Below are 142,726 nucleotides of genomic sequence, written 5' to 3' on the forward strand. Positions count from 1 at the left end.
TTGCAAGATTCCACTCGTGCTTTTATGATGGATTTCATCATCCCTCATAATGTAGGATTTAGCTCTTCGACGTACTCGATCGGCTTCGTCCCTATTGATGGGGAGAATGCCGTGTCGTAGATAGTCAATGAGTTCCTTTGCCTAGTAGCCTTGGTGATGGTGAGTATGCTCGGCTTGGGGAGAGGTTGAGTTTCAACTTCCCAGCGCGTTGAGGGTTTCGTAAGCTCATCGAGGAAACAAAGTAGTTCTGATCCCATAGTGGAGTTAATGATATGGTCTATATGGGGCAAGGGATAAGGATCCTTGGGGCATGCCTTGTTAAGGCTCGTATAGTCAACACACATTCTCCACTTGTTATTCTTCTTGGGCACCAGGATGAGGTTTGCAAGCCAGTCTAGATGCAGGACCTCCCTGATGAAGCCTACGTCGAGTAGCTTGGCTATTTCTTCTTCTATAGCCATGCACCTTTTGTCATCAAACCATCTCAAGCGTTGCTTGACCGGCTTTGCGTCAGCCTGGATTTTTAGGGAATGCTTGGTGATCTCCCTTGGGATTCTCGGCATGTCTGAGGGTTTTTAGGCGAATATATCCTGATTGTCAATCAAGAATTTGATGAGTTAGTCTTGTTGTGCCTGGTTCAGGCTCCTCCTGATGTTCGTGGTCTTACTCGGGTCAGTTTTCTCCAAGCGAACCTTCCTCGAATCTTCCCCGGGCGTGAATGATGGGGCCATGGTTGTCTTCGAGGGCGTGAACTAGGCTGCGGTAGCCTCTTTTCTTCGAGAGGTGGAAGTTGGAAATCGAGACGCGATGGCGCTGGCGTTGGAGCCCCTGAGTCCTATCTTTGCATGAGGACATAGTCCAGCTCGCGCTGTGCCGGACCCATGTTTCGGACCGCGTTCTTGATAGCGAGTAGATCACATTAATAGGCATTTTGAAGATCCCCAGAGATCATGATGATACCTTTGGGACCTAGCATTTTCATCTTTAGGTACGCATAGTGAGGGACATCCATGAATTTAATGAAACACGATATGCCGAGGACGACATGATAGGTGTCCTAAAAATCCACAACTTCAAAGGAGAGTATCTCTTGGCAAAAGTTCACCACCTCACCGAACGTAACCCGTAGATCTATGATGCCGAGAGGCATCACCTATCTCTCGGGTACTATTTCAGTAATCGGGCCTCCTAGTGGGATCAATTTGTTGTGTCGATCTTTAGTCTTTCAAAAGTGTCCCAATATATCAAATTAGAATCACTTCCTCCATCCATGAAGATCTTAGTGGTGTGAATAGTCTTAAGAAATGAGCTGACAACCAAGGGGAACCTACCGATGTCGACCGAGTGTTCAAGTTGGTCACTTACGTCGAAAGTGATCGGGTGCTTTGACCAAGGTAACCAGGTCATCGTCACGGGTGCTGCGGTGTAAGCCTCCTGAACAGCAGGTGTATGTCCCGAATCTGACCGGATCCTAGTATGGGCACGAATGGTCATCACTCGTTTGAGAGTTTGCTTCAAGTGTCCCTTACACCATCGATTGTCCCCTAGAGGGGTGCCCCATGAAAGAGTCGCCACGACGGTTGTTGCATAGTACATCTTACAATCTTTTACGAGATGAGCCATCGGGTATCCGTGGTTCTGACATGAAAGGTTCATGGCATAGCCAATATTTACCCGATAACTCAGCTTTTGGCTTCGCTTAACACTCAGCCAGTTGATCCATGATTTCTCTTCACTATCCAGGGTGCCCCAACCCTATTAGGGTTAATCACGAGCATCGGGGAGAGTTCCCAGGCACATGCCATTGCCGCGCTCTTGAGCCTATCGAAGAACCTAGGCAAAACAACGTCTAGCGATGGCAGTGGCTGTGCATCATCTAGGTGGTGTGATTCCCACTAGATCATGCGTGCGGTGTCAAGGAAGGTACTCCTGACAAAATTGAGAGAAAGTAGACTCGGTGGAGCGACTTACATGACATGCCAGCTGAAATGGTCCTGCATCGATCACGTCTCCGAGCTTGGTGAGGTAGAGCTGATTGGGCGATGGTGACGTCGAGGCCAGTGTGCGGGTCTTGATGTTGGTATGCCGTGGAGCCCTCGATCGTGCAGAGGTGGTGGCGCCATGGCCGTCCTTTCCTGACCACCTCTTGATCACACCCTTACTCAACCTGCATAGAATAGCCATCTGAAACACAAAAATGAATCTGAACATGAAAGGCCCATACCTGGCGCGCCAACTATTAGATTATTTTGCTCTGGCACTATCCAGCAACGTGATCGCGTAAACAGAATCAGATGGTAGCACACGTGACATAAAGATTTATACTAGTTTGGGGCGCAATGCACGCTAAACCCTACTCCAGTGGTGCAACTGCTCTTGTATTCGTATGCTCAATTACAGGGGTTGTTGTTCTTAGCTACGAGGTAGATGGAATATGTGGAAGATTCGATCCCATGCCCGAGGTCCCTACCCTCGTTTATATAAGCAAGAGAGGTAGGGTTGCAGGGAGGGTGATCGGGCTAGCAGATTACGTTCCTAGTTTGTTACACGATATGCGCAACAGATTGATCCTAGCTATCGTCTAGATACACTCGTCTTGGTTTGCCTTGATCCCCATGTTGGTTGATCGCGTCAGCCCTTGCGGGCTTCCTCCTTGACGGCTGCTGGGCCGATAGCTTGGTGGTAGTCATATATACGGGTGGTGCAGGTACCCCTGGCCCATATCTCTGACAATTAGGGATTGTGATTGTGAATAGGGATGAGTATAGCAATATGTCTAACTCTAGACTCGTCTTTCATCCAACCAAGCTCATACTCTTGCGCTAGCAAGCTAGGATAGATCAAACATAATTATTTGAAGAGGTACCATAACTTCAAATCTAGTGGTCGACTCTGAACGTCATGACCCATTAGGGTACACGATTCTCCACCTCCACCTTCAAAAAAATGATAGACGAAAAAACAAAAAAAGAAGCAGATGAAACAACACGTACACAAAAATCAGACAAAAAAATGGAACAAATAAACTTGTAGGAGAATAGGTCATGAATTCAGATCACATACGGTATGTTGGTATATGGTCGGCGCGAGGGTAGTTTGGAAAGTAAAAAATGCAGGATAAAAATTGTGGTTTGGATGAGACGCTACGCTCTTTAATATTAGATAGAGAAGAGATTATTATATTATAATTTATTGTTCTAATTAGGGATAGAGAAAGATAGATAGGGTGTGGAAGAATCCATTAGCTTAATATTAGGGACTGCTCCATAAACTTCACTGTGGAGCAGCTCCATAAAAAAACTAAAGTTTGTGGAGCATCTCTTTAGGTGCTTTCACAATTTTACTATTTTTCCTCGAATAGAGTGTGGGGAGCTGAAATTGATTGGCTAAAAAACATGAAGTAGAGCTGAAAAACGTGAAGCGGAGCAGTCCACCCCTAAGGTTATACAAATATAGACACCCACAACACGCACGTACACTTATAGCACATAAGCCCTATCTTTACTAGCATATGTGAAGGACTAAGTCTGAGCTGTTAGATCTTAAGATTAATGAAATCACTAGAGATACCGGTACATTGTCTACTACCAAAAGAATAACGTCATTAATCCTAGGATAATTTTAAAAATGCAAGTACTCGTACCGAGTTAAGAATCCAAATAGATTGTTCCACCATAAAAAATCTAACCAACTAAGATACCCTCGATTTGCTTGTGTGTTGTTTCCTGGTGGACATGGCACACTACCAGGTTATTTTCTAATCTTTGTAGTTACTCTGTTCTATGATCGTTAAACTTTGTACTGATCTTCTTTCTTTTTAGTGAAAATACGTACGTCAGATATGTAGTATATAAAAAAACACATATTGACGTTATTATGTTCCAAAAAGATACTTTATCATTGTATTTTTATATTTAAAACAAAGGTGTATCCTAAAAAAATGCTCCCTCTGTCCCAAATTATAGGTCATTCTAATTTTTTAGAAAGTCAAAGCATCTCAAGTTTGACCAAATTTTTATGATAAAATAATAATATTTATGATATCAAATAAGTATTATTAGATTCTTCGTTAATTATATTTTCATAGTATACCTATTTGATGGTATAAATCTTTGTAATTCTCTCTATAATTTTGATCAAACTTGAGTTACTTTGACTGACTTAAAATTTAAAACGGAGGGAGTACTAGTCAAATTATTGTATTTAAAACGAAGATGTTATCTAAAAAAATACTAGCCAAATACTCGTGGTATATTTTTATATTTCGTAGTGTATTATTAGAGACTGCAACGATCTTCTATTAAATTTATATTTAGTACATACAATTATTAGAGAGTACCCCGCTGCATGTGCAATGAGAAATGAAGAAGAATCCACGTTCAACAAACAGCACATTCAGATGCCGAAATATCCTTGAATGTTTTAAATACTAGCACTACTAGTATGTGAACCAGCACTCGCAGCCATCGTGATAGATTGCTGCTGTGATTTGCAAAAGTTTACAGCCTCAGACAACCGGGATCGGATCCACTCAGCAGAGTGATGCGTGCTGAATTTTTTTTGTATTATTTCTTTTATTTGCGATTCATGCGTGCTGAACTTCGATTCCAATTCCCATCGCTATCCCTATCCGGGCACACAGTTGAAAAGCTGGCAAATAGCGGCACGGAGTACAGCTAGTTGGCCATTAGGCATGGCCGCGTACATACCTCGCTGGAATTCCAAGAGTTCAAGCCGTCTTCGCTGATCAGTCAGAAGCAAGGGAACGCACGCGCATGGCAGAATTTGCTGAAACGATCACACGTCAGTGTTGACTTCGCGATGTTCGATATGATACGTTCAGTTCCCAGAAATCCACGCACGCAGCTGCCCTGAAAACCGTTAGCTTCGACCTCTGGCCGGGTTCGTCCTCTAGTTCTGGTCTTGTGTCCCCGGCCGGCCGGCCGGCCGTGTGAAGGCACTAGGCACATGCACGGCCGCCTGGATCAGACTGCCAGCCAGCGTACGTGTGAAAGCAGCAGTGCAGCACTGATTAGATAATTGGAAACCCGGCATGTATGCATGGCGCGCTACACCGCTGCTGACAGTGATCTTTCATTTAAAATTTTAGGTGTGGACGCACCAGCCGTGACATATCGCTTGTTGATGCGTACCATGCATCTCTTATCCTTGCTGAGATTCCATGGATTCTAATGCGAAGACTTTGACTAGAACGTACACATCATATTGTTGGCTTCTTTTCTTTATGGTAACCTGTTTTTTTCTACTCATACAATTTACTAGTTAGGATTCAAATGCGAAGACTTTGACTTGTACCGCTCGTTAATAAGATTCCTTGAGTTTAGTAGAACTTCATCCCTAAATTGCAACAAGGGTCGGAGTTTCGGCCAAAACTAGCCAACACTCGGAGAATTTCGATTCTACCGGCCACCTTTGTCAAGTATATGTATCGGCAATCCAGTTTTTTGTTTGGATGAAATTCGGTCAAAATTTATCCAATAATTGATTTTATTCAACCGAGAATAATCGTCTACTGGTTCTATTGGGCCCTCTGAATTTTTACAACAAAATAGGTAGGATGAAACTGTTTTGTAAATTGAAAGGCTTCATCTAATTTATGTGATAAAACGATGTGCATTTATATTTAAACTCTCGACTCCAAATTATAAGACATTTTAACATTTCTAGATGTATATATTTTTCTATGCATCTAGATATATATTTATGTCTAGATATATAGTAAAATCAATGTATCTAAAAAAATAAAAAATGTCTTATAATTTAGAATGGAGGGAGTACTACTGAGTATATTATGTACTCCCAACCCCCTCTTTCCACTTCCCTTCTTCCTTGTCTGTTGTGGCTCTACTACCATAATGTCCACATCCTTTTATATTAATTTGTTTAGATTTAGATTGCTAATACCCCTCTATTCTCCCATCCACCAACTATCAAATTTATGGTTTCGAGTGCTATTATGAACAGCCCATGTCAAAATCTACACTCATTCAATATTCGAGGTCAGAATGACAACGGAAAATGTCTCCACGATTATAGTTGATTGCGACCTTCTGAAAGCAATGGTAGGCACATGATTGTTACTTGGGGTAGTTCATCTACTCTACCCCTAGGGATGGTAGCGGATCTGGAAATGTGTACGTGGGTATACTAGCACGTAGTTAATATTTTGCATTCATACTCATACCTGCACCCATTGGGTATGATACCCGTAGGTATTTATTTGTACCCTTAAATTGAACTGTCACTAGAATTAATCTATGAAATCCTTTGTATGTCAAGCACTAACAGACGGTGGTGGAGCATGATCCAACATCTAGGGGGGCTACTTCAAAAGTGAATAATAATGCAAAAGCTAAACATGACTCCAAAAGCGAAAAAAACTACGTCTAGCTCTCTGCTGCCCTTCCCCTAGTGTCAAGCTTTATGAGCTTTATCATGACATACACGGTACGCGAGAGCTGCGAGGCTCTTGGTAATTTTGTCGCAGGCAAGCAGGGGCTGTAGCCCAATTTCGCCTCCACTAAGCGACACCCCTGCTAATAGGTGAAGCAACGTACCCGCACACGCATAATCTTATATATATATCCATACCCGTAGTTGTAGTTGAAACTATGGGCCATAACTTAGAAGGATCTCTCCAATCTTCGTACTAGTGAAATGTATTGAAAAAACTGCTAAAATATGATATCTTATTGCTAAGGGTATAACAATATAATTGTCACTGTTATTCACTTATTTGGCAAGTATAACTTTCTAACTGCCGAGGGAAGAATATCAAGTACTCAAGATTTTTATGTACAACCATCCACTTTCGCTTTCCCATTTAGACTATTCAAATTTCTTTGTAGTGTATCACATTTGAAAAGGTCAAACCTTATAAGCTTTGAAAAACAATTGGCTAAGGTATATGCATGTTTAACATTTACCAATAACATTCGTATTTTCATATATCTTTCAAATAACATTGATCTTTTCTTTTTTTCAAATGACATGGGAAACTGCCAATTGCATTTTTTTTTTAAAAGGAGCACGCAGACATGTCAAAAGCACAACAAGTAGCTTATAAATTCCTATAATAATTACAAGATAGTACAAGGACAAAACCAAACACAAGGCAATTCTACATGAATCCAAGTTTATGCCTCCTTAATCTTGCGTTTTGCGTAGCACGAGGTGGATGCTCCAAGTTAGCCAAACGGCTCGCTGCCGGAGTTGCACAAGAGGTGTGCTGATGACAGAATGATACTACCCATTTTATTTTATTTTATTTTATTTTATTGAGAATCTGAATGATACTACCCATGCGTCGTACAGTTTGGCTCCGACGTACGAGTCAAAAATTCCAGCCACAGTCCCCGACCCAACGGCAACGGCAACGTCACCTTCGCCTCCACCTCTCCATCTCCGTCGGCTCCCATCCCCGTCTCCTCCGCATCCCAGTGCCACATCCCCATCTCCTCCGCCTCCCCATCTCCCCGTCTTCCATCTCCTCCGCATCCCAGTGCCACATCCCCATCTCCCCGTCTTCCATCTCCTCTGCATCCCAGTGCCGCATCCCCGTCTTCCATCTCCTCCCCATCGGGCATGGCTGGCGCTGGGCGCCGCCGCCCTAAACCCGACCGCCTAGCCTGGATCCACCGCCGTACCTGGCCGAAGCAGCGCGGCGCAAAGCTGAGAGGCAGCAGCAGCGAAAGCGATGGGAACCCTGAGCCCGTTGTCAAGCCGGCGGTCTGCGACGGCGATGTGGCCTCCAAGCATGCCCTGAAGCTGGGGGGGGGGGGGCGGTGGCGACGGGACATGCTCCCCCAAGCTAGGGAGAGGCGGCCACGATGTTAGCCGAAAGCGTGCCGTTGAGGTTGGAGATGGAGGCGACGGCGGCAGCTGCGGTCCCAACATGGGTTTAGCTTTGGCTGTACTATTTTTTTTTAATGCAAAAGTGGTGCATGTCTTTCAATCTGACACCATGAGCAATGATTATATTATAGGGATGCTATGGTCTTTTAGCTCTTGCTTTGGGCTCTGCGTTCAATCCCATAACGTCCTCTGTTGAGGGACGGAGGGAGTATGCATGTTTAACATTTACCAATAACATTCGTATTTTCATATATCTTTCAAATAACATTGATCTTTTCTTTTTTTTTCAAATGACATGGGAAACTGCCAATTGCATTTTTTTTAAAAAAAAGGAGCACGCAGACATGTCAAAAGTACAATACAAGTAGCTTATAAAATCCTATAATAATTACAAGATAGTACAAGGACAAAACCAAACACAAGGCAATTCTACATGAATCCAAGTTTATGCCTCCTTAATCTTGCGTTTTGCGTAGCAGGAGGTGGATGCTCCAAGTTAGCCAAACGGCTCGCTGCCGGAGTTGCACAAGAGGTGTGCTGATGACAGAATGATACTACCCATTTTATTTTATTTTATTTTATTTTATTGAGTGCTTGTTTAGTTCCAAAAACTTTCCTAAAAAGTGCTACAGTAGTCATCACATCGAATCTTGCGATACGTGCATGTAGCATTAAATGTAGACGAAAAAAAACTAATTGCATAATTTGATTGCAAATTGCGAAACAAATGTTTTGAGCTTAATTAGTCCATAATTAAATAATAATTATTAAATAAAAACGAAAGTGATACTGTAGCCAAATTCCAAATTCGCGAACTAAACCCAGCCTGAGAATGAGAATCTGAATGATACTACCCATGCGTCGTACAGTTTGGCTCCGACGTACGAGTAAAAAATTCCAGCCACAGTCCCCGACCCAACGGCAACGTCACCTTCGACCCATCGAAAACCTCACCCCAAGCCCAAGCCCAGACCCATCATAAATTCCGCGGCCCGCGTGCGCTTCTGGCCACCGGGACGGGTGGTCCAGGAGCATACAGTTCGCCGCGCGTGCGCACCTCCTCCGCCTTTCTGAAGCAGTCAAGCTCCGCTGCAGGCTGCAGCCGCCGTCCGGACCTGATGGCCACCGCGACGCACCACGACGATGCCCCGGGCCTGAACGGGGCCGAGGGCGTGGAGATGGCGGAGGCCAACGAGCTCCGCCGGCGGGGCAAGCCCAGCGACGACACGCCGGCCCGCAACGGGGCGGGCGCGGAGGACGACGAGGCGGCGGCGGAAGCGCCGTCGTCCGTGGAGCGCGCGTTCGCGGACCAGCCCGTGCCGTCGTGGTGGGAGCAGCTGACGGTGCGCGCCTTCGTCGTCAGCTTCTTCCTGGCCGTCATGTTCAACATCATCGTGATGAAGCTCAGCCTCACCACGGGGATCATCCCGTCGCTCAACATCTCCGCGGGGCTCCTCGGCTTCTTCTTCGTCCGCCTCTGGACCAAGGCCATCGAGAGCGTGGGCTTGCTCAGGCAGCCCTTCACGCGCCAGGAGAACACCGTCATCCAGACCTGCGTTGTCGCCTCCTACGGCCTCGCGTTCAGCGGTAATAACCAAATTCTTTCCCCATCTACCATCAACAATTTCATACTTCTCAGAGTTGCTTGGCACGCTTCTAGTATTATATACGGTAGTAATAGATACATAAATAATTGAATTACTAGATAGTTCTTTGCAGTAGCTCAGTAGCCTCGTTTCCTTCATCGGCCTCTTTGTTTGTTCTCGCTGAATTATCGCTGCTTATGTTTGTGCGTTCATATTGTTGGGCCATGTGCACACGGCACCTCTGTCTACTCTATTTCTTCCTATGCCCGGTTCGCTTGGCTTATAAGCCGTACTTTTTCAGCCAATAAATAGTATTTTTCTCTCACAATGAATCAGCCAACGGTACTTTCAGCCATGAACAGAGCACTATTCTTTTTTACTACTCCTATATAAAATGTGATCGCGGCCAAGGCCGTCGCTTTCCTTAGACAATATCCTGAAATTCCTGATCCCCAGACCCCAGACCCAGATACAAAAGGTCCTTGACTCCTTGTACCGATATAGCTTCAGCATCTCTAAAGAATCTGCCGATATATATAGCTGAATAAAGAAAACAGTGTGAACTGTAGTACAGGACAAACTTGGAAGAACATGCTCTAGAAGTGGAAAAATTCAGAAGTAACCTGGGTAGCTTTAGCTCTCTACTCCCTCTGTCCACAATAATACGTAGTAGATGACGTTTCAGGCACGGGAATTAAGGAGTAAAAAATGTATATACGCATAGAAACGAAAAGAAGAGAGATAACGATAGAGATGTGTTGAAAATAGAAATGTACATTGAAAATTGAGAATGACAACTAATTTAGGATAAAGGTATAAGACTAAAGGTCAAATATTATAGGATGGAGGGAGTAGTATATTAGTACAGTACACTTTAGAAGGAAAAACGTGTTCGCTTACTTTACTAATTACTCGAGAGTATGAGGCGAAGCATATATTTTATATCTAGTTATTATTATTGAAACTACCGGAGATTATTCGCTAATGTAATTGATAATTCTAAATGGTCAGCTGGACTCTGTAAGCTACGTGCCGTTGATGACAGTGATAGGCAAATTGTAGACAACAATTTGTCTTCCATGCAGCTGTCACAATCTTAGAATTTATAGGAACCTTTTTTTCCCCTGTATAAGACTTCACATCTTAGCTGATCCAAAAGCTATGTTGATATCAACACGGCTTATCCAATAAGGATGGACGATGGATAATATCATCCTTTTCCCATGCTTGTAATCTGTAAAGTGAGAAGAACATTTTTTTTTTCTGTTATTTGCACCTAGTGCAAAATTTGCCAAACTCTTGCTAAGTTAGCACTTTCACTCTAGCGTATTGAGCCTTCTGTCTCTCTTTCTCCTAGCACCACCTTAGCACACACTTGAATCTATCCTTAACATGTGCTAATTGCTTATGCCGATAAATTATATGCAGATAATACTCTATACAAGCTAAAGCTATTATAGGCTTATTCTCAGTTCTTTTTTGCATGCTGACATTCCAGGGGGCTTTGGTAGCTACCTATTAGCCATGAGTGATAAAATTGCTGCCATGATAACTGAGGCAAATAATGCTCAAAATATAAAGAATCCACAGCTTGGATGGATAATTGGCTTCCTGTTCCTGGTCAGCTTCATCGGACTCTTCGGTCTTGTGCCACTGAGAAAGGTCCAACTCTATACCCAATCCTCTTTTTTGGTCAATCAGGTCGGCACCATGTTAACAAAATTACTATGAATTATTCAGATTATGATCGTTGACTACAAGCTGACTTATCCCAGCGGCACTGCCACAGCCTACCTCATAAATGGCTTTCATACACCCCAGGGTGCCAAGCTTGCACGGTGAATATACAGTAATGTCCATTTATATTCTATACTAGGACACACAAACTGAGAAGTTTATCGGTGTGTTCATTTTACAGGAAGCAAGTAAAGAAATTGGGCACATTCTTCGTCCTTAGCTTCGTTTGGGGTTTCTTCCAGTGGTTCTATACTGCTAATTCAGATGAATGCGGATTCCAACAATTTCCATCACTAGGCCTGCAAGCTTTCAACAACAGGTAAGTGTTATCTTCCATCTATATCCAAACTCTTATTTGTTTTCAGTTCGGTACAACACATTCTTTTTTATGTTCTTCATAACTGAATGTCTCTTTCTATTCTCCAAGGTTTTACTTTGATTTCTCTCCTACGTATGTTGGGGTGGGAATGATTTGCTCACATATTGTCAACATATCTATTCTTCTGGGAGCCATCCTCTCATGGGGAATAATGTGGCCGCTTATAGCCAAGAAGAAGGGAATTTGGTTCTCTGCTGATCTCACTGACAGTAGTCTTCACGGAATGCAAGGTTACCGGGTAAGAATATGTTTTGTGTTAGTTCCTTGGCTCAGTTCTCCTTTCAGTTACTAAATTCTGTCGGTATTTCAGGTCTTCATAGCCATTGCCTTGATTCTTGGGGATGGTCTATACAACTTCCTGAAGATATTCATTCTCACCGTGGTCTCCTTAAGATCTCAAATAAAAAAAACTAATGTTAGCACACTTCCTATATCTGATGATGGCATAGTTACCGACACCGCACCTATCTCATACGATGAAGAGCGGCGCAACGAACTCTTCCTCAAAGATCAAATTCCTTGGTACGCTGCACTTGGAGGATATGTTGCCATTGCTGCTATATCTATCGGTACTGTCCCACAGATATTCCCACAACTGAAGTGGTACCACATCTTGGTGGCCTACATTTTTGCTCCTATACTTGCCTTCTGCAATGCCTATGGAAGTGGCCTCACTGACTGGTCGCTAGTTACCACCTATGGGAAGCTTGCAATCTTCGTATTCGGTGCATGGGTAGGTGCCTCCAATGGTGGTGTCCTTGCAGGCCTGGCTGCCTGTGGTGTGATGATGAACATTGTGGGCACTGCTGCTGACCTGATGGGGGACTTCAAAACTGGGTACCTGACACTGGCCTCACCGAGGTCAATGTTCATCAGCCAGGTCATTGGCACAGCAATGGGCTGCGTCATTGCACCCTGTGTGTTCTGGCTCTTCTACAAGGCCTTCGGCAACATTGGCATCACTGGCAGCGAGTACCCTGCGCCAAACGCTGTTGTCTTCCGAAGCATGGCGGTACTCGGCGTGGATGGCTTCTCCTCGCTTCCCAAGAACTGCCTCACTCTCTGTTACGTGTTCTTCGCTGCAGCGATCATCATCAACCTGATCAGAGACCTGGTGCCCAAGAAGGTGTCGAGGTTCATCCCAATCCCAATGGCGATGGCGATACCTTTCTACATCGGTGCATACTTCGCCGTGGATATGTTCGTTGGGACAGTGATATTGTTCGTGTGGCAAAGACTGGACAGAGCCAAAGCAGACGCATTCGCACCTGCAGTTGCTTCCGGCATGATTTGTGGTGATGGGATATGGGTTCTACCTCAGTCAGTGCTTGCACTTGCCAAGGTGAAGCCTCCAATCTGCATGAGGTTTCTATCGAGGGCGATGAATGACAAAGTGGATGCTTTCCTTGGATCGTGATCATAGAATGTTTGGTGGAAGTGGAAATGAAATGGAACAGTTGTGACTTATGAAGCCAAGGTTATTCAGACTGATTATCATCTGCCCTGTCTGTAATTAGCAAAATGTATTTTCCATAGTAAATCCGTATTAATTACCAGTGAGTGAACAATTATACTATTCTTGTTGATTCATTTAATGTGATAGTATATACGTCTCTCATCCTATTGAACAAAGTATCTGTTAGACGAGAGAAAAGGCCCAACCAAACATAGATGGGCCAAAGATCGCCACACAGAGCTGTGGGGGGGGTGCCAGAACGAAGCGGTCTGTGTGCAAGTGCAACGTTCCCAGCTGCAACGTCAGTACACCAGCCTGCACGGATGGACGGCACAATACCATCACAGGGCGGGAAACACGCACACATATGCCTGTAATGGTTCGATAATGCTACAAACAGGACGATGCCAGCGACTTTCTCCGCACGGACGCATAGCGTGATGTGCACCACAACTTTGACTCCCACCGTCTCTTATTCTCATCCGGACACCGCTCGCTCACTCTGCTCGGCCTTCTCCCACCGCGTCCTGACCCTGCACCGCTCGCTCGCTCCTTGCTCACGCGTCGTTGCGTGACCCACCTGTGCCGCTCACTCCTCGCTCCTCTCCCCCACCAGTCGTGCGCCCCACCGGCACCTCACTCTTCGCTTTGGCCGTGCGCTGCGCCGCTCGCTCCTTGTTGTAGCACGTGCTGCCCGCCAGGCTGAGCCAAGGCCGGTGCTGGTGGTGGTGCTCGCATGCACCGCTGGTGCTGGGTGCTGGTGGTGCTCGTGCGCCGTCACTCGCGGCCAGCTGCAACCACGACGTCTGGAATCAACCGACCTAGGCTTTTCCTCCCCTATGTTGCAAATGTATGTTTAGGTATTTCAGTCGTTTTAAAGGTACGTTGCAGTTGTTTCTTATGGATGTTGCAAAAGTAGATCGGGGATGTTGCACATGTTGCATATGTTGCAAATAGTTCAGATGCATGTTGCAAGCGTTTGTTCAAAATGTTTCATCTATTCTATACGTATGTTGCAAGCGTTTTGATCCCGATGTTTGCATACGTTTCACACATATATTGCAACAACATGTTCCGTATGTTTCAACTGTCTCATACGTATGTTGCAAGTGTTCTATCTGGATGTTGCATATGTTACAATGACTATGTTGCAAGTGTATATTCCAAATGTTTGATCTGTTTCAGTTGCAATTTTTCATATGAGTATCGCTAAAGTAGATCTCAATGTAGGGTTGTTTACCGAGGAAAAGAGAGCTAGTGTGGAAGCCATAGCAGCATCGGCTGTAAGCTAGCGGCAGCACTCCACCAGAGGACACGCAAGCATCCATGCAGGCGCACGCGGCCCGTCCCCGTACGACATGCTGCCTCCTCTAGACCTGTTGAAGGTCCTGGAATGGCATCTCCCCGCGCGACGGAGATGCATACCCTGGCTATGGAGGTGACACGGGCACGACGAGGTTGAGACCCCCTACGGGCGCGGCAAGCGGGCGGGCTCCTGTATTACGCAGGCGTGGTGGACGCTCTGTTACATGGGGGACGGGACAGTGTGCTGCGGAGCTGCATCCGGACGCAGCCTTGGAGCCAGACTTCCGGGCGCTAGTTATTCCCGTAATGGTTAGGTTGGCATGACGTAGCTTCCTATTGTATTAAATCGTATTTAACAAATTCCAATAAATTTTGCTAAAAAAATCATGTGCGAACGCAAACTAAAAATTTCACATGTTGATCCAGCTGTTAATTGGCAAAAAAATAGCTTCATGTCACATTGAATAATATCCAATAAATTTCTATCAATTTTGCTAAAATTCTAAGGTGTGAATGCAAGGTTTTTGTTGTAGAGTCTGGCTTTAATGCGAGATCCACATGTTGATCCAGCTGTTCTAATTAGAACTGAGTAGCTGCTTGTTTCATACCAATTTTTAGTCAACTTTGATAATCATATAGTGTAAACACAATATTTTAAATCTAGAAGTCCGACTTTTTAATGTGGACCTATATATTTTATGCAAACTTATATTCATATTTTATATAAACCTGCAGTAGACTTATGGATTGAATTAGTTGATGGGTTAGTTGAAACACTAAAAGTGTAGGATGAAGTGAGCTAGGAAGAGAGTTCATTTGATATAGGTTGGGTTGGGTAAGGGAACCCATCAGGCCATCCACAGCATGTTCCCTCAGTGCTACCCAAAAAAGACAAAAGTGGTGTCAGAAGAAGGAGGAACGATGAACGTTCAGACACCAATTCCAACTTCTTAAAAAAATTTCGTAGCAGTAGTTCTGCTGCGAATGAATTGAGCAGAGGAAAACGAACGGAGATATTTTTTTTTGGTCTGACTGAAACATTCTCAATAGCTTATGTGCCTGAAATTTTATACGCTGCAGCACTTAGGGGTGTGATATCTATTGTTAGTGCGAAATTTGAGGCACGACATGAGCAAGGGCCATCTCTAGGAATTTGAGGTCAAATTGCGAAATTTAAAATAGGGCCTCAAATTTATTTAAATTTAATACACATTTTTTTTTCTAACAAATACATACTCCTCAAATTTTTGAGGGCTCCGTATTTTTGAGGCCCTGTTTCGTCGACTATGTTACCCCCTACTGGCCGATAGCCCTGAGGTTAACCATCCATCCCCGGGTGGCCGGGTCACATGCGAGTAGAGAGCTATCTGCACACAGGGTCCACCAAATTTTTTTCCACATAGCCGACGAGAAGCCGAGAATGACTTCAACATGGACCTCACACCGCTCCCTCGAGGACTGTTGTGTTGTGGGAGCTCAGTTGCTCAAGGCGTAGTGGGCAACCGAAATCGAGTTTTGGTGACCACTTCAAGACCGGAAGCATATCCCAGATACACTGTTGTTGTGTCGTGGCAACCGTAGTATTATAGTATTCTTCTTGATGACCTTGGCACAACATGTCTAGGATCTTTAGGTAAGCTTCTCAGTTTAGGTGATCAAATTACTAATCCTGAAGAAGATACAAGTTCCTCTATATGAAGTTCGGAGTACACAATTTTAGGAGCACAACAAGCAGCTATAGCAGTGTACATACAACAGCCGGACACAATCACTGCCAAGAAACTACCATGGGCTTTCGGAAGAAAGACAAACAAACTATCGCGGCACACGTGAGGACGACAGAAATTCCTGCTCAAGGCTGTACTGCCGTGAACCATGGTGACCTGCAGGCACCAGAACAGCACCACCAAGCCCACTGATCCTCTCACATCTTTCATGGTAGGCCTGTCCCCTCGTGTCAGACTGAGGCACTCCTCAGTCAGCCCAGCCACACTTGCAATTGCTTCCTCACTTGGGCCTCGTTTAGATTGCAAAAAAAATTGAATCCGATGAATAGTACAACTTTCGTCTTATTTGGCAAATATTGTCCAATTGTGGACCAACTAGGCTCAAAAGATTCATCTCGTGATTTCCAACTAAACTGTGTAATTAGTTATTTTTTACCTATATTTAATACTCCATGCAAGCGGCTAAAAATTGATGTGACGGAGAGAGAGTGAAAAAACTTGGAATTTGGATGGCATCTAAACAAGGCCTTGCTTCACCCAGAATCTGTCTGTCAACAGCCCCCTCGAGGGGCCTCTCCTCCTTAGCCCACAAGAAATAGTTCGTCAGGTTCTGCTTCTCGCTTTCTCGAAGATTGGATTCTTCCTTGTCAGCAACTCAAGAAGTATCACTCCGAAACTATAAACATCACTCTTCTCATTGAGTTGGCCGGTGTGGTAGTATTCAGGGTCCAAGTATCCAAATGTGCCCGGCACAGCGGTTACTAGATGTGTCTGATCAATTGGGATCGACCTCGACGCGCCAAAATCCGAAACCTTAGCTATGTAACTGTCATTAAGAAGTACGTTCATGCTCTTGACATCTCTGTGAAGAATTGACACCGAAGCTGCTGAGTGCAAATAAGTGAGAGCACCGGCGATCTCGACGGCAATCCTTAGACGCTCCTCCTAAGGTAATGGAAACAGGATAGCACTCTGCTCATGGTGCAAGAGGTCATATAATTGTTAGATTGATCTCTCAATCAATAAGCTCAACGGCCTATTGGGCCTTGGTCACGCGCCTTGATCGGGGCGTCCAACCCTACATGGTTGGTGAGCCCCCGTCGCACTGCGCTATATAAAGAGGTGGGGGGCCGGCGGCTCGAGGTACGAGGTTCACCGTGAGCCGCAAACCCCACCGACAAACCCTAGACCGATCTAAGAGGGCACGCAGCCAGCGACGGGAAGCTCCGCTGACTTCGCCGTCGTCACTGCTACGCTGTCCGTCTGCACTGCATCGACGTCCGTGCAACCTCTACTCCACCCGTCGCTGCCCGTGTGCTGCCTCCATCACCGAAGCTGAGATAGCCAGCTCAACCGCGACTCCCTCCGAGGGCTCAGGTTCAACACCAGCACCCATCTCCTTCCTTCTACTCTCTGCTTGTTCTAGTTCATCATGTTCTATGGCACATCCGCCTAGATCTACCCTAGTCGATCCACAGACACCAACAATGGTATCAGAGCCTTTTCTAGCGGTAGATCTGGATCGGGGAAAGAAAGAAATCGAACCCTAACCCTCAATCGGGTACGGGAAAAGTGCGAACAGATTGAGACATGGTCTCAACATCGAACCCTAACCCTAACTCTAGAGAGCTCGGGAAAAGGAAAGAAAGAACCGATTTCAAATCGGGGGGAAAAAGAAAACAGTGGCCATCCCAACCCTAACCCTAACCCTAATCGGCAAATCGGGCCAAAATTCGAACAAACGAATCAAAGAAAGGGGAAGAAAGGGAAGGGGGTGGCCTACCTCGCCGTCGCGTGGTACCGCAGTCACGCCGCCGCGCGGGGAAAAGAAAGGCCGGCCGGGGCTCCGCTCACCGGGATCCGGCCACAGGGGTGCCGCGGCCAGGCCGCTCGACAGCGGCGCGCTCACCCGCTGGGGAGCGCGCACGTCGGCGAGGGGGCCGGCGACGGCGCCGGGACCTCGCTGCTTCGCCGTTGTCGCTCGCTCGGTGTTTGACTGAGGAGAGAAGGGGAGAGCAGTGAGGCGAAGAGAGAGAGTGTGCGAATGAAAATGGAGCTAGGGTTGAGGGAGGCGCGGCCGGCCGGGGTTTTTGATGACCCGAGCTGTGCGCTCCACTGTTCGATCTGGATGGACGGACGGAGATGATCGGGCCAGCGCCGCAGCCCAGGCGGGATAGGGCACGAGGCCGGATTCCCGGCCCAGGCCCAGGTTGCGGCCTGGGCGCGGGGGAGCGCGCGCCACGCGGCTAGGCCGCGGGCAGCTGGGCCGGGAGCGCTGGCACCGCGCGCGTCCGCGGGATCATGGGCTTTTTGGCTGGGCCGCGCGCACTGTTGCTGGATCGGGCCGAAATGGCCAAACAAATAGTACAGTCACAGTTTTTTTTATTTCTTATTTTCTAGAAAACAATTTGATCAATTTGAATTGAATTTTTATGATAATTTTCTGTACAAAATTTATCCAACGATATTTTTTGTTCAGTAAATAGTAAAGTTGCTTCTGAAAAATAGGAAAATGATTATTGAATGTTAATGTTTCCGCTGCGTATTTAAAGTAATTATGGACTTTTAATTAAATTCGAACCAACGAGAGAATTTGATTTTAAGAGCCAAGAGATAAATTTGAGTTGATTATGATATTGTTATTTTCTGACCAACGTTGTTAATAGCAATATTATAATTTTAATGATTATGCATTATTTCTATTTCTGCCCAACGGTGATGTAGATTTAATGTATAAAATAATTGTATGTTTTAATTTTAACCAACGTTAAACTAAGGCATGCAATTATTGTTGTTATTATTTGTGTTCTCACACTATTTGAATTGTATTTTCAGGAGGATACAACTTGATGAGTTGTATCAAAGAGATCCCCACTCTAAAAGGTGATAACTATATTGAGTGGAAGAAAAAGATAGACATGACTTTCATCCTCACTGAGGTAGACTGGGTTGTCACCACACCGTGCCCCAGAGAACCTGTGGCACCGGTGAGGGAGACAGATGAGACTGATGCTGTATGGCAGAACATAGAGCGGGATTTTGCTCCCGTAAAGATGTCCTATGACCTTGAGCATAGGAAATGGGTCACTGCCAACAAGAAGTGTTTGGCAGTGATAAAGAACACGATTGAGCCTGCTATTGTGGGCTCAATTCCAGACTGTGACATGGTCACAGAGTAGCTAGAAAGAATAAAGAGTCAGTTCACTGGCTCTTCAAAGACATATGCAACCCAGCTGATCAAGCAGCTGGTTACAGAAAGGTACTCTGGTGGTGGTAGTGACATTAGAGAGCACATACTGAGAATGAGCAATCTGGCATCTAAGCTCAAACCAATGGATTTGGCACTCAAGGATGAGTTTCTTATTCATTTAATTTTTGCTTCCTTGTCCAAAGAATTTGACACCTTTGTTGTTAATTACAACATACAGCCTGAAAAATGGGATTTAGAAAAGCTCATAGCCATATGTGTGCAGGAGGAGGAAAGGATAAAAGTTTCACAGGGTGGTACTGTCAACTACCTAAAAGATAAGAAAAAGAACTATAATAACAGCTCTTCCTCCAAGTCATCTGGAAAAGGTCCCATGCAACAGTCTCAGAACAAGCAATTCCCAGTGGATAAAGACCAGTGTCTCTACTGCAAGAAGACGGGACATTATAAAAAGAATTATCCCGATTTCTTAAAGATGATTATGAAAAATAAAGATGAGAACATCATTACATTTGTAAATGAATCCTTGTATGTAAAGTTTTCAAAATCTACTTGGTGGATTGATTCAGGTGCAACTATTCATGTTGCTAATTCATTACAAGGATTTCGTTCGATGAGAACTTTGCAAAGAAGCGAAAGTTTCATTAAAGTCGCAAATGGAGTACAAGCAGATGTTGAGGCCGTTGCGATCTTCCTCTAGAGCTTGCTGATGGCTTCATACTTTTTCTTAGAGATGTTCTTTATGTACCTTCTTTGCAAAGAAACTTGATTAGTGTATCAAAATTGAACCATGATGGTTATGATTGCCATTTTGGAAATGGCAAATGTCAGATATTGTTTAATAATAAATGTGTTGGTCTTGCCTTCCGACAAGACGAGCTTTATTTGTTATCACTTCGTGAAAATGTGAATTCCGTATGTGATGTGAATGAGAATGTATCCTCATCAAACAATGAAAAAGAAAACGAAAGAGAGCTCACGATGCTTTGTCGAAATTATGGCACTGTCGTTTAGGCCATATTTCGAGGGGGAGAATAGAAAGACTAGTTAAGAATGATATTCTTCCTTCATTAGAGCTCTCAGATTTAGAACAATGTAGAGATTGCATAAAAGGAAAGTATGTAAAGAAAATTAAGAAAGATGTCAAACGAAGCGTAGGAATTCTACAGATTATTCACACAGACATATGTGGTCCTTTTTCTGTGAAAAGTGTGGATGGTTATGATTCATTCATAACATTCACAGACGATTACTCTCGCTTTGGCTATATTTATCCAATTAAAAAAAGAACAGAAGCGTTGGATAAATTCAAAATATTTAAAGCAGAAGTTGAAAATCAGCATGATTTAAAGATTAAGATAGTTAGGTCTGACCGTGGGGGAGAGTACTACGGTCGACATACCCCATATGGACAAGTTTCTAGACCTTTTGCAAGGTTCTTACAGGAGAATGGTATAGTTGCCCAGTATTCAACACCGGGCGAACCTCAGCAGAATGGAGTAGCTGAAAGGCGTAACCGTACCCTAATGGATATGGTGCGTAGTATGATAAGTTACTCCACTTTACCGATGAGTCTGTGGATGGAGGCGTTAAAAACCGCCATTCATATTCTCAATAGAGTACCAAGTAAGTCGGTGCCCAAAACACCGTATGAGTTGTGGACAGGAAGAGTACCCTCACTTAACCACTTGTGTGTGTGGGGGAGCCCTGCTGAGGCTAAAGTTTTTAACCCAAACATTGGGAAGCTAGATCCTAAAACAGTGAGTTGCCATTTCATTGGCTACCCAGAAAAGTCAAAAGTTTTCGTTTCTACTGTCCTAACAGACATACAAAGTTTGTGGAAACGAGACACGCTGTCTTCCTAGAGGATGAAATAATTAGGGGGAGCATGGTAGCTCAAGAAATTGACCTTGAAGAGAAGCGGGTGTATGCACCCACTCCAATAATTCATGAGCCATTTTTCTTACTATATGCTGTTGCTGCACCGACAGTACAAGACACTGTGGTGCCAGCACCTATTGTTATCCCGCCTGTGGCAACAATGAATGATGATGAGGAACCTGTTCCTCAGGATCCTATAGAACCTACTACCACACATGAGGGGGAGCAACAACAGCCTCAAATAGAAAATATGCCAAATGAGGAGGCCCCTAGAAGGTCTCAAAGAGTTAGAAAATTAGCTATTCCTACTGATTATGAAGTGTACAACACTGAAGAATTTCAAATGGAGGATGATCCCACCTCATTTGAAGAAGCCATGAAAAGTGATCATTCATCAAAGTGGCTTGAGGCCATGGAAGATGAGATGAGATCAATGAATGCAAATAAAGTTTGGGATTTGAAGATAATTCCTAAAGGAGCCAAAACAGTAGGCTGTAAATGGGTCTATAAAACAAAACTTGACTCTCAAGGGAATATAGAGAGATATAAAGCCCGACTTGTGGCAAAAGGCTTTACACAAAGAGAAGGGATTGATTACAATGAGACATTTTCTCTAGTCTCATGTAAGGATTCCTTCAGAATCATAATGGCATTAGTGGCACATTACGATTTAGAATTACATCAGATGGATGTAAAGACGGCATTTCTCAACGGAGACTTAGAGGAAAATGTTTACATGGCACAACCGAAAGGTTTTGTCATGGAAGGAAAAGAACGTTTGGGATGCTGCCTAAAGAAATCCATTTATGGATTAAAACAAGCTTCAAGACAGTGGTACTTGAAGTTTGATCAGACAATAAAGAATTTTGGGTTTAAAGATAATGTTGAGGACAATTGTGTCTACGCAAAGTTTAAGAATGAGAAGTTTATCTTCCGTGTCCTGTATGTGGATGATATCTTACTTGCTAGTAGTGATGTCAGTCTACTACTGGAAGCAAAGAAGTTTTTGTCCTCAAAATTTGATATGAAAGATCTTGGTGAAGCTTCGTTCGTTCTAGGGATCGAGATTCACCGAGATAGAAGTAAAGAGGTATTAGGACTGTCACAAAAGGCATATATAGAAAAAGTCTTAAAGAAATTCAGTATGCACAAATGTAGTCCCTCGCCTACTCCTATAGTCAAGGGCGACAGATATGGGGATTTTCAATGCCCCAGGAACCAATATGAGATCGATCAAATGAAAGTGGTTCCATATGCTTCAGCTGTCGGAAGCTTGCAATATGCTCAAGTGTGTACACGCCCTGACTTGGCATTTGTTACCGGGTTACTTGGCAGATTCCAGAGCAATCCTGGAATAGAACACTGGAAATTGGTAAAGAAAGTCTTGCGTTATTTGCAAGGAACGAAAGGCCTCATGATGACGTATAGAAGATCTGATTCACTCCATATAGTGGGATATTCAGATTCTGATTATGCGGGAGATAATAGAAAATCCACGTCTGGATATGTGTTCACTCTCGCAGGGGGAGCTATTTCGTGGAAAAGCTCAAAGCAAACCGTCACTACATCGTCCACAATGTATGCCGAGTTTGTAGCGTGTTATGAGGCAACGGGGTAGGTGAACTGGCTAAAGAAGTTTATACCCGGTTTGAAGGTGGTTGACGACATCAATAGACCACTGAAGTTATACTGCGATAATAATCCAACAGTACAGTATGCTCACAACAATAAGTCAAGTGGTGCTGCCAAACACATTGACATAAAGTATTATGTTGTGAAGGATAAAGTACGGGATCAAATGATAAGTCTTGAGCATATAAATACCGAAAAGATGCCCGCGGATCCGCTTACAAAAGGCTTACCACCCAACGTGTTCAGAGAATATGTAGCCGGCATGGGTTTAAGGGAAAGCCTATGATTCCTGGACTATAAAGGGCCCAAAAGTTAAAGTAACTATTTTAGAACAGAGACGTACATTGTAGCTGTTAAATCTATCGGCGATTGACCGTGACGATGAAACATGCTCTATGCATCATCTGTGAAGAAATGAGTAAGGATAAAAGGATTGAAGTTTAAAGTTTAAAGATAAAAGTAATAGTGAGATCAAGGGGGAGAATGTTAGATTGATCTCTCAACCAATAAGCCCAACGGCCTATTGGGCCTTGGTCACGCGCCCTGATCGGGGGCGCCCAACCCTACATGGTTGGTGGGCCCCCGTCGCACTGCGCTATATAAAGAGGTGGGAGGCCGGCGGCTCGAGGTACGAGGTTCACCGTGAGCCGCAAACCCCACCGACAAACCCTACACCGATCTAAGAGGGCGCGCAGCCAGCGACGGGAAGCTCCGCTGACTTCGCCGTCGTCACTACTACGCCGTCCGTCTGCACTGCATCGACGTCCGTGCAACCTCTACTCCACCCGTCGCTGCCCGTATGCTGCCTCCATCACCGAAGCTGAGATGGCCAGCTCAACCGCGACTCTCTCCGAGGGCTCAGGTTCAACACCAGCACCCCTCTTCTTCCTTCTACTCTCTGCTTGTTCTAGTTCATCATGTTCTATAGCACATCCGCCTAGATCTACCCTAGTCGATCCACATACTCCAACAATAATGTGCCGTTGAAGATGAACTCCTAGACAAGCAGTGGGACCTCGGCCTCAAGGCAGCAGCCGTGAAGCTTCACCACGTTCCGGTGGTTGATCCGTGAGAGGATGGATACCTCGTTGATGAACTGCTCAATCTCTGAGCTTGCCTCGACCTTTGACCTCTTGATAGCCACGACACGTTGGTCAGACAGGATGCCCTTGTACACAGTGCCACGGCCACCACGACCGACCACACGGGTGGGATGAAAATTGTTGGTTGCCTTCTCTAGCTCTTCAAGGGAGAATATCTTTGTGCCATCACTTGCGTTTTCTTGGTCTGTAGAGATTAGTTGTTCTAGGAGAATACCTTTGTTTTTGCGGAAATACCTCTTTCTAAGCTGTTTCTGAACGCTCCTCTTCCATCTCCGTGTAAGAAGTGCAAAGACTGCGCCAAGGAATAGAATGCCACCGCCACTGCTTAGTCCAATGGTCACACCTGCATTAGGTGTACACTTGATACACAGAGGTCGTAATTTTTTTTTAGAAAGGCGGCATGTAATCCAACTGGGCAATTCTATGATCTGGGACCCGATCATATAATCACCAGGACGGATATTTAAAAATTGTGTAAGTAGCTTACCTAATATTACAAGTTTGCTTTCTCTTTGATGCTTGCCAGTGCTAATACTTGTGCATCCGTATCTAACGTAAGGATTTCCTCCAAATCCATGAGAGCACTTGCACTGATAACCAACGTGTTTGAGTGATAGTATTTCGTCTGTGACATCCAAGCAATCACTATTAGAGAAGCATCTATAATCCTCAGACGCCATTGCATCCTTACAGGTCTTGTTGTCGACGGCCCACCTCAACACGCCGTGTTCACCAGAGAAAGCGTACAAAGGGGCTCTCAGGTAGGCCAAGGAACTGCCTGTATCTGATAAGTTGAGAATACGCAGGATACCTTCGTCGATGGATATGTCAGTGACCACCGAACCATCAGGCATTTGAAGGATAGGAGAAGGCCTTGGGTTACATGTTAGATACAGTGGAAGCTTTGCAAAGCAACCTAATTCTGTTCCAAAGGGAAATGCAATGCTAATGTTGCCGCACAATGTTGGGCAATTCTCTTTCGGCTGCATAGAGTCGTAATCTGTTGCAAGGGGAAAAAAGTCTCATTCCAAATGTTTTAGTAAAAGGAAAATACCAACATTAAATTAAATGACATTTGACCAACGGTAAAAATCATTTGTACCATCAGTTATTAAGCACCAGCAGTCGCATATGAACTACAGAGGCACGAAACATGCATTATACAACATGACGACATGATAATATAAGCAGTTTTGTGATAATCTGTAGTATTCATATCAAAATATATGCACTCATATGGGCGAACTCAATTTAAGCTGGATGTCACTCGAAATTATAGAACAAACTAAATAATTGGTCAACTCTTAGTATTTATATCATGTACTGATAATTTATTATGTTTGTTCATGTTGAAGCAAGAAAAAAGTGTCTGTTTGCATGTTTGGGTGAGATATTTTGAAATTTATTACATGTACATGCAAATTTGGGTTAACATTTAAAAAAAAATAGTCCACGATGAGATCTACTCCATCCGTTCCATAAAGAATGTCATTCTTACTTCTTGAGAAGTCAAACCATCTCAACTTTGACTAAATATATATAAAACAATTAATATTTATGGTGTAGAATTAGTATAATTACATGAATCGTTGAATATATTTTTCTATAAACTTATTTGGACATATAAATGTTGCTAATACTTTTTACAAATACAGTCAAATTTGAAAGAGTTTGACCGGCACGAACCCCGTAACATAATTTTTTGAGACGGAGAGAGTACAATTTTGTCGTTGACAATTTTTTAGCTTAAGCGATTTAGATACCTAGGGAACCCCCTTCAAGTCTCTACAAGGTTTATTTGGTATCGTTAGCCTAATAATAACTCTATTAATAATTATTTTTGTGACAAATATTTATTGCTATTATATTAGTATTCAAAATTAACTTATTATGATTATAGTTTAGTGTTCCCTTCATTTCAAAATATAAGTTGTTATTTTTTTTCTAAGTTAGAAAAAATGGCGTTGATCAAGTTATAGAAAAATGCACAGACATTTACAAAACCAAATTAATTTCACTACATCATCAAATGTCTCGAATTTGGTTAATATATTTTTATAAACTTGATTTAAGTTAAAGAATTTTGAGACAGACCAAAATTAAGACAGCTTGCATTTTGGTACAGGGTGTATATCACGTAGATAAAATAACAATGAATTATTTATTGGTCAAATACTAATGAAACAAAAAAGGTCTAAAGTTTCGGCTACAAAAGTTAAAAAGGAAAATAACAAGGACTGATAGGTGACAAGTGAGAGGACATACGAACCTTCATGAAAATCATTAGAGGGAGCAGGAGCAGGTGCGGGTGCGGGTGCTGGTGGGTCCAGCGGCGGACTCAGAAAATATTTTAGGAGTGGCTGAACAACACTGTTGTTCGATCTTAAGTCTCAGCCTTCCTACACTATAGAACTTTGTCTAAAAATTTATGGAAACTCCACAGGGGTTCCACTGCTGTGATATAGATAGGGGGGCTTGAGCCCCCGCCCCACCGCTGTGTCCGCCCCTGGGTGGGTCCGACTCCGGCAAAACGCAGCCGTTGACAACGTACGGATTGCCATAGAATCCTTGTGAACAGTTGCAAAAATATCGACCAATCGGTGCTTCTGCTTCCTGACAATTGTTGTGGCTACTAACGCACGCATAGCTGGCTTTGTCCTCCTTGGCGCGTTTACAGTTGAGCTGATTGGGAATAGCCCAACTCATAACTTCATCAGTGCGGTTGGATAGTCATAGTCATGGAGGTCCAATGGCAGGAACAGTTGATCGGTGATGAACACACTCACTTGTTCTAGCCCCTGCGCTGCTTGAGCTTGACCGGCGCGCGAGATGTTGACAGTAAACGATCTTAGTGTCACCGTAATAGCGATGCTACAACATCCCATGCCGACTTGAGATCCTCCTGTTAGATAATTAGGCATTTTCAATAGCAATTTAATTCAAAAAAAGACATAAACAAAAGGTTAGTGACATCATACATGTGCTTGTGTGATCTAAACATGAATGTCATGTATATGATACTAACCAGGAAGGTAAGTAAACAAGACCTTACTGGATAACGGAGAACGGAGACATACCCAGCGGCAGAGCCGGATGCACTAGTCGACATAGTGCCTGTCGGTGTAGTCGTCACGCTCATTGCAGTGCAGGAAGGAAGCAATGCCGATCACCAGAGACGTGCGCCAGCGCCGGGAAGAAGAAGACGGTCAATGTGAGTAGTCGTGCCGCCAACGACACTCCCCAAAAATTTGATTGTCGCCCTTCACCCAAGCAGGTGAACTCAAAGATGGCAGGCGTTCCGGAGGCTCTACTCACCCAGTTCCTGTGCGCACAGGGAATCGGGACAGGGAGAACCAAAGAGCAGCAGATGTGGTTGTCCAGCGAAGCGAAGAAGTAGATGACTGGCGGAGGAGTTGGGAATATATGCTCGCGGCAGGGAAGCGATGAGTCTTAGGAGGAGATCAGGAGACAAGAGACGTAAGAGCTCTATCCATCAAGGCTCAGCCTGCGGTAACGGAGGAAACTCCCATCATCAAGTTGCCACTGATTAAAAACAGAACAAACTCTCGTAATTATGCGACTTGATTGGCAAAACACGGCCCTGTCCATCCGCTCGCTGCCTGCTTGCCTCGCCACGCCCACGGCCCGGCCTGGCCGACGACACGTACGCGCGCGCGGCACACCTATGTCTTTTTTTCAGCTTCTCAATATAGATGAACAATATTCAACCATATAAACCGAGTCAACGTCTTGTCAAAATCTCGTACGGTATTAAACCATACACCGTGCATTATTACGGGTCATATAATTTATTTGATTTATTAAATATTATATATGTCAAGCCCATAATATATCCAACAATTCTCACCAAACTCTATGGTTCGTAGTAAACTAGTCTCAAAACCATATTTGTGGCAGAACCGCCTAATCTAATACCTCGTAGGAGTGTTCGTCTTCCATTAAACACTAAGCACTCAAGGGAGAACACTAAATTACATAGTTTCGTCGGACACACCCCAAGAGAGAACCCCAAAATCTACATTTTTCCATCAGGATCACAAATGAGAGAATAAAGCTTATATCATTCTTAACCATTTCCTACATCACTTTTAATACAACATCAGAGTATAATAATTATGGTTATAACAACGGAATGTAATCATATTATCAGAGTTATGAACAATTTAATTAAACAGCAGAATATAAACATGTGATCAGAATTACAACAGAAATAAATATCTATTCATGGCATGATGAAACATCGGTATATAAACTTATGACAATAGATTATAAAACTTTCATTTATAAAAACATTTAGTGAGAGTCATAAATGAAAACTATGATCACAGCGTAAAGGAAATCCTCTCTGAGTCCACTAGGAGGAATCCACACACAAAGGTCAGCACTAGCACCCACCTATCACCTGCAACAGGAGAAATAAAACCCTGAGTACTCAATTGTACGCAACAAGACTTACCCGACAGGAGGAAAGAAAAGACTCCAAGAATATACAAGGCTATCTGGCTTGTGGGTTTATTGCATCTGCAGGAAGCATTACTAAGCGTGCGTCCTTATATTCGATTTTTATTAATAGCCGCATTAGTTTATTAACCAACCATTCTATGTAAGCACATGTGTTACTTTCAAGCAGGTGGTAAGCAATCAGATTTCCTTTTTTTATCTTTCATCTTCTAGTTCTTACTACGGTGCTAGAGTTAAGACAAGTCATACCGACATGGTGGCGATTCGCGAATCAATGTGCCCAGCTGGGTACCCTAAAAACACACGCCCCGCTTATACCCCGGACACAAGCAGGACCAACCCACTTCTCTTCTGTCATGGGGTCTAGGTCTCCGTCCAAACTGGGACTCCAAGCCTCCGCCCTTGAGTCCCGGACTTAGTGCGGTGCAAGGACCTTCTAACCCCAAAACCACCATGACAGTCGGTCCAAAAAGAGTTGGAACCCATTATAAGAGAAAAACAAGTCTTCCAAGCGCCCATTCATAAGTATGTGCTAGGGATAATAAATCTGTGACTTGCCTAGCGTCTTATGCAATGGTCGGTCCTTAACCGATACAGACAGGGAAAGTAGTGTAACCAAGCTATGCCCCATGGCCGCAGGACACAACCTCTTACACCCACTAATACCCAAACCATATCCTTGCCTAGTCATCATTTTTTTTCTTTCCACTATTTATATTTTTCAAGTGATAATAGTATAGTAATATATTCCCTATCTCTCGCGAGTGACAGGTAATCACTCGACTTCTAATAGAGTCCTATAGCATAGCACTCTACACGATTATATCATACTAGTAAGACTCATAGTATACAAGTGGGTTTCATTCAACTCCTTAAAACTTAATGCACAAATATAATTTAAAGTGCAGAATAATAGGGGTTATGCATCGGGGCTTGCCTGGGTAAGATTTAATCAGAAGTTAGCTTTCCATCATGATGACATGATCATTGAGACACCATTTCTCCAGCAACTCCCGATGACTCCGCAATCCATCAACGTCCCTATTATGATATGTAATACAATGCAATGCAAAGATGTAATTAATCAACTGCAATCATGACTCGTAAATAACGGTTTACGCCTCTCAAGTTAATGAGCTAGTTCTAACGACGATCGTACTTAGACTACATATCCATGTTGTCGAATAAGGCATTATTTCTCAACAATTGTTTTAGTTATACAAACTCAAGTTGTTTCTTTATTTCATTATATCGATTTAATCTTTATTTGAAATAGGGCATCATTACTTATCTAGCAAACTAATTATTCTGGAGCTATAAAACTTACAGTGAGCAGTTAATAATATTAGTAATTTACTGTAGATTTTTTAGAGTCAACACTATCACCGAATTATCACGAAAATTCCACAAGTTTACTTTTTAACAATATTAAGCATGTTAAAATAATTAGGGCAACCCTAAAAACATACCAAATCTATATGAACAAAATACACTATTAGATAGATCATGATTTTAGAAACTCAACAAAACTGGTTTGGCATTTTTATGATTTTTCTATGATTTATTTTCAATTTTTGAATAACTCTGAATCAACAAAACAAAAATCAACACAAAAAGAAAAGGGCCTACGCGGCTCGGTTTGGCCCGCAGACGCGTGCGCGGCCTGCTGGCTAGGCGCGGCCCAGCGATGGTGGAACGGCATGGATAGCCCACGTGGGTAGCTGCGCGCACAGCGGCTGGCCCAGCATCGGCCCATAGCGGGAGCCCGCACGCGAGAGCAGACCGACCAGAGGCCCAGGCAGGGCGACACAAGCCGGCCCAGCCACGGCGACCATAGACCAGCCTAGCATGAGAGCAGGTCGGCCTAGGCGGGTCGCGCAGCCAGTAGCCTAACAGACCAACTCACATGCGGTGAGCGCGGCCCAACACGACGGCGGTGGTATATTTGCGAGAAGGCCCCTATACTTTCCTTAAATTAATTCGCGGTACTCTAGAAACTATTCGACACTATTAACCTAAGTCACGTATTTTGCAATAAGAACCTTGTACAAAATTTCTACTTGGATTCTTACCCTTCTCTTCACCCTCAAAAGCAGAGGACATACAGGGAGCACCGACCGGCTGTGGGAACGACACATCTAGGCGTGGTGGCTACGTAACGGCGGCGCGCGCGCATGGGGAGGAGTGCGCGGCCAGGCGGTGGTGGCCACGGCGCACGGGAGAGCAGCGGTCTGGAGCGGACCAGAAGCTCGCACATGGGGAAGGACCGGCACCAGCGGGTGTGGAGATGCGTGGCAATGACCGGCATGCCTGGCCACGGCGCGGACCTAGACGGAGGAGGCACCTGGGAGAGGCGGCGCTGTGGGGGCAGAGCGGCGGTCCAGTGTGGCAGCGAGTAGGAGCGCTACGGGACCGCAGTAGTGGAGGTGGAGCGGCATGGCAGGGACGGTGGCATCCATGGCTCGGAGATGGCCACGGTGACGGGAGCGGCCGTAGGTGCTACCAGAGGTCGCCCGGAGCAGCGGGCCACGGGCGCGATGACTCAGGTGGAGCAGCGCAGCGGTGGGGAAGCGGGGACTAGCACGAGGCCGTGGGCATGTGCGCGCTCGCGAGGGAGGAAGAAGGAGGGGCAACACTATGGACACAGGCGCGCGACACGAGGAGGAAAAAGGAGGGGGTAGCTCTGCGGAGCGGGAGAAGCAGTGGCAGCACGGAGGTAACTCGGCCTGACCTTGTCTAGGAGCGATGTGACTGAGTGATAGTGGCACACGTGCTGGCGCAGACACGTCGGTTGCTCAGGTCGGCACAGAGGCAGCAAGCAGCGGCATCACGACAAGGTCATTAGTTTGACGAGACAATGGAGGCAGGGAAAATAGTACACGATAGCAGCAGCTGGGCCAACTTTCTTTAAGGCGCTCTTAGAGAAAGGATGCGAGGAAGAGGGAGCAGCGGCACGACAACGGGACTCGACAACGCGGTGCCACGCGAATAACTCTGATGATTGATGGATTCAGAGCAGGGGCACCACCGTATTCTAGTGGCCAGATCGGCAGTGCGGCAAGGACAGCAGCTGCAGCAGTAAGGATGTGAGAGATCATGCAGCAGCTAAACGCATGGGTGTCGCGTGGCTCTGCTGGCTGCTTGTCTGCGCGTGCGACTCAGATGTGAACAGTGATATGTCATCGGCACTCCAAAAGATCTAAATCCTATCGACTTACACCAATAAACATCTCATGCGATAGCTCATACTCTGTACCAAGCCATGGAACAAAATATTAGGATGTTATGTCATTATTTTTGCACCAAACAAATCACCACAAATAACTGTTTAAAATATAATTTTGATTTTTAGCGTTGACGCGAGAAGATGGTTTTTAAATTTAATTTTGATTTTTGAGCTATCAAACATACCGTGGAGCAACATCCACACGCCATATCAACAGTTGCATTTTAACTACTACTTGCACTTCCAATTTTTATTTAAGTCCTAATTACAAGTTATATTTTGTTTTGTTTATAAAAATTGTTTTCTTGCTCAATCCAACAGAACATGGTGTTCGCCATTTACTTGCTAGAATCGTTATCGGACATTCCTAAATATTTCTACGCACTGAGTAATTTAACTTGGGTGTTTATTTGAGTCCACAAAACTGAGTCACATATGATTCCCTCATCACTTCAAGTATGTTTTAAATCAAAAATCTAAGAAACTCGCTTCAGAAAATTTTCTTAGGCCTAAATCACGGTGCTAAACGAGCTCGTAACACCAGAGGTGTTATAATATTTCTTTGATATACTAGTGTTTTGATGGAGACTGTTAAGTTGAACATCCATCTAGAGCAGTAGTTACAGTCAGTCACAACTGAACAAAGGACTATGTCTTAAATTGATAGTTTTATGTGAAGTGAGTTTCACTAAAGTTCTTAACTGATACTAGGCTACAAAAAAGCATCCCCTCTATTTGAAGCATATAAATCACTTTATGGCCTTTCATGAGTATCTAGAGATTACCCACATCTTATAAATTATGACTAGCAATTGAACTCATATAGGTGTGTTCCTTCTAGGATGTCATGTATGACAACATCCCTGCTTTAATAAGTCACTCAGATCACATTAAGGAATTAGCCATCCCGCCTTACAGCATTAGAGAAACGGTGCATCTCAAACGATTCGGGCCTTAACATAAGGGGTCTCTCCCTCAGTCAACTACTAGCTTGTTTCACCATCCTACTTCATGGGATCTCCGATCACAAAGAACAGGTTATCACTATGTAATGACTTCAAGTGGGTCTCAAGCCCAACTCCCTCGATGCACCTTCTATCATATTACGTGATAGACCCTTAGTAAACTGATCTGCAAGATTTTTAGATGTATGGACATAGTCCAATGCAATTACTCCAGAGTTTCTCAGTTTTTTGGTAGATTTTAACCGCCTTTTCATATGCCTTATAGACTCCATGTTGTCCTTAGAACCTTTTCACATTAGTTATCACAGTTTGGTTGTCATAGTTCATAGAAATAGTCGGTATAGATTTCTCTACAATCGGTAAATCTATAAGGAGTTCACGAAGCCACTCGGTCTCAGCGCTAGCAGTGTCTAATGATGTGAGTTCTGCTTCTATTGTAGACTTTGTTAAGACAGTCTGCTTGTAAGACTTCCAAAAAATAGCTCCACCTCCAAGCAAGAACACATATTCGCTTGCAGCATATAGTTCATCAGCATTAGATATCCAGTTAGCATTATAGTAACCCTCTAGTACCCTCAGGTACCCGGTATAGTGAATGTCATAGCTCATGGTCCCCTTCAGATAGCGCAACACCCTCTCAAGAGTTTGCCAATGTGTATCTCTCGGATTTAAAACAAACCGACTGAGTTTGCTCACAACAAATAAGATATCAGGTCTTGTTGCACTAGCCAAATATATTAGTGAGCCAATAATTTGAGAATAACTCAATTGATCCCGTGCAATTCTGCGATTTTTCCTTAATAGCACACTTAGGTCATAGGGAGTTGGAGAAGGCGTGCATTCACTATAACCAAAGTGATTTAGCACCTTTTCCATAGTGGGATTGCACAAGTGTTACCCCACAATTTCCTTTTCTCAGTAGCTTAGCGTTAAGAATAACATCAGCCTTACCCAAGTCTTTTATCTTAAAATTATTAGACAAAAAATCTTTCACTTCCTTGATCACAATAATAGTATTTACAAAGATTAAAATATCATCCACATACAAGCACAAAATTACACCTTCTCCCCCACCATACCGATAACAAACACATTTATCAGCTTCATTCACTACAAAGCAGACTGACGTCAAAGTTTTGTCAAACTTCTCATGCCACTGCTTAGAAGCTTGCTTTAGGCCATACAAGGATTTTAATAATTTACAAACCTTACCCTCTTGACCTTTTGCTATAAATCCATCAGGCTGATCCATGTAGATCTCTTCCTCAAGCTCTCCATTCAAGAAAGTTGTCTTAATGTCCATCTGATGAACGAGAAGATCATATGAGGCAGCCAAGGACAACAGCACATGTATGGTCGTCAAACGGACAATTGGTGAGTAAGTATCAAAATAATCCTCTCCTTCCTTTTGAGTATAACCTTTAGCCACTAGCCTCGTCTTGTACTTCTCAATAGTACCATCAGGCCTTAGGTTCTTTTTGAATACCCATTTATACCCCACTGGTTTACATCCATAAGGACGATCAACCACTTCCCAAGTTCTATTAGACATAATAGAATTCATCTCACTTTGAACAGCATCCTTCCACAAGTCAGCGTCAAGAGATGAATATGCCTCAGCTATGGTTGTGGGAGTGTCATCCACAAGGTATATAATATAGTCTTCACCGAAGGATTTTCCAACCCTCTGTCTCTTACTCTTTCGAGTGACTATATCATTATCCTCCTCAGGAATTTCTTCATGGGTTTCAACATCAGCGTGTATTATCGGTTCATGTGTCTCAGACAGAAAAATAGATTCATGACAGGAAGGGCTAGGTGTATTCTTCATGGGAAATTCATTCTTAAAAAATGTCGCATCTCTAGATTCCATAATTATACCAACAACCATATCAGGAACACCAGAGTTTATTATTAAAAATCTATAACCACGCTGTGAATAGCATAACTGAGAAAGACACAATCAATAGTTTTTGGTCTAAGCTTTCATTTTTTATTTATTGGCACATTCACCTTTGCCAAACAACCCTAAGTTCGCAGGTAAGAAAGATTTAATCTCTTCTTCTCCCATTTCTCGAATGGTGTAATTTCTTTATTCTTTGTGGGCACCCTATTCATGACATGACACGTTATCAATATAGCCTCACCCCATTATTCCTTAGATAGTCCTGCAGTCTCTAACATGGCGTTAACCAACTCAGTTAGAGTACGGTTCTTTCTCTCTGCAATCCCATTGGACTGTGGTGAGTATGGTGACGTTCTCTCATGAATAATTCCATGCACCACGCAAAACAAAGAAAATTCATTTGAGAAATATTCTCCCATGCGATCAGACCGCAAATGATTAATTTTCTTCTCAAGTTGATTCTCTACCTTAGCTTTATAGATCTTAAAATAATGCAACGCTTCATCTTTTGATTTTAATAAATACACATAGCAAAATCGAGTGCAATCATCTATAAAAGTTATAAAATATCTCTTGCCACCTTTGGTCAACTCTCCATTCATCTCACACACATCAGAATGGATTAGTTCTAATGATGCCAAATCCCTCGCCGCAGCAGCCTTGTGAGGCTTGCGAGGTTGTTTTGATTCAACACATACATGGCACTTAGAACCTTTGACCACATCGAATTTTGGAATTAAGTTTAAACCAGCTAAGCGAGTCATGCAAAGAAAATTAATATGACATAATCACGAATGCCAAATATTTGTCTCATCATCGTGGCTCACATGGTTCACGGAATTAAAACAAGTATCTATCAAAGACAAGCGGAACAAGCCTCCACCCTCATAGCCTTTCCCAACAAAAGTACCATACTTAGAAAGTACACACTTATTAGACACAAATACAAGTTTAAAACTATCACGACAAAGCAAAGAACCACTCATCAAATTCTTCTTTATTGAGGGGACATGATGCACGTTCTTCAGCTGCACGGTCTTTCCCGAAGTAAGCTTTAGATCGACCATACCAACACCACGTACAGCCGCATGCGCCCTATTCCCCATCAACAAGGAGGAAGTCTGCCCGACCTGATAAGAAGAAAACAAAGAAACATCAGCACACACATGTATATTTGCACCAATATCAACCCACCAATCAGGTGAATGATAAACTGAAAGAATAGTAGGCAATAAATTACCGTACCCCATTGTTCCTGCATTAGTCTCAACTGTGTTTGTTGTTTTCTTGTTTGGCTTCCACTTAGCCTCCTCGCACTCTCTAGCATAGTGCTCAGGCTTGCCACAAGTGAAACAATTTCCCTTTTCTTTGTTCTTCTTCTTCTTCTTAAAAGGAGTGATAGACTTTTGTTTGAGTTCTTGCTAGAATTTCTTCTTTTGGGGCTTAGGATGATTCTTCTGCATCACATGGGCACTAGAACTCCCCTCACCAACCTTCTTGCCACGGACATCCTTTGCTCTCGCCTTCTCTTCAACATCCAAAGAGCCAATGAGCTCAGCAATACCAAACTCTTGTCTCTTATGTTTCAGAGAAGTAGCAAAATATGTCCAAGCCTGTGGTAGCTTAGCAATGATACAGCATGCCACAAACTTATCGGGCAACACACATACAAACATTTCAAGTTCTTTTGCTAGTGTTTGTACCTCATGAGCTTGTTCCACTACAAAACGGCCATCGACCATCCTGTAGTCATGAAACTACTCCATGACATACAACGTAGAACCAGCATCAGACACTCCATATTTGGCCTCAGTGCTTCCCACATGGCCTGACCAGTATGTAGCGGCACATATGCATCTACTATGGAGTCTCCTAGCACGCTCAAAATTACTACCTTGAACGTATTGTCAGCATGTTGGAACGCACACTCCTCCTCAGAAGTATGTGGCCCAACAGCCCTAGGCTCAGCAACAAAGTAGCATTACATAGCAGTCAACCATAATATGCACCTCTGCTGCCACATCTTATAGTGAGTGCCCTCAAACACATTCGGTTTTAGCATACCCGCAAAGCCAACTACCAAAAATTGCCTATCATGTTTTTGGATTGTTAGATAATTAGGCATTTTCAATAGCAATTTAATCCAGAAAAAGACGATAAACAAAAGGTTAGTGACATCATACATGTGCTTGTGTGATCTAAGCATGAATGTCATGTATATGATACAAACCAGCAAGGTAAGTACACAAGACCTTACTGGATAATGGAGAACAGAGACATACCCCGCGGCAGAGCTGAATGCACTAGTCAACATAGTGCCTGTCGGTGTAGTCGTCTCGCTCATTGTAGTGCAGGTAGAAAGCAGTGCCGATCACCAGAGATGTGCGCTGGTGCCAGGAAGAAGACGGTCGATGTCAGTAGTCGTGCCGCCAACGACACTCCCCAAAAACATGATTGTTGCCCTTCATCCGAGCAGGTGAACTCAAAGACGACAGGCGTTCTGGAGGCTCTACTCACCTAGTTCCTATGCGTGTAGGAACTGGGATGGGGAGAACCAAAGAGCAGCAGATATGGTTGTCCAGCGAAGCGAAGAAGTAGATGTTTGACGGAGGAGTTGGGAATATATGCTCGTGGCAGGGAAGCGATGAGTCTCCAGAGGAGATCAGGAGATAGGAGACAGAAGAGCTCTATCCATCAAGGCTCAACCAATGGTAACAGAGGAAACTCCCATCATCAAGTTGCCACTGATTAAAAACAAAAGAAACTTTCGTAATTATGCGACTTGATTGACAAAACATGGCCCCATTTGTCTGTCTGCTCGCTCGCCTCCCCTCACCACACCCATGGCCCGGCCCAGGCGGCGGCGCACGCATGTGGCACGCCGATGTCCTTTTCTCAGCTTCTCAATATAGATGAACAATATTCAACCATATAAACCGAGTCAACGTCTAGTCAAAATCTCATACTGTATTAAACCATACACCATGCATTATTACGGGCCATAGAGTTTATTTGATTTATTTAATATTATATGGGCCAAGCCCATAATATATCCAACACCTCCTATATAGGCAACGTAGCAGTTGCCAAGTTCAACACCAGAGTCCTCGATGAACAACGTGGCCTTAATGGAGCAGCCAACAACAAAGAGGGCCATGTTAGACGACCCAGAGATGGCGAAGGGTCTGCCTAGAGCCTCCCAGTGAATGGAGTAGTTCTGGGCAAGAGCCAGCTTCACAAAGTAGCTGATGTTTCTGAGAACGGTATGAAATGAATCCTAAAACAACGACAGCGAGTAGAATTCCCACACCTCGATGCTTGGGTTGCCTAGCAGTAGGTTACTAGTGTTGTTGGCGCCCTTCGCACAGGTGAGATTGAAGCCCGGTAGGGAGCACTCTGGTCCTATCCCGAATGGATATGGGATGGAGATGCCACCACATAGGTCAGGGCAGTTGCTTTCCCTCGTCTTCACCGAGACAGCTGTTGGAGACGGCGCAGCGAGTAGTCCGAGCACAAGCGTTGCCATGGCTATGCTTATCTTTGGAGAATTCATATATGTTCTATATAACTGAGAGGATATATGCTTTGACTTATTTACTTCATAGCAGTATGGCACAACCTATCCTTATAGAGAGAGACTTGTATTGACCAGGGAGACCAGTCATGTCATTTTCGCCCTTTAACTCTGGATGGCAATGGCAATGTCATGTTCCTAATACCCTCTCTTGTAGTTCGGGCAGAGGAATTTTCTATAATCTGCCATGAAAGACAGGCTGATGCGGAGTCTTTGCTCCTTGTCTCCTCCGTGGAATTCAAGGTTCCACCAACAAGTTTGACGAGCATGACATACGGCCAAAAATGAAGCTCCCCTCTGATGGTGGAAAATGTGTTGGACCAGAGCTATCCGTGCGCCCAGAAATCAGAAAGCGACCAAAGGAACATGTGTCATTCAGGACATTAATCCACCAGGTTGGGAGGGTGCCGATGACCTGGTGTCCTGGGTCATGCATGATTAGGTGAATGGACTAGATTGCTTCACCTTCAAACTGGATTTATTGGACCTGCATTTGTAAACTTCAGGATTTCCAATCGAGCTGTAAGAGCATCATCTTGTTTTTTTAACGTAATGGTAGGAGCTCTGCCCTTCAATTAAGAGAGAAAAGAGAGTTTTATGTACAAGGGAAATAGCCCTCCAGGGCAAACAAAACACTGTTAAGACCCCATATTCAACAAATGGGCTTTAACCCCTCTCTAAGCTAGCTCTCTTTCTTTGCACAATATTCTTCCTAACTCTGGTGGCCACCTGCATTGGTGACTCTGAAGTGTCGTTGAATAATTGCCTATTCCTTTCCTTCCAAATGTTCCATACTGTGTAGATCACCACTCCGTTGAACTGCCTTTTCATCGGTTTGGGCACCTTTTGTGCGGCTTTGTACCACCAATCATCTATGTGCATTGGTTCTAGTTGTGTATTGGCGAGTTGGGTGTCGAAATCTTCCCATGCCAGTACCTGGTTCCACACCACCTTGGCAAAAAGGGCATAAGAGGGCCAAGTGTAAACCAGTTTCCAAAGGTCCATCACATAGAACGCAGTGTTCCTAGTGTGGCCATCCTCTTTTTTGCAAATTGTCCGCCGTTAGTATTTTTTCTTGAACTAGAATCCAACCAAAAACTTTGCATCTATTTTCTGCCTGCGCTTTCCAGATTTGGCTATACCGGATCTTGTATAGGAGGTGCTGAACTGGATCTGGTATGCTAATCGGGTGGAGTAGCAATCATTAGTCGTTCATTTCCAAGCTATGGTGTCTCAAACGCCCGGAGTTAGCTGGACATAATGAATTCTAATCTAAAGGGAGATGAACTCCTCAATGTGAGTAGCAGTCGTGATCTTATCCCTGAGAGAGCGTATCCATGCCCCGTTGTGTAGCTCTTGTTGGACCGTCCTGTTTTTCCTCCTTACCAGTTGGAAGAGATGGGGTGCTAAATTTCTGGGCGCTTCCCCTTCCAGCCAACCGTTGTGCCAAAAATGGGCTTTTTGTCCATCTCCAACCGTGACTATGGTTGATGCATGGAAGAGTAGCCTGTCGGCCTTATTGCAAGGAAGGTCGGACCCCACCCATGGTTTGGACTTGTGCAGCCATTCCTGCCAAAGCCATTTGAGGCAAAGAGCTCTTCCAAATTTCTCTAGGTCCGGCAACCCCAGGCCTCCAATGTCTTTTGGTCTAGTGGTTGTAGGCCAGTTAACTAGACAGTGGCCTCCATTTGTGTTTTCATCACCTTTCCAGAAGAACGATCGTCTGATTTTGTCTACTTTCTTTTTTGCCCAAGCTGCCAGAGGGAACACTGTTAGGTGGTAGGTTGGCATGGATGAAAGGACGGAGGAGACAAGGGTGAGGCGGCCGGCTTTGTTTAGCCACCTCCCCTTCCATGCAGGTAGCCTCTGACCGATGCGCTCGATGAGGGGTTGGACATGAATTTTTTGCAGTGCTCTAATGTGGAGCTGCAGTCCCAAGTAACGGCAGGGGAAAGTCCCTCTGATCCCGGCGAAGGAGGATAGGACGTGGTCGAGGTTTATGTTTTCACACCTAATCGGGTGAATGGAGCTTTTTTGAAGGTTGATGTGCAAGCCTGAGAAATTTCCAAAAGCTTCAAGTATTGTCTTGACCGCCTCTACGTCTTCTAATAGAGGGTTGATGAAGATGGCTACGTCATCGGCGTACATGGAGGTTCGCCACCTAGCAGTGGATAAGGGCAGCGGGGTCAGGACTCCTTGTCGTGTCGCTAACTCGAGCAACCGTTGTAGTGGATCCATAGCTAGAATGAAGAGCATAGGCGAGAGTGTGTCACCTTGCCAGACCCCTCTGCCATGGCTAAAACATGGTCCATGCCGCCTGTTGAGAATGCCCTTCGAGGTGGCTTAGCGAAAGAGGATGGAGACCCATTCACGCCAATGTGGCCCAAAGCCTAGTGCCTGCAGACCAGCAAGTAACTCCAGCTGACAGTGTCAAATGCTTTGTGGATATCTAGTTTCATAGAGGGCCGGCATTTTCAGCTTGTGCAAATTTCTTGTTGTATTATGGACATACAAGAAATTGTCGTGGATGCTTCTCTTCTTTATGAAGGCACTTTAATAGTTGGAGACCAAGGAATCCAGCCAGGGTGCAAGCCTGTTTGCAAGGAGCTTGGAGAAGATTTTTGCAATGCTGTGGATGAGGCTGATGGGCCTGAAGTCCGTAATCTTTAGCGCATCCATTTTTTTGGGAGGAGGATGCTACTGGCTGAATTAAGGAACTCAAAGCCTTGGGAGTTCATTGCAAATAAGCTGTTTATTGTGTTAGTCATATCATCCTTGATGATCTCCCTTCAAGCTTTGAAGAATGCCCGGTGAAGCCATCTGGACCCGAAGCTTTATCAGGCAGCATGGCATATATTTTGTCTTTGATCTCTTCTTGGGTGAACGGAGCGTCCAGGTCGGAAAGGTCCTTCTGATTATACCCAAGGGAGTGCTAGTTGATAGTTGCAGACCTGGGGGTCGTGGAGCCAATGTGTTCCCTGAAATAATCTCCAATAACCTTCTCTTTTGCCCCATGAGAGAGGGCTACTCCTTCGTTTGTGTGTAGGCACTGGATGTAATTTTTCCCTAGCCGTGCGCTAGCTCGAATGTGGAAAAATTTAGTGTTGGCATCTCCACAACGGATGTAAGTGAGCCTAGACCTCTGTCTAATCCTCGCTTTCTCAATGGCCGCCAAACCAGTGTTTCGGGCTTTAAGGCACCGGCATAGCTCAAGTTCTTGGTTTGTTAGTGTTCTGTGTTCCTGTGCCGCTTCCAGTTGCAGCAAGATTTCTTTAACTATTGCTAGCTGCAGCTTGGTGTCTCCAATTTTCTCTCTTTTCCATCGCTTGATATCCTTGGCAACTCATCGCAGCTTGATGTGAAGGCGCTTTAATGGCAGCGAGGAGTGAACTTGCTTGTTCCATGAGGACTGGACAAGTTCGTGGAAGCCTTGCATGCCGACCCAGAAGTTTTCGAACCGGAAGGAGGAGTTTTGATTGTGGGCAATCTCCCCCTGCAGGAGTAATGGCGTGTGATCCGACATAAGGGACGGTAGTGAGTGGAGGAAGCAGGCTGGAAAGGTTAGCTACCATTCCGGGATACACAAGAGTCTGTCAATTCTAGTTAGAGTAGGGTTGGTTTGCTCATTGCTCCAAGTAAAGCGGCGGCCGTTCAACTTGATCTCCTTGAGATGTAACTCGTCTATCGTCGCCTTGAAGATCAGGCGCCGGTTCAGGTTGGAATTGTTTTTGTCCTCTGCTTGGTAGATGAGGTTGATGTCTCTTAGGAATTGGAGTTTTGCTGGTCGTGGGATGTTTTTTAGTTCTGGGAGGAATTGGAGTTTTGCCGCGTCTCCTTGAGGCCCATACACCACTGTGATTTGCCATGGAATTTTATCCGCCCGCATCGTTATCGTCGCCGTCAAGGCATTTGTCGAAGGCTGGACGTCCGAAAGATCAAAGAAGTCTTCATGTACAGCCAGTAGGATGCCGCCTCTAGTCTGTACAGCCGGCAGCACGGCAATGGAGTTGGCGAATTTTGTTCCAACTGTGCGTCGGACCACATGCTGGTCGATCAGGTGCAACTTTGTTTCCTGTAGACAAACTATGGTGGCTCCAGTGTCTCTAACAAGCTCATTGACTGCATCTTGCCTTGCGCAGTCATTCAAGCCTCTCACGTGACAATTTAAGGGGTGTTTGATCTATTGACTAAAATCTAGAAGTTGTGTCGTGAGGACATTGTATTGAGTGTTCGGATACTAATAAAAAAATAAATTACATAATCCGTCAGTACTCCACGAGATGAATTTTTAAGCCTAATTAATCCATCATTAGCACATATTTACTGTAGCACCATATTGTCAAATCATGGACAAATTAGGCTTAAAAGATTCGTCTCGCAAATTAGTCGTAAACTATGCAATTAGTTTCGTAATTAGTCTATATTTAATACTCCATGCATATGTCCAAATATTCTATGAGACAGCGACTAAAATTTAGGAGGGACAACCAAACACCACATTGGTATTTGACAATTTCGTTGTGCCATTAAAACCAAAACAATGACCCTGGAACAGCACCGATGAAGAAGCTGCACCTTGCCAGGCTTCTAGGCACAGTGGTCGTCCGTAGCTGTGGCGTCGTCCAGTCCGCAGAGGGCGGCGCTGTGGCGCTTGCAGCTAAGGATGGCAACGGGCGTATCCGTTGGTATCGCTAAAGCGTTTTTTTTTCTCGTTACGGAGAATTTATTCTGTCCTCGTTCCGTTAACTGTCTCGGATATAGATTCTTATTCATCTTTGTATCCATCGGGCATCGGTCGGGTAACAGATACCCGACGGGTACTGCATACCCGATAAATAAGGACACTTGGGGTCGCAGCTTTGTAATCGGAGATGTTTCTTCTTCATCTAGGTATAAGTGTCGGAGTCTCGGAGATGCCGAGGAGAAGGAGCTAGGTTGCGAGGAGGACGAGCAAAGGTGGCATAGAGACCGAACTGAGGAAGCGAGGGGCACGAGCGCTCGTGAGGCAGGCGTGCTTGTGCTGCTGGCGGAGATGGTGAGGAAAAATTGAACTAGGGTTCCTAGAACACATAAACTATATATATGATTATTTAGATTTGGGCCAAAATACCTATGTTGAGCTTCTTTGGACCTAATACTTGCATGACAGCTTAAATAGTCGGGTTCTTCAACAGATAACGGGGATGGATAAACAGGGAACGTTCTCGTACCCGCTATACCCGTCAGGGATGAATTATTACTCATTTAGATACCTGCGGGTAAAGATATGATTCCATTCCCATCTCCTTATAGATCAAATACCCATCAGGTATCAGGTGTCAAGGCCGTTGCCATCTTTACTTGCAGCAGAGGCGGGGACAAGGCGCGGGTCACAAGCCTGCACGAACGCGTCCGCCGGTGCAGCGAGCGTGGACTGCGGATGGTCCAGCAGCTCCTCAGCCGCTGCCTGGGTCCCATGGCCAGGATCCTCCAGGACTCCCCTGGAGTGCTCAGAGTGTCCTGACCCGCGACGCCGACGCCTGGCGTACACGCAGCCAGGGCGGAATCGGCTCACAGTCTGCGGCGACGTGTTCCTGGGCATCGTATCTGGCTAGACCGGCAGGCCCTCCTAGACCTGTTCCTCTGGATCAGGAGGTGGAGGGTGCTGCTGCGCTGCGTCGAGCAGCGTTCCGGGGTCAACTTCCTCTGGGTTGAGAGGTGGGGGTGCTGCTGCGCGATGTCAAAATGTGTTTCGAAGTTGACTTCCACTGGTTCTGGATACACCTGCAGTCGTACCTTGGGCGTTTTCGATGAAGGTCGATTATTGCTGTCGTCGGCATTCACTATGCTGGGGGATTTGGAGTGCACTCGCAGCTGCCTTGCACACGGCTCAGAGTGCGCCCTTCTGGGGGAGCGCCGATGGAAGGCCTGCTCTCTGCTGCGTCCCCGGTTTCCCCCTTCATCAGCATGGGGTGCAGAGTCGTGGCCGTCGCGGTTGTGACGTTGACTTCCAGCAACAGAGCTTCGGTCGCGGCAGTGATCGTGCCTGGATTCAGAGCAGTTGTGCCTGGATTCGGAGCGGTCATGCTCCCTCTCCTTGGGAGCACGCGACGGGCTGCGTAACAGACGGGAACTCCAGTTGTCATCTCTGCGTTCCTGACGGCCGAGTCAGTCGTTGTCGCCACTATCGCGGTGATGATTGTTGTGGGAGTCCGAAGGTGGCGGTACGTGCCGGTCACGTGGCACCCGCTTGCCATCGACGATGCCGTAGTGCCATTTGTTGTCACGGGGGATGATACGGTCCTCCACCAGGTCGAGGTGGACTAGCACCCTGAAGATGAGTCCACATCGACCCCGCCCAGAGGGGGCTTCAGTGCCTTCATGGAACTCCACTCTCCTTCCAGACAATGTTAGCCACGTTACCTTGGGATGTCTGACGGGTTGTAGGTCCAAGCCCATAAACAAAGAGCTCTGGTGTCCTTGCGGTCCAGTGAGGGCTGCTACAGCAGCATCTAAACATTTTCCTAATAGGCTCACATGCTTCCTTCTATAGTCCTGTTTAGGTTTGAGTCTGTCTACTCTACAAACGTATCTTTAAGCACAAGCCAACACATGGTTGTTGGCTGCATATAAAACACACAGATTCCAAAACAGAAAAAATCATGTGTTTTTGGACTAGCTAGCACATGATTGTTGGATGCCTAAGAAACACGAATTGAAACAAGGGCAAAAACGTGTGTTTTAGGAGAATGTAACACACAAATTCCATCAGGCAAACAAGGCCCACGACTCTGTTGTTTTTGTCTTTTGCTGTTGTCTTCTGTCCAAGTTTTTTATGGTTGTCTTATGTCCAAGTAAAGAGTAGTTCAGCCCAGAGCCCAATAACTAAGAAGACAGAGAGACCCACTAAAGATGTGCTAGCACATAAGCCCAAAAACACCAATCGATATACTTGAGAAACAAGCAGAGCAAACAGGAGAAAGCCTCTGCCCTGCGTGGAGATTAGATATATACGTGGAGGCAAGTAGAGCACTGCTCTATGTGCATATTAGATCAGATCCCCCACGCAGAGCAGGAGAAAGGAGAAAACAACCAGTAGATCAAAGATAAAGATCTCCTCTGCGTGGGAGCAAGCAGAGCAGAGGAAAGGGGCAAGCAACCAACAGATTGAAGGGGAACCACTAACCTCAACAGCCAAGGTAAGCACACCGACTTCCTCATGAAGATGTAATCCAAGATTGCTAGTATTTGCTACAACCAAATTCAGAAATCAGAATTACAGATTCACAAATTAAGGAACTCAGAAACAAAAATATAGAATACCAAAAAACAAATTGCACATTTCAAATACTACAACAGGTATTTGCTACTAATGCAATTATACTGATTAAACAAGCATTTTTGGATGTTGCAACCAAGGGGGTGAGAACAGCCCAAACACACTACAATGAGCTGCAAGAAGCAGCTGCGAACTCTGAACGTGGCAAACTATGTTTTCTATTTATAGCTCTAACTACTTACAACGGCCTTAGTTAATGTTTTAACAGCCCTGATTCTAACTATTTATAGGTGATTGTATGAGCAGCAGATTACATCTTACATAATTTTAGATGTTTTAACAGAACAAGAACAAAGAAAGAGGTACAAGACAGGAGCAAATGTCAGAGCCACAATATTAGATTTAGAATTCTGAGAAAGTGCAAAGATACAACAACAATGATGTCAACACCAAGGACATGTATAAGGTAAAATAACTCCTTATTTAAAATGCAGTCATAAACAATGAAAATATGTCAACTATTGAATTCTATATTTTGTTGCAACATTTATTTGGTTCCCTAATGCATTTGATACAAGCATCAGTCCAGTTTGATCGATTACTTGAGGTAAAAACACATTTCATAGATGCAATGAAAAATTAAGAAGATCTGATAAAAAGCAAAATAAGTACTCAGGTGCTTTCTTTTTTTATGAAGCAGAATAGTATGTATATGACAAGAAGCAGCGTTGATGATTATCCAACATCAATAAACTCACATGGTACAGAAGCAATGAAGGCAGTGCAGTCAGCTCCATATCAAGTATTTGGAGGCACAAATTGTTCCACTGACCGTTTCTACAGATACAAAAAGGTGAGCAAAATCATTGCTTACTCCTAAGAAAGCCAAGATAAAAAGGTTGTTTGTCAACTAAAATACATTTCAATGCAGGGAGGCTTTACTGAACTTATAATGGAACATATTAGGAACTCTCGGGAAGATAATCAGACCGACAGGAATACATAGGTAAAATTTATAAATACTAGTATACAAAAATTATAATTTAGACATATACAAATTACACACATATGTGCAATGTAAATTCAACATAAGAGGTCTATAATTTCAATGCTTCATTATAAACTGTGCAGCAACATGAAGAGATGCAAGGATAATTAACAAAGATGATACTTCGAAATGACAGGAATGAGGTTAAACTATATTATATATGCTTGTCAAACTAGTTGTGTTATATTATAAATGGTAACCATTCTCATTATCAAACAAATAAAACAGAATATGAGCCTTGAAGATCTGGATAGAATCTTTGGACCACAAATTGACTGGTCAATATCAGAGTCAAGGTTGTCTTATGAGGTAGATACAAACAGCTGAGTCGATTTGATTACATTTATAAGCAATACAAATATGTACTGGCATCAAAATAAAACTTATCTTTGCAAAAACAGGATGGAGAAATGGCAATCGTCGTTGATGATGATGGAGCAACGACAAGCATAGCTAATGATGATAGATCTAAAATTCAATAATACCATTGGTAAACTAATGTATTCAATAACATGGACATTGATGAGGTACATAAAAATAATCTCTTCAACTATTTTAGTCCACACTAAAAAAAATTATTTGTATTATAAATGACATTACTCAGAAACTAAGACTGCTGCTAATATATTTACAGGTGCAACATAAAAATCAAGATGATCAACCAACAATGGAAGAAAATGACTTGAGGATCATAGCAACAAAACCGACAAGTTCAGATATTACATCAGCTGTAACAGATGATAATGAGCATGTAAATGACAGCCAGGAATTGATGGAGGAAGAGATTAAAGAATTCATAAAAAATGAGCAGGTTGTAGCATCTGAAGGCAACAATGCACCAATCAACAACAAATACACCCCACAACTATTGATGGAATTTAAGACTAGGCATGATGCTCACCATTTCTTCAACTTCTATGCGTTCCTAGCCGGATTTCAAGTTGCCATAACACATACGACAAGAACTCAAAGTAAGAAGAGAAATAATGAGGTAGTCAAAGTGACAATGAGATGCAATCGTTAAGGAAAAGAAAAGGAACCAAAGTCTTTAGAGCAAGAAGAAGCTGAAGTAGACAAGGATATTGAGAAGAAACCGGTAAGGAGAAGGAAAACAAATATTCAGCAGAAATCAAATTATCCTTGTATTATGATGGTGAAAGAAGAAGGAGGTGCATGGAAGATTAAAACTCTTGATTTGGAGCATAATCATGAGCTATGCCCTGGAGACAGGGATAAGATATTTTCTTGTCACAAGTATATGACAGAAATAGAAAAAAGACTTATCAAGACTCTGAACGATAACAATATCCCAACTAGGAAGATGGTTTCTATTCTATCGTATCTGAGAGGGGGGCTTACAGCTCTACCGATGAAAAAGAAAGATATCAGCAACTATAGGATAAAGCTGAATAGAGAAGTTAAAGGATCAGATATGACACAAGTACTGGATTATTTTAGAAAGAAATAAACTGAGGATCCGTCTTTCTTTTACAAGTTTGATTTAGATGAGGACAAGAGAGTGAGAAACTTGTTCTGGATAGACTGTTCTTCTATGAAATATTATGCAGATTATGAAGAATGTGTAAGTTTTGACACAGCATATATGACCAACCGATACAACTTACCTTTTGCACCATTTGTTGGAATCACAGGACATGGGCAAAGTTGCCTTTTTGAATGTGCTTTCCTACATGATGAGACAGTGAACACTTTTAAGTGGGTATTTCAAACTTTCCTTGAAGCAATAGGAGGAAAACACCCTCAAATAATCATCACAGACCAAGACATTGTGATGAAATTAGTAATAAAGCAAGTCTTCATAAACACAAAGCACAGAAATTGCTTGTTCCACATAAAGACCAAATGCTACAATAAGAATGTCAAGGTGTTTGCGGCAAATGAAGGACTATATGAAGACTTTGAAGATACAATAAACAATAGTCTAATAGTGGAAGAATTTGAATGACTTTGGAAGAGAATGATTGAGGAAAGAAACCTTCAAGGGAATAACTACTTTTCTAAAATGTGGAAAATGAGAAAAAGGTTTATCCCGATCTACTACAAAAATGACTTTTTCCCTTTCATACAGACCACATCTAGAAGTGAGGCAACAAATGTGTGGTTCAAAGACAATGTAGGGCCAACTTAGAGTATCATTAGCTTTCTGAAAGAGTACAATCGGATTGTTGATATCATAAATCAAGCAGAAAGGCTAGAGGACAGCTATAGCAAGTAGAAAAGGCCAAAGAAATATATATTAGGCTACAAAATAGAGCAGCGGGCACAATAGCTATACAACAGAAATATATTCAAAAAGTTTCAGCTTCAACTAAAGGCAACATCAAGGTTGAACTATAGGGAAACCGAATATGGGAAAACATTTGAGGTGTGACACAAAAGTAACCAGATTCACGAGGTGCATAGGTTCAGGAGATATACAGTAAACACTGACCAAACAGAAGGCGAAGAAGAATTTACATGCATATGTGCAAAATTCAGCAATGATGGGATACTCTGCTCTTATATCCTAAAAATAGTTATTGAAAAGGAAATCAGCACAATTTCAGAGAAATACTTCTTATACAGGTGGAGAAAAAAGGATATGAAGGTACATGTTGAAAGAAAAGAAGAAACAGTTGCAACAAGCTCATTGTTGAGATTCAACATATTATCCAGAAAGTCAACAATATTGAATTCAAAAGGATCAAAAAATGAGAAAGCCATGAAATACCTTATGACAGAATTCGACAATATGGAAATCAATTTAGATAGAATGTTATCTGCTTAGCAAACAGGTGAAGCACAAAATAACCAGTAAGGGAATGAAGAAGGAGCAACTATAGCAGCAGAAACTGGAGATCCACAGACTAAAATAGATGACCCGGAAAGAATTCAGAGAAAGAAAAGGCCACCTAAACCTGTCAGAATGAAGACACATATAGAAGAAATAAAGAAGAAGATGGTGGAAGCAGAAAAGAAGAAAAAGAAGAAAACAAATGACACAGACAGTGCAGGTAAAAAAATTTAGGACATACAAATAGAATTTTAGTACATACAAATAGAATTTGAATCCAAATGCAAAAAATCTTGTTTATGTGAACTAATAATATTTTGTACGCTCTCCGGTGAAGCCAAAAAGAAAGAAGAGGAAGGAAACATCAAATGGTAGCATTGATCACCAAGCAACAGAACACTGAGGACATGGTAATCAAAGATGATCAATAGATGGAAAGCAAAATTTATCAATCAGAAGAAGGGATGCAATCAAATTCAATGGCCAATTAATTTATGTAATTTATTTAATAAATAGGATGTTATAATCTTAAATTAAATTATGCCCAAAACTACAATTGCATATGCTGAAAACTAAAATTGCAGTGCCCAGTAGCTGCAAATTACATTGTTGATGATTGCAATTGTGTAACCAAATATTTTATTTGTCTGGTTTTGTTCAACAACAGATTTTGCTAAACCTGTAGCTTACTAAATTACAGAAAAGCAGCAGAGACAACATAGAAAACATATGTGTGTTCAAATAGTGTGCTAGCACAAATCACAAGTAAAAAGGGGATGATACACATGTTGGTGACTATTATATAAAGTTAACCACGACCAATGGATGCATGAATGACTATTAACTCATGCAAAAAACTTTTTTCGTGTTCAGTGATATCAATTGCATTACTTCCTAGTCTAGCCTTAGACATTTAACAACGAAGAACAAAATTAGAAGGAGCTCAACAACCCTCATTCTTTGCCTTGTCTTCGCAAACAAAGGTTACAACACTGACACATATAGGGCAAAAAAAGAAACTAAAAAGGGGAAGCAAAACTAGGATGCATGGAAACAACTATGTACTTTAAAACCAGCAAAACACAAAATCTTAGAATAATGGTAAACAAACAGTAAACAATCAAGCATGCAAACAAACCATGCATCTTGTTCTAGATGCAACTAGCACCAAATATTACCATCCACTATAGTTTATCCTCTGGACTATAGATTAATATTTACAACCACTTTAGCAACAACTATTCTCATCAACGTAGCTGCTTCTTTACAAAGTATGATGCACTTATAGCATTAAACTACACCCTATATGATAGCGAACAAAACACAACATCTAAAAACAACACAACAATGCGCAGGTCATGTACTCTTGAAGTACTTCTCATAGACCTAAGGGAAAAAATATCAATACAATACATGGTAGAACAAATACAAAAAGTGGCATTGAAACTAGTATTACCTCAGCATCATATTCCTTGACTTTAGACAGACAATCATCTGAACTATTGAAATCATTTAATATCATCTCATTGACATACTTGATACAAACATGCGGAATATCAGCTTCACAATACTTCTCCATCATAGACACACTCGGGTCCCAGAGCTCAAGATTCTTCATCACAGTGATACCACTATCATTGCTAAAGCTGAAACAAGATATGAGAAAGACAAGACAGAATACTATAAGCACCACAAAAAACAACTTCATCTATAAAAAACAAAAAGACTGCATTTAACCTACTCCTCGGACTGCTGAGGTACATCTGCAAAGACAACGTCATATCTATGGAAACCCATGTCTATATGGACAACTTCTGCCCACAGCGTCGAAAAGTTTGGTACCTAAAAAATAAGGTAGAGAAAATAAATTAGAATACAAATACATACATTTTCTTATTCGAACAAAAATATACATTGCATTCAAACAAAAATGATGTGAGTCCATGTGCTGCTGCTACTTACAAATTCATCACGAAAAGCTTTATGGAAATCTAAATCTGCTCCAAAATGTAGTGTGCAAGAATCCAAGATTAAGAACTTTCTTTGATTAAAATACGCAACAATCACATACCAGCGATCATGGAACAGAATTGGAAAATAAAGATGACAAAATAACACACAATGAAAAAGAGGAGATTATTAGTACAAGTGCAGTGCAAACAACATATATGCTAAAACTTAAAAAAAATAAAAACATGGGTTACTCACATATTGGTTGTTTGCTAATGGCCTTGCACGAGCAGCACCCCTAAAGCATTTCAAAGCATTATCATATAGCTCCTGTTCCTTGCTATGATTAGGACCATGATTTCCAATAAAATAGTCCTACATAAACAGATTGGTTAATATTATTTCATATAGTTACTACATATAATTGAAAGAAAAAGAAATAAATAATACTAACACCAACTTTAGAGAAGAAAAATATTTGTATGAATTCTTGGGGTGTTTCATATGTAATAACAATCTACATAAAGCATCCACTACAAAGTAATGAACCTTTCCATTAGGTTTAAGAGAACTTGCAAGTGCATTTATTTTCACAATCACATGTCCATAATTGATTACTGAGACACTGAAACAAAAAGAAAAAAAAAGAATCATAAAGATCAAAACAACACGAATACCAAATTCAGATATACTTGATTAAAGTGTAGTCACAAGTGCTAAAAAAGCTAAAGGAGGTTATAAAGATTCAAAGACTTACTCTGAATGTTCACTATCAGCCATCCTCAGAACAACATCATACACATCAGCCTCCTTTCTCGATACTTGTATCTTCGAATGAGGAACCATATAAGGACTCAACTTGTACTTGCTTGGCAACACAAACCTCCTTGGACAATGCACAGCTAACTTCGGACAAGAAGAAAACCATTTATCTTCATTTGACAAAGACTCAGAGCTTCTTGATAAACCATAGGTTCCATTACTTTTTAGATACAAGTAACTCCCACCAACCATTGAAACATTTGGTTGCAATGGAAGAGGTGTTGCAACAGGTTCATGCAAAAAAGTAGGACAAAAAGACACATAAAATTGTTCAAAAATCTAAAAAAAAATAACAAGGCTCATAATATTTCATCGTATTCTACAACTACCTCACCAGCAATCACATGAAAACCAATCAAATAGAGATAGAAAGAAGGGGACAGAACAAAATGCTTCAATTACCTTTGTTCTGAATATATACAACACAAGACAAATAGTTCAAAAATGATAAGATTATGAGGTCCAAGTTACAATATCAAGTTTTTCTCCAGAAGGAGTGATTACAACTAGAGGAACAGCAGCAGTTGAAACTTCAACAAAGTTGGAGCTTGAGCAGCACTTGAAGCTTCGGCCATGTCAGAATATTCAGTGAAAGGTAAAGACACCATATGGAGAACGTTCTAATCATAAAAAAATTATCATGTTAGTGATAGAAAAAGAGATCACAAGATATTGAATAAAACAAAAATTGATGTAATATAATAAAGAAGCTTACAGATTCAACATTGTCTTGTCTTTCTTCCTCTTCACTTTTTCACACTCATCAGTTTCTTGATTCGTGACATTACTGCCTCCACATGATGGATCATACCTCACCGGGTTAACAAAGACCCAGCCATCTCCATTTGATCCTTCCCAGAATGTGTGCTTAATGCTGGTTCTAGATTGAACCTATGAAAAATTGCAAGTGAATCAGGTTATAATAGAAAGAACAAGGCAAACATAGCGATAAGTAAGGGCAAAACATACATTTACAGGGACACCTCCATCGCATATATTAGCATCATGATTATGATCTGAAGTAGAAGTTGTGTTCTCCCGCAGCAACAAAAAAATGTATATGCATATTGTATGATGATTTGCCATGGAAAGAAGACAAAATGGGGAAAACATGTACCACAAGATTAGCTTCTTGATGCATATCAGTGGATACAGCAAGTGGAATCACATAATTTACTCTCTCATCAGGACAAATTGTACCCGATACTGTATCAACAGGACGCCTCAGTTTAGGATCTTCAACATAATTACCTAAATCATCCTCATCATCTAACAATCTAAAAGAAGGTACACTATGACTATTGAAGTAGGGAGTCTTTTTAGTACAAGGTTTCTCAACATGTGCTTTGCCTGCTTAATCAAACAGCAAAAATGATAAAGAAGATTTAAGCTTATAGGTGATAAGAATGAATATTGCACATATCAAATACCAAAATTGTATTAACTCAAACGTGCAATTCACTGCTAACAAATATGCAATCTAGAAATAGATACTAACCAGTATGATCCAAAGTAGGAGGTGCATTTTTAACCAATTTGCATTTTTAACCAATTGATTCTCTTTGGAATGACAGGGATTATCTTTTGACTCTAAGACATGCAAATCACGACCAAAAGAAGTTTCAACATTCTTCACTGCATCTGATTTCACATTGTCTATGGACTGAAAACAAAAAAGAAAAATGGTTAACAAATAACACTAAAAAAGGCTGCTAGATCCAAATGCAAACACTGGTTCCCAGTAACCAAGGGAAAAAAAGGCAAGATATACATCCACCACAGGTGCGCTAATAGAGAAAGGAAGTGTTGTAGATCAAAAAGGGGAAACGGCGAAGAGATGTATAACTTACAATTCCCTTTAATGATATAGATACGGTCTCATGTGCTCGTTCTGCATAAATCTCACTCTGATTAGCAGAATCACTAGGATTTATTCTGTTGGGCTCTTCTTCTACACAAAAATCATGCTGAAACATATGTTTCGTTTGTATCAAAGATTTCATACACGTACTTTTAAAGAGCGGGATAAACCTGGGATGTTGTCAATCTTATCCATTGAGGGTCCAGCAACTGCACTAGTTGTTTCTCCTTCCTGAAAAATGACATACAGATGCAATAAGTCTAGCAACTCCACTAGTTATTTCAATAGCATGAAAAAAGCACTTTAGCTCAAATAAAAGCAGTCATCAAACAAGTTAAGCATTACAAAAAAGAGGCACATCATACCATTGGTAGAGCAGAGGTAGTAACAGGTGGCTAATACTCTAGAGCACGTGCAATGATGATAGAAACATCAAGTATTTCAACACCCTATGACAGTAATATAAAATTGGATTCATGTCAAACACAACACAAATGTTGCAAGGACAGCAAGATTCCTAGCAATTTGGAAATTCTGCTACAGAGATCCACAAAAATTTCATTTCAATGAAAAATCAATTATAGCAGTACCACTATGGTAAACAATTATAGCACAATAGTAAAAAAATTCAAGAGTGAAGTATACTAAGAACTACACTGAATCATACCAACGTACCTCTAGTTGCCTAAATTTCACAAAATACATTATTCAGGGAAATCAATTACAATTGTAATCAATATTAAATACAAAGAAACAAAATCATCATAACAAAAATTTGAATACACAAGGAAAAATCAGAGGAGTGTATTGGCACAAAAAACAAGTAAAAAAGTTCAAGATTTATTAACACAAATCACAAGAGACAATTCTTTTTTATGGAAGGACAAGGACAAATAAGATATGTGTGATGGCACAAATCACAATTAACAAAGTTCAACATGTGTCTTATCACAAATCATAATACATAATTTTTTCCTATGGAAGGACAAGGAAAAAATACTTGAAATGGGCAAACACAAATCACAATATACCTGAGCATCATCATCCTTTCTATAGCTCAAAGGAGATTTGCCAAGACATTGAGATAGACCACGCCGAGTCCTAGAAGCTACACCATTGGTGCTGGGAGATTGTAATGCAATGTTTCTCCTCTTCCTCTTCCTTGTGCCTAAATTTGCACCATAAAACAATCATAAGAGTATGATCAACAGAAACATAGAAAACTCAATGCTGTGTTGAAACAATGTTATAGAACACTTCACCTACCTTCAATTGATGAGTTATTGGAAGGAATAACTTTAGTTGCCTGTGAAACCGCACAATTCTCACTAGTAGAACCATTATATGTACCATGTGAATCAACTCTCTTAGTCACAAAAACTTCGTCATCAACAATGTTAGTAGGACCAGGGATTATGGGATCCACAACCTGCTCATTGACTGTAGTAGTAGCAGGCATTGTGGGAGCCACATCTTCCACAATATTAGTAGTTGAACCAGCAGGCATTGGAATTCTAGCACCATGACCCATTGGTTCATAATCTTCATCACACATTGGGGCTGCATGATCATCAAACATTGGTTGATAATCTTTCTCACTAACATTAGCTGTAGAAGGGATTCTGCCATCAGAGTTCCCAGGCATTGGATCATCATGAACTCCACGACCATGGCGCTCGTACATTTCCTTGAACATTGAGATGACAAGTTTGTCAGGGCTCTAAAACCATTTGCTACGTGATGCTCTTGGAAAATATCACATAGAGCATCTTTATCCTGTCAAATTCATAGTACCCATATCAATCATGTAACCCAACATCCAATACAAAAAGAATCAACAACTAAACATAGATTCACTAAGAAAAAAAGTAAGTTAGGGAATGCTCATCAACATACTGGACAAGGCACCTACTTGTGGAGAAAGGAAATAGCAATCAGTATCCAGAGACTTCCTAAAAGAAGCACAAGCATCATCCAGTAACAATGATTCAGCATAACATGTTTCTTCAATAGATTTCACCTACAAAAAACATATATTATAGTCAGCAAGGGACTCGATAAGCTAAAGATGACCAAAAACAACAAAAAACACTCATAAGACCTCAAACACTTACCGGACGCTTTTCATACTTATCACTAGAAACATAATCATATGAAGAGTAATCTTTGATCATCGAACCTTTCCAACAAAGAATTCTTGGCAATTTTTGGGGGACAGGCTTACGAGATCCAAAGTTAACAAAATCTAGATAAGCCTACAAACAAGTTACAAATACATCAGTAAATAAAATACATGTACACGACAAAGGAATGAGTAGGAAAGAAAAGAGGAATGGGACAAGACTTACTGCAAAGAAGTACCAGCAGCCACCGATTGTCTGTCTTTTCTTTTTCCTGTAGGTCAAAATTGACGACCACAACCATTGAAAAACAAACTTCGACCAGTCCCAATCTTTCACACTTTTCACATCAATCAAAGCTCCTAAGTACTTGGGGCTAGGAAGAGTACTTGAATTTGGGCAGAGAAAACTGAACAAAGCAACAACCATGAAGTACCGGAAGAAGTCATCATCAGACAAATTTCCATGTAACAACCTGTCACCAAAGGTCTTCATGACGGGAAGAGAAGTCTCTTTGATTTCTTTAAGGAATCTGGACTTTACAGAATCATCATAATGCTGGTTGATGTCTTCACCACAAATCAGGATCCTTAAGAACAGGTGGACTGACTGTGCAGAAAAAGGGATGATTTTCCCTCCAATAACTATATCACCACAGTTTAAATCAGCTTGATTGGCGAGCCATTGCGCAAATGCTTTAGGTGCATAGCAACCATCATATTCAAGCAAGATCCCAAACCCATGATCTCTAATAATCTTCTTTTAAGACTCATCCAACTCTCTTACTATGTCTCCAAAATACTTGCTATTACACCTACTGCTTGCCGAAGTTGATGGACTATCACCTATAGTTTCTTTTCCTTTGGCACTGGCTTTATCATTTCTAATATTCTAAAAACCGATGGAAAAAAAGTTTCTAGTTACAAAAAATTAATTCATTAAACATGGTGTCAAAAAAGGCACTTGCTGCTGAATTTACCTTTTCAATATGCATCTGATCTCTAGAACGTTCTAACTTCTTTTTCTTCTTAGGATACTGAGCAAACTAAAAATAACAATATACAAAAAGATTTAAAAATTCAATACAAACAGCTATGCACAAGTAAACAGATAATAGTCCATACATCTTACTACTGCTACTGCTAATGCTGATTAGTTAGTTAGTTCATAAAAAAGTGTCATGGACTGATTGGAGTAAATTAACAACTATATAAATGATATGTTAAGCAGATGCACAAGGCACAGAGAAAGTAACAGAGTAGCATAGGACTAGCATTAATTCTTCAGAAATCATTATATATTAATTGACTCAAGAAGGTTTACATATTTTGACAAAGATGAAGGCGTCACTCATTAAATACCAGTAGTAGCCTCAAAAAACTAAGGGCAAGTCATGACTGAACCAGCTGATACATGGCCTACTTCCATCTCTTAAATTATTTTAACAAACAATAACTGACATTGATCAAAAGTAAAAACTCCTACATAAGAATAAGAACACATACACTTGATATGCACACAAGAATAAGAATAGATACAATTGGTATGCACAAAAAAGTTTCAGAACATACTCCTTTTATTTGTTCAAAAGCATTCACAAGATCAACAGGATCAACATTATCCTCTGACAAATTTGGATCTTGAAAAGGGAATAAGATATATCATTTTATAATATACAACTACATAAAAACAAAAAATCAAGAAAACTTATTACCTTGCCCATATCAAGAGAAACAGAGTTGTTATCTTCGCCAAAGTTGATATCATACTCTTCTTCACTTTGACCATTTGCAAATTCATCATCAGAAGGAAACTCGACATCATCCATTGCTATAAAATAAAAAATAATAAAGGTCAATCATATAGTGTTTGAAAAAAAAAGATGCAAGCTCATTGGATGACTCAACTCCAACCTCACTGTAATAATGAGATGCAGGTGAAGAAAATTGTTCAGCTCAAAAAAAATTATGAAGGACTACTGAAGCAATAACATATTCACAATTAAATTCATACCAGTTCATAGATTACTAAACACAAAAAGACAAACTCAGACCAACTGGAACGTAGAAATGAATGCTCAGTGAAGAACACTGCTGCTAGGAGATAGAGAGAGCAAGCAGACGCCATGTCCTCATATTCACAATTTTAATTTCTGAATAATGTTTCATTTCAAAGCAGTACAAAAAAAACTAAACAGCTCAAATACAGATCGAAAAGAGATCAAGTACACACTTTCAACAACGCACGACGGGGCAGCGTGAGTTTTCCGGACCAATCAAGGCATCGCCAATGAAATCGCCTTGGGCAGGACAGGAGCAAACATGCACTTAACCTGGTTAGAGGCGCATATATATATATATATATATATATATATATATATATATATATATATATATATATATATATATATATATATATATATATATATAGCACATGTTAAACAACAAAATTGCAGAAATCAAACTATGCAATTTACTACTAGTAAATGTACAATGAAGAGATGCATACTAAACATAGCTTTATTGTACGGTATAGCAACACACAGTTCAAAGATATGAGCTCCTACTATCCATATAGCAATGAAACTATCAATCAGAAGGATAAAACTAGTCCAACCAAACTGTAGATTGAAAAATATAATATTGCACCAAGACACAAAAAACCAAAATCACTCCAATCTATAGTACTTCTGAAGCTACGCATAAAATACAGATAGTGTTCACACTGCACTTAACCTACTCCATCACTCTAATCTCCACTCCAATCAATTAGACCAATCGTAATTCTATTTTGACTAAATAGCCTGCTGCCCTGCCTCCACCTTCATAGCAACGAAACAAATAATGACAACTGTCTTCTGAATCATCTCAAAAAGTAAAGCTCTGCAAACAACTGCTCTGAACTAGATTACTTAAACATACATGGAGCAGCAATGTTATAGTTTCTTAAGAATTTTTTAGACATTTCAGAGCAACACAGAAAGACAAACCGTGGTAACACTGACAGCAAATGTGGTCCTCAATAAACGATACCTAAGAACAACCAAAACGAGATCTACCAAGAAGAAATAGATCAGTGATACAATACAGTTATCGACTTGTGCAGAACAATACAGTTACCGTTACAGAGCAGCATGTATGAGACTGAGCCGAACTACAAAAAAAATGAACTCATCGCCAAACAAAACGCACGGACAACAAATGCTGAAACTGAAAGTAGCAGCCATTCCAGATCACTATTTGCTCAGCTCAGCTCTTGGTAACAAGTACTAATCCTAGTCTACCAAGCAGACAAAACCACTGACACATTCACACAACATACTACTTAGCACTACTACTTCCTACAACGTCAATGCTCCGTCAGTAGCTAAGCTACACATCAGTATGCCCAGAACCTGAATTAGATGTTCAGGGACCTTCCACTTCGAGCTACGCTCGTGCAATACGCCCAGAGTATATCCATCAGGAAGCAGCTGGGCAAACACCAATGCCAGATGCACCCACTTCAGACATTGAACAAAGATCAACCAAGCACCCCCAGCCGCCGAGCAAGGAACCACGGCCGCGGACGATCATCTGCCTGCCTGCGAACAATGCCCATGCGCCCCCGCACCCCCAGCCGCAACCAAATCAACAGCCACAACCCCTGCGGCAACCATATCACAACTAAACAAGGGGCCATCGGCACTGGATCCATGGATGACTTTAAATCACCAAGGTACCTACAACGCCAGATGCGGATCCATCGGCGCCTGATTTACCAACTACAGAAGCCAGGGCGGGGCGGGGGTACAGGAAACAGCGCACGGGGGGGGGGGGGGGGGGGGGGGTGTTGACGTGGGAGGCGAAGGCGGAGGCGAGCCATGGGGACTTGAACGGGCGGGCCGGCTACAGCACCTCGCCACGGTGGTCATCGTCGCTGGCGACGCAACGGACACGAGAGGACAACTCGGCGGTAGCGGAATCAACGGTGGTCCAGCGGAATGCGGATCCAGCAAACCCAAACAACGAAGATTCCATGGAATCGAAGGAAGAAAAAGCAAGCAACGAACCTGGGAAGAATCGCCTCTCTGACTAGGGAGAGCGTTGCAGGGAGGAAGACGATGGGGAAATGAGGCAGCCAGACAAGCACGACTCACATTTTGAAACAATACCGAAGGTGCGCCATCCAAATCAGAGAAAGAAACGGACAGACGCAAATACACACACGAAGCCCATCTAACGGCCACAAAAAAACGTGTGCCAACACAACAAAAAATACATGGGTGTGATATAACATTTCTGTTAGGTTTTTGCTCTACATGTAGAAAATGACAGCCCAAAGCAGCAGAGGCATCAAAATACTCTCAACGGCATAATGATGACTTTCAACCTAGCGTGGTATGCGCAGGGACGATGCGAACTCCTGCTCTAGACTGTACTGACGCGTCCCGTCCTGACCAGTCACCGGAACCACGCCCCGGCGCCTATCGCCTCGCCCTGTTTCGCCGGGAGGACGAAACTCGCCGTCTCCTCTCGGTCTCAGAGCAGCAGTGCATCTCTTGAGGAGCTGCAGCCTCACCTCCACGTCCTTCATGGTTGGCCTCGCCTCTCTTCTCAGATCCAGACACTCCTGCGCCAGGCGAGCAAAGCACATGATTGCTTCCTTGCTCGCTTCCTCCAAAATCTGATCATCCACTATGTCCTCGAGAGGTTTCTCCTTCGCCGCGCACAAGTAGTTTGACAGGTTCTGCTTCTCGCCATTCTCCTTCTCGATAATCGGCTTCTTTCTTGTCAGGAGCTCAGCAAGTATCACTCCGAAGCTGTAGACATCGCTCTTGTCAGTTAACTGGCCTGTATAATAATACTCCGGGTCCAGGTAGCCGAAGGTGCCCTGCACGGCGGTGACCAGGTGCGTCTGATCGATCGGGATCAACCTCGACGCGCCAAAGTCTGACACCTTTGCAGTGTAGCTGTCGTTCAGGAGCACGTTCATGGACTTGACATCTCTGTGAAGTACCGACATGGAAGCCGCCGAGTGCAGGTACGTGAGCGCACCGGCAACCTCGGTGGCGATCCTTAGGCGTTCCTCCCATGACAGTGGCAACAGACTGCCATTGTTTCGCTGACCGTGCAGAAGTTCATACAGTGTGCCGTTGGAGATGAACTCGTAGACGAGCAGAGGAACCTCGGACTCAAGGCAGCACCCGTGGAGCTTCACCACGTTTCTGTGGTTGATCTGCGAGAGGACTGCGACCTCGTTGATGAACTCGTCTATCTCTGCGTTAGCCACCAGCTTCGACCTCTTGATAGCAACGACGCGCTGATCCATTAGGATGCCTTTGTAGACCGTACCATGGCCGCCGCGGCCAACCACACGGGCTTGATCGAAGTTATTCGTTGCCTTTTCTAACTCGGCCAGGGAGAATATCTTTGTGCTGTTGCTCGCGTTCTGGTCAGAGGAGATGAGCTGCTCAAGGAGAATGCCTTTGTTCTTGCGGAAGTACCGCCTCCGGAGCCGGTTTTGGATTCCTTTCTTCCATCTTCGGTTGAGAATAACAGCGATTGCTGCAAGAAATAGAAGGCCACCACCAGAACTGATTCCAATGGTGATACCTGCATTGGTTGCGGACTTGTGAGCATATGTCGTTTACAATAAAAAAAAAAGGAGTTGTTATATTTGTTCCAATTTTGAGATGATTTTAGGCAATAATCTTATACAACCAACTAATACAATTAAAAGAACAACTCATAGGAGACATTTCACATTTTTTTTCTATAGTTAAACAATGACAAAATTACCTATTGCTTGAACAACAACAACAAAATCAGGTGCTTGAAATATGGGAGAAGTGCTAAAAAAAGTGAATCCGGTGATCAACAGCGACCTGAATTTGCTCTCGACGGCTTACCTAAAATAGTGCTGGATGCTTTACACTTTCTTGCAGCAGTGTCGAACTCTTTTCCATGCGGACACTCAGTGCAAGAAAAGCTTCCAAGGCTATTCCGGCAGACGCCATGGCAAATGTATTTATCTGGCTGCAAGCACTCGTCAATATCTGCAGATTGCACGTCGTACCATGAGACACAGAAAATAGATAACTATCCAGGAACATGGCAATGACAATTAAGCATTCCTGAAACTTACCTGTGCATCCATCTTCAATATAAGGGTTCCCTTCGAAACCAGAGGAGCATATACATCTGTACCCCACATGCCTGCTCGTCCTGTTGTCCGTGACTTCTATGCACTCGCTATGAGTGCTGACACACATGTACTGGTCCCTGTTCGTCATTGCATCTTCGCAAGTCGAGTTATCCACAGCCCACTTCACCACACCAGACTCTCCAGAGAAGGCGTAGAACGTGCTGTCCCGACCGTCCAGGAAACCGCCTGGGTCAGAGAGCTTCTGAATTCTCAAGATGCCTTGGTCGATGGAAATGTCAGTGACCGCCGACTGGTCAGTCATCTGGAGGATGGGAGGAGTTGGCCCCGGGTTACACGCCAGGTAGAGATGTATCCTTGCGAAGCAGCCCAGCTCCATGCCAAAGGGGAATGGGATATTCACATTCCCGCACCTAGTCGGACAATTCGCCTTCGGCTGTCTTGAACCATAAACTGTTTGAGGTGCAGAAGCAATTTAGACGACCATGCTCAATAGCAATTGGCAACACATTCGAGTGGCGAGAAGAGGCATAGATGGAGAGGAGGATTACCTTGGTTTGGTACGCAGCCATCGACGACGTAGGCGTTGCCGAAGAAACCCTGGGAGCAGTGGCAAACGTAGCCACCAATCGGTGAGTCCTGGCACTCGCTGTTGTTACTGACACAGGCATAGCCAGCCCTGTTCGTCACAGCCAGTGCGCAATTCGGGCGGTCAGGGATGGCCCAGTCCAGCAGAGCTGGGGCGACCTCACCTGCATCAATGCCTTGCTCCAGGTCGCTCGCCCGGAACGTGTACCCGTCTCGGCCAGTGACCAGGAACGTCACCCTGTCTCTGATGACACCCTCGCCCGTGCGCGAGAGGTTGAGGACGAACGCCCTGAGGGGCACACGCACGTCGATGCGGCAGCATCCCACGCCGGCACAGAGCCCGTCCGGCAGCCTCTCCATGACCTGCTCCCCGGCGCAGATCACGGAGCAGTTCCCGACCGCGGCTCCGGTGCCGCTGTCCAGCAGCGCGGCCGCGATGCCACAGCCGACAACGAACAGCGACATGTTCGACGAGCCGGAGATGGCGAACGGCCTGCCGGGGCCCTCCCACGAGGCAGAGTAGTAGGCGGCGGGCACGTTCACGGACCGCATCACGTGGGCGGAGAGCGCGGCGATGGAGCCGCTCGCGGACACCGTCATGTAGTCCACGGTGACGTTGGGGCTGCCGAGCCGGAGCTGGTTGCGGTACGTGTTGGAGTCGCAGGTGAGGTTGAACCCCGGCAGGGAGCAAGCCGGGCCTACGCCGAAAGGGTACGAGATGTCAATCATGCCGCAGCTCGCCGGGCACAAGCCGCTCGCCGCGGCCGCGGCCGCGGCCAGAAACAGCACCACAAGCGCCAGGAGGGTCGCCATGGTCGAGAGAGCCTGCCCCGTGCCGGGTTCTTCTATCGTGTCTTCATTTCGTCTCGTTCGGAGAACACAAATTGGACCGTCTCGAAGGTTGTTTTCCAACACGCCACCTGCTAACTGTATGGATGTACCCCACCATCATGTGATGACTAACATTAGACCATCATCATGTGATGACTAAACATTAGTATTATACATAGTACATAGTAGAATCATAAGACACATCGTTTTCGCTTTCTGGACTTCACTGGTATCGGCGTACCGCTAATCTGCCATACAATTTCGACTGATCCGGTCAATGCATCATGAGGATACTTCTACTACCGAAACATTTCCTCACCATACTGGCACTATAATGAAAATGTGATTTCCTTTTTTCCCCTCAGCATATGGCGGTAAACATTTTTTTTCAATATCATTTGTGCACACAATTCAGTTAAAGAGCTGGACAAGTTTCCCACGACTCAACATTCCCCACTAGCTGACTGAACACAACAGGAGGCACTGACCACTGAGGCAGTGATCTAGTGATTTAGGGGCAATCAGGAGCCAGGACGCTTTTATTCATTCAGTCTGGCAAAAGTGCACATGATCAATTACGAGCAGCAATAGAAATGCCATATGATGCGTGTTTCTCATAGTAAATGAGTAAAACTTTCACAGAGCTCTGGCCCAGCCTCCGCTATTTACCATGAAATGTAATGAAACAAACAATACAGATCCCCCTGAACCTAATGATGTTTTGGTAACTGCAACTAAGAGCACCACCATTACTGAACACCACTCCACCGAGCCCAATCCACGAACTGCATTCCGCCGTAAATATTGTTGGCAAAACGAACACCAACTGTGAAAGCCATAGCAACAGGGGGAACACGCCTTGCGACGGGCGATGCCTCCACTACCCGCTCCAGGCCATTGATGATCTGGTAGCGTGTGTTAGATGATACAGCGAGGAACACACCTACATGTCAACATAGTTTGTCAGTTCTCAGTTAAATTGGACGAACCCAACAAGAGAAACTATACCTTAGATGAGCACACAAATCACAAGGCACGCTGCATAAAATTGCACAAGCTCAGCATGAGCCAAAATGGGAAATTTTTAACATGAACTTTCGTCATCTGAGATTATCTGGTCCAAGATAGTTATGTGAATATTGAATAAAACGTAGTTAAAAATTAAAAGATTAGCCAAGTGCAAGCCATTCAACATTCAGATATGCTTTGCTGTACATTAACTTCAGGATGCCATTTCAGTAGACAACAAACCATACTTGCTATTTGGTAGCAGCCTAGACACTTGGGAGATGTAGTGGTTTAATCCTGCCTGAGGTCCACCTTTCCCTCTTCAAAGTTCTTTCACTGTATCTAGAGTTGCATTTTTTGTGGATCCAAGAATTGATTTAAAGGAACTAAATCTATACAGTGAAGAAAAAGGGACACTGATACTCTACCAAGAGAACTAATTAAAGATTGATACGCATGTTATTAGCAGTTAGTTTATTAATCTTTAATTCTATTGTTAGAGTATTAGTGTCCCTTTTTCTTGATTGTCTGGGTTTTGATACCTTTGAATCAACTATTTGATCATCAAAAGTTCAACTCCATATATAAGATCAGTGAAAAGAACCTTCAAGAGAGCATGGTGGACCTCAGGCAACACTACCACTACATCTCCCAACAGTCTCGGCAGCTAACTTAGTCGCTTCCTATGTCGGAGATGTTATTTTTTCATTAGTACTTAGAATTGATTCACCATTTGAATATGATATGATGTAGAAAAATCATCAGGTGAATTTAACAGTGGAATGTCAAATAGCCAAAAATCATTCTCAGACCAAGTAAAAGTGATAACGAAGGGGAAACAAATAATAAGCTTACCCCACAGAGCTGCACTTTTAATAAGCGGTGGAACAGGAATATCTTCATCTGATTTTTTTACACTCCTGGACAAGGAACGGACATCAGTACACAAGACAAGACAAGACAAGACAGCAGGGAAAAAATAGACAAAGATATTAATCAACATTACTGAGCATGAGTGAAACACATAGACATGATAATAATAAGAAACCTATAAATCTATGTGCAAAATAATACAACATTGTGATAGGATCAACAAGAAACCAAACTGGGAAGCAAGCAACTATGAACTTTGTCATTTATTATGTAATAGCAAAAAGAGATTTTGATGTGCAGATGCACGAATAACGGTACGCTGTTACCTTTTGGCAGTCATTATCATATTAGCAATTCCTTGACCAATTATGCCACAGACAAATCCAACTGAACCATACAACACACCCTGCAATTTAAACGGTTATACCAGTACAATTTGTACAAACGTCATGGCAATGCTCCTGTAGTTCGAACTAACAATCATACATGGCTCAAAATTGGGAGTATCTTTGCCACGTAAGGTTCATTACCTTGTAAAAGTATGTTCCAATTCTTTGCTGGACTGTAAATCTGCAGCCTGGTCTTTCAGCTTCAAAAACACTGCAGTTTTAAAATCTTAGTGTCATACAGAAATAGATTTTTTTTAATTCAAAGCTCTATTGCTAGTTTAGCAACATCTCCGTTCTCTTTCAATTTCATAGATGAAAAAATGGTCATGCGAGTGATATATACAAGTTAAACAGACTTTCAAATTCAATTATTTTTCATGGTGTGGTACAAATCTCCATAGACAAGAACTGGAAATGAAATTTCACCTGCTTGGCAAAGATCCAGCCATCCTGCTGAATCTTCCAAAGAGCCCCGTTGAAGCAGATGGCTTCCCAATTCTCACATATGGAGCCAGCAGCCCCACAAGTGCAATATCAACTGCTACACCAACAAGAAGGTCAGCAGCGTACAGTTCAAACTCCGCCCAGAAATCCTTTCCCCTCTTCTGCGCCTCTGCAAATGTCGCGCAGCAAGAGTCGATCACAATCTGCATTCAACCCATAACGCAATTGTTAGTAACAGCAGAACTACTATCTTCTGACCACTTGAAAAAATAACTGACCAATCGCACCCACCTCGGTGCCAACTTTGAAGAGGAACGACGGGTCGGCGAGCATCCGGTTGCGGAGCATCGAGAAGGCGCGGATCATCGCGCCTAGCGGCCACGGTGCGGCCTACGCAGATCAACATCAAAGGAATGAGGAAAAACGGCCACGTTCACATCTTCCAGACAAATTCCCGGAAATTCGAGGACCTGCAGATCGAAGTAGCGGAGCAAGAGGACTTCCCGGATGCCGGCGTCCTTGGCCGCTTCCATCATGTCGCCCGGGAGCGCAGCGCCGCGCGCCGCGGCGAGGCGCAGCACCTCATCGAAGCCGAGCAGCGGGCCGAACTCCGCCTCCTCGTAGTCGTCGTCATCCTCGCCACCCCCGCCGCCGCCTCCATCCTTGGCTCCATTTCCGCCGGAGTCATCCCCGCGGTTCCCGGCGCCCGATCCGTCCCCGGCGGCGGCGCGAGGGATGTGCGGCGCGGAGCAGGAGAGCGCATGCGGTTTGGGGAGCAGGGAGACGGGCTTGAGCGAGAGGTGGAGAGGCCTTGGCTCGTTAAAACCGTTGGAAGAAGGCCTGGAGGAGGAGGAGGAGGAGGAGGCGGCGGCGGCGACGGACGAGGAGGTGGCGAAGGCCATAGTGGACAGACGGCGGCAGTGCGCGGAAGGGCTGTAGGTTTTTGAGTTTTGACTGTTCTAGCCCTTTTTGCTATTTCTTCCGTTTTCCTTTTCAAATGATTATACTAACTACATACACACACACACAAAGAAAACATCCAGAAAGTTTGACAGATTTTCTTGGCCTCGTGTCACATGAGCTGCGTTACGTTTGTCGGATTCGATAGCGATTTGTGCTTGACTGGTTGTAATCGGTAAAGATAGCGATTTGTGCAACATGACCGGTGCTAATCAGTAAAGATAATGCTTCCCTCAGTTTTTTTTAAAATTATGACCATTAATTTTTTTTAAATTATATAAGTTAACAACATAAGACTTATGTTTTAGATTCTCTATGAAAAATACTTTCATAATATAATATAGTTTATATGTTGTGAAAACATCTAGATTTTTAAATTAATAGTTAAAGTTAGAAATATTTGTCTTAGGAGTTAGGACAAACCTAATACAATATGTAAATACAAACAGAGCGGATATGAGATAGACCTCATAAAAAAAATACAGAGATACTATAGTGTAACAAAAAAATATAAAGAGATATTCCTACTATATATTCAATTGGGTAGTAATCAAACGCACTATTTATTTTTCTTTCTTTCTTTCTTATATAAAAATATTAAGTTTATCACTTTAGATTTTACATCTAATGATCTAATGCATCTTGTTGATGATTATCGAGCCTTTTTCTTGTGTGTTATTATAAAAGATGCTCCAGGTCTACGTGCCACTAAAAAGTTCAATTGGGCTCGCTCGCGGCGGCGACGGTGAGGCCTGACGGGGAGCTCTAGAAGCAGCAGGACTGCGCGTCCTCCACCTCGCCGCCTCCATTACCGCCTCACCGGCATTGAGCCGTGCCACCCCGTCCTGAGCCGCCGGCGGACCGCGCGCCGCAACCCGGAGTTCCGCACCTACGCTGCGAGCGCCCTCCGTAGCCGCGGCCGTCTCCACCGTGGTTGTGCTGCGCTTGCAGGCTCGGGCTCCAGCGAACGCCCGCGGGCTCGGGCAGCGCGCCGTGCGGCGCTCGGCGGAGGCCGGAGGGCACGACGGCTCTCCCAGCCTAGATCCCGGCGGGCGGCAGGTGGCTTCCCCAGGCGATGCCTCCTGTTAGTTGATCTCCTCCAATAGGCCCAACGGCCTATTAGGCCCTTGTCTCTGCTCCCTGATCGGGGGAGCCCAACCCTAATTCGGTTGGTGGGCCCCTGTCGCACAGCACACATAAAAGGAGGGTGGAGATGAGGGCTCGGAGAACGAGGTTGAACGGAGCCGCCACCCACCTATAGAGAATACCCTAAACCGATCCAAAGAGCTGCTGCCAGTGACGGGATGTGCCCCACCGACTCCGCCGTCGCCCCTACAGGATCACTACCGTACCACTACGGTTCACCACAGCGCCACTGGGTCTACACCGGGCCACTGGTGATCGTCTCCACGGCGATGGACGCCTACTACACCGACGGCATCGGCGTCTACTCTTGCCAATGCGCTGAACAGAGAAGGTGAGGAGCCTTCCCACCTCTATGGGTTACACAGAGGTACGAATCTACGTTCCTAACAATGGTATCAAAGTCGGTTGCCTCTGTGTAATCCCTAACCCTAACCGGGTAAAAGAAAATGAAAAGAGACCGGAGGTGGCGGAAGTCACTAACTGTCGGTCATGCCGCACCAACGTCTTCACCGGCGCGCGGCAAGAAAGAACAGATCCGTGTTCGGATCAGAGAAGAAGTAAAGAAAGGGGAAAAGGATCTCAAGAACCCTAACCCTAACCCGCGCAGAAAGCTCGGGGAAGAAGAAGAGAAAAGAACCGAACACTTCCTTTCGGATCTAAAAACAAAAGGGGTTCATGAACCCTAAACCCGTAAAAGCCTTCAACGGGGAAGAGAAACAGTACCTAGAAAGTATCCCCATCTCGATCTTGAATCCAAAAGAGAAGAAATCAAAGAAAAGAAAGGAAGGAAAGAGAAGAACAGGGGTCGGCACACGAACCCTAACCCTAATCCCCACCTTCGGTTCGGAAAACAGAGATCAATCCAAATCGGAGAAAGGAAAAGGGGAAGAAGGGGAAGGAATCAGTCTCGAGGAAGAACCCTAGCATCTCGATCTCAAATCAAACAAAAAGAAAACACGGATCGGGTTCAACGGAACCCTAACCCTAGATCTCCTTTTTGGGTGAACAAGCGAAAAGAAAAGAAAGAAGATACAAATCAAATCCGAAAGGGAAAAAGAAAGGGAAAAGAACGGAAAAACCTCGCCGGGCGTCGGGAAAACCCTTCGCCGACGCGGGAGAAGAAGACCGAGCCGGGCTCGCTGCTCGCCGGGCTCGGCCAAGGGGTCACCGCGGCCAGGCCGCTCGACGATGGTGTGCTCACCCGCTGGGGAGCGCGCACGCCGGCGAGGGGGCCGGCGGCGATGCCATGGTCGCCTTCGCTCGCTCTCAGTCGCTCGTTGTGCTCGCTGCGCTGAGGTAGAGAGAGGAGAGAGCGGCGAAGAAGAGAGAGGAAGCAGCCGAAAGAATGAGCTAGGGTTTTGCTCACGGGCGCGCGGCGTCGCTTTTATACGAGCGAGATGCGCGCTCGGCCGTCGGATGTGAATGGATGGCCGAGATTGAATGGGCCAAATCGCGGCCCAGGCGGGCGAGCAGGCGCGTGGGACTTTACCGACCCAGGCCCAGGTTGCGGCCTAGGTGCGGCCTGTGCACGCGGAAAGAAATGGGCCGAGCCGTTTCTACGGTTTTTGGGCCGAAACAGTAAAGTTTGAGTCCAGTTTTGCATTTTTTCTTTTTCCAGAAAATTGAAAAATGCAAATTGGCTCAAAAGAAAAATAGAAAAGTAATTTTTCCCTGTGGGTAAAATTCAAGAAATTGAGTGAAAAATTTTCCGCTGCTAAAGAAAAAGTATATTCTCTAGTGATTTTGAATCGACGTGATATTTAACTGGAGAAAAGAAAAGTTTTTCCAGTAAATCTTTATTTCCTAGAAATTGATTAATGGATTAAAGAAAATCAAAAATACAATTTTCCCTGTGGGTAAAATTCAAGGAAAAGAGAATTTTTCCACAGCCAAAGTAAAGTTGTTGATTCTCCAATTATTTTGAACCAATGTGGTATTTAATTGGAGAAAAAGAGATTTTTTCCGCTGCTAAAGAAATTGTTGATTCTCTAGTTATTTTGAACCAATGTGGTATTTAATTGGAGAAAAAGAGTTTTGATATGATATGATGTTGTTATTTTCTGACCAACGTTGTTAATAACAATATCGTAATTTTAATGATTTATGCATTGATTGTACTTCTGCCCAACGGTGATGTAGAATTAGTGTATAAGAAAAGTTGATAATGTTAATGATTTATGCATTATTTCTACTTCTGCCCAACGGTGATGTAGAATTAGTGTATAAGAAAAGTTGATAATGTTAATGATTTATGCATTAATTCTATTTCTGCCCAACGGTGATGTAGAATTAGTGTATAAGAATAATTATATGTTTTGATTTTGACTAACGTTGGAATCAAGGCATGCAAATGGTGTTATTTTATGTTAAAAAAGTTTTGACCTGGTTTTCATCTTGTCTAAGGTGGACTGGGTAGTCACCTCGCCGTGTTCCACTGAGTTTGTGGCACCGGTGAGGGAGACAAAAGAAAATGATGCCACTTGGACAACTAAAGAAAGGGATTTTGAATCCCAAAAGATATCCTATGGCTTTTGAGCATAGGAAGTGGGTTACTGCAAACAAGAAATGTTTTGCTATGATAAAAAACATTATTGAACCTGCAATTGTGGGCTCAATCCTATAATGTGACATGATCACCGAGTACCTCGATAGAATAAAGAGTCAGTTCACTGGCACTTCAAAGACATATGCTACTCAGCTAATAAAGCAGCTGGTGACAGAGTGTTACTCTAGAAATGGTGGCATAAGAGAGCTCACGATGCGTTGTCGAAATTATGGCACTATCGTTCAAGCCATATTTCAAGGGGGAGAATAGAAAGACCAGTTAAGAATGATATTCTTTCTCCATTAGAGCTCTCAGATTAAGAACAATGCAGAGAATGCATAAAAGGAAAGTATATAAAGAAAGATGACAAACGAAGCACAGGAATTTTATAGATTATCCACACTGACATCTGTGGTCGGTTTTCTTGTAAAGAGTGTGGATGGTTATGATTCGTTCATAACGTTCACATATGAGTACTTCCATATGGCTATATTTATCCAATCAAAGAAAGGAAAGATATACTAGATAAATTCAAGATATTAAAGATTAAGATAGTCAGGTCTAACCGTGGGGGAGTACTGCGGTCGGCATACCCTAAAAGAATGGCATAGTATCCCAGTATTCTATACCGGGTGAACCTTAGCAGAATAGAGTAGCTAAAAGAATCAATCGTACCCTGATGGATATGGTGGGCAGTATGATAAGTTACTCCATCTTACAATTGAGCCTGTGGATGGAGGTGTTAAAAACCCCATTCATATTCTCAAAAGAGTACCAAGTAAATCGGTGCCCAAAACACCATATGAGTTGTGGATAGAAAGTGTACCCTCACTAAACCACTTGCGTGTGTATGGGGGAGCCCTGCTGAGGCTAAAGTATTTAACACAAACATTGGGAAGTTAGATCCAAAAACAGTAAGGTGCCATTTCATTGGCAACACAGAAAAGTCAAAAGGTTTTCGTTTTCCACTGTCTAGAGAGACATACAAAGTTTATGGAAACGAGACATGTTGTCTTCGTAGAGGATGAATTGATGAGGGGAGCATGGTAGCTCGAGAAATTGACCTTGAAAAGAAGCGGGTGTATGTGCCCACTCTAATGATTCATGAGCCAATGTTCTCACTACCTGCTGGTGCTACACCAATAGTGCAAGATACTATAGTGTCAGCACCTGTTGTTATTCCAACTGTGGCAACAATGAATGAAAATGAGGAACCTGTTCTTCAGGATCCTATAAGAACCTATTGCCACACATGAGGGGGAGCAACAGCAGCCTCAAACAGAAGATGTGCCAAATGTGAAGGCCCCCTAGAAGGTCTCAAAGAGTTAGAAAATCAGCTATTTCTGCTGATTATGAAGTGTATAACACTAAGGAATTTCAATTGAAGGATGATCCCATCTCATTTGAAGAAGCCATGAGAAGTGATCATTCATCAAAGTGGATTGAGGCCATGGAAGATGAAATAAAATAGATAAATGTCAATAAAGTTTGGGATTTAGAAATAATTCCTAAAAGAGTCAAAACAGTAGGCTATAAATGGGTCTACAAGACTAAACATGACTCTCAAGGAAATATAGAGACATATAAAGTGTGACTTGTGGCAAAAGGCTTTATGCAAAGAGAAGGGATTGGTTACAATGAGACCTTTTCTCCAGTCTCATGTAAAGTTTCCTTCAGAATCATAATGGCATTAGTGGCACATTACGATTGAGAATTACATCAGATGGTGAAAGGTCGAGATGGCGACTAGAGGGGGGTGAATATTCTTTTCTAAAACTTAATCGCGTCGGCTAACCGATACAAATGCGGAATTAAAACTATCGGTCTAGCCAAGACTATACCCCACTATATATGTTCACTAGCACCTTGCAAAGATAACAATTATGCAATAAAGGTGCCGGGCTAGTTAGAGCTCTCCTAAACAATTCTAGGAGCAAGGTTACACAAACCTATGCCACTAGTATTTTAAGCAACAAGAGAGCTCCTACACATGCTAGTAAGCAAAAGCACAAAGCTAACAAAGCTCACTAGCAATGCTCAATAATAAGGCAACCAATGCCTAATTAGAGAGCGCAAATACTTAGCTATACAAACTAAGCAATGTGACTAACAAGGTCACTAAAACCAAATTAGCCACGCAAGGGAGCTACTTCTATGCTACACAAGCAAGAAGGTAATTAGCAAGCTACACAAGCTATCTAATTACAAGAGCAACTACACAAGCTTAATATGTATAAAAGTAATTGCAAGCTTATGTAATGGGGATGCAAACCAACGGGAAGAACAAGGTTGACACGATGATTTTTCTCCCGAGGTTCATGTGTTTGCTAACACGCTAGTCCCCGTTGTGTCGACCGCTCACTTGGTGGTTCGGCGGCTAATTAGCATCACCCGCTAAGCCCACACGTCGGGCGCTGCAAGAACCTACCCCTTGAGTGAGGGTAGCTCAATGACACACTTTACTAGAGTTGCTCTTCGCGGCTCCCGCGGGACGAGCACAATGCCCCTCACAAGCACTTCTCCGGAGCGCCGCACAAGCTTCTTGCGCGCTTTGACGGAGACCACCACCAAGCCGCCTAGGAGGTGGCAACCTCCAAGAGTAACAAGCACCACCGGCTTGCAACTCGATCACCTAGTGCCACTCGATGCAACCTCACGATGCAATCGCACTAGAATCGCTCACTCACACAATCGAATAATCACTATCAAGTATATGTGTGATGGAGGGCTCCCAAGCACTCACGAGCATGGACACTAAGTCCCCTTAGGTGCTCAACACTAGCCATGGCCGAAGGCCACTTCTATTTATAGCCCCAAGGGCTAAACTAGCCGTTACCCTTTCACTGGGCAAAAATCGGGCCTACCGGACGCTGGACCTCAGCGTCCGATCGCCCGTAGATGGCCATGTGTCCCGATTCCAACGGTCACTTGACCTGACCGGACACAGCAGCTTCAATTGACCGGACGCAGAAACCTCAGCGTCCGGTCGTTTCCAGTAAGCTCCCCGAGGCGTATTACTTCGACCGGACGCGTCTGGTCCACCTTGACTGGACACAGACCAGCGTCCGGTGCAATACCCTTGGTACTATGCAGACCCGTTAGTTTGACCGGATGCACGCTGCCAGGGTCTGGTGCTTTCAGACCCAGCGTCCGGTCAGTTGACCGACGCCAGCGTCTTCACGATCAACTCGTTTTCACTTCTAACTTCTTCACCCTTGCTCCAATGTGCCAACCACAAGAATTTGCATCCGGCGCAATAGAAAATAGGTATTCCATTTTCCCGAAAGCACCGAATCCGAGAGGGACCCAAACCCATCTCAACCCTGCAAACACCACCTCCTTTGTAGATGTGCCAACACCACCAAGTGTACACCACCATGTGTATGTGTGTTAGCTTTTCACAATCATTTCCCAAAGGATGTTAGCCACTCAACTTGCCACGCCACTCAATCCTAGCGACGATGCAAAGTTAGATCACTCGAGTGGCACTAGATGACCGATATGCAAACAAGTTTGCTCCTCTTGATAGTACGACCATCTATTCTAAACCTGGTCATAAACTTCTCTACACACCTATGACCGGTGAAATGAAATGCCCTAGGTTATACCTTTGCCTTGCGCATTCCATTCCATCTCCTCCAATGTCGATGCAACACATGCACCAACACGATCAATAATGATATGATCCACTTCATATCATCACATGATCATATTGGTTCATCAATCTTGACTTTACTTGCTCTTCACCGTTGCTATCGTCCATCGGCGCCAAGTCTTGCTCAAGCTTCACCGCCACGCGGTCCATCACTCCAAAGCCTTCGACTTGCCCTTCACGCTTGCAACCGGTCCATCAAGCCAAGTCTTGTCTTGATTTTCTCCACCTTGATCACATGACTCAATGTCATGTCTCATGTGCATTTAAGCTCCTTCATCATCACATGTGTGAGCTTTGCAACATCTCCAAGCCATTTTCACCTTCATGGCATATGTTGCTCACACACATGTACCTGTGGACTAATCACATGTGTATCTCACATAAACACAATTAGTCCACCTAGGTTGTCACTCAATTACCAAAAACAAACAAGGACCTTTCAGATGGATGTAAAGACAGCATTTCTCAATGGAGACTTGGAGGAAAATGTTTACATGGCACAACCGAAAGGTTTTGTCATGGAAGGAAAAGAACAAATAGGATGCCACCTAAAGAAATCCATTTATGGATTAAAGCAAGCTTCAAGACAGTGATACTTGAAGTTTGAATAGTCAATAAAGAATTTTGGGTTTTAAAAGAGAATGTAGAGGACAATTGTGTCTATGCAAAGTTTGAGAATGGGAAGTTTGTCTTTCTTGTCCTGTATATGGATGATATCTTACTTGCTAGTAGTGATGTCAGTCTACTACAGGAGACAAAGAAGTTTTGTCCTCAAAACTTGATATGAAAGATCTTGAGGAAGCCTCGTTCGTTCTAGGGATCGAGATTCACCGAGATAGAAGAAAAATGGTATAATGACTGTCACAAAAGGCATACATGAAAAAGATCTTAAAGAAATTCAGTATGCACAAATGTAGTCCCTCACCTACTCCTATAGTCAAGGGCGACAGATATGGGGATTTTAAATGCCCTAGGAACCAATATGAGCTCAATCGATAAAGTGAAAGTGGTTCCATATGCTTCAGCTGTCTGAAGCTTGCAACATGCTGAAGTTTGTACGTGCCCTAACTTGGCATTTGTTACCGGGTTTTACTTGGCAGATTCCAGAGCAATTCTAGAATAGAACACTGAAATTAGTAAGGAAAGTCTTGCATTATTTGCAAGGAACGAAAGGCCTCATGATGACATATAGAAGATTTGATTTACTCCACATGGTGGGATATTCAGATTCTGATTATGCGAGAGTGAATGCATATCCAGACGTGGATTTTCTATCATCTCGCAAAGGGGAGCTATTTCATGGAAAAGCTCAAAGCAAACTATTACTACATCGTCCACAATGTATGACAGTTTATAGCGTGTTATGAGGCAACGGGCAGGTAAACTGACTAAAGAAGTTCATACCTGATTTGAAGGTGGTTGACGACATCTATAGACCACTTAAAGTAATACTACGATTATAATCTGGTAGTATATGATGCTCACAACATAAGTCAAGTGGTGCTGCCAAACACATTGACATAGAGTATTATGTTGTAAAAGATAAAGTCCGGGATCAAGTCATAAGTCTTGAGCATATAAGTACAGAAAGGATGCTCGTGGATCCGCTTACAAAAGGCTTACCACCCAACATGTTCAGAGGACATGGTGTTCAGAGAACATATAGCTAGCATGGGTTTAAGAGAAAGCCTATAAAATTCCTGGACAAAAGAAGGCCCAAAAATAAGTATCTATTTCAGAACAGAGTAGTGAGTTGTAGCTGTTAAGTCTATCGGCAATGGACCATGACGATGAGACATGCTCTATGAGCTAATCTATAATGAAATGAACAAAAGTAAATGATATGAAAGTGAAAGATAGAATGAGATCAAGAGGGAGAATGTTAGTTGATCTCCTCCAATAGGCCCAACGGCCTATTGGGCCCTTGCCTCTGCTCCCTGATCGAGGGAGCCCAACCCTAATCCGGTTGGTGGGCCCCTGTCGCACAGCACACATAAAAGGAAGGTGGGGATGAGGGCTCAGAGAACGAGGTTGAACGGAGCCACCACCCACCTACAGAGAATACCCAAAACCGATCCAAAGAGCTGCTGCCAGCGACGGGATGTGCCCCACCGACTCCGCCGTCGCCCCTATAGGATCACTACTGTACCACTACGATTCACCACAGCGCCACTGGGTCTACACCAGGCCATTGGTGATCGTCTCCACGGCGATGGACGCCTACTACACCGACGGCATCGGCGTCTACGCTTGCCGATGCGCTGAACAGAGAAGGTGAGGAGCCTTCCCACCTCTACGGGTTACACAGAGGTACGAATCTACATTCCTAACACCTCCTGCTTGGCGAAGGGAAGCGCGGCGATGGCGAGGAGATCGCGGAGCTTGCGAGCGTTCGCTACGAGCTCTGCTCATCGACGGCATGGCGTGAGGGCGCGCAACCGGTGGTAGGGCACGCAGCCAGGACGGGGTGTGCGGGGGCGCGTCCGGTGGCGGGTCACGGCCGCCGCCGCGCGCTCCTTGTTCCTCGCGGTAGCGTGCTCGGTGGCGTCCGTGGCTCCACGAGGAAAAAGTAGACGGCGCGCGATGCTGGTGAGGATGGGCTCGGGCGAGGCTCGACATGGACGAAGCTGAGCACGACGTCACGATGGCGCGGTCGTAGCTCTGAGAGGCGAGGCGCGTCCGCGGGGTCATGGCTCGATGAAGAGGAAGGCGCGGTGGTGTCAAGCGCCGGACGGGGGTGGTCTGGTGGCGTCAGGGATGGCAAGGCCATGACGAGGCTCGGCGTCGGCAGCTCGTCACGGCGTTGGGGTGGAGCAGGCCGTGTCCGCGCTCGATGTCGGCGGCGGCCAGTCGGAGTTCCGGGTGGCGCGGTTACACGGGCGCGTCCGCGCGGCAAGGGAGACCGGCAGCGCACGATCCTCGACGCGGCGAGACTCTGCCGCCTCGGTGGTGCTCGTCCGCTGGGGACTCGATGTCGAGGGCTGGAAGAGCAATGGGCTGCGGGGTCCGGCGCTCGAGTGCAGAGGCAGCTGCCATGTGCAGTGGTGGCGGCGCCCGGGCCAACTCCACCCCGCCCATGGAGATCGCGCTGGAGGCTGGAGGAGGCGGGCGGCGAGATGGGTCAGGGGCGGTCGGAGCCCCCGCCGTCGCCAGGGGAGCGCTGCCATGGGCGAGTCGCTCCGCCCAAGGGCCTCGGCCACGTTCGCGCCCGTGCCCTACGGCTCTCCCTTCCTCACGTGCTCCCACTCAGATGCGCAGGGCGCGACGCCGCCACCATTGCCGGCCGAGCCGAGCTTGCCGCTGCCAGTTCCTCCACCTCTGCCACGCATGCACCTCCCCTGTGCCTAGCAGCCATCACCACTGCCCTCGTGTCATCTTCTCAGTCCCCTGCTTGCCGTCGCAAAGGCCAGGACCGTCGAGGACTGCCAGGCACTTGGGCCATGCCCGCCAGACGCCTGGCATCTCACGGCGCACCCTCCCATCGCCGGTCGTCCTCCACCCCAGCTGGCCTCACCCTCGATCTCCCAGCTCCACACTGCCGCTCCATTCCGTTCTTCCCTCTCTTCTTCCCCAATCGTCACAAAGCAGAGAAGGGCGACAGCCAGGTCGATTTCGCTCGGCGGCGCTAGGGCCCGCCAGGCCTTGCGGGCGCGCGTGGGAGCGCTTGGCTACACCGGCAAGGGCCTGTGGCGGACGAGCCGCGCACACAGGCAGGGGCGCGACGGTTGCTCTGGCAGCAGCTCGTCGGTGGAATCGGTGGCGCGGCGGCGGAGCGAGTGGTTGCTTGCCGGCCACGGGAGAGAGAAGAGAGACCTCGTGCTGCAGTGCTTGCCGGCCACAGGAGAGAGGATAGAGAGCAGAGACTAGGGCATTTTGGACGTTTTCTCTGACCGGACCCACACGTCAGGGCTGTTAAACGGCAAAAAATAGACGGGAGGCAGACGGAATGGTTTAGAAAAAAAATAGTAAAGTGTCATGACACTAAGGTGCGTTTGAATTTTTTAATGGCATGTAAGCCCAGAACATCTTTTATAATGACATACATGAAAAGGCTCGTGATTATTGATCTGACGGGTGGAGCTGGACAAGAAGAGAAGTAGCGTCGGCAAAAAAAAAACAAATTGTATATTTTTGCAATATTCATTGTTATATATAATGTGTCAAGTTTTATTAGCAATTATTATCGGCGTGCAAACTGCAAGTCTCTGAACGGAGATGTCAATGGCCGAACAGTGCAGCAAATAGGCCATGTAATTGGGCCTACACCAGGCCTTAATCGGAAAAAATAAATCGGAGATCACTGAAAGTGAAATGCTCTTCCTAAAGGCCTAAATTTCACTAGAGAACTCATTTTTTCTATTAGCACTTCCTGGAGATTAAGATAAGAGATGTTAATGATGTTCAAAAAAGAAAAAGATAAGAGATCTTACTCAACGAAGGGGCTTACTCCTGGAAATCCATTTACAGAAAGAATTATCTTTTGGATCTTGTTGTTAGAGAAGATGCCGAATAGGTATCGAACCTTTTGTCTGTAGCGCTACCTTATATTTTAGGTGTTGTTGTTAGAGATAGCCTAATACTTCCTACCAACACAAATATTAAATGGACAAGGGTACAACATCTATGAACCGTAAACCAATGGTGGACACTACAGCTAAACAATCTATTATGATCCTGTTCGCTTCTCTTATAATCCGTCTTTTTCAGTCGGAATAGTATTTTTCTCTCACAACAAATCAGCCGGAATAGTGTTTTGGCTTATTTTTTCAGCGAAGCGAACGGAGCCATTATCTCCAATGATACTATTGTCTCCTTCAACAATACATCAACAGTGGACTCCATGCATTTTCTTTTAGGTCTATGCAGTAGCCACATCTTGCACCCCCCTACCCTGCAAGAACGATCAATAACATATGGGCTCCGTTCGCTTGGGGGAATTTTGGAAAAATCTGAAGGAATCTGGATGAATCTGGAGGAATTTGTGAGAGGAAAATACTGTTTCGGATGAAAAAAGAAGCAGATCCAACCAGATTTAAGGGCACGTGAACAGGGCCATGGTAAACTTCTCTCTTTGCTCTACTTTCTTATAAGCACCAGAGAGGCAGATATAGCATTCAGTAGCGCACCCTATTGTCGCTATATCTAAATAAAAACCCAGCATATTCTCTAAGATCCAAACAAAGCATGTTTACCTTCATTTTCAGATGTAGCAAAATATAAACTTATTTGGTACAGCAATGCAAAGAATGGAGTGAAAAAGTACCCCTTATGAGGTTCGATTTAAGGAAACTGAAAAAAGTGCTATTGACTTAAGGAGCTCGAAGACAGAACGTAACCAAACTCCATGAAGACACATCCGTAGTTGCATGAAAGCATCAAACAATCTAAGACCACCTGTATAATTAAGCAATGTTCAGACTAATAATAGCCCCGTTGGGCTGGCTGTTTTTTTTTTTTTGGCTGCTGCTAAGCCTGTAACAGTGCGAACACCAGCCATCAGCAGCATCATCAGCCAACTGAACCAGCAACCAATCCAATTCAAAAAAATGGCCCCACATTAGCATTAAATGCAATTCGAGTTCAAATTCAAACACCACCAGTTGCTGGCTGATTCTGGTACATATCAATGAAACAGTTTACAACACCATTCAGATACATGCTGAATCAAATAAATTTCCTAACCATGGCTGAAATTACATGCTGCTCCTGGGCATAATTTCATCCAACCCATCAGATACATGAACACAAGTGACCAGTCTAGCTAAACCAAAACCCGTGTTAAGCCTGCAACCAATGGCATCAAGTCAACTTATGAGCCTTCCAGGCAAGTTATGCCTTGGCGTTCCATTGATGACTGAGCTCCCCCCCTGTTCGCTCGAAACACATTCGACGCAACAAGATCTATAAGAACTCTGATATATTGCCCACCAGAATGTGTACAAAGGGATCAAATTCGACTCAACAGTAGCTTACAGATGGATGACCGACCTTGAGGTAAAAAAAAAACTCCATGTTACGGATGGATCAGTGACCGTTGTGTTGCAGCTGTTTGCATACATTCATGCATATGTGTGCATCACTTCTTGTTAGATAGAAATAACTAACATTTGCCATCATCAGTCACTCACTCCCACTTGCTCTATGCACATTAGAACGAAGAACTCAGCTAGACATAACAATAGCTGCCAATTTAAAACCAACTGAGTCACTGGTCATCCATTTATTCATAAATACAACAATTTGTATTGCCTGGTCATTACTTGTAACACCCTCGGTGTTACATTGTACAGTTTTTTGCTAAAACACTGCATGAGCATCATACTTATGTGCAATTGTATGTAACATAAAGTATAAATCAATGTACGGTACTTGAAACGTTATCCGAAACAAGAAATAAACGTTACGTTTCATGTCGCTTGATATCGTTTAGTATTCTAATCGAATTTTTATCAAACAAAAATGCTATAGAACGTTTATGCGAACTTTGATAAAGTTTGTAGTACGTACTTCGTAGTCGACGATGAAATATGTGCGGTCAAGGATGAGGATAGCTAGCTAGTACTTGCAGTAGGTCGGAATTGGAAATCGACACGAAACCGTTCGGAGTTAAGTCATTACGCGTAAGTTTAAAATGGGTCGACGAAGCCACTTTTGGTACTTTTTGTAGATGCTTAAGAAGTGGTGTGGTGTCACAGCTTAGGTCGATAGCTCTACGTGCCCAATGGAGTATGGAAGAAGTAGTTTGGCATTTGGATCTTCGGGTAGGGTTTTGCGGCCGCTTTAAAAACTGTGCACGTCACCTATTTCGAACCGAGCCGCGCCGGCCGCGGTGACCGCCACTGCTCGGGTTGGCGCCACTGCTGGCTCGCCCAGCATGCGCCGCAGCACCGGCCGCGTCCTCACTGCCGCCTGTGAATGCACATCGTGCGTAGGGTCCTGGCGCTGTTGCCTCGACTGCTTGCTGCCATTCGCTGGCGCGCGGTTCACATCGCCGCGGCTGACGCGCTGCGCTCGGGACACCGACCCTGCCCTGCCCTGCCCTGCTTTGGCCAGTAGTGTGCCGGGTCCCACGCTACCCGCTACCCATCGCCACGTCCAGCACTGCTCCCGTTGACTCGCCGCGGCTGCACACGCGGGGACGACCGCCTGCTCCACCATCACTTCAGCGTCATGTTGCGCTATCGCTTCTCTGGTCCGACGCTGTCCGCTGTAACGCTGTGCCGAGCTTCGTCGGCTTGCGGGTTTGGCCGTGCGGACAGCCGCCTGAAGTACGCCTTGTTGTTCCCTGTCGTTGTGTGCACTTGTATTTTGTGTTGACGACCATGACTGTGCCGAGCCGAGCCGTGCCAAAACCCCCCTGTCTCCGCTGTCGCCATGGCCGGCGAGACCGTTTCCTTCAATTCACCGTGGCGACAGTACCGTGATTCAAATTGGTCATGTCCTCAGCTCCGCTAGGTAGCCGGCCACCCAACCAACCTCACCGCGCTGCTGGTACCACCGCATAGTGCCTCAATTCTAAATCGCCGCTCCGCTGGGTCCTTAAGACCGGACGGGTGCGCGCCAGGGGCAAGCCACCTATTCATAGCACCCCGTGGCGATTCATTGCACCACCGGCCTAGTTTCCCCCTCCTGAGCACCCTGCGCACCTCGGCCGTATCGTAACCGCAACCTAGCATTTCCTGGCACGACCGTGCCATCGCCGTGCGCCGTAGCACCACCTCGCGCGCACGCGGTCAGCTCGGCTCGGGCCATCTCCATCCGAACCGACACCTCAACGGTCTCCGTGGGTAGTTCCTTGAGCTCGCTAGCTAACTTGTTTGCTCCATTTTCGCTGTCGCTCACGGGAACGCATCCGCCGTCGTAGGGAAAGGACCATCGCCGGGGAGGAAGCTCGGGACAGCACCCCTGTTCGCCCTATCGCCTCCAGTCGCTGCGCGTTATCGTCAAGGTGACCATCGGCCCCTTAGATAGGAAATGGAGAGTCGGGTGGGGCCGGTGTAGCCGTCCGGTGCCCGCGCCGGTGCGCGCACAGGTGCCGGGGGATGTCGCCGCGGCAAAGAAGAGAAAGTAGAGGGTGGTAGATGTAAAAACTGTGACTCGGTGTAATAGTGCTCAGGTTAGTTGTGCGAATAGGGGAAATAGCGGGGGCTTCTTCGCGATTGCGCCAGACGCGCGTGGCTCCACTGTGGGCCGCCTGCGTTGGGCCGCGTCGCGCGATACTGTGTGGGCCGCGCCGGTGGCTACATGCGCGCGTGGGCGGGAAATAGGATTGGGCCGAGCCGATGTCCCCGTGGCCGCGAAATAGAAAGCAGTTTCATCCTTCCAGTGAATTTATTAATGCTTATTCAATTTAGTTTTCAAGCTGAACTTTGATAATTTATAGTAAATTGTGTAGTGGTCCAAAAATAGTGAGACTAATTTTGTTAGGTTCGCAAAAATACCATCTACTTGTTAGTATAGTTAGATGACAGTTAGCCATGGCAAGTATTGGGTCATAAATTCAAAACTAGAGAGCTAATATTATGTAGATTAATATTTGTAGAAATATTTGTGGACAATTGGTGATAGCTATCGACATAAAAAATTTACAGTAGGTTCCCTAGGTCATTATGTACTTCCTGTAAGTTTTGGAGCCTTAGAATGAGTTGCTAGATAGAGTAGCTATTACCCTTGCTTTATCGTATATAGCGTAAAATTAGCATTAGGGGTAAGAACACCTGTAGTTGCTATAGTAATAACGAATGTCATATTTCAAACTTATCATTGGCTTAGTAGTTAAATCGATGTACTTTTATTTTAAGAGTTGCTATTGGCTTAGTAGTTAAATCGATGTACTTTTATTTTAAGAGTTGCTGTTGTCATATTATTAAACATTACATCTTCATTTTATGTAGATCGCGAGCTGATAGAATTCGTGTCCGTCGACGAATAGGAGTATGACGAGGTGATTGAGGAGTACGAGAAGGAGATCCTCGTACAGGAGGGAGCTCCGAAGCCTGTTGGTGCTGACCTTACTGACCCGTCGCCTGCCCAAGGCAAGCCTCGGTGCATAACCCCTATTTTTATGATCACTGAATATATATATGTGATGTGCATTTATGTTACAGGTATTTTATGGAAACTACATGCATAAATATATCCACCCATGAGTCTTACTAGTACAGGGCGAGTAGCTGCTATGCTCAGGATATCGGTAGCGTGAGTAACCTGCCGTTACTCGCAAGTAGGTGATAAACATGATCACTCGTGATAAAATGGTAAAGGTAAATGGTGACCTGGCAGGGATATGGTTTGGCTATTGGTGGGTGTAAGGGGTTGTGTCCTGCGGCCAACAGGGCATAGCTTGGTTATATTTTTTTCCTGTCTGTGTCGATTAAGGACCGGTCGTTGCATATGACTCTAGACAGGTCATAGATTTATTGTCCCGAGCGCATACTTGGGTATGGGCGCGAGAAAGACTTGTTGCTCTCTTATCGCAGATCCGGCCTTTTCGGACCGACTGATTGGAGGCGGAGATGGTGGAGGTCCTTGCACCACACTGAGTCCAGGACTTAGGATGTGGGGGCTTGGAGTCCAAGTTTGGACGAGGACCTGGACACCTGGGACATGAGAGTAATGGGTTAGTCCTGCTTGTGCCTAGGGTACAAGCGGGGCGTGTGTTTTCGAGGCACCCAGCTAGGCACATTGATTCACGAATCGCCGGGCGATCCGGTACGGCTTGTCTGCGGTTTAGCACCGTAGTAAGAACTGAAAGTTGAAAGGAGAAGAAATGTCACTGATTGCTCAACTCTTGCTTAAAAATAGAACAGGTGCTTATATAGACTGGTTAGATGATAACTTAATACGGCTAATAATAAAACATGAATAATGACTCACTATTAGTGTTGCTTTCTGCTAAAGAAAACCAGCAAACCATAAAGCCTATCATATTCCTTGGAGTCGGGAAATTATTTCCACTAGTCGGATAAGTCTTGCGAGTACATTGTGTACTCAGGGTTTATTTACCCCTGTTGCAGGTGATGCTTGAGGAGTACCTTTGTGTGGAGGATTCTTCTGGTGGGCTCAGACGGATCCTCGCCCCTTATCGCTAGATGTTACTTTTAAATTCCGTTGTTTCTCATTCCGCACTCTGGTATTTGGTATTGTAATAATGTATTTTTTAAGAAACTCTAGTGTATGAAATGGTTGCTGCATTGTTTAAAAAAAAAGGAGTGGTTGCTGCAGCAATCACTTTCGTGGGAGGGGTATATAGAGGAATGGAAATTTTTTAGCGCTTTGGTAGTGTGAGGATTGACATAAACAATAGGTAAAACATTGCATTTGATCTTTCCTCAACAAAAGTTTTTTTTCTTGACATGTTTGTTTTTGTTTCTGTATAATTAAATGGGAACTATGGAAATTAATTTCTTACCAAAGAAGATATGTAACTCTGGATTCTTGGTGTTTGGCAGGAGTTCACAGGATTGCAAGGAAATTGGAAACCAGGATTCTTGCTCCCTAATAAGCTTTAGCTAATTTGCAGCCTGTGGCTGAAGGACTGTTCAATATATGGATATATGGTTGCAATATTCCGTTTCTTTCTGCTTTTGTACAACTGAGCGCATGATTTAGACGAATGGCCGAAATCTACATGAAGGTGCTGGTTCCGAACTCTTGCAGCAAATGTAAATGATCAAACGGTGTCTTGCAGGAACTCCAAATTTTAATGGCTAAACTGTGTAAGTGATTTGGAGCAAATATGGCCTTTGTGGAAAGCTATATCCAGAAATGTGTCTGAAATTCATTGGGAAAATATCTGTTCCATATATACGCCCTTTTCTGCTTCCATTGTATACTAGGTACGTAGCATACAACTAGAAAAATAAAATCACAGCGCAACTTCTTGACGATAATATAATAGACTTTCCCTCAAAGGCCATATTTGCTCCAATTTTCCCAATGAATTTCCTGTGGAACAGATATATGGAACAAGACAACAATTAATCTGTTCCAGACACATATGTATCAGGATATATAATGTGCCTACAGCTTCCCACAAGACAACAATTAATTTGTGGAGTCTGCCGTGGAAGTCGCATGGCGCGGTGAAGAAGGCCGCGATGGACGAGGAGGAATGGGGAATCAGCATCCAATTTTTGTTTTAATGGAGAAGCCGTGAGGGGAGCAGGTATATTGGACTTTGTAGGCTTAGGAAAGACATGTCTGGAGGGACGGACGCAAGGAGAGCGTTTCCGTAATTTATACTGGTCTCATCCGTATTTATCATCTGAAAAAGGAAAACCCGAAAATTCACGCCGCGCGCCGTCTCAAATTTCTCAAATCATTCCTGTGCTATGCCTACACGCGGCTTCACGGCCCCGCCGTCCGCACGTCCCCGTGGAGCTGCGTTGTTGCTCCGCCTGCTGCCTCTCGTGCCTCCTGAAGATGTCGCCTCACGCCTTCAGCCGCAGTGGCCGCTGGCCGGGCGCCGTTACTTGTCAATTTGTCATGAGGAGGATGATTAGCCGTATGGCTGCATTTCTTTCTGATCAGAATTGCCTTAGCTTGTTCCCTGCCGGGATTGATCTTGCCATTAGTTCAGTCCAACACGGAGTTGTATCTCTTATTCATGGCTGCATTCAGGTCTCTCTCTTTCCCACTAGGGACTTGGCCACTTGGGACCATCGGAGCAGGATAGAAAGTGCCGCTAGTATAGCAAAAAAAGAACCCGACCGGATAAGCTGATTTATCGGTCAAAATAAAAACAATCAATGGATCAAATTCTCTACAAAATTACTCCCTCCATCCAAAAAAATGAAATTATGAGATTTCTAGACAGATTAATGGAGAAGACAAATGTCCACACGACCAATCATTATCCTCTGTTATGCTCGGCGCTTCTCGCCTAGAACTATATACATAAACTTAGTAATTTTGCCTAGGGTCCAAGGTCTACAACTCAAAAGAAAAGAAGTTTTTGTGACAACACTGCTTGATGGCAACGAGCCCGGGCAAGTGCCCTGGGTGGCCGAGATGCCTTAAATTCTCCGTTGCTTTGTATCATGTCTTAACTCGTTGCTTTGTTTCATGTCTTAACTTGTATCAACATATGTAGTGTAGTCTAAATACTATGAGTCCGTTGCAAATGACTATATTCATTCATTTGTAAATGTTGACTTGTTGTTGTTGAGGTTGGAATGTTATACTCCTTAATTTTTGTTAAAAAAAATCTAAATAGGACCTTAGCTGACTTTAACCTTATGTTATTGTATTTGTAAGCTGTTTTCCATTTGATGTACCTTTATTCCACATCTTGAGCAATTAGAAGAAGAAAAAAAGGATTTAAAACTAAAATTGAACCGACGATTAATCTGCAACCATGACAAGATGAGCAGAGACGAGTATGTACGGAGCAGGGACGCACAGCCAGTGAGTCTGCCTCTCAATTAAGGAAGGAGAGAAAAGTTTTATGTACAGGTCTTAGTTTAGCACAGAAAGGGGAGGCAAAGGATCATCAAACACTGATACAGCTAGAGCGTGAACCCCAGCACAGTCAGTGAGTAACACTAACCAAAGCCCTCGGAAGTCACTGTACCATCTGATATCCTTTTCCTTCAGCAAAAGATCTTGCTAATTACTCCCAGGGGCCCACCGTGCCATGGTTCGAGAGCTACGTATGCTGGCACGCGAGATCGAGATCACGGTACATGCCTGAGGCTATGTACTGTGCCAGGAGCCCAGGACTACAGGAAATAGCCGTACAAGTACAGCATCTGGTCCATGTAAACGGTTTGCATTCAACGCAAACCTCGTGCCGATGCAAATAAACACATGTAACAAAGTTCAAACTCATGAGAACTCGACATATGCAGGGAAAAGGCAACATCCTTTTTACTGAACTTCATTAACTGAACATACAGGGTAACAGTCTAACAGAACACCACTTCTACGGTTCAACTAGCACACTAGCAGCCTACCTAGCACGACAAAGACCAAGAGAAACGAGAGAAAGAGGAGCAAAATACACAGCTGGCTCCCCCATATCCAACGTATACGAGCCCCATGCTTCATGAGAGAAGACACAGAGCTTCGGAACGCTGCTGCTACTACTACCCCATGCCATGCCATGCATCCCCCAAAAGAACCACGAGCACGCGTGACAGCATGCTCCTTGTCGCCGCCGTCGCCCTGCTCACCGGAGGACGCGGCTGCAGAGGCGCGACACGTCGGCCGGGCGGACGGGCTTCAGCAGGAAATCCTCAGCGCCTTCCTCCAGGCACCTGGCGAATCATGCACAAGCATGTGAAGAAGCATGCATACAGCAGAAAATAAGCAGTATAGCGATGAACAGACATGAATGGATTCGGTGTTTGGGCATATATATAGTGACTAACCTGTTGATCCTGGTTGGCACGTTCTCCGAGGACATGATCACCACAGGGATCTCCTTCAGCCTGGACGACTCCTGCATGCACACGGATCTCATTCAGTTGCAGTCACAAGTTCAGTGATTTGGCATCTGTACCAAGGCTGAAAGGAAGTTGGAATGGTGTGTGTACCTTGACTTTCTTGAGGAGCTCGTATCCAGTCATCTCCGGCATCCAGTAGTCGGTGATGATCATGCTCACGTTGGGCTCCTGAAACCAAACGACACACATTACAAACATCACCCACTGGGGAAAAAAACACAGAATGAACAAAAAGGTCAGTTCAGTAAAAGAAACATACGGTGCCCAGCAGCTCCAGCGCCCTCTTCCCGCTGTCCACGGCTGTCACTGCATGCATGCAGAGAACGAACGCGAAAGGTTCAGGTTACAACAGCCAAGCCACGGCAGAGCTAGAGAAGGCAGAAGAAAAACAAATCATCTCCACGCCGGCCACTGATCGATACGATTTCTCACCGCGGAACTGTGAGCTCCTGAGGATGCCGGCGATGACGGCGCGGTCGACGGAGCTGTCGTCCACCGCGAGGACGTGCGGCGGCGCCGGCGCGCTCCCCTCGCCTCCGAGACCCCTGCGGCTCGCCATCGGTGGATGTCGCTCGCCTCCTCTGCTCAGTTGCTGTTGCTAGCTACGGGACGATAGGAGTGTGAGCTACGGACGCCGAACCTAGTACCAGTCCTCGAATGGATCTGTGTGATGTGGTGTGGGGTGGGGTTAATATAGAGGCCAGGTGGTAGATCACTCGTCACGCCCTAGTAGCTCTGAGACGCGGCTACGGGGCTACGGAGAGAGACAGAAACTGCTGGATGAGATCAGGGAGCAGCGGCGGTGCGGCGACCGAGAGATACCGCGCGCGCGCGGCACCAGGGGTCTCGTCTCGGCGAGTAGCACTGTAGCCGAGTAGGCTGTGCCTGTGCATGCGTCGCGCCAGCTTTTGCCTGGCCCGGCCGGCGGTGACGGATGCATGTCCCGGATCCACTGTACCCTCCCTCCCTCTGGCTGGCCCCTGGGATTGAGCGAGACAGTCCGGGATCCAGCCGTATCCGATCCGCGGCGCGGGCTGCGTATCCACCAGATTCACTTGTCTGGAGCGCGCGTCAGTCCCAGGCGTCCGATTTCTCACGCCTGGGGACAGGATGCTGCCTGGCAGGCATCTGCCTGCGAGGGCTCGATCCAAACACGTATGATGCGTTCCGTCGCGCGGCATCACTGTGTCCACCTCCACTACCCCTCTCTCTCTCTCCCTCCTCCCTGCGTATAGATGTTGTACTGGTACGTACTCCTACTGGCAGGGTTCAGTTCAGTCGTATCGTATGGACTACTACTACCATATGTGTACAGTGACTACTACTGCTGCTGTCGAACGGAACACTGTTGAATCAGCCGAAACCAACGGGATTATGTACCAGTCGAACATAGTATTGATGACAAGGTTCAAAACGCACCGGGGCCGGCCGGCACGTGAGGATACGTTGTACACACGCCGTGATGCATGTATTGATGACACGTTAACTTCGCAATCTCGGTAATCACGGTACTTGCTGTACGCTAGAATTTCTTTTTTTAGTACACTTAGGCCCCGTTTAGATGCCACCCAAAAGCCAAAAATTTTTACATAGTATCCATCACATCGAATCTTACGACACATGCATGGAGTACTAAATGTAGACGAAAAAAAAACTAATTGCACAGTTGGTGAGAAATCGCGAAACGAACCTTTCGAACCTAATTAGTCCATAATTAAACAATAATTGCTAAATAAAAACGAAAGTACTACAATAGCCAAAATCCAAAAAATTTTGGATCTAAACGGGGTCTTACACTTTGAAGTAGTTATTTATGCAGTGTATCTCGAGATACATCATATCTTTTATGGGTCCTCCTGTTATTAAGGGGGTGTTTGGTTGCCCTCCTAAATTTTAGTCGTTGTTCCATCAAATATTTGACACGTGCATGGAGTATTAAATATAGACTAATTACGAACCTAATTGCATAATTTGCGACTAATTTACGAAACGAATCTTTTAAGCCTAATTAGTCCATAATTTGACAATATTTTGCTATAGTAAACATATGCTAATGACGGATTAATTAGGCTTAAAAATTTTATCCCATGGAGTACTGACGGATTATATAATTTGTTTTTTTATTAGTATCTAAATACCCAATGCAACGTCCTCTCGACATACCTCTTAAATTTTAATCGCGGGATCAAACACCCCTAGCTTGGAGTGTACTGCGTAGCTGTCACCCTTCATTCAAGAGCCGACAAGTTCCAAACCAAGCTGATATTGTGGAAGCACGGTGCGTCTACAGTAACGTACTTGGATAATGGATACACGTACGTGCGTGCGTGCATGCAGCTAGCATCAACTCTTCGCTAAGGCCCTTTTTAGTTTCCAAAAATTTTCACCCTAAAGTGTCACAACGAATCTTACAGCACATGCATGGAGTACTAAATGTAGAAAAAAAAACTAATTATACAGTTCTCTGTAAAATCGCGAGACGAATCTTTTAAGCCTAATTAGTTCATGAAAAGTCTTAAGTGCTACAGTAACCCAACATGTGCTAATGACCGATTAATTAGTATCATTAGATTCAGTTTCCTGATGGATTCTGTAATTTGTTTTTTATTAGTATAAAAAAAAACCCTCCCGACATATCGATGTGACACAAAAAAAAATTCATTTCATGAATTAAACGCACCCTAAATAAGGACTAAGTACAACATTAACCGCACGAGCACTTACCTTTATGCGCAGATTCAAGTACAGCTACAGCCACTGGTACGGTACGGTAGTTCCTCCAAACTTTTCCCATACACGTTAATGAAGAGTACTCGCTCATTCAGTAGTACATTGATATTTGTTGAGGGCTTGTTTGGTTCTAAATAAGTCATTTACTTATAAGTTAAAAAGTGAAATAAATGACTGATTTTGTTTAACACCATCAACTTATAAGTCACCCCTGCTTATAAGAAATAAGCTGGTTCACTTCTGCTTAAAACTTATAAGCCACCCTTTTCCGCGTGGGACCTACACCTTTCACTTAACAGGCATGAGCTTATAAGCCATCTACAACCAAACAAGCACAACTTATAAGTCACTGGTTTTCAGTCATCTAACTTAATAAGTCACCTGACTTATGAAAACCAAACCGGGCCTTATACTTGACAAATCGTGATCGATCGTCACGTTCCTAATGGCTCGTATAAATAGAGTGAATAAATAAGGAACTCAGACAATTATTAAAACCCCACGAGATACTTAAGCAATGGTGACCACAAATGCAAATAGTCCACGGGACTACACTACCTTTAGAGAAGACAGAGAGAGGAACGTATATATGGACTATGGTCAGGGTTCAGGGTCACAGCTTCACAAATCACAATCACACGGCAGGCCCCGCCACGGGACATGTCTGTTGTTCGATTGGCTGGTTCGTATCGTTGTTGTTTCGTAAAGAAGTATTACTAGCTGATTTGTGTGATAGAAAAATACTGTTCCGGCTGCGAAACGGACAGGCTGTGAAGCGAGCCACCCCGCTTGCTTGCGTGCCGACTGCCGAGTGCCGAGTGATGCTGGCAAACGGCTTCTCGTGAGTGACGCTCTGCTCGATCACGCTGTCAATCTGTCGTGCATGCCGGAGACGTTGCTGCAGGCTGCAACGCCTCTCCACAGCGTCTGTCACTGTGGCAACATACAGCATCTACTTTTTCCCTCCCTCCGGGCCGGGACCGAGGCCGGAGGCTGCACGCCATCGACTTGTGGCTTGTTGCACCGATTTGGGAGACCATTTATGGTTGGTTGCCACGCCTGCGCTGTTGCATGTCGCGCAGCGAGTCAGAACTACTGTGCGGGTACGTGAGAGCCTGCGCAGTGCCTGGCTCTGCTGGCATGGGCGGATCTTGGAGCCGGGCGAGTTCCGAGGGGAATCTTCCGGGCTCACTCCTCACTGCCCTGCCTCGCTCTCTCCATGCATCATGGCGTGTGAGCTGACTAGCTGAGCTGCGATTGACAGCTGTCTATGGATACGGAAGCGTGACATGGGCTCCGCCTCAAAATAAATCAACTATTATGATTATCTTTATTTTAAGTTAAACTAATCTAAATTTAATTAAAGTTATAAAAAATATTAATATTTGTGAGGCTAAATTAACATCACTAGATATTTACGAGCTGGAGGAGCTGTACCGAAACATTTTAAGACGACAAGCCGTTTCGTAGTGAATGGTAGAGGAGTCATTTGACATCAAGAGCTGGAACTGAAAAAAATGGTTTCTCCTCGAGTGCTCTCCCCGGAGAAATGGTTGAGAAAGTGTCCTACTAGACGAGACCCTAAGACTTGCTTAGTTGCCAAACTTTATATGTGCAAAGTTGGTAAAATGTATTGTAGCGTCACTGTAACATTTTGTTTGTATTTGATGATAATTGTCCAACCGTTGACTAATTAGGCTCAAAATGTTCGTCTCGCAAAGTACAATCAAACTGTGCAATTAGTTTTTAATTTTGTCTACTTTTAATATTCCATACATGTACCGCAAGTTTAATGTGATGAGGAATCTTCTTTTTGCGTAGTGCAAAAGTTAAAAGTTTAGGAGGAACTAAACAAGGCCTTAGACTTTCACCACGGAGCATGTCTGCATGTGCATTTGTTTGTCTTGTAGCTATGCTCTAACTCGGGCCATCGGAGATTTTGATGGGAACGGTCATTTATACCTTTGGGACTTTGCATGCTATAGATATTTTTGATATATATGCTTAGCTTTTTTGTGAGTGGTTCTTATTATTTAAAAATCGTCTACAACTTTTGTTATATATAACATAAATTAAAAACATATATTTGCAACTAGATAACTAATAATATATTTAGATACATTTTGGTATATAACATGAATAAATGAAGAAACATGTCCCACACGTTTGTGTCCGTAATAAAAAATAAAAATAATGTCCATCAACGGATAATTATTTTTATCGTCCCAATCCAAAAATACTGTTAAATTCGCCAAGGGGTTGTTTAGTTCCCACAAATTCCAGAATTTGGCACTATGCAAAAAGAAGATTCCCCGTCACATCAAACTTGTGGTACATACATGGAGTATTAAATGTTGACGAAATCAAAAACTAATTGCACAGTTTGGTTGTACTTTGCGAGATGAACGTTTTGAGCCTAATTAGTCAACAATTAGATAATTATTACCAAATAAAAACGAAACACTACAGTAGCCTACAGTACCACCCGAATCCGGCGGCGCCGAATCCGGTGGCCAACTAAACGAGGCCCAAGCAAGATGGCCGACGAGAGGCTGTGCAGCATAGCATGGCTGACGGAGGAGTTGGAGAATGGGTCAGGTACCGGCAAAGGCGAGCGAGGAGGAAAAACATAGAACCAAACGGCATCCAGGTACGTGTAATCAGCGGCATGATAGTTAATTATTTCTCAACTATGTAATAAATAAAGAGGTCAGAAATCTGTTTTTTTTTTATATATTCTTTGAGAAGCTTCACAAAAAATGTGAATTTGTCAACAAATTTAGCCCCGTTCGACTTACCCCATATTCAGCTTGTTCGACTTCTTTTTTCAGCCGGAACAGTGTTTTTCTCTCACAACAATTCAGCCAGAACAGTGTTTTTCAGTTAAAATTCTGTCAGCCAAAATTCTGCCAGCCGAACGGAGCTTAGACGAAATTAAAAGTTCGTGGAACTGCCAATTTAGCCGGCGAAATTAAAAGTAGTGCTGGAAAGTAGATAGCTTGTGCATTCACCTCCGGTGTTCGTTTCGAACAGAACCTGACTGATGGGCCTGCAAAAAAAAAACGATTTTGAGAAGGGTCCGGTCACTATAGTGTGAACAACTACTGTTGAATTTCTCTCTTCAACTTTAACCAAACAAACTTGTCAAAAAAAAAACTTTAACCAAACAATATTTTGGCTTGGTTCGGTTGTTCCAGTGTGATATCGATTTTTACTCTCTTTTCTCTCTCCCACGGTGAGAGGATGATGTCAGCGATGCGTGTCAGTTTGTTTGCAAAAGATTTTGACGCTGGTCAAAGATTTTGACGCAGTTTCAAGCGATTCGGCAGGCCACTAGGCCACGCGGGCAGCGCTCACCAGGGTAAAACAATAAAAACGTTGGCCATACCATAAAAGCACAGACAAAGGAAAGAACGATGCTACTAGTACGTCACTATGTGCAGCGGGGATCATAGGTCTACTAGTCTTCTAATTCTAGGTATATACGGAGTGTAGAGTAGACCCACTTAACTGTTTGTCTACTAGACTACCTGAGCTGAGCATCTTCAAGATTGTACTGGGTATAATAACTTATTTTGAAAACTGATAGCACAAATAGCTACTAGGCTTTATCTTTCTTTCCAAAAAAAGGACGATATATAGGAGCTTTGCCATTTTATAGAATATATGATCACTCATTTTTCACCTTTAAATAAATATCCAAATAGAGATCTAAAGGCTCAATTCTATCTTCTGCTCCATCTCCATCCGTTTCAAATTGCAATTCATTTTAGTATTGTTCTAACTCAAACTTGTCTAATTTTGATCAAGCTTATGAAAAAAAATTACTAACATCTCACGGTGTATCTAGTGATGAATCATATTTAATGTTCTAGATGCTTGTATATCTTTCGGTAAACTTTGTCTAAGCCAGAAAAGATTCATCACATCCTAAATGTTAAAAGTTAAACAGTCTGTCACCCTTTGTTTAGCTTTTAGGCTGTTTAAACGTTGTTTAGACGGAGTTAACTTAAACAGTTTTGTTTAGTAACACTAAAATATACATATTTATATACGTAAAAGTCAAATATGCTAGAAAGTCTACATATTTACACATAAAAAGTAAGTATTCTACCAAATAATCTTTTTGGAAGAAATCTAAATCCCACAACACTTCATATACTTACAATGCTAATTAGTTTGTTGTTCATTGTGGTAGTTGTAATCCTCCTATTGATTAAATTATGAACTAAATGGTCATCTAGTTCATTTAATCACATTTAACTCGATTTTGTTTAGATGGTTTAAATGATCCAACTGTTTAATTCACCATTTAGGGCTTAAACGACACGGGTGGCCTCCGTTTACCGTTTAAACATTGTGTAAATAGACTAAACGGCCGTTTAGATGAACAAAGAATACATGGCATCTATCCTCACTGTTGGTCTACGAATTCACCGTTCACGATACTATAATCTAGCGAACCATCAAATATTCCCGCAACTTTTAAAAAAAATGTTTTCACAACTTTTTGTTTTTTGACAAGTAACAAAGTTATACTCACAACTTTTACACATAATAAATCACAAAAAAAACTTTTATACACAATATTTTACGAGACATATCTTACTATCATAACTTCTAATCATAATATTTTCAACATGATTTTTATATCAGTTTATAGACATCTTATCATGACAACTTTTGTACTCCCGCCGTTCACAAAAGAATACAATTCTCGTTTTTGTTGCTGCTGCTTTTGTTCACGTTGTAGTTTGATGGCTTGTCCGGCGTGGTGTGGAAGCTCCAGGCGTCGCGGTGTTTGACTTGCTGCCCATGTGCTGGAGGATGGGGGAAGAAAGCAGAAGCAGAAGATCCGTGCGCAGGCAGCCCTGGCAGCGGCGACGCCATGGCCGCGGTGCCGCAGCGGCGCAACGAGCCAACGATGAAGTGATGGGGTGCAAGGGGTCCAAGCTCGACGACCAGGTCCGCCACTGCTACGCGCTCGTCGACACGCACGCGGCGCTCGCGGACTCCATCGAGTCGGTCGCCGCGCCGCTGCACCGCCTCCTCCGTCTGCAGGCGGCTGAGTCGCCGGGGCTCACGCTGCCCTGCGCGCGCAAGGGCGGTGGTGGCGCTCCTGCGAACCGGGTGCTGCGCTCCTTCGACCCGTCGTCGTCGGCGCCATTGCCTGCCCACGGTCATTCATCGCGCCTCTAGTTCGGCTCGTCGCTGGGATCCGAGCCAGTGTCGTCGCCCGACTCGCCTCCGCGCCGCGCCCCGAGCAGCTGCAGCACCCGCATTACGCCGCATACAGGCTCACGGGCTGCTCCTCGACCCAGATGTGCCCACGTCCGTGTCGAGCATGGCGACGACGCTCGAGCAGGCTGCGGCGATGCGCGAGCAGGCTACGGCGACAGTGCGCGAGCAGGGCAGTGGCGCTCGAGCAGCACGACGCGCGAGCAGGGGGACGACATGAGCAGCACAGCTGGCCGGTTGCTGGCGAGCCATGGTCGTGAGGATGGAGAGGGAGGGATTGAGTCGATGACGCGTGGGTCCCATATGTCACTGAGATGGAGGTTGCGTGTCAAAACCGCTCAACGTTGGTCAAAACAGCCTTGCCCCCGCCCAGGTGCTAAAAGTGAATGGTTTTGACAGTTGGGGTACCGGTACTAGATGATTTTGTAATTGAGGGTTAAAATTAGACCAACCCAATAGTTGAGGGCCAAAAGTGGACATAATCCTAGATTTATTTGGTGACATAAATACCAATAATATTTGCTATAAATTGGATCAAACTTGAGCTAACTTGACCGGCACGCATCATATAATAGTATTCTTTTGTGGAGGGATGAGGTATGTAACATTTAAAACTCAACCTTTTGTTTATTGTTATCAAACTTATTCATAACAATTTTTTATTTAACTCTTATAGCATGACTTTACAAAAAAAAAATACTGTTCAATGTCTTTCGAAAAAAACTACACATAACTTATATAACATGATTTTTTCTGTGTAATAAAATTTTCAATCTAAAAAATTGTTCATACATAGAAAATTTTGGTAGATTAATATGAAAACAAAAAAAATTGCATGGACGTCTGTCCATGATCACAACTACCAACAGATCACTTCGAGCGCAGAGTGAGAGGAAATGGAGAAAATGAAGAAAATATCAAGCTGCAGGAAGAACGGTAGATATATACACGAATGATATTGATCTACGGTGGCTTTGCGCACGTGAAATTGTGAAAATGAAAGCAAGAGGAAGAGATGTCATTTCTATGGTAACAGAAAAATCGTCTGAGTTCGCTCTCGGCGAACGTCTACTGAAATTGGGCTGGACCTACGGAGTATGGTTTAACCAATTCGATAAGAAAATGGGCCGGACCTATGGTTTTAACCAATTCGTTAAGAAAAGGTAATAATACTCCCCTAAAAAAAAGGTAGTAATATGCATTTTTCGTTGCTGAATAAAACATCGTATCTTTTGAACATTTAGAAACGCCCTAGCATGGATGGTGCGTTTTTACAGCACAAATGGAGAGACTTGCAAGTTGCAACCGAACAACTTTTTGGACATTTAGAAACATCGTCAGCTTGTTCATTTAGAAACATCGTCAGCTTGTTCAGGAGGCCGTAAATGATCATATGGATTATTTACTGCTGGCTGGTTTGATGTGAAAAAAAAACACTGTTCCTGACTGAAAATTTAGAATCGTTTACGAGCAAGCACCAAACGGCTCCTTGGGCAAATATGTACAGTCCCACAAACTATGTTATGGAAAAAAAATTGAGCTATAAGAGCATAAAAAGAATTGCTCTAAAAAGTTTTTAAATGAAGCTACTCCATGGTAGAATTTGTGGAGCAGTCCTAAGCAGTCCCTATACATACGTGGGCTCTAGAGTTGATGGTCCTACGCTAATAGGACTCCAATGCGCACGTTGTACATGAAGGTCTGCTTTAGGGCACCTCTACTAATAGGAGTTATGATTAGATGTTATCTCATCTTATATGTTTCATAAGTAAGGTGTTCTTTATTCATATATCTTTTCTCCTATTAGGAGAGAGAGAGAGGAAGAATATGCCTCATGCATTATTACACGAAAAGACATACAAGGTGTTCCGCTGGCTGCCTGCACAGTGGATTTTGGATGGTTCTGAATGATTTAATAGTATTCTATGAGGGAGAATAAGCTGAAACAAGCTGAAACAAGCTGGGACATGACCAGCCGAACGGGGTGATAAGCTCTACCCTTCCATGCTAGCTCAAAGGTTTTGTCTTTCTCTCCAGGTGGCATAGATTGAGAAAAACAGTCTCCTTTCCCTAAAAACTATCATATAGATAGGCCCTGTTCGGCTTACCCCATATTCGACTTGTTCGGCTTGTTTTTTCAGTCGGAACAGTGTTTTTTTTCTCACAACAATTCAGCCAAAATAGTATTTTCAGCTAGTTTCAGCCAAGTTTCAGATCAGCGAACGGGGCCTATAGAGGGATGAGATGAAAAAAACTGCTCTGGCAGATCTCCTTTCTGGATCCCCTTTTCCTTTCTCGCTCCCTCAAAGAAAGTGGAAGTGTCATAGATTTTTCTCAATCCCATTTCTCCCTCCTCCTGTCACTGACGCGTGGGTTCACATGATGGGCGAGCGCCGCCATCACGCGGGCCGCCACATCGGGCACGGGCTGGTCGCGCCATCCAGACGAGCACGGTCGCCTCCTTGCCACAATGGAGGGAGAAGAAGCAGAGGAGAGGGAGAGGAAAGGAGAGATACCACTAACCTGTGGGTCCCACGTAAGAAAAGGAAATGAGTTTTTCTCAGTTTGCTGCATAACCTCTCCCCTATAGTCTGGAGTCGAGTTTTCTCAATCCCCTGTAGTAAGTTTTAGGGGAAAGGGGAAAGGGGAAAGGAGACCCAGTGTATGTGCTCTGGACCATTGAAGATGTACTTAGAAAATCTCTCTTAGCAGGCGTAGGTAGCATGAATTTGGGGTGTGGTTGGTACGTGTACGTGTGCCCCGTGGCACGTCCACGCTAGGCGGGGACCGCCCGCGCCACTCCCCGCGCTCCCCCTCCGCTTCGCGTGCCCGTTGCCACACAACACTCCATCCCTCCGTTTCCCACACGCATGCACGGTGCTCCAGCAGCCGCAGCAACGGTTGTGGCCGATGAGTTACATGTAACATGTACAATGCTCGATATACTTTTAAAATATCCAGATGAAAATATTTGCAACAAACGTCTGAAGACAGATGAAACACTTGAAACATGCGTCTGGAACACTTGTAAAAATACTTGAAAACACTTGAAAAGCCATTGTAAAACATATGCAATATCCAAATAAAAACACTTGCAACATACGTCTAAAAAAACAGATACTTGCAACATACATTTATAGCCATTGCAACATATGCAACATCCCGATCTACTTTTACAACATCCATATGAAACACTTGCAACATATCTCTGAAACATCTTATACAACTAAAACATATGTCTACAACATAGGGGAGGAGAGGCCAGTGCCAGTCAGTCCAGACGTCAAGGTAGGAGTTGGCGATGAGCGTTGGCGTGTGAGCACCAGCAGCACTTGCTGCACTCGTGGATGCCCTTGGCTCGGCCGGAGACAACGTGCCGGCACGTGCGCCCAGCTTCAATCGGCAGGGGCAGTGATAACAGGAATCGGCAAGCACCTAGTCCGTTCCATTTTGCTTTCTATTGACGATACTATACGCAACTAGCAGTCGTTAATTTTTTTTAAATGTATGGAAATTATCCATTGGGGCGTTCTCTGCTATAGAAACTAGCAATAGATACCACGGGTTCGAATGGTCCAAATACATGTTTTCTAACGGCAAGTCTGAAATCAAACAAATATAGTACTAATAAATCACCTTTTTTTACTTATGCTTCTATTAGCACCCATTAACAAAAGGAGCTGACAATACATGCTAAAATTAGCACCATCCAAAACATTATCAGGAAGAATACGGGACTAAAAACCTATCTGAAGCCTGTTCGCTGGTTGGTTTCTGGGCTGGTTTGGGCTGGCTTGTGCTGGTTTGTTGTGAGAAAAAAACACTGTTGGCTGGCTGGTTTGGGCTAGCTGAAACCAACAAGCGAACAGGTGCCGGTCCTTTCCCCATAAAATGTATACACGTCACTGATGACGTCACCGCCCTGTAACCAGCCGCCGAGCATTTGTCCCACCCAAAAAAAGATCTGCGACGTCACTGATGACGTGCTGCAATCTAAGCGAGGCAAGACCTTACGTCATGAGGACAGTTTGCAACTTGTACAAAATAGAAAGGGAGTAATATTCCAGACGTAGGCACGCACTGGTCGTCTCTTGTGGTGAAACTTTTATTCATTTGACTAAATCCTCAGTTCATCTCCGCCGCAAAAATGATGCTCAGTAACTCTTTCGCATTTGCAGTCTGCAAAATGATCTGGACCGAATTGCATGCGTTCTTTGACGAAGGAGATCGACTTGTGAAATCTACTTCGTGAACGGACTAGTATTTTCTCTGAGACAACAGGCTTGACAGATTCTGCTGCTTCTTCATCTTCTGTTGGTGTGCATCATCAGCCATGCTGCCATGGCCCATGCGTGGACCAGTCAGTACAAACTCCTCTGCATCAGATAGCTCATGTCGTATATGCATACGCAGTGCACGGCCACTGGACCTTCATAAATAGCGGCAAGAGCTCAGCAGCTTGCCATAGCCCACAAGCCCAAAAAGCTTTTTTTTCAACAAAATAACAAGCCGGATAGCTAGCCGGCCTTTTTGAAGACAGCCATCGGCCATCCACTCAACCGTCTTAGCTGTAGCTGTGCCTGTGCGAGCGAGAAATGGAGAGACAGAGAGCCGCCAAGCCACACTTCGTGCTCATCCCATTCACAGGAACCATCAGCCACGTGATCCCCATGGCAGACCTCGGCTGCCTCCTCGCGTCCCACGGAGCCGAGGTCACCATCATCACCACGCCTGTCAACGCAGCAATAGTACAGAGCCGTGTCGACCGTGCCCATCCGGTGTCACAGTCACACGGTGCCGCCGCGATCACGGTCACCGCGGTCCCGTTCCCGGCCGCGGACGCCGGCCTGCCCGAGGGCTGCGAGAGGATGGACCTGCTCCGGTCTCAGGACGAGGTGCCTCGCTTCTTCGTGGCCAACAGAGGGTTCGGCGAGGCAGTGGCGCGGTACTGCCTCGGCGTCGGCGAGGCGCCACGCCGCCGTCCGAGCTGCATCATCTCCGGGATGTGCCAGACGTGGGTGCTAGGCCTGGCGCGCGAACTCGGCGTGCCCTACTACGTCTTCCACGGCTTCGGCGCCTTCGCTTTGCTCTGCATCGAGTACCTGTACAAGCACAGGCCGCACGAGGCTGTCGCGTCGGCCGACGAGCTGTTCGACGTCCCAGCGCTGCCGCCATTCCGGCTCCGGCTGTCGCGTAGGCAGCTCCCGCCGCATTTCCTGCCGGCCACTTCCGTCGGTGGGAACGCGCTGCAGGGGATCCGGGATTTCGACGTGGCCGCGGACGGCTTCGTGGTGAACACCTTCGAGGAGCTGGAGAGCGGCTCGGCGGCGCTCCTCGCGGAGGCGACGGGCAAAAAGGTGATCGCCGTCGGGTCCGTCTCGCTGTGCCGCTCACCGAGTCTCGACCCTCAGCCCATGTCGAGTGACGCGAGGCGATGCATGGCGTGGCTGGACGCCAAGGAGCCCACGTCCGTGGTGTACGTGAGCTTCGGCAGTGTCGGGCGCATGCCGCCCGCTCAGCTCATGCAGCTCGGCATGGCGCTTGTCTCGTGCTCCTCGCCGGTGCTCTGGCTCGTCAAGGGCGCCGACTCCCTGCCCGACGACGTCAAGGAGTGGCTGCGCGAGAACACCGACGCAGACGGCGTCGCAGGCAGCAAGTGCCTGGTGGTGCGCGGGTGGGCGCCCCAGGTGGCCATCCTGGCCCATCCAGCCGTTGGTGGCTTCATGACGCACTGCGGATGGGGCTCCACTCTTGAGGCTGTCGCAGCCGGTGTGCCCATGGCAACCTGGCCCTTCTTCGCCGAGCAATTTATCAACGAGCAGCTCATCGTGGACGTGCTTGGCATTGGGGTGTCTGTCGGTGTGACGAAGCCAACAGAAAATGTCTTGACTGCTAGTAACACCGCCGGTGGCAGCGAAGCGGAGGCCGAGGTGGGAATGGAACAGGTGAAGAAAGCCCTGGATATGCTCATGGATCAAGGGCCAAAAGGGGAAGAGAGGAGGAACAAGGCCCATGAGCTCAAACTGAAGGCGAAGGGCGCTTTGGAGAAGGGAGGATCATCTTACAATAATTTAGAGAATTTGATCCAGTCTTTTCTTTGAAGGTCAACGTGTTTCACTGATGCGTCTGTTTCCCACTGAGTGCCTTAGTATGAAGATTTGTTATTATTTATTACTAGGGTCGTTTGTTTTTGTCAAATAAAGTTATTATATATATTCTTAATTATAATCGACCGGTGCTCCTCGATGAGTGTCGGATACCGTGAGAAGGGGTACCCTAAGCAAAAACCAAAAAACGACTGCTTAGACTTCGTAAAGATCGAAACCAGCTAACAACCGCTGGCCTCGGCCGACTCTCCGACTCGCCCGAGGCCCCCTCATCGCTGGCCTCGGGCGACCTCTCACCAAAGGCCTCGGCCAATTCTTCGTATCGCTCGAGGCCCCCTCACCGCTAGCCTCGGGCGATCCCCCACCGAAAGCCTCGGCCGACCCCCTCTCATCGCAGGCCTCGGCCGGGTCGCCGACCCTCCGCCTCACGCGAGGCGGGCTCGACAACACTCCGCTGCCTCTTCCTTCACCTGTCCCTCTGACAAAACGTCGCGTCGCATTAACTCAGCTAACTGCTGCCACTGACATCGGCCGCATGCTCGGCACAGTACAGCGGAATGGCCGACGGGACGGGAGGCAGGACTGGGCAGGGGTTACCCGCCACTGTGCCCACCGCTATGCACATGGTTGACGCCCATGCCTCACTGTGCTGCCAACTCCTGCTCCGAGAACAACGCGGCGTGGGGAGCCACGTCCGGGATACTGTGGCCTCGGAATCAGTACCCAGGACCAATAATTCCCTCCAAAGCCTCGGCAGTTTGCTTCAGGGGCTCGGCAGCCTGAGGATCCATGTCCGCCGAGCCCCCCACGATGGCTCGGCCTCGGCATCTGCAGAGCCTCGGCTCCCTACGACGTCATCGCACGATGACCGGCGCGTCACCCGCCATGTCCTGCCTCAAGCTGTACTGGAGCCCCACGACGCACAAGATCAAGTATGATCGGCGCGTCACTTCTGCACGACAAGGACGGAGCCACTCCATCGACCATACCACAACAGTGGCCAGCTGCAGGGCTCGGACACGCCATCCCCATTCATAGAACGCTATGTAGCAACATATGTACGTTCCTGGTTCTCCCTTAGAGTATAAAAGGGAGGGACCGGGGCCATTTCTAGGGACGGAAGAACAACGAGCAGAAAGAGGAACTCACCAATAGAACCACACACTACGCTGCTTGAGAACAACGCCTCAAGCCGCTCGCACCACCCCCGCCAAGACCTGGGGCTAGCTCCCTCTCTCACCTAGCTTGTAACCCCCTACTACGAGCACTCCGGTGCAAGGAATACAAGATCGATCTCTCGGACTGGACGTAGGGCGTCGATTGCCTAAACCAGTATAAACCTTGTGTCTCTTTGCATCACCATCGGGGATTAGGGCACGCAGCACAAATTCACTCGTTGGTTAAGGACCCCCCGGTCCGAAACGCCGACAGTTGGCGCGCCAGGTAGGGGCTCGCTGCGTGTTAGCTTCATCGTCCCAGCAAGTTCCAGATGGCAGACCCCGTACGACCGTTGCGTCTCGTCACGGTGGTATGGTTCGGGAGCCTAGAGTTCATGTCTCTAGGATGTGGATACGATATGGTACTCCTCACACCCCGAGCTCCACTGCCCGACGACGTTACCACAGACCCGCAGCCCAGGCGCAGGCAGCGTCCGGGTCGCGGCTCCCGTAGCACTCGCCAGGCACGACGCGAGCAGGACCGCCCCGACACCACGCAAGCTCGGGGCAACGCGCCGCGCTCCGTCGGTATCCCTTGCCCGGCTATTGGTATAGAGTCCCTGGTCGGGGACTTATCCAACCTAAGCTTGGGCAAGGAAAAGATTCCGGCGACGCACGGCGACGCCTCGTCATCGAGTTCTGTCCCGCCACCTCCTGAGGGGCCAGCCCCGGCGGAGCGGCGCTCGGCAATGGCACCATCCCCGTACCCCTTCGGGTTGATAAACGCCGCCACCGCCTTCGCTTTCGCCTATGCTTCCAAGCACGCAGAGCCCTCAGGACTCCACCAACGTTTTGCCCTCGACTTCTCCCCTGCAACATCGGCGCACGCCCACGCCGACTCCTCGAAAGAAGACGAGGCGTGGGCCGGAGCAGACTTCTCCAGTCTTTGTGACCCCAAAGCCATGCGTCGCTTCATGACTGCAAGCGACTACTGCTTTGGCTACTCCGACTTCGACGACGAAGGGACTTACGATCCGTCTCGTGAGTGCTTCCACGTCGGGCTCGGGATGCCAAGGGCGGGCGAAGAGGATGAGAGGACAGGTAACTATTCCCCACCCCGAGCAAGGGCGGGCGATGCCACACCTCCGCGTCTTGAAGCCCCGGCAGCACAGAACGAGAATCCCGTCCGCGGGGAGCATCGACGCCCAGACCTGGAGTAGCTCCGCGAGCTTCAAGCCAAGGTCGAACAAGACCGACTCCTTCTGCAATAGCTTCGGGACACTCTCGAGCAGGAGCAGCAAGGGCGCGGTGAGGGTGGAGGAGCCCGGTGGAGGGCCGATGACGTCCATCACCGCATCAACGACAACGAGGGGGGTGAGCCACCCCAATCTTAAATCGCGCTAGCCAGAATGTCGCAGCGGCTGCGATGCTGGTCCGAGCAATGCCCGAGCCCTCCACCACCGAGGGGCGATGGGTCCGTGGAGAGCTCCGCGACCTCCTCGAGACCGCTGCGGTGCAGCAGGCTGAAAGTTCCGCCTCCCACCGGCGCGGAGGCACTTTGGAGCAACCCACGGCGCAACCTCGCCGGGGCCAGGATGCCTCGGTCCGTCCCAAGCCCGCTCGCGCGTCGACGGCCAACAGGCCCCCCTCGGTGCGCGATCGACCTGGAGACCGACGCGAGGCACAAGGCGACCACGAAGTAGTTGGCAGGCAACGGCGCCACGACGACAGAGCCGCCCGGGGCTACCACCCACACCGAGGCGGCCGCTACGACAGCGAAGAGGACCGCAGTCCTTCTCCCGAGCCACCTGACCCTCGGGTCTTTAGTAGAGCCATCCGCAACGCTCACTTCCCAGCCTGGTTCCGGCAACCTGCCAACCTCACAAAGTATAGTGGCGAGACGAATCCCGAGCTATGGCTAGCCGATTATCGCCTAGCTTGTCAGCTAGGTGGTGCGGACGATGACCTGCTCATCATCCGCAACCTCCCTTTGTTCTTGTCAGACTCAGCGCGAGCCTGGCTCGAACACCTTTCCCCCGCACAGATCCACGACTGGCACGACTTGGTGAGGGTCTTCGTCGGGAATTTCTAGGGCACCTATGTGCACCCCGGGAACTCCTGGGACCTCAAAGGTTGCCGCCAGAAGTCGGACGAATCTCTTCGAGATTTCATCCGGCGCTTCTCCAAGAAATGCACCGAGTTGCCCCGCGTTGGTGACTCGGAAATCGTCCAAGCATTCCTCTCTGGCACCTCCTGCCGAGACCTGGTCCGAGAATTGGGCCGGAACGTACCAACCACAGTGGCCGCACTCCTCGACATCGCCACCAACTTCGCCTCGGGCGAAGAGGCGGTTGGGGCCATCTTCCCCAACAACGATGCCAAGGGGAAGCAGAAGGACGAGGCCCCCGAGGCCTCGCCCACCCGCGTCCCCAAGAGAAAGAAGAAGGGTCGCCCAAGGAAGTAGGAGGTCCTCGAGGCCGGCCATGTCGCCACAGCAGATCATAGGAATCCCCGAGGCCCCCGGGGCCCCAGGCTATTTGACGACATGCTTAAGAAGCCCTGTCCTTACCATCAAGGTCCGGTGAAGCATGCCCTCAAGGAGTGCACCATGCTCCAGTGTTACTACGCCAGGCTTGGGCTCCCCGACGACGATGACGCTAGGAAAAGGGGCGCCGGCGAGAGGGACAGCGATAAAGATGATGGGTTCCCCGAGGTACGCAACGCCTTCATGATCTTTGGCGAACCCTCGGCATGCCTCACGGCGCGCCAGCGAAAGAGGGAATGCCGGGAGGTCTTCTCGGTCAAGGTGGCCACCCCCCGGTACCTCGATTGGTCTCAGGAGGCAATCACCTTTGATCGGGATGACCACCCCGATTATGTTCCAAACCCCGGGCAGTACCCGCTTGTCGTCGACCCGATCGTCGGCAACACCTGGCTTACCAAAGTGCTCATGGACGGAGGCAGCGGCCTCAACATCCTCTACGTCAACACTCTGGAGCTCCTGGAGCTCGACCAGTCACGGCTCCGAGGCGGTTCCGCGCCCTTCCACGACGTCGTGCTAGGAAAGCGCACACGACCCCTCGGGCGCATCGACTTACCCATCTGCTTTGGCACTCCCTCCAACTACCGCAAGGAGGTCCTCACCTTCAAGGTGGTTGGATTCAAGGGGGCTTACCATGCCATTTTGGGGCGCCCGTGCTACGCCAAGTTCATGGTGGTCCCCAACTACACCTACCTCAAGCTCAAGATGCCAGGCCCCAATGGCATCATCACCATCAAGTCCACGTACGAACATGCATATGACTGCGACGTCGAGTGCATCAAGTACGCCGAGGCCATCGTGGTGGCCGAGACCCTCATCGCCAATCTCGACCAGCTTGGTAGCGAGGTTCCCGACGCCAAGCGGCGTGTCGGGACCTTCGAGCCCGCGAAGGCCGTCAAGCTTGTCCCTGTCGATCCCACCGTCCCCAATGGCTGAGGACTGAAGATCAGCGCCACCCTCGACAACAAATAGGAGGCCGTGCTCGTTGACTTTCTCTGTGCGAACGTCGATATGTTCGCATGGAGTCCCTCGGACATGCCGGGCATACCAAGAGAGGTCACCGAGCACGCCTTAGATATCCGTGCGGGCTCCACGCCGGCGAAGCAGCGCCTGCGCCGGTTCGACGAGGAGAAGCGCAGGGCCATCGGTGAAGAAGTGCAGAAGCTCATGGCAGCCGGGTTCATCAAGGAAGTATTCCATCCAGAGTGGTTGGCTAACCCTGTATTAGTCAGGAAGAAAAGTGGCAAGTGGAGGATGTGCATGGACTACACTAGTCTAAATAAAGCGTGCCCGAAGGTCCCATTCCCACTACCACGAATTGACCAAATCGTCGACTCCACTACAGGATGTGAAACCCTCTCCTTCCTTGATGCGTATTCCGGTTACCACCAAATCAAGATGAAAGAGTCCGACCAGCTCGTGACTTCTTTCATCACTCCATTCGGCATGTACTGCTATGTAACCATGCCGTTCGGCCTCAAAAACATAGGGGCTACTTACCAGCGGTGCATGCTCTAAGTCTTTGGCGAACACATCGGGCGAACCGTCGAGGCCTACGTGGATGACATCGTAGTCAAGTCCAGGAAGGCCGGTGATCTCGTTGGCGACTTGGAGGTTGCCTTCACATGTCTCAGAGAGAAGGGCATCAAGCTCAACCCCGAGAAGTGTGTCTTTGGGGTTCCCCGAGGCATGCTCTTGAGGTTCATAGTCTCAGAACATGGTATCGAGGCCAACCCAGAGAAGGTCTTGGCCGTGACCAACATGGGCCCGATCCGAGACCTCAAAGGGGTGCAGAGGGTCATAGGATGCCTTGTGGCCCTAAGCCGCTTCATCTCGCGCCTCGACGAAAAAGGCTTGCCCTTGTATCGCCTCTTGAGAAAGTCCGAGCGCTTTTCTTGGACCACCGAGGCCGAGGAAGCCCTCGCCAGGCTCAAAGCACTGCTCACCAACCCCCCCCGTCCTGGTTCCACCCACCGAGGGCGAGCACCTCTTACTCTACATCACCGCGACGACCCAAGTGGTTAGCGCGGCTGTAGTAGTCGAGAGGCAGGAGAAGGGACATGCTCTACCCGTCCAACAACCTGTCTACTTCATCAGCGAAGTGCTCTTCGAGACTAAGATGCGTTACCCCCACATCCAGAAGCTAGTTTACGCCGTAGTCTTGGCTCGACGCAAGCTGTGTCACTACTTCAAGTCCCACCCGGTGACTGTGGTGTCGTCTTTTCCTCTGGGAGAGATAATCCAAAACCGAGAGGCCTCGGGTAGAATAGTCAAGTGGGCTGTCGAACTCATGGGGGAGACCTTGTCTTTTGCGCCTCGGAAAGTGATCAAATCACAGGTCCTGGCCAACTTTGTAGTCGAGTGGACCGACACACAGCTGCCACCTGCTTAGATCCAATCAGAATGCTGGACCATGTACTTCGATGGGTCTCTGATGAAGACTGGGGCTAGCGTGGGCCTGCTCTTGGTCTCGCCCCTCGGAGTACACATGCGCTACATGATCTGGCTTCACTTCGCCGCCTCCAACAACGTGGCCGAATACGAGGCCCTCGTCAATGGCCTGCAAATCGCCATCGAACTTGGAGTGCGACGTCTCGACGTATGGGGTGATTCGTAGCTCGTCGTCGATCAGGTGATGAAAGGGTCAAGCTGCCATGACCCCAAAATGAAGGCGTACTGCATGATAGTACGTTGCCTAGAGAACAAGTTCGACAGTCTCGAACTCAACCACGTTGCACGAAAGTACAATGAGGCCGCGGACGAACTGGCAAAGATGGCGTTGGCGAGGGCCCCGGTCCCCCCGAACATCTTCGCCAGAGACCTCCGCAAACCTTCCATCGACTGCACCTCGGCGGCAGAAGATGGCTCACCGGTCAAGCCCGTCGAAGGGCCCGAGGCCCCCTCTGCCGCCGAGACCTCCGCAGTCGAGCCTGAAGTCATGGAAATCGAAGCAGAGCCTCCCGAGGCCGACCAGGGTATGGACTGGCGAGCCCCGCTCCTTGATTACCTCATTCGGGGAGAGCTCCCTGCAGACAGGACCAAAGCCCGACGGCTTGCACGATGAGCCAAAACTTACGTCCTCTGCGACCACGAGTTGTACAGGCAAAGCCCGTCAGGCGTCCTCCAACGATGCATCACTACCGAGGCAGGCCAGGCCCTGCTTTGGGACTTGCACGCGGGAGCCTGCGGGCACCATGCGGCGCCTCAGACACTCGTCGGAAATGCCTTTCGCCAAGGTTTCTACTGGCCAATGGCGGTTACCAATGCCACCAAGCTAGTACGCTCCTGCGAGGGATGTCAGTACTATGCGCGGCAGACGCACCTCTCGGCCCAAGCCCTCCAAACCATCCCCGTCACATGGCCATTCGCCGTGTGGGGTCTGGACATGGTTGGGCCTCTGCAGAAGGCCCCCGGGGGCTACACCCACCTGCTGGTAGCCATCAACAAGTTCTCCAAGTGGATCGAGGCTCGCCCGATCACGCAAATCAAATCTGAGCAAGCGGTTCTATTCTTCACTGACATCATCCATAGGTTTGGGGTTCCTAACACCATCATCACTGACAATGGGACACAATTCACTGGTCGTAAGTTCCTGACGTTCTGCGACGACTACCACATCCGGGTGGCCTGGTCGGCCGTAGGACACCCTAGGACGAATGGCCAAGTAGAGCGTGCCAACGGCATGATCCTACAAGGCCTTAAGCCAAGAATATTCAACCGGTTGAAGAAGTTTGGCAAGAAATGGCTTGCCAAACTCCCGTCAGTCGTCTGGAGCCTAAGAAACACCCCGAGCCGAGCCACGGGATTCACACCGTTCTTCCTGGTCTATGGAGCCGAGGCCATCCTCCCCATTGACTTAGAATACGGTTCCCCGAGGCTACAGGCATACAACAAGCAAAGCAACCGCACTGCCCACGAAGACACCCTCGACCAACTAGAGGAAGCCCGAGATGTCACGCTGCTACACTCAGCCAGGTACCAGCAAGCCCTACGACGCTACCAAGCCCGGCGCGTCCAAAGCCGAGACCTGAAGGTGGGCGACCTGGTGCTGAGACTGAGGCAGGGCAACAAGGGCCGCCACAAGCTGACCCCACCCTGGGAAGGGCCGTACATCGTCGCTCAAGTGCTGAAGCCCGGGACCTACAAGTTAGCCAACGAGAAGGGCGAAGTCCTCACCAACGCTTGGAACATAGAACAGCTACGTCGCTTCTACCCTTAAATTTCCAAGCATTGTATATTTTGTTTCTCGAAATACATTAAAGAAGCATCTTTAGTTGTTCTAATTTTTCGAGAAACCCCCATCAAGGGGAACCTGTCCCATACTAGGACAAGTCGATTACAAAAAAACCTAAGGACCGGAGGTTCGCCTCAAGAGCAAAAGGCTGGCCGAGCCGAGAGATAAGCCTATGCCTCCGGGCTACGGCAACTCCCTCACCACCTTTCACTTGAGAGGCAGCCCAGGCTCCGAGGGGTTTTTTTCAAAGGACTTGTCTAGAAATCGGAACAGAAGGTAAAACGCTTTACGATAACGCTTCAAGGGAGACTCGGCCATGCCTCCGTAGGGCCGAGCCTCCCTCGGGGGCTAGAAGGGGGGAACCCCCCTAAGTCCCGGACACCATTTCTTAATCGATTTTCAGTTAAATTCCTACGCCAAACTCTCTCTAGCGCGCTCTAACAGACCATTTGTAAAGAACCTAAGGACCAAAAGTATGTCTCAAGGCTAAAAGGCCGGCCGAGCTATGAGAACGACCTACGCCTCCGGGCTACGGCAACTCCCTCACCACCTTTTACCCGAGGGACAACTTAGGCTCCAAGGGAGTTTTTACAGATGATACGTTCGGAGGCGAGACAGAGGACAGAGGCTCGGAAATACAATAAAATGATTAGAAAAAACGTATATATACAAGCACCTCACAAAGGCCTCGACAGCCACAAACATCATGATACAGTAATAAATCTAACTTATTACATGGCCCCCTTGGCCCAGGTCAAGGCGCAGGGTCTCCCGCGTCGGCAGATGGTGAAGGAGGGACCACCTCCTCTTCGAAAAGCTTCGCCAACGCCGTGCCGGGGCCCTCGACTGCCGCTTCCAGCCTCATCAGCTCCTCCTCGGCCTCGACGGCATCCTCGGATAGGACATAGCCGTCACTGACGCCTTCGACGTCGACACCGGCGTAGTGCGAAGAGACGACGGCCAGGGCGCGTTTGACGCCTGTGTGTAGCGCCTCTCACAGTCGCTGACGCGCTTGGCCAATCAACATAGTCAGGCGGCTCCTAAGGGAGCTGCCCGATTGAACCCCCTCCATCTCCAGGGCCTCGCAAACGGTGCGAGCGGCGCTCTGCAGCACCTCATGCTCCTCGATCTCACGATCGAGCACTGTCTGCAGCGTGACGGAGGCCTCGGTCAACCGCGAGACCTCATTGTCCAACCCTGCGCCAAAACAAGTAGAATGGGATTAAGCGTCAAAGAAAACAAGCCAAACAAGGGCGTGAGGCCTGCGGGACTCACCCTTGGCCTTCTCCTTCCAGCGTTGGACCTCGACACGAGAGGCCTCGGCTGCCCTGGAAGCCTCCTTCTCCAGTTCTACGTCGCGACAAGAAGTCAGGTGTCGAACGCATGAAAAGACAAACGAAACAAAGGGAATAGGACTCACCCTCGGCCTTTTCCCTCCATTTTAGGGCCTCGCCTTGGGAAGCCTCGGCCGCCTTGGTAGCCTCTGCCAAGGCACCTTTCGTCAGCTCGTGCGCCCGCTGCTCCGCACCCAGCTGCCCGGCGATGGCTACGGCGGTGGCCCTCACTTCTTCCACCTGGGAGTTGGAGGCGTCTCGCTCGTCGGCCACACGGGTCAGTTCCTCCTCCAGCTCCTTGACCCGTGCCGCCAAAGGGGCGACTTGCCCCTGAGCCGTGGCCACCTCAGCCTCCTGGTTGTCACAGCGAAGACGGAGATCCTCTGCCTCCGCGCTCCATGCCGACAGAAGCTCGTTGGCGTGGGTGAGCAGCTCCCTCTGCCGACAGAGCTCGTCCCAGACGCCCCTCTCCCGCCAAAGGAACAGCGACTTCCTGAAGGACCGGGCCTCGAGCTCCTGGATAGGCAGAACACAAATTGAGCACTATGAATAAACCCGGAGAAAGACGACGTCACACGAGAAAAGGGGGATACGTACCCGCGAGACCCTGGGCAGGTCATTGGCCACGACGGACAGCGCTGTCCGCAGTGACCATTCCGCTAGGCTACGGTACTGCTCGAGGGTGTCCCAGTGACCCCCTCGGCCACGTCCTCAAGTGCAAAGATGGGCTCCCCCTCGGGGTCGTCCCGACTCCGCCACCAGACGCACGGGTGATCCCACCCGTACGGCTTAGGCCGCACTCGCACGAGGGCCGCACTTCCCTCACCCGAAGCTGAAGCCAGCTGTTCCACGGCGCTGGCCGCCCCGGCATCGGCCACCCCCTTCCCCCGGGAAGCATTGTCGGCAGGGATCGGGCGGACCTTCGCCTCCTGGGCGCTCCCCTATACCGGAAGCGCGCTCTAAATTGGCGGCCAGGTTGAGGCTTGCCTCACCTCCGTCTCCACCTCCAGGGCCGCCGCCCTCGCCACGTTCACTCCGGCCTCCACCACTTCGGCCCCGAAGTTCCCGGGCATCGCGATCTCCACCACCTCGGCCCCTAAGGTCCGGAGGGCCTCGGCAACTGTGGAAGCCTCGACCTCGACCTCACCCTTGGTGGCCTCGACAACCGAGGGGGCCTCGACCTCAACCTCGCCCTCGGTGGCCTCCACGGCCGAGGGGGTCTCAGCCGCACCCACAGTGGCCTCAACAGCTGCAGGTGCTATGGCCTCGCGGAGTGTAGGCTCCTCCTCCTCCTCTCGCCCCATGGCTGCCTGGGTAGCCCCTACCTAGGCGACCAACTCCTGTGCCTCCACTGCCCCTGGGGTGATGGAACCCATGCCCACCTTGAGCACCTTGCGCGGCGCAAAGGCAGGCGCTTCCGCCTGACGCTTCCGGCTGAGGGCAAAACACGATCAGACCCGCGACCAAAACAAAAGCAGGAGATGTTAAAAGACTTCACTAGCGAAATACTCACCCCGAGCGGATGCCCAACCGCTTCTTCACCGCGTCCCTCCTCTGCAACGGTGGCGGTGGCACGGCCCCCGTATCCGCTAAGGCCGGCCGACCTTCGTCGGACTTCGGCGCTCGCTCAACCCCCGGTGGAGCCGGCCCCGCAGCCGCCTGCTCCACCTCTGCCGTCGAGCCCAGCGGGCTGACGGCGCGCTTTCCCAATGCCCTTGTCTCGGGCGTATCGGCCTCGGCCGCGGGGCGGGCGCTCATCTGCCCTGAGTCACCGTCTCCTCCTCCTCCTTGGGACGCCGGACCACCCGCCGACGCCCTAAGAACCATCTCCCTGACGTCAGGGAGGCGGTCGAGGGGACCCCACTCCACCTCACCACCATCGTCGCCGCTTGAACCCTCCACCGACGTCGACGGAGACGCCTCCACTAGGAGACCCTTGAGCTTCTGCTTCCGGCGACGCTTTTCCAGAGCGTCATGCTCAACGATCTTCTTCTTACGCTTTGCTATCTTAGCGTCCTTCTTCTTCTTCTAGGCCTCCGCGTACACCTGGTTCGCCGCCCGCCGCTGTGTGTCTTCAGGGACGGGCGGTGGGGAGGCTCGTATGTCCCTCATCCCCTGCAAAAAATGACGAATACGAATAAGGGCTCAGGCCAAGGAGAGGAACGAGGAGGCCTCGGAGGCTGTAGCCGCACACGACTCACCAGGGAAAGGTACCCCGGCGTCGGGCGCATTGGGAACAGGGATAGGCCACCGATCTTCTACCGCCCCTCGACCGCCTCGTTCACCTGGCGCAGAACCTCCTCGTCGGAGAGGGGCGCGGCGGACATCCGGATGCCGTCAATCGGCTCGTCCGGCGTCATCTCGAACAAACATCGCCGCCGCGCCATCAGCGGCAGCACCCTCCGGCGATGGAACGCCGTCATCGCCACTGCCGCCGTAAGGCCACGATCGTACAGCCTCTCCAGCGCCTTCAGCAGTGGCCGTAGCCTGTGTTGCTCCTCGCTCGGGACGCCATACCGCCAGTGCTCTGGCTGAACCTCCACTACCCTCCCAGTATAAGGAGGAAGCCCGCCGTCGTCGTTGCGGAGGTAGAACCAGCTGGAGTACCAGCGACGGTTGGACGATGTGAGTTGGGCTGGGATGTAGAGGTTCAGCCGGTCCTGACGCACTTGGAGAGTGCAGCCACCGGTCCTCGTCGCCTTCCTCGTGCCCGTCATACTCGTCGGCCTGGTGGTATGCGTCGCCCGAAACAGGTGAAGCCACAGCTCCCAATGGGGAGGGATTCCCAGGTACCCCTCGCAGACGGCGACGAAGGTGGCCGCCTACGCAATGGAGTTGGGGTTGAAGTTGTGGAGCTCCACGCCATAGTAATGCGGGAGCGCCCGTATGAACTGATCCGCCGGAAGGCCGAAACCACGCTCGTGGAAGGACATGAAGCTCACGACGTAGCCGTCGTGAGGCCTCGGCTCTGGTTCGCCTCCCGGAGCCATCCACTCCGGCCTGCTGGGATCGATGATCGGGCGGAGGAGACCGTCGTCGACGAGCGACTGCAGCACTCCCACGGTCACATCAGATCAATCCCATGGGTCCGCCGGGAGGACCACGACGTTGGCCATGCGCACGGTGGAGGTCACGACTACGGCGGTAAGGCTCGCTTTCTGCCTCTCACTCCCCCCTCTCTTCCTTCTTCCCGGTGCTCTCTGTTTTTCTTTAGCAACAGCTAGAAGGCAGCAAAGGTAGACACGGGCAAGGTAAGGGGAGAAGGGGCGAGGCTCGCTTCGTATTTATGTAGGGAAGGGAGCAAATCGTGGGCGATGAAATCAGGGAAGTTTCCCCCAAAAATCCGCTGCGGTTATCCAGATCCGGTCTTACTGCCCACGCACCCACTCCCTCCTCATTAATTGCGCGTATGATTACATCCCATCAGCTGACACCATGTCGCATCCAACCGCAGCAGCAGCAGGCACCGTTTCGCCTCCCCGAAAAAGCCGCCTCAAAAGGCGCGCCTGCCGTTGTTAGCTGTAGGGAGAGAAATAACCCCCACCTGATTCCTTTCAGGCAAAGGAACTGGGCACCAAGCCCACTACGGTCCAGGGGTTCGAAGGCTAGGCCCTTAGGGGTTTCGACAGCCGTCCCAGGGCAACAGAGTCAGGGGCGACTACGGGCGAGCCTGTATGAGGCCGAGGCCTAAGCAAGCAAAACGCTTAGGACGCCCTGTGTCATGTCCGAGACCGGCAGGGAGGTCTCTGAATGGGATCCCACCATAGAGAGGCACCGAGCCACCAAGGCCCAGCGAACGGCCTCGGCACCCACTAGAGAAACCCTCCGGTACTCTTGGAGCGCGTCTCCGGACCGCTAGCCGACCCCCAGCGAACGGGGTACGGGCCTCCACTCAGACTTACCCGATAACAGCTCACCGGAAATGCCATCGCTCGCGCCCACCGAGGGTAGCGTGGCACATTCCACCCCTCCTTCCGAGCGAAAAGGAAGCGTGAGGGTCGAACAAAAAGTCAGGAGAACCCCTAACGGCCCTCTTGCTCCATGTAGAGGCTAAGGGACTCTTCCTGCAACACATTGCCGAGGCCCAGCGACTTAGGCTCGCACACGAGGGGGCTCGGCAAAACAAACCCTCCTTCCGAGTGAAAAGGAAGCGCGAGGGTCGTTCAAAAAGCCAGAAGAACTCCTGACGGCCCTCTTGCTCTGTGCAAAGGCTAGGGAGCTCCTTCTGCAAAGACGCCGAGACCCTACGACCTAGGCTCGCACCCGAAGGGGGCTCGGTAGACAGACCCTCACGCGTGAGGGGCGAACCAAAAGCCAGGGGGACCTCTGACCGCTCTCTCGCTCCGTGCGAGAGACTTGGGGGCTCCTCCTGCAACTTTGCCGAGACCCAGCGGCTCAGGCTCGCACACGAGTGGGCTCGGCAAACAACCCCCCGTCCGAGCGAAAAGGACGTGCGGGGGATGGACAAAAAAGTCAGGAGGACCCCTGACCGCCCTCTCGCTCCGTGCAGAGGCTCGAGGGCTCTTCCTGCACCCAAGATAAAGACAAGCGACCTAAGCCCGTTACGGTCCAGGGGTTCGAAGGCTGGGCCCCCAGGGGTTTCGACAGCTGCCCCAGGGCAAAAGAGTCAGGGACGACTATGGGCGATCCTGTACGAGGCCGAGGTCCAAGCAAGTGAAATGCTTGAGACGCCCTGAGTCGTGTCCGAGACTGGCAGAGGTCTCCGAATGGGATCCCACCGTAGGGAGGCACCGAGCCACCGAGGCCCAGCGAACGGCCTCGGCACCCACTAGAGAAACCCTCCGGTACTCTTGGAGCGCGTCTCCGGACCGCTAGCCGACCCCCAGCGAACGGGGTACGGGCCTCCACTTGGACTTACCTGATAACAGCTCACCGGAAATGCCATCGCTCGTGCCCACCGAGGGTAGCATGGCATCTTCCACCCCTCCTTCCGAGCGAAAAGGAAGCGCGAGGGTCGTACAAAAAGCCAGGGGAACCCCTGACGACCCTCTCGCTCTAGGCAGAGGCTAAGGGGCTCTTCCCGCAGCACCGTCGAGGCCCAGCGATCCAAACTCGCATCCACGGGCTCGGCAAACACAATGAAAACCCCTCACTCGAAAGAGAAAAAAGCCCCAGAAGAAGTGAAATCACTCCTCCAGGGCCTCGGGGCTACACCCGGCGGGTGCGCTTACCCGATAACAGCTCACCGGAAATGCCATCGCTTGCGCCCACCGAGGGTAGCATGGCATCTTCCACCCCTCCTTCCGAGAGAAAAGGAAGCGCGAGGGTCGTACAAAAAGCCGGGGGAACCCCTGACGGCCCTCTCGCTCCAGGCAGAGGCTAAGGGGCTCTTCCCGCAGCACCGTCGAGGCCCAGCGATCCGAACTCGTATCCATGGGCTCGGCAAACACAATGAAAACCCCTCACTCAAAAGAGAAAAAAGCCCCAGAAGAAGTGAAATCACTCCTCCAGGGCCTCGGGGGCTACACCCGGCGGGTGCGCTCGCGCGCACCGACCGAAACCTTGAGTATGAAACACCATCCCGACAGGAACTATCAAGAGCCAATTCTCGTCAGAACCTCAGGGGGAGTGCCTCCACTCCCCCCAAGGCTCGAGGGCTACTGTCGGATACCATGAGAAGGGGTACCCTAAGCAAGAACCAAAAAACGACTGCTTAGACTTCGTAAAGATCGAAACCAGCTAACAACCGCTGGCCTCGGCCGACTCTCCGACTCGCCCGAGGCCCCCTCATCGCTGGCCTCGGGCGACCTCTCACCAAAGGCCTCGGCCAATTCTCCGTATCGCTCGAGGCCCCCTCACCGCTGGCCTCGGGCGATCCCCCACCGAAGGCCTCGGCCGACCCCCTCTCGTCGCAGGCCTCGGTCGGGTCGCCGACCCTCCGCCTCACGCGAGGTGGGCTCGGCAACACTCCACTGCCTTTTCCTTCACCTGTCCCTCTGACAAAACGTCGCGTCGCATTAACTCAGCCAACTGCTGCCACTGACATCGGCCGCATGCTCGGCACAGTACAGTGGAATGGCCGACGGGACGGGAGGCAGGACTGGGTAGGGGTTACCCACCACTGTGCCCACCGCTATGCACATGGTTGACGCCCATGCCTCACTGTGCTGCCAACTCCTACTCCGAGAACAATGCGGCATGGGGAGCCACGTCCGGGATACTATGGCCTCGGAATCAGTACCCAGGACCAATAATTCCCTCCAAAGCCTCGGTAGTTTGCTTCAGGGGCTCGGCAGCCTGAGGATCCATGTCCGCCGAGCCCCCCACGATGGCTCAGCCTCGGCATCTGCAGAGCCTCGGCTCCCTACGACGTCATCGCACGATGACCGGCACGTCACCCGCCATGTCCTGCCTCAAGCTGTACTGGAGCCCCACGACGCACAAGATCAAGTATGATCGGCGCGTCACTTCTGCACGACAAGGACGGAGCCACTCCATCGACCATACCACAACAGTGGCCAGCTGCAGGGCTCGGACACGCCATCCCCATTCATAGAACGCTATGTAGCAACATATGTACGTTCCTGATTCTCCCTTAGAGTATAAAAGGGAGGGACCGGGGCCATTTCTAGGGACGGAAGAACAACGAGGAGAAAGAGGAACTCACCAATAGAACCACACACTACGCTGCTTGAGAACAACGCCTCAAGCTGCTCGCACCACCCCCGCCGAGACCTGGGGCTAGCTCCCTCTCTCACCTAGCTTGTAACCCCCTACTACGAGCACTCCGGTACAAGGAATACAAGATCGATCTCTCGGACTAGACGTAGGGCGTCGATTGCCTGAACCAGTATAAACCTTGTGTCTCTTTGCATCACCTTCGGGGATTAGGGGCACGCAGCACAAATTCACTCGTTGGTTAAGGACCCCTCCGGTCCGAAACGCCGACAATGAGCTTGTAATTTTAAGTTATATATAAGCGTTAGGAGTTCGTGGATAAATTTGGGGTCCAAACAAATTATTTTTTCTTATCTTTGCTCTCTCATTTGTCCCATACTCGATCTAACACAATACTCGTATAGACATCTTATAATATTTCCGTAGTCGTGATATATTTTATCTACCACTTATATAAAAGAGCTTTGGTGTATTTATCATAGTGATAGAGGTGTGTAATTTATATGGAAACTTAAAATTGTCTTAGCTCCTATTTGAATGGACTAGGACTAGTTGCCAGTATTCCGGCTAATAGTTATTAACTGGTTAAAAATAATCATGTGTTTTTTGAATCCTAGGGCTATTTAGTGGGAAAGTACTGTTTATAGGCAAATACATTTATGCCCCTTGCCTCTAGTTGCACGCAAATACTAGGGATTTTTTTTTTACCTTTGGAGATTAGTTGGCCCTATTAATTCCAATTAGCTGGATTTCGCTAACTAGTGGACTAACAACTAGTTTGGGGCTTAGCTAAAAATTAATCCACCTATTAGTCCATCCGTTTAGATACTTGTGAACTTAAAATTAGTCTACAGTTAGTTATAAGGATCAAACAAGCCATTAGATTATTTTTCATAATGACCTAGCTGGTAATCTCGGCAAAGATTTAGGGGTTTATTTTTATAATTGTAGAAGTTGTTATTTAAAAAACATGAAATCTAATGGTATTATTACAATGATTAGTGATTAACAAATTGATGGTTAGATGATTTATTTTGATAAATTTTAAGATTTATCTCTTTTATTTTGTGAGGATTAGCATGGAACCACAAACAAAATCTCTAAAGGGTGATTTGAAGGAATACACTAAGAGGATTACGTGGATGTTCCAAAAAAACCCTCTACTTTCCGCATAACTAACTAAGAACTTTAATGCTTCTATAAAACCGCTAAATGAAATAGCTTTCGTTATAGCCAACTATAGATTTTTATAGTTTTTCGAGGACGCGACCGCTAAATGTCTTAGACCGCTATTTAAAACATTTCTTTGTAGTGACAGTAAGATGCCAATAAGAGAAGGGTGATGTGAGGGAATGAAAAAAGAATATTTGATAGTCCCCGCAATCTATAGTAGGATATGATTTTTTTATTATTTTGGTGCAATGTGCTAATCACCACGTGTTGTTATGGAAAAAAGTTCATTTAATATCCTTCGAGAGGTAGGGTAGCTCCTTGCGAGCAATTTTCGGAGCAGTGTAAGATATCGCTGCGTATGGCCAGCGCCCAGCGATATCGCTGTCCTACATATGGTTGGAACTTTGTTCCACTAAAACGGTTGCATATCTTCATTGGTGTCATCGTTTACGAACCTATAAGACAAGACAATATTCACTGCAAGAGATGGGGGAGCCGCTCCACGATGGTTTACGTATCTTGCCGATCTGCTGCCTTGATGCGGACAGGCGTGCGCAAATACAAATCTTCGGTTCATATCCACTTCATGACTTCATCATCATACATAAATATCAAAGAATCAATAATGAATCAAATTGCACTCGGAACAGCCGACGTGATAATCTCGCAGTTTTGTGGATGCTTTGAATTGTTTGCAAAAACTAGTACTACTTTCGGTCAAACAAACATGTTGCTTTCGATCAAATAAACATGTTGTTTCTGATAAAATTTAGTCAAACGTTAAAAACTACGAATATCCATGTTTTAAATTATTTTGTTTGAAAACAAGTGAGGTACATTAAAAGCTACCAATATCTATTTAAGGTTTGTTTAAATTATTTTGTTTGAAAACACTTGAAGTATATCTATATATGTGTAATCAACTCCATGTTTCAAATCGTAAGTTGTTCTGCGTTTTCTAGGTAAGTAACTTTTGATATGAACCTGAATATGCGCTGTGTTAGATGCATAGTATATATATGTATAGGGGCGAAGCCAGGTTCAAGTTTTCTGGTGCCATGGCACCATGGTAAAAAAAGATGCTTTTTACCACTTTATAATCTCATTTTCACTATATATTATGGTAATATTGTATATGTTACTTAGATAGTGCACTAGGGGGTTCGCTTGTAGCTTGGCCCCTGACTATGTGGTAAAAAAACCAAAACGACTTACAAACACTTAAGACTTAAAAAATACCACAATAATGAGAGAAAATAAAAATGAAAATGTCCCAACCTGTCACTATCATTACGTAAATTAGCACTGCGGGCTTGGTTGGTTTGCGGCTGTTTGCCAAGCGTCCACATATACCTGCTAAAAAAATTACAAGTTCTTTCACGTATAAGGCAAGTACATCCTCTATAATTTGTTTAACTTCGCCATTGACGGCGGCCCGCATGCGGTCTCTTAGGACACAACTGAGTGTCAAGCCAGATGGATTAATCTGCAGTCGCCATCGAGAGAAATTCCAAGGGGATAATCTGCGGTCGCCATCAGGACAACAGTTGTAGGCAAAATTGCAACATTCAGGATCAGTGTAAGCCAGCAATGCCATGGCATCAAATTCAAATCGAATTGCTCAACCTCCCAAGAACCCAAGCCTATTTCTGTGATCGAGTTGTATACAAACCAACAAATAATCTCCAATTACATCAACGAATGGAGCAACGTTCACACTGACAAGCAGCACCGGCGCTATGCAAACCCGGCCGCCGCCCTGCAAATCACCGGCGTTGTGCAAACCGACGAATGCCATGGTGAAGCTACGGTGGAAGTAGGCGTACGTCTAGGATCCAGCGCTGTGCCGAGCGTCGGCATAGCGTGGGCGGCCAGCCTGTTCTTATCAGTTAGTTCAGGCTATACAAAAACGGCAATGCACATGTCGCCACCAATCTTGTTTTGCTTGGCTTTGTCCACTGCAGTTCTTCGGTATATATAAGCTCTGCTAGCAGAAGCAAAACATGCATTGTGAATCCTTACAAGCAGATACCACCCCTGTGCAAAGTTCTTGCAGTCTTGAGCAAGGTGACAGCAATATAGGAAATGGAAGCCACCCTGTGCCCAAAGCCTCATTTCGTGGTCATCCCATGGCCAGCCACCAGCCACATGATTCCCATCGTGGACATCGGCTGCCTCCTCGCCGCGCACGGCGCCTCCGTCACGATCATCACCACGCCCGCCAGCTCGCAGCTCGTCCAGAGCCGCGTGGACCGCGCCGGGCAAGGCTCAGCGGGCATCACGGTCACCGCGATCCCGTTCCCGGGCGCGAAAGCCGGCCTGCCGGATGGGTGCGAGAGGACCGACCACATCCCTTCGGCTGACCTCGTGCCCAACTTCTTCGTCGCCACCACGAAGTTCGGCGAGGCCGTGGCGCAGCACTGCCGCCTCCTCACGGCGACGCACCGGCCGAGCTGCGTCGTCGCCGGGATGGTCCACACGTGGGCGCACGGCGTGGCCCGTGAACTCGGTGCGCCTTGCTTCCTCTTCCATGGCTTCTCTGCGTTCGCTCTGCTGTGCTGCGAGTATCTGAACACGCACAAACCGCACGAGGCAGTCGAGTCGCTGGACGAGCTCTTTGACGTCCCGCTCCTGCCGCCTTTCGAATTCAAGTTCTCCAGGAGGCAGCTGCCGATACACTTCCAGCCTTCTTCCTCCATTCCGCAGGACCGCCATCGGGAGCTCCGGGAATTCGAGCTGGCCGTGGACGGCATCGTCGTGAACAGCTTCGAGGAGCTGGAACGCGACTCGGCCGCGCGCCTCGCGGCGGCCACGGGCAAGACCGTGCTCGCCGTCGGTCCCGTCTCGCTGTGCGGCTCACCTCCTAGCCTCCTCGACTTGCGGACCAGCTCGGACGACGCCAGACGGTGCATGGCGTGGCTGGACGCCAAGAAAGCCGAGTCCGTGCTTTACGTCAGCTTCGGCAGCGCCGGGCGCATGCTTCCAGCGCAGCTGATGCAGCTCGGACTGGCGCTTGTGTCGTGCCCCTGGCCTGTCCTTTGGGTCATCAAGGGTGCAGACACGTTGCCCGACGACGTCAACGAGTGGCTACAGCACAACACCGACGGTGACGGCCTCCCGGAGAGCCAGTGTCTTGCAGTCCGCGGGTGGGCGCCTCAGGTCGCCATTCTGGAGCACCCGGCTGTCGGCGGCTTTCTGACGCACTGCGGGTGGGGCTCGACGCTGGAGAGCGTCGCGGCGGGCGTGCCCATGGCCACCTGGCCGTTCTACGCCGAGCAGTTCCTAAACGAGAGGTTGATCGTTGACGTGCTTGGCATCGGAGTGTCTGTCGGCGTGACGAAGCCCACGGAGAGCGTGCTCACCGGTGGCGGCGGCGGCAAGGAGAAGGCGGATGTGGGAATGGAACAGGTGAAGCAAGTGTTGGATATGCTGATGGACGGAGGAGTGGATGGGGAGGCAAGGAAGACGAAAGTTAAGGAGCTGAAGGCCAAAGCAAAGACTGCTTTGGAGCATGGAGGATCGTCATATATGAATTTGGAGAAGCTGATGCAATTTGGTGCTTGAAACTTAGGTCAGTTTCAGCACCCAACTTAGTTTATTTCTGCACTTTTCCTAAACGTCATGTGTCTGAAAATTTGAGTTACATCAGGCAACGTGTTGGCCGTGTGGCAAAGCTATATTGTATTTGTCCTTTTCTTATTTGTTTATAATTTATTAATTATTAATTATCTTTGTGTTACAATATATTAATATTTGTCCCTATCTAACTATTAAAAAATTATAAATTACTAATTGTCTTTGTGCTAACATATATAAGATTGTCAGGTTTGTAGATTTATCTTTAGATTTTTTTTTCTCGGATAAAAATTTTGCAGATTTTATGTCTACAAAAATTACAATGAATTGAAACTGCAATTTTACCATAAAAATATACAATAACCGTAGTCTGAAAGGAGGTTAACTCCCATATAAATTGTTTTAATTAACTAGTGGCCATGCACATGCGACACGCACGTGTCTATGGTAATACATACTCGTATCTAAACGTGCGATGAAAGTTGCACCTATGACACCACGGACTAAGCATTATATATACACACGCGCGTGTCCGATACAAGTTTCTTATAGAGGAATACCCAAATAGCAAAGATATGTTTCGAAGTCATTTCCTATAGCATATAAAAAAAATTGTTATGCTCACGGTGACCGTTTTTACAACCCAAATTCAATCCTTAATGAAAATTTGCTCTTGTTCATTCCAAATAACTAAAAGATGAGTTCACCTCTTTAATGTTTGCTTGGTTCAATTCTGAAATCTCTTGAACTCCTTTGTACTGACAAATTGGAGAATGATTGAACCACTTGACAAATGCCACTGTCCACCATGTTTTCTTCAGCCTTTAATCTGAAATATGCCATGACCATGGAGCTTCAAGATGGCAAAGATATAAAATCAAGCTTGCAAACAATAAGAGAGCAACCATCTAAAAATGTATAAAGACATAAGGTAACCAATAAGTGAAATCAAATATTAGAAATGGTAATACATTAACTGAAGACTTATGTTAATTTTGGGAAGATTTGGGCCCTTTTAAGTGTGGTTCAGTAAACAATATACAAGGGAATACAATGTGCGAATGATAGAACAGAAACATGTGAGAATTATGATAGAACAAAAGAGCCATCGTCCTAGCTTGCTATCTAACACCTCTTCTAACGGGACGAATTAGCACCTACTTATATCGCCATATTACTGTAGCAAGAAGATTCCTGGAGAACAGAAGACAACCAAAGGAAAATAGCCACTCCAGCTCCCAAGACGATTTTTTTCTGAGTATTGTTTAACTACTCCAACATTGGCTGCTTATATATGTTTAGGTTTGATAATTTTCTCAAAACGAAAATGCAGTAACCATGAGTAATCATACCGTAATCAGACTTACTTTAAACATCAAGTAAAGGTAGTAAATACTACAGGCCTTCATTCAGAATACTTTTTTTTTTTTTTTTTTTTTTGCAAATTTTACAAACGTTCAACTTTCAGCAGCCAGAGAAACCAATGCACCTGTTAAAGGTTGGAAAAATAATATTGCAAGAAATCAAGTGAACTATACCAGGTAGAACCAGGACACATTCTTTGATCAGTTCACGTGCAAAGTCCATGTCATCGGCAACACCGTATAGAATTGAAGTATTGATTTCAACCTGCGGGATTTTGTGAAGATCAACACTTTGTATTATTGGGAAGCAACAAACTTTCGAATACTGAAACTTGTGTATCTCTGACTAACCATGATAAACATTGAACCCTCAGGCTTTGAATAGCATTTCAGGGCTTCAATTTGGTTCACTCTTCTGTACAGAGCGTCAGCTGCAGACTCAAGCAGGTAAACAACATCCCTATGGAACTCATGATGGTCAACTGAGAATCTTTGGAACTGCCGCCTATGTGTCAGCCAGCGCGCGGATGTCGGCAAGGTCGGCCTCCCAGCCACGCCGCAGCACCAGGTCGTAGAACCGGGGCACGGCGCCGGCGATCTCGCAGGCCGCCTCGTACGGCGCGAAGGCCGGGTGCAGCAGGACCGCAGGAGGATGTTGGCCCTTGGAGTCCCGCCGAGCACCGTGGTGATGGCGCCTGTGCCGCCCACCGTCATGAACACATCGGCTTTGTGGGTGCGTGGTGCGCGCCGGCGGACAGGTAGTCGGCGACCGCGCTGTGCGTCGCAGACCAGCTATCCCTCCCGCACCTCCCCTGCTTCGACTATGCCGCCACGCTCGACCGCGCCGTGTACCTCGCGCCCTCGTTTAACGCCACGGTGGCCCACAAGACGGACGCGATTCTCGCCCAGGCCCGGTTCCTCTTCCGCTGCGCCTCCAAGTGGTCGCTCACCACCGGCCGGTTCCCACTCTCGCTCCTCGCGGTGCTGCTGGCCTTCTCTGCGGAGGCGGATCCAGACCCCGGGCGCGCTCGTCTGCACCTCTTGCGGCATCATCCAGGACGACGGCGGCGCGGAGTACGTCCACCAGTCCACCTTCAACTACTCGGGGGCCTCGATCTCCGCGTCTCCTCCCTCGTCCTCAACAACTCCGACTCCGCCTACCGCGACCAGAGGCCGGCCAGCCGTGAGTGCAGAGGGAAGGGGCGAGCCGGCGAGGGACGGAGTGTAGAGCGGAGGGGGCGACAGGCGGAGGCGCGAGTGCGCGACTCCGTCCTTGTGGAAGAAGCGTCGCGGTTTCGTGTAGAGCGGAGGGCGGCGCGGGGACGAAGGCCAGTCTTTTTTTTTTTTTTTTTTTTTTTTTTTTGTCTTCAGTAGTAAGGCCCTGTTTAGTTTTCAAATTTTTTTCTCCTACAGTAAAAGAGAATGTTTGACACATGCATGGAGTACTAAATATAGACGAAAAAAAACTAATTGCACAGTTCTCGGCGAAATCGCGAGAAGAATCTTTTAAGCCTAATTAGTCCATGAAAAGCCTTAAGTGCTACAGTAACCCATATGTGCTAATGACCGATTAATTAGTATCATTAGATTCGTCTCGCAGTTTTCTGATGGGTTCTGTAATTTGTTTTTTTATTAGTATCCAAAAACCCCTCCCGACATCCTTCCAACACATCCGATGTGACACCCAAAAATTTTCACGTCCCCAACTAAACACACCCTAAGTGTGTTATTTCCTCACACTAAATCAGTAGGAACAGTGTTTCAATTTTTTTTCCCAGTGAAGCGAATGGGGCCGAAGCGTCGCGACTGGCGAGGAGAAAGCATGGTCGCACCGTCGCGGCCTTGCGGGGGTGGTGTGGGTATGCATGGGTGGGTATAGAATTGTCGTTGAAAAAAACAGGGGAGTAAGGCATCGGCAGAGGGTAAATGTAAATAGTTTCTGACCGGCTCCGCTTATGCGTTGGTTTTGAATTTGAAGTGGATCTAAGGGATAAGAATTAAGGTGGGTATCAAATATTTGGGTGAAAGACTATTTTCATTTCCTTCGCTCCTTTACAGTAATAGATGTAATTTATAAGCTCTGTCTAATAAAAAAAAGCATGCATATCTGTCTGGCAAAAAGTATGTATATCTGTCTGGGCCTTGTTTAATTGGTGAATTTTTTTGAGAAATGGTACTATAGCACTTTCATTGTTATTTGGCAATTAGTGTCCAATCATAGTCTAATTAAGCTTAAAAGATTCGTCTCGTGAATTTCGTCTAAACTGTGTAATTAGTTTTATTTTTTATTTATATTTAATGCTTCATGCATGCGTCTAAAGATTCGATGTGACGAAAAATCTTAAAAAATTTTACAAAATTTTGGAAACTAAACAGGCACCTGGCAAAAGGTAAGTAAATTCCACGTGGTTAAGGTTACCCACACCCCTGTGCGTGCAAATCACTAGTAGATATATGTCTCCGTAGTTGCGAAAGCGGAATAGAATAGGGTGAATCCGACTCTATGTCTCTACCGGTGTCGGAACCAGGTCCCCAAGCACGGTAGATTTTATGTAATACCTATATAAATATCATTTTCACTTATTTTTATTAAAATATTATCACTTGGTTGTAAATAGAGTAAAAGTTTTAAAAAGTTATTAAAACATATAATTATGCATATTTTATCACACTAAAAAATATAATCATATTTGTCTGTCCCTTAATCAAAATCGCTACTTCTGCCCTGGGTCTCTACCTCCGTACCTTGTGAATCCGACCACAAGTATAACATGGAGAATCCGACTCTCGCAGTCGCCGTCACCGACTCGCCTGCGCCTAGAAATCCACCGGGGCCTCCACCCTTCTTCCTCAATTCGTTTCCTTTCCGGGTCGTGGGAAATGGCGCTGAGATCTTCAGCCGCGGCTTCCGTTTCCTTCTGACGCCGCAGGAAACCGTCACCTATTACCTGCCGCGCCTCGTCGACCGAAGGCCGCTGCACGACGCCGTCCGCCCCGTCGTCCACCATGCCGACGTGTCGCCTGGGCGCCTGGCGACCTCGCGACCTCGCGCGCCACCTCTGCCCTCTGCCCAGAACCGGCGACCGGTTTTTCTTCACCCCCGGCGCCAGCAGGAAACGCGCGCGGGCCGCCAAAGCCAGAGCCCGCTCCTGGCATGCGCAGAGCACGGCAAACATCAGGGGCCATGGGGATGCCAAGGTCGGCGAGCTCAAGAAGCTTCGCTGCAAGAAGAGCGGCGTCTACACGGACTGGCTCATGGATGAGTACTCCTGCGGCTGTTCGGATCAGAGGGCGCTGTCGTCGCCGACGAGAGCCAATTCGTCTTGTGCAAGATGTACGTGTCTCCTAGAGCTGCCCCGTCATCCGCGGCACGTTAGGAATCCGCGGCTTTCTTCACGCTACCGCCACCGCCACCTGTCGCGTCCGTCGTCTTCGTCGTGCAGCCAGCGCCAGCGGCGGCACCCAAGAGGCCAGCGCCGCCACAGCCTGCCTTGTCACCGTGCGCCAAGAGAATGCGGGGTCCTGGTTTGTAGCAGGCAGGTGGCTACACGTCGTCGCCGCCAATTCCGACCAGATCGCCCCTCGCTGTTCGCAAGATGCCCTTCGCACCACCACAGCTGTCGTGTGCGCCTCGCCGCGGTTCCACGACTCCGTCGGTAACAGAACCATCGCCCGCTTTAGCTCTGCCTCTGGCGCAGCCAGCTCTGACCCTATCACCCCTAGTCGTTGTTCGGAAGATGTGCTTCACGCCACCACAGTGTGTACCTCGCCGCGGTTCGACGACTCCCTCGGTGACACAACCATCGCCCGCTTCGGCTCTACCTCTGGCGCCACCAGTTCTAACCCGTCCTGCGGTGGAGCCGCGTGGCTCACCAATGCCATTGCCAACGCGGGGCGGCCACTTTCGCAGCCAAAGCAGCAGGTGCCGTTGCCGTCTCCCTTGGTGGTACACGCCTGCCATATGCCTTGGCAACGCACTGCCACCTCCTTTCCAGACGCAGGTGCCCATCCTGGTGAAGCAGAGGAGGATACTTAATCCGTTTGAAGGCACCATGCTGAGAGATGAAGCAGAGGAGCAAACAGTGGCTGCAGCACCTCATCTGCCGGAGTCCCCTACTGCTGCGCCTGGGCTTCAAGATGACGTCGACGACGACGGCTTGGTCAAGACCATCGAGGACGCCGTGTCGACACCCGAAGCAGAGGAGCAAACGATGGATGCATCACCTCTTCCGCTGCCGTCCATGGAATCCCCTGCTGCAGCACTTCAAGACGAGGACGGCTGGGACGAATTTGCCAAGGAAATTGAAGATGCCATGGTGACGGCCGAAGCAGAGACAGCTGGGGGATCCACCACGACTGATGACGAGTGTGATCAGTTAGGTGTGTTTGGTTAGAGGAATGGAATGGTCCATCATCTTCTCGCTTCTCACTTTTTATTTTGGTTCATGAAAAGGAATGAGTTTGATCTATCACCATCTTATTCGTCACAAGCTAATAATTAGTATATGCATAAGGAATAAGTTGGTTCACCAAAATTCATGAAATGAACTCATGATGCATCACCTCATGATGTATAGGGTGATTCCACAAACCAAATACACCCTTAGTATCCTGGTTGGACGACGATATGACTGCTGCAGTTGCATAACATTACACTGGCTTGATGCAGAAGCAGTATGCCTAAGATCTATCTCCGTTCTCTGAAGAAGGCCTCACCATCACATCTTACACTCTTAGGGCCTGTTCGGTTGAAGGGAACGGCTCCTCGGAAATATCTCAGGCTGGATTCGTTATCTAATTTGAATAGGCTTCGTCAACCAGAATTATTCCTAGCTAGGTTTCAGCTAAACCGAACGAGCCCTTATTTTAGTAGCAGGATATATCTTAACACATGTAAACTATTTTTTTTCCGTGGATGAAATCTTAATATCTTATCTGTCCTGATGAGTGTCTAACTGTGTTGTACGTGAATTTGTTTGGAGAAGAATTCTATGCCACGGTGTTATGACTGTCAATGTATATGAATTTGGAGAAGCTGATACAGTTTGCCGCTTTCAAGCCTAGGAGAAAAATAGACATTTAAGATCATTCTTAATTTTATAGATGAACAATGGAAACAATTTTAGTTTGTCCATAATCATAGTTAAACTACACACGTCCTTTAAAGAAGTCTAGAAAACATCAATCTTCTGTCACTATGAACCGTTCTAGTCTCCTAATTCAAGCCTAGGAGAAAAGTGTGTATTTCAGATCATTCTTAGTTAGATTATGACTAAGAATGCATATGATGTCAATCATAGTTTGTCCACAATCACAGTGAAAAGACCAGAACATGATACCATAAAGTTTTGACACCATGCATATCCTTCAGCCTGAATGCCTTAGAGATGGCTGCCAATTGCTAGCATGAATGTATTGTCATCAGATAGTACTTAACACAATTGATGACAAGAAAGGCAGGCTCACATGTCAACTGTACTCCTTTCTTTCAAGTTGCTCACTTGTGTACAGTAGATGCCTTTTTTAGCTTTGAATAGACAAAAAAAATATGTACTAACAGGAGAGGATAAGTCACAGGGGAGAATAACTCACATGCTGACTTCCGTTTGATTTAAACGATCCACAAGAAGAAGAACAAGAAAACATCCATGCAGGTGATTATTCGCCTCAGTTTCAAGACATGTTACCAATAATAATTCTGCATGATAAAAAGTGTCATGATCTATATACTGATAATATGCATCCACCATCTAAATTATTTGGTAGGTGATGGCGATATAGGTGGTACCATGAGCCATGAGGGGTACCATAAGATCACCAGCAAATATTCTCGGTGTGAAGAAAACCGCTCTACTTAGGTAGTTCAAAGAAGGATTGCTAAGAAGACACTACAATGCACTGAAACCCTATTTTAAAGAAGCAAACAGAAAGGAAAGGTTGCAGTGGTGTTTGTTATGCTAGATCCAATTACTTTGCCAAATAATCCCAGGTTCATTGATATGAAAAATATTATCCATGCTAGGGGTGAAAATGACCAGAAACGATCGAAGAAGGTTCCATCACTTTTAATTTTACATCTCTCTGTCGAAAACGATACGATATCGTCGAAAATGAGAACGGTGTTGAGATTCCAGTAACGTCGAGGGCACTGCACTATTGGAAGTACGTCGATAACAATAGGAATCCACCAAAACGATACTTCAGGAACGGTAAACATGTCAATTCGTAGGACATGACACTAGTCATACAAGTATATAACCTGCTCCATCTCATACAAATGGAATAAAGATTAAGACAGGCATTACTTTAACCATGTCCATGACACATATGGTCACATACATAATACATTCACAATACTAACAAAGTAGCGTGGAACTGTTCCAACGTTATATAAATTATCGAAGGAAGCGACCAGTTGAGAATCGTTCCCAACCAATCAAACGAGGCCTTATGCAGAAATCAACTGATTATTTATTACCAACGTAAACCAACACATATCAAGTGGCGAACTGGATCAACTTCTCCATATTCATATACGATGATCCCCCGTTCTCCAAAGCAGCTTTGGCTTTGGCCTTCAGCTCCCGAGCCTTGCTCCTCCGATCCTCCCCTTCGGCTCCTCCATCCATGAGTTTGTTCAGGGCCCTCTTCACCTGTTCTGTTCCCACCTCCGCCTTCGCCTCGCCTTTGACGCCGTTCAGCAAATTCTCTGTGGGCTTTGTCACGCCGACGGACACACCGATCCCTAGCGCATCAACGATCAGCTTCTCGTTCATGAACTGCTCGGCGAAGAACGGCCAGGTGGCCATGGGCACGCCCGCAGCCACGCTCTCCAGCGTCGAGCCCCAGCCGCAGTGCGTCAGAAATCCACCGATGGCCGGGTGCTCTAGGATGGGAACCTGCGGCGCCCACCCGCGAACTACAAGACACTGTCTCAGCCCTGAGTGGCCGTCGCCGTCGGTGTTGTGCTGTAGCCACTCGTTGACGTCGTCGGGCAGAGTGTCCGCACCCTTGATGACCCAGAGCACAGGCCAAGGGCATGAGACGAGGGCCAGCCCAAGCTGCATCAGCTGCGCTGGTGGCATGCGCCCGTTGCTGCCGAAGCTGACGTAGAGGACGGACCTGGCTTTCTTGGCGTCCAGCCACGCCACGCACCGCCTCGCCTCATCCGACCCGGTGCCGGCGCGCGAGTCCGAGTCGAGTAGGCTAGGTGCGCCGCACAGCGAGACGGGGCCGACGGCGAGCACGGCCTTGCCCGTGGCCACGGCGAGGCGCGCTGCCGAGTCGCGTTCCAGCTCCTCGAAGCTGTTCACGACGATGCCGTCCACGGCCATGTCGAACTCCCGGATCCCTCGAAGAATGCCATCCTTGATGTTAGTGGACTGCTGGAAAAACACCGGCAGCTGCCTCCGGGAGAACTTGACCTCGAAAGGCGGCAGGACTGGCACATCGAAGGGCTCGTCCAGCGACGCGACCGCCTCTTGCGGCCTGTGCGTGTGCAGGTACTCGAAGCACAGCGAGGAAAACGCACCGTGCCCGTAGAAGATGAAGCAAGGCGCACCGAGTTCGCGCGCCATGGCGTGAGCCCACGTGTTGCACATCCCGGCGACGATGCAGTTCGGCCGACGAGGCGCCATGAGACGGCAGTGCCGCGCCACGGGCTCGCCGAACAGCTTGGTGGCGTCGAAGAATTTCTGCAGGAGGGCAACGGACGGGACGTGGTCCAGCCTCTCGCAGCCATCTGGCAGGCCCGCCTCCGCACCCGGGAACGGGATCGCGGTGACCGTGATGCCCGCTGAGGAACCTTGCCCGGCACGTTGTACACGGTCCTGTACGAGCTCCGCGCTGGCGGGCGTGGTGATAACGGTCACCGGCGCGCCGTGCGCCGCCAGGAGGCAGCCGATATCCACCGTGGGGATTATGTGGCTGGTGATTGGCGATGGGATGACAACCAGGTGAGGCTTCGGGAGCTGTGTGGTCTCCATTCCTATCGCCGTTAATTTCTCAAGACTCCAAGAACACGGTAGAGTTGTTCTGGCTTGCTGTGTGGATTCCTAACTTCTAAGATTTGTTTGCTTCTACTAGCAGGGCTACCAGTTGCAGCAAAAGCAAACTAATGGAGACAAGATTGATGGCGACATACAAATTGTAGTTTTTCCAGGCCAAATAATATAATAATCCCTTAACCTCAAAACACGCTCGGGTAACCATAGAAAACACTGTTTTTACTATAGCAACACTGTTTACCGTACTTCACAAATCATGTTCGTTAACTTGGTCACTGTTCACCTACTGTGCAAGGCACTGTTTGTAAAACCTTTTTACTGAAATCATTTTTTGGTCGCTCCCGTCTTTGCCGGAGCGGCGTCAGCGCGCCCACCCCGTGTTAGTATTATACTAACTTCGTTTTCGTTTATTTGTCACCGAATTTTTACTATAGCATTTTTGATCATACGTTTTTCTATAAAAAAATTTTAGATACATCAAGTTTTCACATATATAATTCTTTATTGAACATACTTCATTAGTGTTATATATATTGAAGTATCTAAGAATTTTTAGAAGAAAAAACAGATGATCAAATTTGCTATAGTAAAAAGTTACTGACAAGTAAGCCTAAACGGTGAGAAGTATTAGCTTGGAATCGTTAACTCAATGATTGGCTGGATTTATCCGAATTCCACAAAACAGAGGATAAGATTTGCATCAACCTGTTCGGGAGGCCGTATCGTATCGTGAATTATTTACTGCTGCCTAGTTTGGTGTGAGAGAAAAATACTGTTCCCGACTGGAAATTTACGATCGTTTACTATCGTTTAATCTGCACAGGTGCAGTAGCATGAAATTCGAGTGTGGGAGAGGAAAACATTAGTACTACATTAGCAGTGGTCCATTCCACCTCATCAAATTGATGGGAACATGACACCTAATGATACAACAATTAAAATAAGGTGAGTTTTCTTTCTTTTTTCTATAGAAAGGACCGGAAAAACTTTGCCGCAATTTTTATTAGACGAAGAAAGAAAAGAAAAAGTAAGTGCCTGTCTAGTTTTTTGAATGAAAACTGGGTCAAAAACTATACAACTGAAGAAAGTGTCTCACTCATCCTACAACTTTAGTACAACAACCGAATAACATTTTCTATATTTATATAACAATACTAAGTAGCGTGCCCATGCATTGCTACGTGACAACTAAACTTTTGTACTAAAAACACATAGATCGCACGATAAGATAACAATACTGTGAAATTAAATATTGACATTAAAGTGACATTTAATCCAAAAAACAAAGTGAAATTAACACAGTCACAGAGAGCGCGGCGTCGCATGCTCATCAACTCTACTGTATAGATATTTCCGCACGTTGCAACAAAAACAAATAATGCCCTTGTAATTTAAGCATGAACGTGTTGTATTGTTACAAAAAACGATAATGAGAGCGTGATGTTCGGAATATCAATATTACAAATTGAATTTTGTGCATGGCTAAAATTCTTATTGATGATTTGTAATCATCAAGATATGCATTTATAGTATTGTACATTTGTCGTACAGGTATATATATAGAATTATATGATACTGGCCCTGTTCGCTTCACTGAAAAAACGAGTCGAAACAGATTTGTTGTGAGAAAAAAACATTGTTCTGACTGAAAAATAAACAAAAAAAAGATAGATTATAAGAGAGATGAACAGGGCCACTATGTCATATGTCACACGGGTAAAGCACAAAAGCAATTAGAAAGCCCGGGCGCGGACAGACATTTCAAATGTCGATCGCACAATGCATGTGATCAGGACTTCATAGGTACCAACAACAATTTAGACTCACTTGCTATCTCTAAAATATTTATCTATGAGAAGTTGATTTTAATTTTGTCAGCTTGCTAGATCACACACCACTAGTATCAATTTATGCCATGTTCGATTCTCTTATAATCCGTTTTTTTCAGCTTTTTTTTTAGCCGGAACAGTGTTTTTCTCTCACAACAAATCAGCCGAAACAATGTTTCGGCTTATTTTTTCAGCGAAGCGAACAGGGCCGCCCTCGTTCGCTTCGCTAAAAAAATAAGCCAAAACATTGTTCCGGCTGATTTGTTGTGAGGAAAACACTATTCTAACTGAAAATAAGCTGAAAATTATGTATTAGAAAACAAACGAACAGAGCCTACAAGGCATTTTTAGAGCATCTCCAAGAGTTTGCTATCTCAACTTGGCATCTATATAATTTTGGCAAAACAAGAAAAAATAGCCTCCAACAGTTTGGCAAAACAACTTGGCATCAATAGTAACTTGGTAAATCTTCCCTCCGCGCGCGTATACGGCTTGGCATCCGAGGCTCTTCGTTTCTTAGCGGGGCTCTTCGTTCGCTTAGTGGACCTCTTCGTTTTGTTAACGGGGTTTTTTATTTTACCAAGTCAAAAATGCCAAACTCTTGGAGATTGATTGCTTTTTTACTTGCATATAATTTTGGGAGTTGGCAAATCATAAGATTTGCCAAGTAAAATTTGACAAACTCTTAGAGATGCTCTTATAATATTCACGTGCCCTTTAATTACTATGCACGTGCAGACGGTGAGTCCTTGTGATGTACACACGCAGATGGCAAGTCCTTAGGTAACGAAAACGATTGTATGAAAATACATATCACGTTGGTACTATACCAGATAGCCAGTTCTCTCTCCTGCATTTAGCCTCCTTGGAAAGAAACAAGGAGTGCAGTAAAAGGTTAGCAACTTTATATCTGTCTGTGCCTCCTTGTTTCTTTACAACGATGAAAAAATTGGCAAGCTTTAGATAGAGGAACGCCTCATCCATTTGCCTCCTTGTTTCTCTGCAAAAAATTTGAAAATAGGCAAACATCAGGTTGGACAGAGAATAAGCATCAGAACAGGGGCACGAAAAAAAATATGGAGGTACTTAAATCAGGTTGGCAAGCGAAAATGATACAGGTAAATCAGGTACTTAATCTTTTATGATAATAGATAGCAAATAATAAAAAGCATAGTCGGTTTCGGTTTGTAGGAGAAGGCCAGACAGTAATTTCAGACAGAACTCATATAGGACAAGACTCCTTTATGAGCCTTGTACAAGTGCACGATGATCTTCTAAGCTACTTTCCTCACATATAACTGAAATTCCAGAAAAGGGGCAGTACTATACACACGGTTATGCAGCACATACCAAGGCCTTGTTTAGATTAGGTTAGGAATCAGTATTTAGCATTATAGCATTTTCGTTTGTATTTGACAATTATTGTCCAATCATGACCTAACTAGGCTCAAAAGATTCATCTCGTAATTTACAATCAAACTGTGTAATTAGTTATTTTTTTATCTACATTTAATACTCCATACATATGTCCAAAGATTTGATGTGATGGAGAGAGGGTGAAAAAACTTGCAATCTAAACAAGGCCCAAAGTCTATAAAATCCAAGTTTGGCTAGACCAACGTCTGAAACTATTGCAAATCAGGATACATTGCAGCATGGCTATACACACACAAAAAAAACTTTGACCTGCTGCTCATCAATTCTTTCTTAGAGACTAAGACAAATGATAGTAAGATTGAGTCTTGCTCAGAAATCATATCCAGTATTGGTATAATCAGAAGAGGCATACACTTAAAGGCTAATCCCTTGAGATACCGTCCTAATAAGAGTCCTCATGGCAAATATAAAGAAGAAATATGAAAAAAAAGGATACATAAGAAAGCTGTGCCAAGAGACAGGAAAGGGCAGTCCCAACACCAACAGCCTGTTCGTTTCGGTTTATTCGCTTGTATCTGGCTTATAATCCACTGCTTGAACAGTGTTTTTCTCCCACACCAAACCAGTCAGCAGTACTTTCAGCCATGGCTTATAAGCCAATTCAGCCGAAACGAACAGGCTGCATAATAATGTTGGGCTGTTGGCACTGGAAAGTGAAGAATGTAACTACATCAGAAATGTTGATAAAAAAATGGCAAATGATCGGCCGGGTTCCTCGAGGCATGGTTGGATTTGCACAGAAACCATATTCAATTTTGGTATAATCAGAAGGGTTGAGCTTAGAAGTCATGCGCTTAAGATACCGTCCTAATAGCAGTCCTCACGGCAAAGACAAATAACAAGCATGATCCAAAAATGGAGACAGAAGAAATTATGAAAACTTGCAAACTAGTTGTACTTAACATCTGTAGGGACTAGAATGATGCATGCAGAAGCAGTAGCAACTAGAAAGGGCCATAACCATACCGAGATGCGAGATGCATAGAAATGGAAAACCAAGTTGGTCACTTTAGCCAACAAATTTAACTTCACCTTTTTATAGTATAATCACGCCATAACCAGCAGGTAGCGGCGAATTTTTTTTAATTTTAATACTTTTTGGAAACTAATTTTAAATCTAATACGGTCGGGTTTTTTTTTAAAACTAACACTTTTGGCCGCACCTATTGCCCTGGCGCGGCCAAATGCCTGTGCCGCGCCATGCATGGTGGCGCGACAGAGGGCTGACGTGGCGGCGACCCGAATCATTGACCGTTGACGGGGCAGGGGCGACCGCGCCACCGATCTTGGCATGGCAATGCCGCGCCCTGATCCGTGGCGCGGCAGGGCCAAATAAGACCCCCGCCGCGGCCCGCATCCGCCAGCGGCCGAGCAGACGCCGTTGCCCGAGCAGCGCAGCAAAGCCGCCTGGCCGCCGCGCCCGCGTCCGCCCGCGCCAGCCCGCCGGCCGCCACACCACGAACGCCGGCGGCCCGGCCCTCGCCTCCCTCCGCCTCCCTCCCTCCTCGTCCTCGTCCATTCCCCGGTCGCCTCCCTCCCTCCTCGTCCTCGTCCATTCCCCGGCCGCCTCCTCGTCCGGCCGCGCCAGCCAGCCCGCCGGCGAGCACGGCACAGCCGCCGAGTCAACGCGCCACCCCCTCCGGCCACGCACGGCGGCTGTCCGCCGAGGACTACGCCCGCGCCTCCCGGCCCGGTCTAGCGCGCTGCAGCGAGGTACTCCCCTAATAAAGTTAGTAAAATTATTAAAGTATAGTTAGTAAAGTTAGTTAGTTTAGTTAGTATAGGTAATATAGTAAAAAAAGGCTTTCGAGCACTCACTGGCACATAATGCAACAACATACTCGTCCAAGACCTGCATCTGTACTCTTGTCTCCTCCCTTGCCTCCTTTCTCGCTCTCTCCTCCTCTAACGTTATTCGTCTCTCCAATCCCCGTTTGTTAAGCCCAACGTCGATCGGATTACAAATACCGTGCTGTCTAGCAAACTCACGCATCTTGTCTTTGTGATGTTTCACGAAAAGGTTGACGTAGTCAGGTCCATATCCTCTCTTTCGTGCAATTACTTGCTTCCCCTTCAGTTCATCCAAGAACTTAGCTTGACCATCATAACATTCTCACCTGCATTTTCTAGTGCTCTGTTCAAACGAAAAATTATATCATATATGTCTTAGCAAAAGAAACAAAATACGATTTCATATTTACCACAAAAATAACCAACCTTATCATAGTCAACCATATAGCCGCAATAATGGCCTATTCCAAGCTCCGAAGAGACTAGACCGTAGTTGGATTTAACACCACATTCGCACTTAACTGGCGGTGCTTTGTAAATTAACCTTTCTTTCTTCTTTTGCTTTGCCTTTGGAGGTTCTTCGGGCCATTTGTTCTTAGGTCCATACAACCACTCCTTGAAACGACACTTCGCCATTGAATACACCTAAATAATGTGACATTAGTACATAACACATATAGCTCAACATTTCAACACATACACTTTGAACTTACTTCATTCTTGTTTGGACACACAAACTCCAATGTATTGTCAGAGTTTATCACGGCTCGGTCTCTGCAATGGCACAAATGAGGTTCCTCGAGTCGTCTAACTGCGGCTAAGTGCTGCTCCTTAGCCATCATTGGAGGGGGTTAAGGGGAGGTGGAACCCACCGCTCGAAGTGCTCTCGTGGATGTCGCCCTCTCCACCAATCGTCAAAAAGGAGATACCTGGGGTCAAACTTATCTGCACCGTTGATCCACTGAAAGAAAAAGCAACTCTCATGGGCCTACACAACAAAAATTCAACAAAATATTAGTAACCTAGTAATAAAAATAAAGAAAAAAAATATGCGAAAACAATTACTTACATTAAAATGACTGCACGTGTAGAAGCAACTAGCCGCTGTGTCCGGATGTCTCGATTGAAACAGGTCGGCCGAACAACCACAGTCACAGTTAGGGACAGGGAGTTCAAGAGGGATGGGGGCATCTTTGCTAGACTTGTCGGGATACAATTCTCTAGGACGATCCTATTTTCGTCATAACTGCTCCCGAAACATGTCTTCCATCTAATAAAATGGTTCAAATTAAACATTAATCAAAACAACACAAATTAATGTAAAATATAATCATTTGCAATGCAACTAAAATAATATAACCGACAATTATAGCAACAAATATAGACATGGTAAACATACCTCTAACTAAATAATTAACCTTAACATTGATAAAATCAAACTAATATCTTCCTTCAAACCGTAGACCATAGTTCCCAAACATAATTTTCCTCCTAAATTTAGCTCCTATTCATACTATACTATCCACCATTCAAACGAAAATAAAATGTGCATCATTACCTTGCACGAGGACGAGGAGGGAGGGAGGCGGCCGAGGAATGGAAGGGAAGGGAGGGAGGCGGGGGCTGGGCTATCGGCGTTCGTGTTGTGGCGGCCGACGTGCTCGGTGGTGGGCTAGCGCGGGCGGACGCAGGCGCGGCGGCCAGGCGGCCTTGCTGTGCTGCTCGAGCAACGGCGTCTGCTCGGCCGCTGGCGGACGCATGCCGCGGTGGGGGTCTTATTCGGCTCTACCACGCCACGGATCAGGGCGCGGCAGTGCCGCGCCTAGATCGGTGGCGCGGCAGCCCCTGCCCAGTCAGCAGTCAACGATTCAGGTCGCCGCCACATCAGCCCTCTACCGCGCCACCATGCATGGCGCGACACAGGCATTTGGCCACGCCAGGGCAATAGGCGTGGCCAAAAGTGTTAGTTTTAAAAAAACCGACTGTGTTAGATTTAAAATTAGTTTCCAAAAAGTGTTAAAATTAAAAAAATCATAGCGGCCCGGCTGCAGCAGGGGGCGCCTCGCCGGACACGCCGAAATAGGCGGCCGCCGGCCAGGCGTCCGAGGCGTAGAAGCGAGGCGTCGAGTCGTGATGGGAGGAGGCAGTTGCTGAAGCTTTGCCACGAGAATGTTCCCACGCCAAGCCATCTATGCGTTGGGGAAGGCAACCTCCTGGTGGTTAACGGCATCATTAACCATGGTCCGGCACTAGTGCACCTGCACACGCTCCATCAGCCATCGTAGGGTCGCCTCCATCACCCTGTTAAACCTAGAACAGGATCTCTAGGCATAGAACTAGCATGTCTACTTGCTATTGAATAGAATCATGAGCCCTAGAACATCTACTAGTGCAACGAGAGATACAGAGAGGGGTGGAATAGAAGAACATGTCGAACCTGACACCACAGAGGAGGATCCGCTCGCGTCTGCCATGGAGTCAGTGTCTGCGCTAGGGCAGCGACGATCAGGGAAAAGGACGGTGACGGTGATGAGCAGTGGCGACCGGCGGTGAAGACCAGTGCGGCGCAGTACTGTCCGGTGTCATAGTAGTCCTTCGGTGTAGATGCAGAGGCAGCGCGGCTGGTGGCTTCCCGTCACTGGCTTGTAAGGTCGAGATGACAGACTAGAGGGGGGGGTGAATAGTCCTTTCTAAAATTAATCGCGTTGGCTAACCAAAACAAGTGCGGAATTAAAGCTATTGGTCTAGCCAAGACTACACCCCTTTATTTATATTCTCTATCACCTTCCAAAGATACTAAGTAAGCAACAAAGGTGCCGGACTAGCTAGAGCTCACCGAACCAATTCTAGAAGCAAGGTCACACAAACCTATGCCACTAGTACTTCAAGCAACACATGAGCTCCTACACAAGCTAGTAAGCAAAAGCACAAGGCCACCTAAGCTCAGTAGCAATGCTCAATAACAAGGCAACCAATGCCAAATTAGGGAGTGCAATTACTTAGCTACACAAACTAAGCAATGCGACTAATAAGGTTACACAAACCAAATTAGCCATGCAAGAGAGCTACTTCTATGCTACACAAGCAAAAAGGTAACTAGCAAGCTACACAAGCTAACAAATTACAACAACAACTACACAAGCACAATGTATATGAAATATAAATATAAGCTTATGTAAGGGGACTGCAAACCAACGAGAAGAACAATATTGACACGGTGATTTTTCTCCCGAGGTTCATGTGCTTGCCAACACGCTAGTCCTCGTTTTGTCGACCACTCACTTGGTGGTTCGGTGGCTAATTGGCATCACCCGCCAAGCCCGTACGTCGGGCACCACAAGAACCTACTGTAACACCCTAGGTGTTTGCCACCAGTTAAGCAATGGGTTTGAGCTAAAACATGGTATATTAAGTGATGATGAAGATGTCAAGGTCAAACCTATAGAAACGAGCCCCAACCTAAACTTGGATATTGCACCTTTGCTCGCCTATAGACCTCTTTTCAAGATATATGCTTGGGTGGTGTGATTGGGATATCTTCATGTGTCTCACATCAATACCCATCTATATTGATCCATGGAAAAGTTTTGTGAAGTTTGGAATCAAGAAGTTGCATGAAATGATGAGTTACATTCTTTCTTGGATTGCTTTATTAAGTGAAAGGAATTATAGGTCGTCAACCAAACCTTGCAACCTTGCCAAAATGACTCTAGATGAACTCTACAATAAAAGTCATGAAAGGTTCATGTTGGGCAAATACCAAGAAAATGCTCCAATGGATCAAAAAGGATAATTTAAGCTTCATCGTGATCCTACTTTGGTCAAAGTAGAACAGTAGGTTCTATACCAGTTTTGAGGTTGGACCTTAAATGAAAGTTGTAGTCCATATCATGTAGAACAAACTTTGTTTTTGGACCAAGAGCTAGATCAACTTGGAAATAAGTCAAACAGAGGCTTGAAGATTGAATCAGCGGCTGTTTTCAGACTTAGAATTTTTCTAAGTCTGGAATTCATCGTCGTCGACGTTGGCATGTCGCGTTCTCATGTTTTTGTTAAGCAACTTGACTTGACCCCAAAATAGAAGTTGGAGCTAATTCATTGGAGAAGATCATACAAAAGGTTGGGATCAGTTTGACCATGTTTGGACCAAGTAGTTCGACTTCAAGCAGAGCGACACTTAACCCTTGTTAAGTCACTCACAATGTCAACTTGAGGCTTGATTAGCTACTAATCCGAGAGTTTAATGTCTATGCACCCTTAATAAAAGTTGGAGAGCAGCTTGTGGACAACAACTTTGCTACAGGCGCCCAGGTCCGAATCCAAGCCAAATATGCTGAAAAACGCGTCTGAACTCGGGCTCCATCGCGCGCGCCAGGTGTTCGATGGCGGGCCCCATAGGGGACACGCGGATGTCATGCTCGCCGCCGCTGCTCCACGCGTCGTGGGCGCCCCGCCGAAGCCGCCTGCCCCTGCCTGCGTAAATGGGGAGCACCAGAGCGCCCTCACTCGCCTCTCTGCTCGCCCTGCTCTCCTCCTCCCTCGCCCTCTGCGCTGCATGCGCGCGCCAGAGCGCGCCCGCCATGAATGCCGCCGCCGAGCTCGCTGCCGCTGCTACTGCCTCCACTCCATCCCTCCTCCGTCCGAACCAAGCGCGGCATCACCTTCTCCGTCGTGCGCCGCCCCTCCTGCGCCCCTTTTCTAGTCACCTCGACCGCTGTGGCGCCGTCGCCGCCGAGCAGTCGTCGGCGTTCTGCCTGCTCACGCGGCCAGCAGGCCACAGGCCGCCTCCGTCCATGTCGCGGCCACCTACGAGTGCGAGACAACCCACTGATGCTCCTCCGCCACTCCATTGCCGCCGAACATCCTCCTCTGGCCGGCACCGTGAGCCTCCGACGACCTCCCTGTTCAAAATCCCATCAGGGACCTCCTACAAAAATTCGACGAAAGTCAGGGTTCTAACTGCGAAGTCAGTGACTTAGATGAATAGTGCCGATAAGGACCTATTTGTAGTAATTTGCTGAATCTTTGGAAATTCATAGTAATTCATAGGAAATTCGTAAAATAGCAAATGAGGACTTTTTGGAATCCTTATGAAATTATATATGCAGTAGATCTATAATATTTCATGTTTTAGTTTAAAGTTTTAACTGTGAAAAGAGATTTATGCATCTAGGTTTTCAATTCTAGTTGTATTTGTCTTTTTCATAACTGCAGTTGTAGGGCTCCAATTGAAGTGAAATTTTTGTGGCATGTTACTCATGTGATGTTTGATGTGTGGTAAAAATTTTAGGGTCATTGGTTGTTGTATGAGTGAGTTATTGGTTTATCTTGCTCTCACATGATTTCTTGCTTTAGCAACTTGTCTTTTTCATAGAGGTTGCTATACATATTCAAATAGAGTGAAATTTATATAGTAGACTATTGAGAGGATATGTGAGCCACTGTAATTTTTGTAGAATTTATTATATGCTTTTGGTATATGTTCATTAAGTCACCTTGTTATCTAAAATAAATTAAGAAATGCATTAAAAGAATTTATTTGGTCATAGACACTCGGTTTTCTGGTGTTCTTTAGTCATGTGTGAAATGTTGGTAAAGTTGGTTTAGCCCAATTATGAATTTGCAACATAAGTTAATAATTAT

At 46.4% G+C, this 142,726-nt stretch overlaps 8 protein-coding genes, 1 non-coding gene and 3 pseudogenes across 11 annotated transcripts; 3 read left to right on the forward strand and 9 right to left on the reverse strand.

Moving 5' to 3' along the window:
• The first annotated feature begins 8,861 nt into the window (after positions 1-8,861).
• Positions 8,862-13,198, forward strand: LOC136491043 (probable metal-nicotianamine transporter YSL13). The gene is made up of 6 exons (XM_066487247.1): positions 8,862-9,462; positions 10,960-11,123; positions 11,202-11,299; positions 11,380-11,517; positions 11,626-11,815; positions 11,888-13,198. The coding sequence occupies exons 1-6, from the start codon at positions 8,994-8,996 to the stop codon at positions 12,992-12,994; spliced, it is 2,166 nt and encodes a 721-aa protein (XP_066343344.1). The 5' UTR covers positions 8,862-8,993; the 3' UTR covers positions 12,995-13,198.
• Positions 13,199-16,153: 2,955 nt separating this feature from the next.
• Positions 16,154-37,994, reverse strand: LOC136494642 (wall-associated receptor kinase-like 6; annotated as a pseudogene).
• Positions 37,995-47,808: 9,814 nt separating this feature from the next.
• Positions 47,809-51,898, reverse strand: LOC136492891 (uncharacterized). Of its 2 annotated transcripts, XM_066488942.1 has the most exons (6): positions 51,850-51,898; positions 51,351-51,467; positions 51,105-51,183; positions 50,884-50,984; positions 50,599-50,788; positions 47,809-48,035 (listed from the first exon to the last, which is right to left on the reverse strand). In XM_066488942.1, exons 4-6 carry the CDS (start codon positions 50,937-50,939, stop codon positions 47,970-47,972), a joined length of 312 nt encoding a protein of 103 aa, XP_066345039.1. In that variant the 5' UTR covers positions 50,940-50,984; positions 51,105-51,183; positions 51,351-51,467; positions 51,850-51,898; the 3' UTR covers positions 47,809-47,969. The 2 variants fall into 2 exon arrangements, with proteins under 2 accessions (XP_066345039.1, XP_066345040.1); XM_066488943.1 differs by lacking the exon at positions 51,105-51,183.
• A 392-nt stretch (positions 51,899-52,290) lies between these two features.
• LOC136491053 (uncharacterized) lies at positions 52,291-59,990 on the reverse strand. Of its 2 annotated transcripts, XM_066487260.1 has the most exons (15): positions 59,947-59,990; positions 58,128-58,227; positions 57,610-57,725; positions 56,875-56,940; positions 56,124-56,786; positions 55,890-56,030; positions 55,688-55,795; positions 55,042-55,462; positions 54,807-54,943; positions 53,946-54,006; positions 53,765-53,865; positions 53,413-53,577; positions 52,884-53,264; positions 52,630-52,805; positions 52,291-52,534 (listed from the first exon to the last, which is right to left on the reverse strand). In XM_066487260.1, exons 5-13 carry the CDS (start codon positions 56,388-56,390, stop codon positions 53,184-53,186), a joined length of 1,482 nt encoding a protein of 493 aa, XP_066343357.1. In that variant the 5' UTR covers positions 56,391-56,786; positions 56,875-56,940; positions 57,610-57,725; positions 58,128-58,227; positions 59,947-59,990; the 3' UTR covers positions 52,291-52,534; positions 52,630-52,805; positions 52,884-53,183. The 2 variants fall into 2 exon arrangements, with proteins under 2 accessions (XP_066343357.1, XP_066343358.1); XM_066487261.1 differs by lacking the exons at positions 52,291-52,534; positions 52,630-52,805; positions 52,884-53,264 and having other exon boundaries at positions 53,438-53,577; positions 53,765-53,805; positions 53,926-54,006; positions 59,947-59,989.
• A 76-nt stretch (positions 59,991-60,066) lies between these two features.
• Positions 60,067-67,169, reverse strand: LOC136491074 (wall-associated receptor kinase-like 1; annotated as a pseudogene).
• Positions 67,170-87,626: 20,457 nt separating this feature from the next.
• LOC136491068 (two-component response regulator ORR5) lies at positions 87,627-88,491 on the reverse strand. Its single transcript, XM_066487282.1, has 5 exons — positions 88,359-88,491; positions 88,186-88,232; positions 88,017-88,094; positions 87,852-87,922; positions 87,627-87,737 (listed from the first exon to the last, which is right to left on the reverse strand). Exons 1-5 carry the CDS (start codon positions 88,483-88,485, stop codon positions 87,650-87,652), a joined length of 411 nt encoding a protein of 136 aa, XP_066343379.1. The 5' UTR covers positions 88,486-88,491; the 3' UTR covers positions 87,627-87,649.
• Positions 88,492-100,214: 11,723 nt separating this feature from the next.
• Positions 100,215-102,039, forward strand: LOC136491051 (UDP-glycosyltransferase 73D1-like). Its single transcript, XM_066487258.1, has one exon. It carries the CDS (start codon positions 100,490-100,492, stop codon positions 101,993-101,995), a length of 1,506 nt encoding a protein of 501 aa, XP_066343355.1. The 5' UTR covers positions 100,215-100,489; the 3' UTR covers positions 101,996-102,039.
• Positions 102,040-110,688: 8,649 nt separating this feature from the next.
• Positions 110,689-112,572, reverse strand: LOC136492089 (uncharacterized). The gene is made up of 4 exons (XM_066488231.1): positions 112,261-112,572; positions 111,355-111,784; positions 111,025-111,131; positions 110,689-110,925 (listed from the first exon to the last, which is right to left on the reverse strand). Exons 1-4 carry the CDS (start codon positions 112,570-112,572, stop codon positions 110,689-110,691), a joined length of 1,086 nt encoding a protein of 361 aa, XP_066344328.1.
• Positions 112,573-121,076: 8,504 nt separating this feature from the next.
• Positions 121,077-122,771, forward strand: LOC136491055 (UDP-glycosyltransferase 73D1-like). The gene has a single exon (XM_066487262.1). It carries the CDS (start codon positions 121,166-121,168, stop codon positions 122,642-122,644), a length of 1,479 nt encoding a protein of 492 aa, XP_066343359.1. The 5' UTR covers positions 121,077-121,165; the 3' UTR covers positions 122,645-122,771.
• Positions 122,772-130,403: 7,632 nt separating this feature from the next.
• LOC136491052 (UDP-glycosyltransferase 73D1-like) lies at positions 130,404-132,038 on the reverse strand. Its single transcript, XM_066487259.1, has one exon. The coding sequence runs from the start codon at positions 132,003-132,005 to the stop codon at positions 130,518-130,520; it is 1,488 nt and encodes a 495-aa protein (XP_066343356.1). The 5' UTR covers positions 132,006-132,038; the 3' UTR covers positions 130,404-130,517.
• Positions 132,039-135,594: 3,556 nt separating this feature from the next.
• On the reverse strand, positions 135,595-135,699 carry LOC136495042 (small nucleolar RNA Z118/Z121/Z120). The gene has a single exon (XR_010768834.1). It is a non-coding gene; the product is annotated as a small nucleolar RNA Z118/Z121/Z120 (small nucleolar RNA).
• Positions 135,700-136,021: 322 nt separating this feature from the next.
• Positions 136,022-136,124, reverse strand: LOC136495043 (small nucleolar RNA Z118/Z121/Z120; annotated as a pseudogene).
• Positions 136,125-142,726: the final 6,602 nt, after the last annotated feature.

The sequence above is a fragment of the Miscanthus floridulus genome, chromosome 11 (assembly GCF_019320115.1).
Source record: "Miscanthus floridulus cultivar M001 chromosome 11, ASM1932011v1, whole genome shotgun sequence".
In the NCBI taxonomy this organism is placed as follows: domain Eukaryota; kingdom Viridiplantae; phylum Streptophyta; class Magnoliopsida; order Poales; family Poaceae; genus Miscanthus; species Miscanthus floridulus.

What these genes read in the sequence shown, in the direction of transcription:
- LOC136491043 (XM_066487247.1), top strand. Translation starts at nt 8,994, where the DNA reads ATGGCCACCGCGACGCACCACGACGATGCCCCGGGCCTGAACGGGGCC. An exon ending in GTCTTGTGCCACTGAGAAAG is followed by an intron (nt 11,124 to 11,201) that starts GTCCAACTCTAT and finishes TGAATTATTCAG; the next exon opens with ATTATGATCGTTGACTACAA. An exon ending in CAGGGTGCCAAGCTTGCACG is followed by an intron (nt 11,300 to 11,379) that starts GTGAATATACAG and finishes TTCATTTTACAG; the next exon opens with GAAGCAAGTAAAGAAATTGG.
- LOC136492089 (XM_066488231.1), bottom strand. Translation starts at nt 112,572, where the DNA reads ATGGGGCGAGAGGAGGAGGAGGAGCCTACACTCCGCGAGGCCATAGCA. An exon ending in CCCTGGAGGTGGAGACGGAG is followed by an intron (nt 111,785 to 112,260) that starts GTGAGGCAAGCC and finishes CTGCCTATCCAG; the next exon opens with GAGCTCGAGGCCCGGTCCTT. An exon ending in TGCAGAGCGCCGCTCGCACC is followed by an intron (nt 110,926 to 111,024) that starts GTTTGCGAGGCC and finishes CGACTGTGAGAG; the next exon opens with GCGCTACACACAGGCGTCAA.
- LOC136491053 (XM_066487260.1), bottom strand. Translation starts at nt 56,390, where the DNA reads ATGAAGACCTTTGGTGACAGGTTGTTACATGGAAATTTGTCTGATGAT. An exon ending in GCTGCTGGTACTTCTTTGCA is followed by an intron (nt 56,031 to 56,123) that starts GTAAGTCTTGTC and finishes ACTTGTTTGTAG; the next exon opens with GCTTATCTAGATTTTGTTAA. An exon ending in TAAGATTGACAACATCCCAG is followed by an intron (nt 53,866 to 53,945) that starts GTTTATCCCGCT and finishes ATTTTTGTGTAG; the next exon opens with AAGAAGAGCCCAACAGAATA.
- LOC136491052 (XM_066487259.1), bottom strand. Translation starts at nt 132,005, where the DNA reads ATGGAGACCACACAGCTCCCGAAGCCTCACCTGGTTGTCATCCCATCG.
- LOC136491051 (XM_066487258.1), top strand. Translation starts at nt 100,490, where the DNA reads ATGGAGAGACAGAGAGCCGCCAAGCCACACTTCGTGCTCATCCCATTC.
- LOC136491068 (XM_066487282.1), bottom strand. Translation starts at nt 88,485, where the DNA reads ATGGCGAGCCGCAGGGGTCTCGGAGGCGAGGGGAGCGCGCCGGCGCCG. An exon ending in CAGGAGCTCACAGTTCCGCG is followed by an intron (nt 88,233 to 88,358) that starts GTGAGAAATCGT and finishes GCATGCATGCAG; the next exon opens with TGACAGCCGTGGACAGCGGG. An exon ending in AGCTCCTCAAGAAAGTCAAG is followed by an intron (nt 87,923 to 88,016) that starts GTACACACACCA and finishes GTGTGCATGCAG; the next exon opens with GAGTCGTCCAGGCTGAAGGA.
- LOC136492891 (XM_066488943.1), bottom strand. Translation starts at nt 50,939, where the DNA reads ATGGGTTTCCATAGATATGACGTTGTCTTTGCAGATGTACCTCAGCAG. An exon ending in GTACCTCAGCAGTCCGAGGA is followed by an intron (nt 50,789 to 50,883) that starts GTAGGTTAAATG and finishes ATCTTGTTTCAG; the next exon opens with CTTTAGCAATGATAGTGGTA. An exon ending in TCAAGGAATATGATGCTGAG is followed by an intron (nt 48,036 to 50,598) that starts GTAATACTAGTT and finishes CTCATCATGTAG; the next exon opens with GAAAGCACATTCAAAAAGGC.
- LOC136491055 (XM_066487262.1), top strand. Translation starts at nt 121,166, where the DNA reads ATGGAAGCCACCCTGTGCCCAAAGCCTCATTTCGTGGTCATCCCATGG.